Source organism: Phoca vitulina, unplaced genomic scaffold (genome assembly GCF_004348235.1).
Source record: "Phoca vitulina isolate PV1807 unplaced genomic scaffold, GSC_HSeal_1.0 scaffold41, whole genome shotgun sequence".
NCBI lineage: Eukaryota > Metazoa > Chordata > Mammalia > Carnivora > Phocidae > Phoca > Phoca vitulina.
In genome coordinates this window covers 7,015,968-7,138,221 of record NW_022589744.1, presented here as the reverse complement: position 1 = coordinate 7,138,221, position 122,254 = coordinate 7,015,968, and the positions used below count along the sequence as shown (strand labels likewise).

The 122,254-nt window shown below is 40.2% G+C and overlaps 2 protein-coding genes and 2 long non-coding RNA genes across 6 annotated transcripts; 2 read left to right on the top strand and 2 right to left on the bottom strand.

Annotated features, from left to right (window-relative positions):
• Positions 1 to 10,099: 10,099 nt before the first annotated feature.
• Positions 10,100 to 20,798, bottom strand: KCNJ2 (potassium inwardly rectifying channel subfamily J member 2). 2 transcript variants are annotated; one of them, XM_032429391.1, is made up of 2 exons: positions 19,930 to 20,798; positions 10,100 to 14,082 (listed from the first exon to the last, which is right to left on the bottom strand). In XM_032429391.1, exon 2 carries the CDS (start codon positions 13,862 to 13,864, stop codon positions 12,581 to 12,583), a length of 1,284 nt encoding a protein of 427 aa, XP_032285282.1. In that variant the 5' UTR covers positions 13,865 to 14,082; positions 19,930 to 20,798; the 3' UTR covers positions 10,100 to 12,580. The 2 variants fall into 2 exon arrangements, with proteins under 2 accessions (XP_032285282.1, XP_032285281.1); XM_032429390.1 differs by lacking the exon at positions 19,930 to 20,798 and adding an exon at positions 19,068 to 19,222.
• Positions 19,383 to 58,727, top strand: LOC116647838. The gene is made up of 3 exons (XR_004302406.1): positions 19,383 to 19,499; positions 37,713 to 37,791; positions 58,646 to 58,727. It is a non-coding gene; the product is annotated as an uncharacterized LOC116647838 (long non-coding RNA).
• KCNJ16 (potassium inwardly rectifying channel subfamily J member 16) lies at positions 46,712 to 116,190 on the bottom strand. Of its 2 annotated transcripts, XM_032429393.1 has the most exons (3): positions 116,047 to 116,190; positions 101,845 to 101,891; positions 46,712 to 50,767 (listed from the first exon to the last, which is right to left on the bottom strand). In XM_032429393.1, exon 3 carries the CDS (start codon positions 50,677 to 50,679, stop codon positions 49,420 to 49,422), a length of 1,260 nt encoding a protein of 419 aa, XP_032285284.1. In that variant the 5' UTR covers positions 50,680 to 50,767; positions 101,845 to 101,891; positions 116,047 to 116,190; the 3' UTR covers positions 46,712 to 49,419. The 2 variants fall into 2 exon arrangements, with proteins under 2 accessions (XP_032285284.1, XP_032285283.1); XM_032429392.1 differs by lacking the exons at positions 101,845 to 101,891; positions 116,047 to 116,190 and adding an exon at positions 71,996 to 73,897.
• LOC116647837 lies at positions 83,607 to 87,602 on the top strand. Its single transcript, XR_004302405.1, has 3 exons — positions 83,607 to 83,738; positions 86,481 to 86,642; positions 87,571 to 87,602. It is a non-coding gene; the product is annotated as an uncharacterized LOC116647837 (long non-coding RNA).
• Positions 116,191 to 122,254: the final 6,064 nt, after the last annotated feature.

Below are 122,254 nucleotides of genomic sequence, written 5' to 3'. Positions count from 1 at the left end.
GAAAGAAAGAAAGAAAGAAAGAAAGAAAGAAAGAAAGAAAGAAAGAAAGAAAGAAAGAAAAAGAAAGGAAGGAAGGAAGGAAAGAAAGAAGGAAGGAAGGAAAAACCACACACAAAAAAACCTAAAACAGCATTGTCGTATTACTGTCTGACAAAAAAATAATTCATGGCAAAAGAGAGGATTATTTTATTTGATAAAGTGACAATCCTCCAGTAAGACTGAACAGTCATTAACATGAATACACCTAACAATATTATCACTGAGACATACAGGAAGCAAATGCTGTTAGAAATACAAGTAGTGGGGCACCTGGGTGGCTTGGTCGGTTCAGCCACCAACTCTTGGTTTTGGCTCAGGTGGTGATCTCATGGGTCCTGAGAGAAAGCCCCAAGTTGGGTTCAGCACTCAGCAGGTGAGCCTACTTGAAGATTCTCTCCCTCTGCTCCTCCCCCAGCTTGTGAGTGCATGCAATCTCTCTCAAATAAATAAATCTTAAAAAAAAAAATACAACTAGAAATAGACTATTTCATCATCATTATAAAGACTTAAACACACTTAATCTCAGTAGTCAAGAGATTACACAGATGAACATATTTAAAGTTTTGGAATATTTGAATTATTCAAATATTCCAAACAACGCCTTTCCTTCACGTAGTGCCAGAATGATGTAATTAACAGGCATATAAATGCATAGAATATGTACCTAACAAAGTACAGATATACTTTGATTTCAAGTAGTCATGGCATATTTACAAAAATTGATCATCGTATTTGAAAGAAAATAATATATTACATGTTTTCTGATTATGGTTCGATAAAATTAGAAATTAAAAACAAAAGGAAAGAGATAGCCTCTTTCCACAAGAATAAAACAATACAAAAAATAAACAAATATCCAACTGGATATTTTAAAAGATTCTTTTTAATAATCTTTGAGTTATTGCAAACTACTTAGAAATTTTTAAAAACATGAGAATGCTACATATCCAAAAGCCTATGGGTTTTGGCAAAAGTGGCACCCCGATGCTATTTTATAAATTAATGCATGTATTATAAAACAAAGAAAAAAAAGAATGGGAAAAATGAGCCATGTGTTCAACTCAATAATCTTGCATAAGACCTAAAACAATGATATCTTTTCATTGGAAAGTCGTGGAAATTGTAAATAAATTATAAAGCAGAAAGTGAGAATCACCCACAATCCCACTGTAATTGCTGTTTCCTTTCTTGTAACTATAAGATATAAACAATAAATAATTCAGGCTAAAAGATCTGAATTATGGGATGTTTGCGCAGTTTCTAGGCTGGATTTCCCCTTTGTTCTTACCGATATCACAAGAGAGACTCCTTAAAAGTGAGGACTCTGGGAGTAAATGGAGTAAGTGGAGTGCATTCAGTTTTATTCCTGCATATGCAGGGGGGTACATGTGGGTGTGTGTGGGCGTGTGAGCGCATGGTAGGGTGTGGATGACGGGCAAAATGAGCTCCCTCCTAACTCCTTGTCAGGAATACTGCTTTCCTTTTAAAAGAATTTGTCAAAGGAAAAATAAATGGTTCATTTTAGCAGATTTTCCAGAAAGATTTCAGTGACATGAAAATGCAGTGATTTGGCTTGCAAAATGATCTGATGAAAGCACTGAGAGAAAAAAACTCTGCAAGGAAGTAAGAGAGAAAAAATCCTTTGGAATCCAATGAGGAGAAATCGCTTCAGACACGGAGATGGCAGAGAGGACGCTTTCTTATACAACCAACACTGACAGAAACGTCCCCGATCGTCTGTGACAGAGCAAGGCCACACTAGTTTGGCTCAAGTTCCAGGAAGAGCCAGCCCCTTGCACTTGGGAAGCAGTTGTTGTGTTTTTGGCCAGTGAAGCCATTTTGTTCAGCACAAGGCAGCACCTAATATGTTTCTTGTTTGGGCATTGACCCTACTAGGAGGTATGCCAGGAGACTACACTCTCCTCTCAGAAAGAACGAGAATAAGAAATAACTAGCATGTCTTAACAAGCTGTGAAATCCTATTCTTCTTGCCCCCTGAATAGAGTCCAATGCCCCAAGATAAAGGAAATCCACTCTGTAATCTGATAGGTTTGTTACTGAGCATTTTGCCAAGAACAACGCCTTTCCTTCACGTAGTGCCAGGGTCCAGGTGCATAAACTCCAACCTTAGAAACTCCAGTACAAAAAAAAAAAAAAACAACCACCTTGGCATTTAGTACATATAATACAACATGACAGGTAATGCCATGGATTTTCTCGGCAAGGGTGGAGAAGAGTATGCTTACATCTCATGCACAGACACTATATTGGAGGTCTTTTGGCTTGATTGCTAAGGTCAGAGCACAAATATAGAAATCTAAAATTAGGGGCACCTGGGTGGCTCAGTTGTTAAGCATCTGCCTTTGGCTCAGGTCATGATCCCAGGGTCCTGGGATGGAGCCCCACATCGGGCTCCCTGCTCTGTGGGAAGCTTGCTTCTCCTTCTCCCACTCCCTCTGCTTGTGTTCCCTCTCTCCCTGTGTCTCTCTCTGTCAAATAAATAAATAAAATCTTTAAAAAAAAAAAGAAATCTAAAATTAGTTTACTGTGATTATTGTTCTCATTCCCCCTCACCCAACTGCAAGCTCTTTGAAAAGAGTACCTTTGAATCTCCAACATACATCATAGTTCTGGGTGCTAGATGCTTGGTGAATGTTTCCAAAATGAGAAAGGGCAATTTTCTTTTTCTTTTCTTTTTTTCTTCCTCTTTTTTTGGGGGGGGGGGGGGGGGAGAGGGGAGATGGACCAATGTTTTGAATTTGGAGTAAAGATGATATGTATTAGGAAATTGAAAAATTACTACTACAAATATAAAACTAACACATACAGTACTTTCAATCATAAAGCACTCTTACAAAAAAGATCTTTCAAATCTCACAAAATTCTGTTTTTGTTCTTATTTTCCAATGAGCAAACCAAGGCTCAAAGGTCAAAAGTAACTGGACTCTAAAATCTAGAATTCCCAGATCTTTATACCCAGAGGTAGGTAATAACCACTCAGAGGTTCCTTAAAACACAGCTTTAAATATATGCTTGGCTCTGAGTTCAGATGGACTGTTTCCGGTTTTTAGTTGCTGTTGTTGGTGTTGGTTTGGTTTTGTTTTTGTTTTCCCCACATTGACCCACAACTAGAATTCAATTCTTCTTTGAGTCTTTCCAAAATGATTTAAAAATCCATTATGAAGCAATGTGGGCTTTGCAGAAAATTTCATATGGGAGGTTGAGTAGGGGTTTTCAGCACAGGAAAAAAAAAAATCTAACTCATCTTGTAGGTCCTATCTCTATGAGGACTTTTTCCTCTTCCCTTCTCCCTTCCCTAGGAGTGCCCAGCCAGACTTGACTCTTTTTGCCTCCTAAAACCCAGGAAGATGCTAAGCAAAACAAATGACCATGTGATTAGGAAGACCCTCCTGGTTAGATAAGGGCAGCTTTGTAACTGCGCAGATTTCTTTTTATCTTATATAATAACTAAGATGGACAGAGTAATAACCTCCTCTGAGTAGTTGTTACATACCTCTAGGTACAAAGGTCTGAGAATTCCAGGTTCCTTAAAGTAAACATTTTCAACCTTAGATTCGCAAGCAATTTCTTCAGCTCCGTATTTTTTGCAAGCATGTAGCTGGTTTCAGCAGGTACTTAACATAGTCAACTTGGTTTTACAAATGTCACCAGATCAACCAGCCAGTTTTTACCTGCAGGCTGTCATCTCTCCAAAACGGGGACATTCTTTCATATTTTACTCATAGAAAGGACTTCCTTGCCTTGCAGAGAACCTTGCAGGGTAGGGCCCACACACTATGTAAAATGGTGAGAGGGTGTACCTAATCCTCCAAACCAAGAAAATGTATTCACAGGCATAGACACAGACCACACGTAAGGTTGTATTCTTGCTTATCGGACATACCTTGTACCTTTGCATTTGTCCTTTTTAAGTAAATTCCATATTGCACACCACTTCATGCAAATCACTAGCAGGAAATAGCAACCTGAACACTTTTCAAATCATGCCAGCAGGTAGGTTCAGGATTACCTTGTTTCCAGAACAGGAGAGTAGGGAGAAGGTAACTTTCTCTTCCAGCAAATTTAATCCATCAGTCCATCAGAAGGGGTAAAGAACAGGGGCTGCCTCTGTCGTCCTGACCCTTTCTCCTAGGTGAATATTGCAATAGGACTACTGGTGAGGGATGTGTGTCTCCCTCCTCCACCTCTTCATTGTGAAAAGAGCTGTGTATTGCAGTAGCAACAGGATTGATAAAAAGGGAAGGAGAGGAGAAGAAGGAGAAGGAGGAGGGAGGGAAGAAGAAGAAGAAGAGGAAGAAGAAGAAGAAAAAAAAGAAGAGTTTTGTTAACCAGCTTCTCCACTAATTGCTTTTTGGCATTCTCCTGTCCACTTCTTTTTATTAACCGACACAATGATCATAAACCTATAGAATGTTTTAGATCAGTGAATGCCTGAAGGCAGAGCAATTTCAGTAAGCCCTGGTGAGTCCAGGTGGCCTAATATGAATGAACAGACCCTAGAAATGGACCCTCTTTTAAAAGACTTCACATCCAGACGTTGAGTATGAGCTGGGAAAATGTAGAAACTCAGAAGACGGCCTCATCCCCTTATCTTGGCAAATTTGGGCTCACTTCCATTAAACCTTAAATGAAGACTCCCATTTGAATAGTTCAAATGTCTCGAAACAGAAGGGAGGAGCGAGCTGCAGACTGAGGCCAAAGTACATACTGTATTTATAATCGAACACAGCTTTTTAAATAATTACATCCTTGTGCACTTTTTATTTTTGGTTCTTGAATAAAGTCACTCAGATGAAATTAAAGAGGATGCAGGAGAAGGTGCTTCGATGCTTCTTGCAGTTTCTATGGCAACTCCGGGGCATCTCATTCAGCTACCTCATTGACTGAATGTGCCCAAGCGATGGGAGCAGCCTGCAACTTTTGGCTGCTCCTGGAAAAGGCAAGGAGGAGCGCTTTTGATCTTATGGCCACCCAAAGAGCTTCTGACAGAGCTGAAGAACATCTCCGAATGATTGATTCGACTTTCCCTCGTTTTTGCATGAATGGCAGCCATCTGAGGGCACCTTTACCAAGAGTATTTTGTTAGGGATGTGTACGCACTTGCCTTAAACATTTCGTTATTGGTAAATAATCTGTTGTTATGGGTCTGTGTCTAAACCCCTAATGCAGCCATTTATATATTTTAAAAGAAACTCTCATATATCCTATTTAGTGGAACCCTCTGCAGGGTCAAAGAAGAAATTGCTTGACTAGGACTTTAGATATGGAAGTATATTAGCAAAAAATTTGAAAAACAAAAGCCAAATAAAACTGTACAGTGTGAGATTTGGTTCATTTGTTAACCAGGAGTGAACCCAGACACTTGCCCAAGGGATGTTTTCTGCCCATGTGTCTAGATGGGGGAAGTGCTAAGGCAAATGATTCCACAGACCTAATCTCAGCGGAGACTGGGGTCAGAACAATCATTCAGCACGAAGTGAAAGAACAGCATCTTTGGGAGCAAAGTTTTTACAAAACCAACTTTAGCAATTCCCAATAAGGTGTTGCAAAAGTATTTGGCTCCATGGCAACATGCCTGAAAAAAAATATTTGATGAAGTGAGGATTCCTGCCTATGGAGGGCAACAGTTCTTTGTGTGGTGGCTAATGCATCGTAAATACTCAACCGGTAGCTATTGTTGTTATACGTAAATTTCTTATATCTAAAATTCAACTGCTTTTCTATGAATATCCAAATATTTTGATATCCATTCAAAAGGAATGAAAATGAATATCCATCTGAACTGCTCATTTTCTAAACTATGATCTAAGGAAGACCAAGTCCACATAGAAAACTCTGAATAACCCGCACCATATCATAATTCCTCAATAAATATTTGGTCAAGTTGAATAGGATATTCTAGAAGCCAAACCCCTTAACAGCCTCAACCTCTCAGCATATAATCTGAAACCTGAAATTAAAAAAAAAAAAAAGAAATCTCTGGAAATGAGTACAGTCACCATGAAATCCCTCCGTTCAAGCCAGATTTTTGTGTCTCATCTGTGAGTTTCCTGATTTGCCTGGCATTCTGATGTTCTTCATATAGTCCTTAGAATGGATTATCTTATTTCCTGGGCACAGCAGATGGGAGGAAAGACCTAAATGATGCTAGGGGACTCTGGTGATGGACGAAACAGCAGCTGATGATTTCGTGGACAAAATTTACAAGCACCAGGCAGAGCAATACCTATTAGCTTGTGTTGCACAAGGAAACATTAAATAATACATATCATTTTTTTAAATAAGCAGAGAATTGTGTAATATTTTAGAAAACCGTCCCTCCAAAACAATGCCCTTGAGGCAACAACTCTCAGTTATTTGGAGAAAGCCACTTAGAGGTAATTATTCATCATTATTATTCTTATGAGTTAATAACACGCCTGTGTTGGATTTTAAACTCCTCCCCTTCCATGTTCTTCTTAACCTTCTCTCTCCTTTCCTTCCCCAACACTCCACTCCTCTAGCTTCCAACCTAGGGGACTGACTCATCCCGGTTTGTAGCACTGTGAGCCCTGTATCTGGGGAAATCCCTCTCTCCCGGGCAAACCAGGACAGGTGATCACCCTATTCTAGAAGAGGTCAGTGTGATAGTTTTGTGCTAGTGCCTTGCAGGTATTACCTTGTAATTATGAAATTTTTAAAGTCACGATAACAATCCTCAGGTAGTGGCTCAAATCATCAGGTCACTAGAGCCCTTGACCTGAATTATTTTGAGAAAAAAAAAAGGCTCTGGGTTCTTGAAATACGCTGATCACGGACTTGGTTCTTTACTTCCCTTAAAGTGGGTAGAGCTAGCCTTCCTTTATTTATGCATTTATTTAAATTGGAGAAGGAAATCTGATTGACTTAATCTGTTCTGCCAGCTCTAAGATGGAAATTTCTGGAGGGAAATTTGTTTTCTTCTTTGCAAGTGTGATCTGGGCTCCTACTGCTTCAGAAGGCCAGTATTTGGAGGTTTTTGTTTGACTGTCACTGAAAAGAAGCCTAAGCAGAAGGTCTCTGAAATCCCACCTCTGCCTTTTGTTTTTGCATGTGTATTTAATAACAAAATTTTAAAAAGTAGAGGTGAGGCCCATATCACATTCAACTCACTGTCTGGAGGTACCATTATGTATCTTGCTCAGTGGGCTCAGTCTCCAAGAAGCTCATGGCATACCTTTGGCTCCCTACAGTGGGAAGAGAGCAGAAGTGTATGATGGGGTAGGGTACGGGCAACTTGCTTAGTAACGGGGCTTTGTGGTTTCGCCTGGAGTCAGGACTAAGCAATTCCTAGTTAATTGAAATTAATTTGAAGTTTGAAATTTACCCAAATCCCACAACCAGTGCTTAAATTTGTCCTTAGTCTACCCTTTGTGAGCTGCTCACTCTCTCCAAGAACTGGATGAGAAATGGAGGAGCAGGTTTTGAAGGAGGTGAGAATCCTGGGCTCATGTGTCCCATGTGGAGAACCAGAATGCATTTTCATCACCTAGAAAAATAAAAATTAAGAGGCAGAAAGGCCTTGGGGTAAATGGTGAAACTTTTAACCAAGAATGCCTCCAAATGGAAAGCACAGAGGACTGGTAAAAAGTACAGCCAGGTGCTAAATGGCCTCAGTTTAAATCTCAGCTCTCATACCTACTTGCTGTGTGGGCTTGCACAAGGCACTCGACCTCTCTGGTCCTGGTTCCTCATTTCTTAAATGAGGATAATAGCACTGCCTACTCCATAGAGTTGCTGTTAAGATTAAAGTACTTAATACTTACAAAGAATCTAGAACCATGCTTGAAACACAGTAAGTGCCACATGAGTATTTGTTAAAGAAAAAATATTAAGGAGCAACCCATATTTCAGAATGCAGATTTTCTCAAGATTTCCAATCATGAAACAACACTGAAGTTATTCCAAATCTGCTAGAAGAAGTAGCATTTTCTCTGAGTAGCGTTCTCTCTGAGACTCCAATCTCCAGACTCAAAGTTCCCTGGTAACTTTGTGTCCTGAAACAATATATAGTTTAGTGGATTAAACTAAGTGTGGAGGCACATAAAACCTGGAACTCGAATTTTATTGGCTTTAAACACAGCCTCAGTTTCCTCTGTACCAGGGATTGATAAATTACAGGCCATGGGCCCAATCTGGCCCATCACCTGTAGTTATAAGTAAAGTTTTATTGAAACACAGCCACATCATTTGTTTTCCTATTATCAGTGATTGCTTTTGCACTCCAAGGGCATAATGGAGACAGACCCTCTGTTCTGCAGAGCCAAAAACATTTACCGTCCGGCCCTTTACAGAATACTTTCATCAACTCCTGATTTACAATACAAGAAGAATACTATCCTAATCTGGGAGGGGGGAGCATGGTTGAGATAACATACAAGGCAGAACCCTATACATAGTTTAGGCTCCATAAAGGATAAATACCATCATTTAAACAGAGACTCTAAATCTAAAGCTTATAATATGTTTCATCAGTGTTGTTTGCTTGCTTGTTTGCTACCCTCTCTCTACCTCCCCTGTTCTGTCCAAAAACAAAATATGAGCTTGACTTCCTCTAACTTGGATTAAGTTAATCTGCCACTGCACCACACCTCCCTGTTGAGGCCATTTCTATGGCTCTATTCATCCCAACTATCAGCCCTTCTGTCCTGTGCTTTGGGAACATTGGCTTCCTATCTCAGCGATGCTAACAGTAACCATACAGGAGGCCCGCAAATTCTTGCACGGATTTGTCTTCAATTTTTTAATTTTTTATTTAGAAATAATAAAATAAGACATAATATATAAAAATATGTACAATCCATGGTTTGTGCAGTACAATAGGAAGACTTTCAGATACAAAAAGACGGCAAACGGGAAAATAATAACTATCACGATTGTCAAAGGCCGGGACTGTTCAACTCGCCAGAGCCCAGAGGTGAAACCCAACGTAACTAGAAAAGAGGTTCTCGTCGGGAGTGGGGAGGGGACTACGCAACACTTGATTTTTCGCCTTAACGTTATTAGACACAGAGTGAGAAAACTCACCCTGCTTCTCAGAACAAGCTTTTTGCCTTTACTGAGCAGCTTTATTATAAAACGGGAGCTGACATTTGTCATTTGCATGGGTAAAATGATTTGGGGGATAGAGCTCATCATACAGACGGTCAAGGTTTGGGATGGGGCTTCATAGGGAAGGAAGGAAGTGAAGAGAAGAAATAACGCATGAATAGTTTTTTTGTGTTTTTTTTTTTTTTTTAAAAAAAGGTAAAACAGACTTTCTCCAGGAATTTGGAAATGGCTACAGTGCTGTCTATCCTGACATCCTTACAATGTCTGATTCAAGTATACTCTTAGAGGGATAGAAAACTATTCCATTCTCAATAGTCAAAATAGAGTTCACTTTGTCTATCTTTTATTTAAAAATAGGATAACCAGCAATCTATGCCTCCTCCCAAAAATATAATGCCCATCCAGATACGAGCAAAAATTCTTTAAAAGGGAGTAATTCCTAAGTAAATTCAACGGGGGTTTTGCTTGCAATAGAGAAGGAACACGTAGCTGGGAAGAGACCCCAGGTATTCACGGTGAGTCTCCTCTGACTTCATTCTAATGACGTATGTGCACTAATTAAGGAGACCCAGTCAATAAGGACAAATGTTTTGAAGGTAAAATGCAACAAAAAATGTTGTGCATTACCTGTGTCTTGGCTCTTGACAAAAAAAAAAAAAATCGCCATTTAAAGCTTGTAATTGTTAAAATACTACTAACTAGGAAAAGCTTTCAAAGGAACAGTCCATGCTGAAATAAATAACAGAACATAGCAATACGAACCTTATAAGGCTGGTAAATATTTGCTAAGACCATGCTAACCCGTAGCATAGAGGTACTAGCTCTCCGAAATTGCTGCACTGAAATTATACTTTCTATGGCATTTTTTTTTTCCCTTTACAGACTTCTATTTACATTTGGCTTTAAATATGAAAATATCTGATAAACTTTATAAAATGTACACTTTAAAAACATAGCTTCTGCAAAATTTTCTTGGAAAAAAACAAAACAAAACAAAAACAAACCTGTGCACCAGAAATTTTAGATTTTTTTTTTCAGTTTTTCAGAAAGAAGTTGAAAGATTTCCCTCCCTCGTTCTTGCCCCCAGACCCCACCCTCTTTCAACTGTCTCAAGTCCTTTTAAGTGGCAACACTGTGTATTTGGGAGGAGCCCTCTTAGTGGTCACTCCGTGCTCCACTGCATCTTCATTTAATTTACATATCACTGAATACTCTTTGGTTTGATTATTTTCCTTTGCAAAATATCGAAATAGCAGCAGCTGAAGCCCTCAGTAACCTCTCGCCCTCAATAGCCGAATTGTTCCCTCGTCTGTCAATCCTTTTGTCCAGTCAATCCCAATTCGTCCAGCTCTCTAAACAACTTCCCAAACCTGCCTTTAAATTTGGATTTAAAATAGCATCCCTTTGCTTGACATCTCTGTCTCGGTTTCCATGAAAAGAACACCACAGTTTTCAAACCCGGCGGCTTTGAAGGCTGAGAACAGCAGAAACTCTCATATTATTGCAGGCACGGCATTCAGAGATGGCTGTTCAAGACCCAGAGACCATCACACACAACAGTTTACAAAATACAGGATTCCGGAACAAGCTGTTTTTTTAATGGCATACAGGGATATAATACCATAAGAGAGTTGATTTTGAGACTCCAGTGAAAAAGAAAAGTCAGCAACCCCCAGAATTCACACATAAGGAACTTTAAACCAAAAAAGAGTTCCATGATTGAGTTAGAGCAGGGAGGGGGAAAAAAAAAAATGTTTCGATCAAGTGAGGCAGCCAGGCAAGAGAGACTTCTGGAAAACAATGTGTCCTTAGTAACCTGCTCTAGGGCTCCACAGGCAAGAAGGATCAGCTCGGATCCAATCTCAAATGTGCATACATAGAGGAGAAATAACCCTTTGGATCGCTATCTCCTCTTACTTGTGGCTGTGTTATATTTTGTATGGCTCTTGTTGGCCCCCAAATACTGTGACATTTTCATTCCTACCCTCTACCATTAAAATAAAGTCACTTTCCTCTCCATCACGAATACCTGAGCTGATGTGCTACATCAAAGTGGCCGGTCCACACCGTGCCGGCCCCCCCTTTGGCATCTGCAGCCTTCCAGACACTGTAGGATTCGCTCCAGACAGACTGATGGGAAGAACCAGCCTACAGGCCAGGCATGGCATCTTCTCGAAGGCCAAGTCAAGTTGGAAATGTCCTGACAGTTGGGGCAATGCATTCAGCCACAAGAGTTTAAACCTATCTGTCTTTCATCTTGGGTGGCTCAGCTTTTGAAGATGCCAACTAACTCCAGCTTAGGTCTTATCTTATGGAATAAATTTTGGAATGTGCGAACAGGGGAAATCCAGACAAATCTAGGAGCACATCACATCTCTCACCTTATGCGTTGGCTTGGCTAGCCCTACCAAGCAGGAAAGAAAAGATATTTTGATTGTGTATGTGTGAATTTTACTTCACCTTTCTTCTTCCCCTATCAAACACAAGTTGTATGAAAGAGCAAAATCGAAAAAGCACGGACACTTACTAGACTTTGTGTGTATGATGTTCTATTTTCTGAGTAAGGTGAAAAAGGAGAGGGCAGTTCGAGGTCTTGCTGAGGTTCAAAGTTATTGTTTCTTGATTTCAAGGCAGCCGTGGGGCTTTCTATCCTTTTTAGTATAAGCTCCACTGTGCAAAAATGTGCATTATCTTTGGTATTTATTTTAGGTAGTTTAACTTAAAATTTGAGATAACCCATTAACATCATGGAAGGAAAAAAAAAAAACAAAACAAAACCCAGAGGCTACCATTTGGCTAGTGTTACATAATGCCCTTATGTAACCAGAGAAAGACAGAGAGAGAGAGAGAGAGAAAATCAATTCTAGCAAACAAATTACTGGCCTCAAAAAAATCAGGCTCTCGTTTTGGCAGCTTAGTAGCCAAATACTTGCCACTTTTAAGTACATATCATGAGCTTTCAACAAAGTTCAACACTGACTTTTAAATTACACGAAAGAAAAACTACACGGCAACAAAAATACAATTTGTGTTCATGTAGTTAGCAGCTTTTCAAAAATTAAGGCAGAGTCTTGCCTTTGTTATGCCATTAAAAACATTCTTGTTCCCTAAAGAGAAGCATTCTGGATTAGTCAAATACCCAACCAAGGCTTGCCTGCAAGTTCAAGTTTTGTAAAAAACACAAAACAAAACATAAAAACCCCATAACTTATTCTACAACATGTATGTGCCATTGGGTCACGGGGGAGGGGGATGGGGGGAGGCATGTTGAGTGCTTTATGTTCATCTCCGAGCTTACAGTCTTTCTTTGAAACCATTGTGCTAGCCTCAGTCCTTTGTGGCCACTTGCCTTGACCCACCTCTTCACCGGTACCGTCGTCTGAATAACTGTTTGGGGCCTTTGACCAACAGACTGTTATTTTAAAGTAAAATATTCCAGAGAAAGAAGCAGTCATATCTCCGACTCTCGCCGTAAGGGCCTGGGCTCTAGAGGGACACTTGCCTGGTTGTGAAGGTCTATGTCAGGGGGTGTGTCCGTACTGGTGCTCTCTGGAACCCCATTGTCACTGTCATCTTCCTCTTTGCTTGTGAGAGCGACTTCATTTTCGTAGCAAAATGAATTAGCATTTGAGAGGATATATTTCTTTTCTGCTAAGTCTCTGGCACTACAGAGGGGAGTGTTGGGCACTTCATAAGTCTTGTGGAACCTGGAATAGTCCACTTTGTAATAGTGCTTCTCCTCGAAGAGTACAGGCTCGTAGCGGTGGCCCCAAAGGATTTCATTTGCCAGATAGGAGCTACGGCATTGTGTCGTCATGGCCGTGGCTTCCACCATGCCCTCCAGAATCACCACAATTTCAAAGTCTGCGTTGTCAATGTCCTGTTTACTCAAATCATATAAAGGACTGTCTTCATCTATTTCATGGACTATCGTGATCGGGGACACCAGAAATATGCGGTCAATTCCGCTGTCAAACCCGACATTGATATCTATTTGATCCAGGGGGATGTACTCCCCTTCGGAAGTAATTCTAGATTTGAGCAGCTGGGCTCTCACATGAGCTTCCACCAAGTGGCTTTTCCGAAGATTGCCCACCCGCCACATCAAACACAGCTTGCCGTCTCTCATGGCGATCACAGCATTGTGACTGAAGACCAGGGTCTCGTTTCTCTTCTTTGGCTTTGCCATCTTTGCCATAACGGCGCCGATGATAAAGGCATCGATGATGCAGCCCACGATTGACTGGAACACCACCATGAAGACCGCAATCGGGCACTCATCTGTGACACACCTGAAGCCGTAGCCTATGGTTGTCTGGGTCTCGATGGAGAAAAGGAAGGCAGCCGTGAAGCTGTTGACCTCAGACACACAAGCTTTGCTCTCTCTTGACGCATCCAGATCCCCATGGAGCAGAGCTATCAACCAAAACACACAGCCAAAGAACAGCCACGAGAGAACGAAAGCCAGGCAGAAGATAACCAGCATCCACCGCCAGCGAATGTCCACGCACGTGGTAAAAATGTCTGCAAGGTACCGTTGTCCCTTCTCCCCCACGTTGATGAACTGAACGTTGCAGTGGCCGTCTTTCTTCACAAAGCGGTTCCTGCACTGCTGTCGAGTGTGGACTTTACTCTTCCCGTTCCCAAAGCCGTTTGCAACCACCATGGTGGCCAACTTCATCCCGTCTTCCTCTGAAGAGACAATGCTATAGCGGTTGGTTCGCACACTGCCCATCGCTTCTGCCGTGGACTCCAGTGCTTCTGCTTTGGAAAACAGTCTGAGTTTTTGCAAAACCCTTTGGAGAAACAGTTTTGAATGTTCAGTGAGGACACACACAAAAAAGAATACAGAGAGATTGGGGGTTTCCAGGAGCCTCTCGAGGTTCTACCAAGGTCTGTCTACGGACATGCAGAGCTACCTCAGTAACTCAGCTGACATCCAGGGTACATGTCCTGAAAACAACAACAACAAAAAAAGACATTATTCATTAGAAAAGAAGTCATTATTAATGGGTTCTACTCTCTAAGGTAACATTTCCTAGCAAGACACAGCCAGATACAGATAAATATACTCTGCAGTAAATTATAAGGTATTTAATTTCCTTGTACCCTAAAAATATTTTTTACTGTATTTTATTTATTTATTTATTTATTTATTTATTTATTTTTACTGTATTTTAAAGCATAAAGTCATTAAGCACAGGAGAGTTCATTGTTTGGGACAGTCTTTCAATCAAAATTTCAGGTTCTTTTTCCCCTATTTTTTCCAGCAATCTAGGAGATTCTCTTTTTACAGATAAACCTCTCTCATTCTCTCTCTGGCCTTCTCTCCTTGCTAGGGTCCCAAGTTATTAAGCAGAAGAAAGACTTGCTAAGTCCAAGGTTTGTCACGAGGCTTTGAGAACTCAGACATGTCTAGAGAACAGTTTGCATCAAGGCAGAATATTAATATTAATTGAGTTGCAGGTGCATTATGGGAGGATGCCGGGGCCCTCGATGACACGGTGAAAATCAGAAGGCACAGACTATTTTGTTTAAATGATAAGAAAAACAAAAAACAAAAAACAACTGAGCAGACAGCCCTTATAATGACCTGAAATCGGTCCCAATTTCTGGAGACTGTTTGGGCTTGCTTCATCACTTCACACACTGCAAGCAGCCCCTTTGCAGAAATGCCCGATAACATCTCTGTTAGTGCAAGTGATTCTGACTTGAAGGCGTAGGTTTGCTCTGGGGGATAAAGAGCGAGTCTGTTGCCTAGCAATGAGTCCTGAAATTCTCCAGAGAGGGGACCGCCATGTGTAATGACAGGCTAGGAAGTAAGCACCTTTGTGCCAAAGGACCAGGTCTTTAGCGGATTGAGATAAGGCAGGAACTCATTTCATGCGGGTCCAGTTCTGTGTTTTCCCAAACAGAGACAACTTTGTAGGAGTAGGTCATAATTGTCAGTCAGCTTACTTTCACTTCGAGCGCTACTGTTTGCTCTATGTTCCCATGGAGAAGGCACTCACCTTTACCTCATGTGAACAAACAGTAGTTTTCAGTTTTCTCCTCTAGCCTCATCCTAACCTCAATAAAAACTGCCTATTTACTTTAACTTCCCATCTTCACTCCACAGAAACTATTTTTTCCTTGACTCACAGAAGTCTAAGATAAAGTCCAAGTATCAAATAGAAATTAACAAAATGAATACAGCATAGAACGAAAAACCAGAAGTGATTCTCCACTCGTCCAACAACCCAATCGATCTCGTGTAGTAAAGGGGGACGATGGAAAACAGATGGAAAGGAACAGAAATTCGCTGCAGCCCTGATAATGAGGACTCCACTTTTTCTTTCTCCCCCCCAAACCACACTGAGATTAAGTAGTTAACAGAACCAATTTCAGCCGAGCCACCTGCAAACAAATCAAGCAAGTCATTTATCTTGTTTTTGCGCACCCCCTTAAAGAGAGGCAAGGTGCATTGTCTTTGAAAATGCCTTGTTACAGTCTTTTCACTTCTCCCTCCTTATCCAAGTTATTATGCAAGAATGTGCCCCAACACATTTTTCCTGAGATTAGTCATCTGTGAAAATTGCAATGTGTGTTACATTTTGGCAGCTTTTGACACGTAAATGATGCCCGATTTGAAAGTGCCTTTGAATTACTTTATAAAAAGAAGTTACTGTGCCTTCCCAGTCTTCCACCTGCTTCAATGTTTTGTCTGCTTCCCTATGAAGTTTGTACTTGGACAAAAGAAATAAGATTCCTATTCCTCAGGGTTCTAGATCCTGGACGTGGAAAGAATTTTTTTTAACAGTGATTTCAGATTATTGGGCTCAAATGAAATTGCCAAGGATTTCTATGCAAAACCGGAGAGAGATAAGAATAGAACATCAGATGCAGGTGTACTCTCCAAAACAGGGGAAGGGGGCGCCTCATTTAAATAGTGCTTGTATCCTTGAGGTCTGAATGACTTCAGAATCTTATAAGTTGACACCAAGAAACTCCCTTTTTATGATTCAAAACAATCCTTCCATCTGAGTTACCATTAGGGACCATGAGTAGACAGTTTCAAATTTCTTCTGACTTATTTCTGCACCCTTTCCAGATTAAAGCATAACAACCATATGAAATCTAAAGACTGAATTATGACCTTCCAAAAATCTTGACCCCAGGACATTAGTTTGAATTCCACAAAACACACTATACCAGCTTCCTAACCAAGAGCTCTCTGCCTTTAGAACTTTGAAAATAGCCTGTATTGAATGACTATTATTGTCTTATTTCCACTGTTAATGACAGAATTTGTTCCACATGTGGAGCATCATTTAGAAATTTTACCATTCTGCCTGGAAAGGTGGGGGGGAAAGATTCTTTTGGCAAAATGGAAGCTTTTGTCACTTCCAATAGATATGCTCCAAAACAGATTTATGTGTGTATATGTGTGCACACACGTTATGTGTATTCAGAGTTTTGGGGAGCTGACTACATAGCAAAAATCTGGAACCTGCCACAGTTTGCTAGGGTAATTGTCTTAACATCTCATTATGAAGAACGCCCTCCTCACTGACCTGCCCACATGCCCAAGTGGCTCTAGACGAGCAAAAAACTTCCTTGCCTGCTTTTCTCTCACTAAAAATCACCGATTCATGAGCATCTGGAAAAAAACTTTCATTAGGAATAGGGCTTTTGTGCAGCTTTATTTTAGGCATATATTCAAAATAATTCTCTGAGAAACATTCGATTAAGAGGAGATGAGAACACTAAGTGATCTGCCTCCTTGCTGGGTGCAATTCAGGAGAAACCATATTCGATTTGACGAACAATGTGTAAACTCCCCTCTCAGCCAAAATATTTAAGGGCCTGATATAAATTTAATAGATACAAATAATCATTTTACCCAGGCTATAACCAATGAGGTAGAAAGTATTTCTGGGAAATTGAGAGGCTACATGTGGTGCTGTTCATGCTAAGACTATTTATAGGCTGAGCCAAAATTAAGCATAAGCAATGGAAAAAAATAGTTCAGCCGTTTCAACCCTAGGTAGATGTTAAAGAGAGAGAGCGCTATAGATAAATTCAAGGTCAAGGAGATAACACTGTATAAATGAGTGAATCTAAATCATTGTTCCCATATAGGAAATATTTCCAATTTGGGTGATAAAAAACTAGAAAAACATAATTATGAGAAATAAATGAGAATAAATGTGTCTCATAATATGGTCATGGTGTGCAGTGGATAAGAAAGTTTCTGACTATGGATAGCAAATAAGGATAGTAAAAGAAAGCGTGCTGGGCTGAGAGAGAGGTCTGCTAATGAGTGTTTAGAGCAGTTATTCCCCAGCTGACGCCATATAGACCAGCCTGAGTGTGCTCTGGGCACATGTTGCTATGTGAGCACAACTGCTAGCAAAGCAACCTCTTAGAAGCTCAGTAAACAGAAGGGAGGGGGAGGGGAAATAGGGGCAGGGTAGAGGGATAGGCATTTATCTAGCTAACATCTATACTCAACAGTGCACGTAGCATCACTCAGCATTTGCAAATGCTGAGAAATATACGTACCTGGTGATTAAAAAAACCCTGCAATGGTCTATCTGTTCAGGTAAAGATGTGGCCAATCTTTCATGCTACTGAGAAGTCATATAAGGACTCTACAGTTACCCAGAGATTCTACACCTGGGGCATCTGAAGAGAGTAGAAATACTGTGTGTCCTTAAAAAAAAAAAAAGGCCAAATTCACAAGAGTTTCGAATAAATATTCCTAAGGATACCAATAATGTTAAAGAAAGTGCCATCAAAACAGGAGGGAGAGGGGTTAAAAGCAAAGTTAAATGACCTTGACCCCAACTTTGACCCCTCTCACCATCCCTGTGGTAACATCTCTTACTCCTTGAGCCTGGAGATTTTTCCAGCTATTGGCAACAGGTAATCTATAGCAGACCTAGGGCAGTGGTTAGTGAGAGGAAATCTAACAGCGTATTGATTATTAATGTGAAAAGAAAGCAAGTGGTAAAAGGCAATATGCATTCTTTGCATACCCTAAACACGTTTTCAATGCCTTGTTTCCTAACAGGTAATTCTGAGTATATGAAAATCCCCAGGATTCACAGCCGTATCCTAGTTACCATCCCATTGGTAAGGCTCATCCAGACACAGACACTTAAACTGCCCATTTCCTATCTCGATTTTTTTTTCAATTGTCATGACGAGTCTATGTTATGATGCAATCTTCTTGCAGAATCCAGTCTTTTTGACCACTGTGCTCTTTCCTGAAACCACGCTGTCTTCAACTTAGGTATTAATGCTATTATTACTAAGAATAATACGTTGCTTAAGAGGGAGTGACATATGATGTGAAAGTTTTGCGGTCTTCGGGCTCAAATCCAACTCGGGCTCGCGCTCTCTTTCCCCAGCAAAGCAACTTTGAGACGCTCGCTCTGTTTGGAACTCGATGCTACACTTGAAGCAATGACAAAGGAAAAAAAAAAAAAGACGCCAAGGATCAAGACTAGTGCTGAGTCCCAAGTCTGCCAAGATTTGAGACCAGTGCTCTAGAAGCACTCCCCACCCCCACCCTCGCCTTTTTTTTTTCCCCCTTAGAGCGAGAATCGAACACAGGCTCCCTCGCCCCTGTCTCCAAACTCAGTATCTCGCTACAGCTGGTGCACTGGAAGTTATGAGCACAAACAGATGCTGCAGAGAAATCTGTTTCTATTGCTCAACTGTTCCAAGCATGTCTCAGTATTTTTAGCTCTGGGGATGTTCTGGTGCGCACACAAACTCTATAGGCATGATCTGGGACTCCGCAGCGTGGGTAAGCGCTACAGCAGCGTGACAGCTGGGCACCTCTGGAGCAGCGGGGCAGGGTAGGGTTGGGGACGGCGGCCCGAGTCCACTCCCCAGGACACACAGGCAGCGGGAGACAAGGAGGGAAGAAAACACACAGCAGCCCTTACCTGTTGCTGGCGCAGGAGCATGGGGACATGAAGTGGAAGTGGGGGGTACAGAGGCATGTAAGATCCAGTAGTTTGTAAAAAGCGAGTGAGCCAAAGCAAACCAGAATCCCCAAGAACCCAGCTTGCCGGCGCCGGGGAAGGCTGCGCGCTGGCCAGGGCTCCAGTGCGCTCTGCAATATCCTGGGCTCTTTTGAGATACCGGCCCGCCTGGCTCCGCCCCCCGGCCTCGGCCGGCCAATCGCAGCGCGCCTGGCCGCACGGCCGGCCCCGGGAATCGCGGCGGGGAGGGGACGATGCTACACCCGCGGCCCGCGACGCTGCCAGCGAGGAGAACCTGCCGCCGCTTCCGCCCCCTCCGCCCTGCGAGCCGGGGCTGGGAGTCCGGCCCCGGCCGGGGAGGAGGAGGTTGCGCCCCAGCTGGGACAGCAGCAGGTGGGAAGCTCCGCGGCCGGGCTTTTTGCGGCTGCTAATTGCAGCCTGGCCTTGGGCAAAGCTTCCTCGCCCTCGCCGAGCCCCACACTTCCCTTTTCCTCTCCTCGGTGGCGGCTGTGCTGTGCGGGCTCCTCGAGGGGCCCACGAGGTGCCAGGGCCGGACGACACGTTTGCAGGCGGGGAGGATTGCCTTTCAGCCCAGGCGCGTCTCCCTCTCCCCTCGCTCCCCCCCCCCCCCCCCCCCGCCCCCCCCCCCCCCCTCCCCCCCGAATTCCCCGCAGAACCTGCGGTGCGCGGAAGAGCCGCGAATCCACTGGGGAAAGGGACCGGGACCGGCGCGCAGAACCCGGCTGGATTCAGACGCGCACAACTGTTGCAACTGCAGAGGCGCTGGGCTCTTTCTGCTCCGGGCTGTTCGTGAATTACTTACAAAGCGCCTGGACTTCTCTGAAGGGTGAACGACTCGTTCCCTCTCGCATTGTCCGCCCTCAATCTCTGTCTCCACCACCGCCCGGCACGCTCTACCGATCTAAAATCAGAGCAATTAGAGTAATGAATTCTCTGGAACAGCAACTCCTACAGACACTCAGCTCTGCCCTCGCATCAGCGCCTCCCAGCCCTCATTCCCAGCAACCAGGCAAGAGCATGTAGACCCTTTAAAAACCTATGTCAACTTCAGTGTTAACCGCGTCTGGATCCTGGAACTTTGCAGATTAATCCGTGTGTCCGTGTGCCCGTGTGTCGGTGTGTGTGTCTGTGTGTGTGTGTGTGTAAATGGAGTAAGTGCATATACCTCTGAGTGCTGTGGTGTCATAACGAAGCTTTGCTCTTAAAGGACACAATATATTTAGGAGTCTTCCTTACACAGAGTTTGAAATTCCTGTGTGTGTGTGTAATGTTTATTTCCTCAAGCGAGCAAATGCGTCTTTCGTGCAGTTTATTTAAACCTCTCAACGGCCTCCCTAGAGTCGCCGAACTGCTTCGCCAATCTAGCTCGTATTCGGGGCGGCACAGACACGGTGGATTTTTGTGTGTAGGGGACGTGAAACTGACAATTCAGGGAAAGGGTCTGCGCGGGTACCCACTTCCTAGCTTCATACCCCCACACGGCCCCTAGGAGGTGCTGGTGAGATATGCTAGGTTTTGCAGATGCGTACTTAACCCCGCTTTAGCAAGTGTGCCGCTTTTCCTAGCGCTGAGCGAGATACTGAAATTAAAAGTGTGCAATAAGTTGAGCATGCGGTGTATCTGCTTTGATAGCCGAACGTATTGCTGTTCCATTCCACTCGCTGAGATTATACAGCCCTGCAAGCCCTGTAACCGTCTTGTCTTTTAAAACCCTGTATGCGGGGGGAATAATGCCTCACACCACCGGGCGGGGGGGGGGGGGGGGGGGGGGGGTCTGTCTACTTTAATATTTATTAAGTAATGTATTACGTTTAAACAGCTTGAATTAACTCTGGAAAATCAATAGAAACCCAGGCTGTAGCCCAAAGCTAAAAACGGGGAGACAGAGGAGCTAATTCTATGTAGTCAAAGGAAAGAGAACGAGTAACATCTCGCTCCACCACAATAGGCTTCTTCTGAAATGTGTTTCTGCATGGATTTCTTCTAAGAAACAGGTGGGAGAGGTCCAGTTAATCCCTTAAAACATATTAAGCCTAAATGGAAAGAGGAAATTAATCATTATGTATGTCTCTTCTTTAACATGATTCAATCTATGCATCTGTAGATGGCTAAGAATTTCCCAACCCATGTGAATTCAGAGAGGCAGCATTTTTATTTCCAGGTAATGAGCTCTTTTTGAAAATCAATCACCCAGAAAGGGATGCCATTTCTCTGGAACATGGATTGAAATTGTTTTACTTTAATATTCTACTCTAAATAAACTGAGTACCCCATAGGCCAAAATAGTTTCATATAATAGAAGAATCTTTTTTTTTTTAAGATTTTATTTATTTATTTGACAGAGAGAGACAGCGAGAGAGGGAACACAAGCAGGGGGAGTGGGAGAGGGAGAAGCAGGCTTCCCTCGGGGAGCCCAATGTGGGGCTCGATCCCAGGACCCCCGGGATCATGACCTGAGCTGAAGGCAGATGCTTAACCGACTGAGCCACTGAGGCACCCCTAATAGAAGACTCTTTAAAGAAATGAACACAAAGTTATAAGATTATGGTTGGTTGTGTAAATTTAGTTATGGGAGGGGGCAAATGAATACACATACCCTAATCTTTCTTATCAACATCACTCTTACCCACCATGGGCTGATAGGCAGCAATGCTTATTTCTTGAAATAGAAAGAGAAAAATTGATTATTGCAATAAGCAGCTTCGCAGCCTGAATCAAAGTGTTACCTTAATTATTTAGCTAAATAAGGAAAATGAAGGGTTCTGTCTTATAAGTAAATGAAATTTTGTAAATGCATGATAGCTTTGATTAACTCCACTGCTTCATGTTAAAAAGCAAAAAAAAATTAAATGTGCATTTTAATTAATAAGTGACTTTTCACTATGTCCCTATTAGGGAAATTCTAGTGTTCCAAAGCAGTCAGTGCTTTTTGGAGTGATGCATGATACAGATTTCTCTAGTCAAAGTGTATCTTTTTTTGGCTGAATCAGTCCTTATTTAGCAAAAATCCCCATTAGTTTTGGACACCAATGCAGTTGGGTTGGGATCCATCTGTGGATTAAATTTTTCCAAGGAAATGACAGTTATGCTCTTACTGATTCCCTTCACAGTAACCACCTATAATATTAGAGCCAAATATTAGTCATAATCTAGATCTGCAGTCCGATTATGAATGGTGGTGTGACGCAGAAGGTGATTGTTCTGCTAGCAGCACAAATCTTTCCTTTGCACTTATATAAATATCTCTAGCAATCCAATATATTTTCAGGCTTCTATTAACCATATATGCAGTCCAATTTTACAATGATGAGAAATGAAAATCCCTGTCACTTGCATCTGCTGGGTGTTGAGAACCCCTTTCTAATCTTCACAGTAATAATTAATAGCAATAAAAAATAAATGTCAGATGAACTTAAAGTGTAGGCAGGATGAGTTTGCAATCTGCTGCAATGAGGACAAGCCATTGACTGTGGTATTTTAAGGCACTGAATGTGATCTTTTTTTTTTTTTAAGATTTTATTTATTTGTTTGAGAGAGAGAGAATGAGAACAAGTTGGGGGGCGGGCAGCAAAGAGAGAGGTAGAAGCAGGCTTCCTGCAGAGCGGGGAGCCCAATGTGGGACTTGATCCCAGGACCCAACCGACTGAGCCACCCAGGTGCCGGGCACTGAATATAATCTTATCAATGGGAAAACAGCTTTGGCAATTTCACTTACCATACTGGTAAGATTTCATCTTCATAGTGAATTCAATAAATGTATTTGTTGAGTAAATACTTTGTACTTTAGCGATATGCTGAGTGATATGGGAGGCTTAAGAGCCCTGCGAGGAGCAATTCCCTCCCTCTGAGAATTCACAATCTCCCATTGAGAAGACAAGCAATGCACAAGTGAAATCAAATGGCCAAATGACAGTATAATTAAGGCAGGCTATGACTGAAGTGCTAAAATCGACCATGCAAGGGAAAAAAAAAAATTCTGGAGAGTTTCTGAGGAGTGAAATCAACTAGACTTCATGGTCAAGTTTAGAATGGAGGACTTAATCTGTGTGACATATTACCATGTAGAGTTGGGTTAAGGATGCTAAGAGCAAACCAGAAGACAGGATTGCCTCTTCATTCAATTTATGTCCTAAAACACCCATTATGCTCTCAGATCTGTCTATATACATGTAATCGTGTGTATAAATTATAAGCTGCTTCTACGAAGGCTGCATGTCTCTGCCTACATCGACACTTTTTCTTCTAAAGCAGTGGGCTTTATTCCACAAGCCTTATTGGCCATTAGTGACCACTGTTAACACACAGTGGTGATGCCTTATTTTTCTGGCATACCTGGGAATGCAGCATATCACATAATAGCTTTTCTAACTAATTGACATTTCTTTGTGGTGAGAGTCATCGTCTCTACTATACCGTATGCATCCTTGAACTCTATCTGATTGTCCCTGGAGCACTCTGTATTTATCTCTACCAGAGCATGTTTTGTTCCTCTCATGCTATTAAAAATATGTTTCCCTATATGTTTTCCACTTTTGAAAATCCACTGCCATGTCTTTTTTTTCTCTTTATATCCTCATTGCCTTGCACATGGCCAAGGAAATACATCACTCTCAATGAATGTCAGCTGAATGATGGAATGAAATTAACAGTATTTTTGAGTAGACTACGACTTTTGAACAATGACTCAGTATCGTTATGATAAACATAAGCTACTTCATTTTTACCTGCAACAGAGGGGGACTATCCTGGTACAGTGAGGGCAATGTCTTCTACGTTAAATGACCACAGACTAAGCTTATTTAATCATCTGTTTGTTTTTTCTCTCTTCTCCACCAATGACAGCTTTCACTTCTCATTTTTGCTTCAGCCAAATATATCAGGCTGTCACCATGCTCTATCTAATTTGTTGATTCTAATCTGCACTGGACTGAGAAATTATATAACCAAGGTTGCTTAAAAATATATGCAAAGTGAAAGCAAATATAATCTGAAGGGCTTAAAGTGGATATATATTTTTAAAATAGTATGAGCAGATGCCAAATTTGGAGTTACCTTGTTTTGGTCAGTTTCCTTTTTCTGGGTAAAAAAGCTTCAGGATATGGATTTATGACATCTATTTTGGCTTCTCAGAGCATTTAAATGCTTTAGTCCTTGCATTTACTGTGTAATGAATCGTTGAGGAAGACCTCTGGGTAAGGGAGGGAGCTCTGTGTCTGCAAATGTTCATTTGTTTACATGTAGAACAAAGTCATACAGTCATTTATTGAGAAATCACTTACTGTGTCCATTAATACGATCTTTATTTTCCATCAAATATGTTAAAGCCAACAATAATAAGTGGGATCTTTTTTTTTTTTTAATTCACACTTGCAGAGCAGCTAAATTATTATTTAGCAAATTACTCTTCTGTCGTGCTCTGGAAGACTTTACGTATTTCATGTGGGTGAGGCAATGACTCTGAAAATGCTGCATTTATCCAGACCCCCCGTTACCGTGGCTCTTAACACAGGGATTACGACGACCGTTTCATCCGTGTTGTTTGTGACACACCAGCTGCCTCAGAGCTAATGAACCTGAAGTCCCGGTTCATTCTCTGTTAAAGTGGATGGCAGCTCCTTAGGTCAGGTACCCTTGTTATAAAATGCCTGCAACTTGGCATTTTCCAGAACTAACAACAACAAAAAGCGACTTGAGACAACCAAAGCTAGTCACCATTGGAGACATTTCAGGAATATGCCACAAGATACAAAGAATATACAAAACATATTTTGAGTAATGTCAATAATGATACTGTCATGTTACTTTTTTTTTTTTTGTCATGTTACTTTTGAAAGAAAGTATACATACCTGAATGTCTAGGTTTTGGGGATATTGGCTTTAACAGTATGTGTGTGTGTGTGTGTGTGTGTGTGTGTGGTTTTTCAAGTGTTGAGTATGTATAGGTCTTTTTTTTTTTATTGTCAAAGCAATTATGGAAAATGTACAAGATAAACATTAAAAATGTAGATTAATGTAGAAAAACATAGAAAATAAATCCATATTCCCACCATTATAAATACATTGGTATATCTCTTCCCCCTTTTCCTATCTTTCTGTTTCTATTTTTATATCTTTATATATTTTTTTATAATTTTAGGATCAATTGTGTCATACTTTTTGATACATGAGTATCATACTTTTTATATGTAAGTATTTGTCATGCAATTAAAATTCATTTGAAAGCATATATTTTAATGTTTATATGTATTTTATGTCCTAATATGTATGAACCATACTTTGGTGAATCATCACCTATTCTTATACCTTTATATTTGTATTTGTTTTGTACTTGTATAAAGATACATTAACTGCTCTTGTAGATTGTTTATCTTCATCTCCTACTATTATGTTAGGTTTCCAAATGTGGAATTATAGGTCAAAGGGTATGCTCTCTTGAAACTTTTTTTTTTTTTATTGCATCCTTTCAGGTCAAATCCCAATGCTTTGAATTTCAAGGATGTTCTAAGTTGTGTGATCTTGAAGGTGGTGACGGCATTGCACGGTGGGGAGAGTTTGGGCTTTGGGTTGTCCTGCTATGTGTTTGTGACATTGATCCAGCTAGCTATGAAAGACTGTTTTAGGGATTAGAAATAATGCACATAAAATGCTTGACACATGATGAACACTTAGGCAGTGGAATTATTTACACTAGCTCTTGGTACTGCTATTAAGGATGATGAGGTTAATAAATAGAATAACTTAATTGGGGGAGTAAGATGTCTTCAAGAGATACTTATATATAATAAGCCTTTAAATAACATAGCAAGCTGTTGCAGTGCCTGCCTCAGTGGGAAAATCATAAATGAAGAGGTAGTATCTGAGGAGTTTAGCAACATTTTCATAGCCGTATGGAAGTATGGGTTGGTGTTGGAGAAAAGCAAAGTGGATTTTCCAGGTGATGGTCAGCATTTTAATACATTCATAAAAGGCTATGGACTCTGAAAAACAAACTGAGGGTTCTGGAGGGGAGGGGGTGGGAGGATGGGTTAGACTGGTGATGGGTATTAAAGAGGGCACGTTCTGCATGGAGCACTGGGTGTTATACGCAAACAATGAATCATGGAACATTACATCAAAAACTAATAATGTAATGTATGGTGATTAACATAACATAATAATAAAAAAAAAGAAAAAGAAAAGGATATTGGGATTGAACATTAAATTCGGGCCAGATTTTTGACCTGTAAGACAAGTGTGAGGAGTGTTACTTTCTTCTTTAGACAGGGAGGGATCTGCAGATGAGTGAATGCAAGGCTAAGAGACGTGAGCAGGATTCTTAGAACACTGATCTCACTGTCATTTCTCTGTCCATTGCCTCTGGCTGCGGTCCTACCATGTGATCGTTTCTTCCGGATTTCTCTTCCTGCAATTTCCCGAATTCCCTAATTGATGGGGAAATGGGTTAATACAGCCTCTAAGCCTGCAGATTTCAAGCCCAAGTTTCCTTCCTCTGCTATCTGCAGAGGATAACTTTTCATGGCATCTGTGCTCAGACAAATCTAGAAATCATAGAATAGGGCTGATAATTTTTGCAGCCAAAGACTAATGCCCCCCAAATGGTTCCTACACTGACTGTAATACATAAAATTTGGCCTTGCACTCCTCATACAAGACCTATTTCCAAATGTCTGGCTCAATTCTTATGCTTCCCCGTGAGAGATTTCTTCCATTTTAAAAATAAATTCGGGGCGCCTGGGTGGCTCAGTCGTTAAGCGTCTGCCTTCGGCTCAGGTCATGATCCCAGGGTCCTGGGATCGAGTCCCACATCGGGCTCCCTGCTCAGCAGGAAGCCTGCTTCTCCCTCTCCCACTCCCCCTGCTTGTGTTCCTGCTCTCTCTATGTCTCTCTCTGTCAAATAAATAAATAAAATCTTTAAAAAATAAATAAATAAAATAAAATAAAAATAAATTCGATCAGTACCTAAGGAGATGGTTAATCGTTTCCTCCTTCATTGACTTGTGTTCTGCAGGTAGATAGCCTTCATTGGCCCTTGGTTAATTTTCCTTTTAATATTCAAAGTCCTGTGTATAAGTTACAGACAAGTAACTTGTATCACAACTATGCAGAAATCAAATACTATACCTCATAGTCACCGATAACATTAATGACTCATAATAATAGGAAAAACAGCATTAATAGCATTATATGATTATTAAAAGAAAACCCAAGTTATGTTACTGCCCATTTTATAGGTGCTTACTTAGATATTTTAATGTACTAATTAGGATCAAATCCAGATATTTCTTCTCCTCCATTTGGATTTGAGCTTCATCCAGTCCATTATAAATGTTAAAGAAATCCAAAGGAATGATCCCTAGAAAGGAGGATTTCAGAAAATTGTTTATGTGGTTAGCAACAGAGAAACTGAATTTATGACAGACTTAAATTCTGTCATGGTGTTTCAGCTTCTGATCTTCTCATCAGCAAAGGAGATCTCATTTTAAAACTTGTATTTATGCTAAATCTATCCGTTTATATGGTTGGTATAACTGAACCATCAAATTTTAGCAGGGCAGGAACTGACATGATAAATTATGCATTCTTGTCACCTCTTGGTCATCTTCCTGCCTATAAACTGAAATACAAAGACTCCTACTGTACCTGTGAAGTCAACGTGGGGGAAAAAATCAATTAAGAGTTTAGCTTTCCCATTGACTGAGATTAAACCTCTTATACGTGTTAACTTAACCTGCAATAATGCTTTCCAAAAGAAAACTTCTTGAAAGATGATGATGTATTTCCCGCTTGGGCAAAGGTTAAAACCCAAAGCTATTGTTCTTAATGCCTATTATTTTTATAGACAAATCTAGTACCTCCTTAGTACTGGATTAAGTAAAAGAAGGAATGTACTTAATAAATGAGTGGGCACAAAGCAAAATCAAAGTGCATAAACATGAAAATGCACGCACACACAGAGTTCTACCTCTTGACCTCAGTGGTGTCGTATCTAAAAACCTCACAAGACATTGAAAACGGCTCAATTTTGATCTGTAGTCACTTAGTTCTGGCAAAAGAGCCGTAGTCAGCTTCCAGACTCCCAATTTCTCGGCAACTTGCTTTCATGATTCTGATTTTATGGTGTTTAAGAGTTCAGTTAGATCTTACAATTTGCAATTTAAAACATTATCTACTCACCCATTGCACACATATTTCTTATGCATGAAAATAGGAAACTTTCAAAGCAGATAGTGGCGACTCTCTCAGGATTTTCCAAAAATAGAATAATCTATGAAGCTCTGAGGCTAAACAGCTTCAATCTTTCTGCAAAATGCTAGCTAAGTACACATAACTCAAGCAGTTCTTCCTTTGGAGCAGCAGAAAATGAAAGTGTTACTTGGATTTCCTGGCAGAAGTTATCTGAACATCTACTTGGTCAAAGCATCATTTAGCACAAAAGACTGTCACCGGTGCCATATTCATAGTGTCAAAATCTAGGCAGTATAATGGAAATGTATGCAAGTCTCCTTAATCCTGGGATCACAATGAATCGGCGCTCTTCCCTAAGTGAATTATGCACAGATAGTAATTCATTCCTCTCTGTATTCTCTCTTCTTTCCTCATGCAATGCTCGCCTTGGTTCGTTTTTCCTCTCCATGGTCCACACATTTTTTCAAGTCCTACAAGAAAAGAGGACCCAGACGTAGCCAGTGATCCAGGCAGAGCACTTAGAATTGTATTATTAGCATTATTCAGCATTTGGTTCATCTCTGCAAATGCAGTTCAGGATCTGCATGATTCCAGCCCCGCAAGCTCCATTACAAAAGCACAGCCCATCAAAGCAAGTTGCCGGAAAAGCCTCAAGCATACTTAATATAAAAACCAATCCATACCCTGCAGGTAAAATAGTCCAGGCAGCACAAAATAAAAATAAAAAAATAAAATAAAAACCATTTTTGAAATTATTTTTCCACAAGGGAGAGCAATTCTCTGTGAATTGACTTACGGGCCATGACATAAAACCCCAAAATAAAAGAAAGAACAGGAAAAAGAGGAAGACCCCTAGGCACAGACAGGTGTCCTGTTCTTTCTCCTGTCTCCTGAACCTCTTCGGAGTCTCCACCAGCAAAGGAAGGCAGCCTGACCTGCAGCCCCGTTTCGAGCAACATAGAGACTGGAGATCTCTCCTACAAGGTTTCACCCCCTAACTCCACTGAAGACCCCCTCAGACCAAGAAAAATTTTTCTCACAGGAGAGTTTGAGAGAGTCTATGAGTTCATGCTTAAAGTGAATTTCCTAATTTCCTCTCTGGGCAAATACCAGGGTATTTATTTCTCTTACGTAATTTCCAGGGAGTCCGCTATGTGACCTGACTTCTATTCTGTTGGTCTACTGAGGGACCTTACCGTCAAACGGTCACCCTTGCTGAGAACGTACCCAAGGACTGATATATGACTGCAAAGGAATTTAACAATTCCTGGAAGGAAAAGGGTTAAGAGCCAGTAAAAACAGCATAAATTTACACATGACCTAGTACGATTACACTTTTATTCTCTTCCTTGCAAGGAACAACAATGGCAACATCTATAACTAATACCTCTGGTCTAAAAAACCTTCGCAACAACCTTCTGGTTCGAAAGGATCTCTAGACAGAGAGGTGCACTTGCTGGTGATTGTTCTTTCAAAGGGATCTAAAGGGTTCATTACATCATGGAAAAATAATCTCAACTATTGGGAGCAGAGAGCAGCCTTGTGTGATCGGTTTGTGATGGCCTGATTCTGGCTGACAAGTTCTAGAATTACAACAGTTTTGTCCCGATTTTAACCTAACTGCGAGGATGGGGGATGGCTTCAATAGCCAAAGGACTTGACTTCAGAAAGAATTATGAGCAGAGAAAAGCCAACAAACAAACAAACAAAACCAAAATAAAAAACGGTCCTGGAGAAAAAGAGGGGACATGCATTCGTTTTCCCTTAGATGAGATCAAATGCTCCAAAGAGTGAATGAGCCAGATGCTGCAGTCCTCTAGGTCCTAATCCTGCAGTGGAGGCTTCCCTATGGGAGCAAACTAGTTGTAAACTGAGCTCTCTGTAGACGGTCCAGGTTGGGGGGGGGCGTGGCGATAGAAAGTGGGCGGAGCTAGACTAGCCCCCGCTCCCCATGTCTTAACTCCCTCCCCGCCCAACAGTCCCCTTTCCTGTTTTCCCTTTCTCCTCTAGGAATTTTCCATCAGCTGTCACACTGATGGGAAAAGTTGCACGTTTGCACTTGGCCATGGCTACATCTGGGTGACCATGTATTTGCCTATGGAGCCCACTGATGAGTGGCACTGCAGGGGCATGTCCCACCAATGTCCCTCTCTTCTCTTCCTCCTCGGTCCTCTGCCTTCCTTGCGGTTCCTACACAAACGTCTCAAGGAAAAACCTTTATGATGCTTCCTGGCAACGGAGCTCAGATATCTAGATCAGCAGATATCTGGAAGAGGTGGTCTTGGGGACTTGTCAATACAGTTAATTGTACTAGAAGTACTAATGAAGGATTCAATTAAAATGAAAAAGGTAGCAACCCAGGAAAAAAAAATGAGACATTTTGAGATAGTGTCCTTGGGAGATTTTTTCCTTTAAATATCAGCTTTTCAAAAAACTTGATCCCTTGTGTAGAATTTTACTTTTTTTTTTTTTTAAGATTTTATTTATTTATTTGACAGAGAGAGACACAGCGAGAGAGGGAACACAAGCAGGGGGAGTGGGAGAGGGAGAAGCAGGCTTCCCGCTGAGCAGGGAGCCCCATGCGGGGCTCCATCCCAGGACCCTGGGGTTATGACCTGAGCCGAAGGCAGACGCTTAACGACTGAGCCACCCAGGCGCCCCTAGAATTTTACTTTAAAATCCCCTTTATTTTGTCCATGAAAACAATATAGGATTGAGCATTTTGATGGGAGAGTATCTACATCAAGAAAAGGAACCAGAGCAAAGATATGTGATTTATATGCAAATGTCCCTCTATTACAAGACCCCTAGAAAATGAAAACTTTTTCCTGAAATCAGGGCCTTTCTGATATTTTAAATCAAGGATATCACCCTTTCCACTGTTCTGGAACAAGGGATCTGTAAAGTTGCAGCACACAGGCCAAATCTGGCTCACCATCTATGCAGCTCCTGAGCTAAGAATGATTTACAGTTCTTAACTGTAGGCAGAAAAAATTGAAAGAATAATGTTTTGTGACACTTGACTATTTTATAAAATTCAGATTTCTATCTTCATTAGTAAAGTTGTAACTGGAACGTAGCCACACTCGTTAGCTTGCAGATTGTCTATGACTGCCGCTTCTGGGCTAGAAAAACTGAGTTGAGTAGAAGAGACAGAGCCCATATGTGGCCCACAAACCCTAGAATACTGACTCTCTGGCCCCTTACGGAAAAAGTTTGCTGACCACTGGTCCAGAATACTGCTATGGGCATTAGGCCAAATTGAGTATAAAGGGTATGAAACCATTCCTCAGCTCTAGTACTAGCAGGTTGAATACATTTAATGGTAGGATTTTTTAACTGTTGGTGCCTCCTTGTTAAAATGGAGAGAAAATGCTCATAGATTTATTTTTAGGATTAACCATATATGGAATATAAAATATGTATTCAAACAATAAATATTTTCTGTTCAAACTAATTATAGTTGACATATTTTGATCAAGTTCACTTACATGTCAAAATTAAGTGTCTTCCAAGTAGACTCCTAAAATAAAATTAAGGTTACTGTTTATATCAATCCTTAAAAAAATCAGTGAACGTCAACACTGATTCTGTGGAGATTGATTTTTGCACATCTATAGCTAGCCTGTTTTAGGCTTGCAGATCCATAGCGGCCCTGAGAATCTGTGAAACTATCAGACAAGTTTTTCCCTTTGAGTTGTTTCAACTCAAGGAATCTTGAATTTGATCTCACTAGCAATTGTTAAGTGTTGCATGTAAGGGTATTTAGTGATTGATAAATATATTTTAAAAACTCACAATAAATAATAGAAGAAAATGGATTATTTTGCAAAAATGAAACTGTGTCCTGAAAAATGTTTAAGGACTTTGAATTTTGAATGCAGATTATATCATACGATTCCATTTCTTTGAGAAAACAAAAATCTTTATATTTAAATCAGTTTCCAAATCTGAACCTCTTTCTATATTTGTCTTTAGTGCTGGGATTAAGCTGTGGTAAAGAAGGCACTATACACCTCAAGTATGAATTTTAAGAGGTACAGAAAAACAACAACAACAACCCAGTAATCAAGATAAGCAATAGTTTAATGCATAATTTTTTAAAAAATAAGAATGCAAAATAATCCATGATTAACAAGGTAGGTCAAAATTGTTATATATATTCAGATTTGTTGGAGTTACCTGCAATAGAAAAACTCAAAATATCAATACATTAAAAAAATACAAACCTATTTCTCTTCCATGTAAAAACATCTGGAGACGGGTACTCCACAGACGGTATGCTGGGGGCCCCAATGTAGTAGATGTGATTATAATTTATTTTTATTTTCTTATGTTTGTATATTGGCATTTTCTCATTTTTCTCTAAATATTTATTATTTATTAATAAAGAACAAGACCTAGTACACTGTATAGTTTTAAGACTAAAACGAAGATGCCATTCCTTTTTTATTAAGAGTTTGCCTTCTTTATTAAGACCAAGACGGCATTTTGATCCTTCATTTGCTGAGGTGACAACAGAGAATACTGGGTAAATGCTCTCCCGGTGCAGGCAGCCTTCGCAATCATATTTCCATACTCACTAGGGAAGAAATATTATATCTGTCTAGAAACACAACTAAATCATTCATATAATATTTTGTTGTTTAGCTGTTAAATGAGTGAATGCAGAAATTGTTCTAAACCAATAGAAGTTCATTGGTGAGGCTGGAGGAAAACTCCTCCCTGGGTTTAACAAGAAAAAATAAAAAGCAGAATGCACATTTTTAATATAATGCAATGTGCACCTTTACCACCCTACTTCACAGAAGGCAAATCCTGGTAAATTCCTTCAAGGAACAGAAGTACAAAGTCACCAAAACTTGTTCCCACTAGGAATTTCTAAGAATTAATAGGAGTTCGGTCTTTTCTCCCCAAACGCCACTAGACACGCCTATAAGCCTAATTTAATCCTATTCTGTAAAAGTTACATTGTCTGTTTATTTTAATATCAGAAGCTCAGTATTAAATAAATAGGGCTTTGGACTTCTGCTCATTTGAATACTTCCTTTAAAAGGGAGAGAGGCAGGAACACATACTCCTAGCATTAACCCTCCTGCCCCTGGTTCGTCATCACGCTATCAATAATATGAAATGCTAAACCCACAGATTGACCCTGAGAACCAGATTCTAACATGTGAAAGTCTTCCTGAAACTATTGATTTCCAGAGAGCTTGTTTCTGATAGGCTTGTCACCTGACATTAATTTTTCTTGACCCAATTAGATAGTAGCATAACAGCTGTGCTTCTATAGAGACCAATTTAGCCCTTCAAAACATGTGGCATGGAGAAAACGTTCGGAATTGCCTCTAGGAATCAATGAAAGAAAAACACAATAGGGAGAAAAATCAAATATGATACTGATGGGATTTAAAAACTAATAAATTATTGCATTTCCTGAGAAATTGTAGGAAGAGAATTTATCAAACATTAAAAAGAAATAAAGCCAGCCCATTGATTTCCATGGAATTTTGAGTTTTAGAATCTACTCCAACGAAATTGGAATAGTGATACTAATTCTCTCAAACAATATAGGATCCTCCCCCCCCCCACATCCTTTATATTTAGTTCAATTTTTTTTTATTTTAAAAAAGTGATACTAGTGATCTTTGGGGTTCAATATTATTCATCAAAAACCCATGGATAAAAATCCGTGATCTTATTTTATCCTGTTTTAATATTGTACAAACTTGGAAGAGGGGGTTGAACAAGATTTTCCTTGCGATTCTGTCCAAAGGTATTTTTCCGTGATCTCTTTGGCCAAACTAAAATGGCAGAAATTTTACCTTATGTTATTGGCCCTCTTAACTTTGTCTACTAGAAATAAAATTGTTATAATCTTTGTTCAAAACTTCTGCATGAATGTAAGTCCTCTGAGAGTCATATAATTTAAATGATTAAGATGTAAACTCAGTTAAGTATGAGTTGTTACCTTAGTTCTCCATGACCTGGGTGGTTTCAGTCCTATGACATTCAATATGCCATCAGTATATATTTCTTCTGTTTGTTTTTGTGTAGTTACTTTAATCTGATGAGCTCTGAAGGTTGATATAAAGGTGCTGTTACTATTATTACTATTATTATCATAATTATCATTGTAGTTTCCAGTTCAGAGAATATTAAGCTAAAGACCACCCCTTTCTTTCTTCATGGTCAGTAATTGTATGTGAGTTTAAAAACCATGACGTCCTGTCTTTCCAACACAATGTTCTTGTAGGATTATGGATTTCTTTCATATAGTCTCCTGGAAAAACTAATTAGATGGCAGCTATCATTGCAAACACACAAAAAATAAGAATATAGTGCATTTGATGCTTTTAAGAGTGTTCCCTTTGTAATTGTTTGTAAATAGCATACTAACAAGTTTTTGTGAGCCTCTCTCTTGTTCATGTTATAATAATCAACAAATGCACCGTAGCTACCCAATAAACAGCAACTTTAATACACACTAAATATAAGTACAACCCTCGTCCAAATATTACAATTGAACTTACAATGACAACCACAAATTATGCATCAGTTTTGTTTACATCATAAAGGCCTCATTCTCAATACCTCTAAGAGTATACATTGAACATTTTTCATTAATCAATACAATAATGCATGCCCTAATACACACCCAAACATAGCTTTACAAATAGTTAATGCATTCATTGAAAAACCCATTATCTCACTTGAATCCATCACCCTCTCTCTTTACAATACTTTCAATGAAAAATGAACTTCTCTAGTTTGTATGTTCTACTGATTGATTGAAAATCTCCCTATTAGATTTTAGCATCACTTAACTACGTGCTCTGTAATAGCAAATTTTAAAAGCATGAAAAGTAAATTCAAAAATCAAATTTAGGGGCACCTGGGTGGCTCAGTCGGTTAAGCCTCTGACTCTTGATTTCAGCTCAGGTCATGATCTCAGAGTCATGAGATCAAGCCCCGCATCGGGGTTCCATGGAGCCTGCTTAAGATTCTCTCTCTCTCCCTCTCCCTCTGCCTCCTCCCCCTGTGTGCATGTACCCTCTCTACCTGCCCCCTCCAAACAAAACAAAAAAGTTTAATTTTTTTTTAGAGATTTTATTTATTTATTTGAGAGAGAGAATGAGAGAGAGAGAGCACATGAGAGGGGGGAGGGTCAGAGGGAGAAGCAGACTCCCTGCTGAGCAGGGAGCCCGATGCGGGACTCGATCCAGGGACTCCAAGATCATGACCTGAGCCGAAGGCAGTCGCCTAACCAACTGAGCCACCCAGGCGCCCAAAAAACAAGTTTAAAAGGACTTTGTTTTAAAAGGATATCCCAAGCCAAGGCAGGACCAAATCCATTAAGATCGGTTCCCTTCTCCCCAAAAAAGAGTGGACACGGAAAGGTCCACTGGAGAGGTCATCAATCACAATCCAGGGTAGATACAGGGAGATGGGGCTGACTTTAACTGAAAAGACCAGTTTTGATATGAAAAGCAAATAGGTGGGAAAAAAAAAATCAAACCCATGAATGGAAAAAAAATAAAAGTTAAACTATCATGAAGACAAACAAATGTGTGATTAAAAATCGTGTCCCTCAGTTGATGGCCCTTTAGCTCCAGCACCGACCCACAGCAGCGAGGTAACCAAAGTTCGAGAAAAACCTCAGCTCCAAACAGACTCTTGTTCTCTAGCTCAAGTACTCAACTCAGCCTCTTTCACTACACTTTAATGCCAGATCCTAAAAAGCTTGTGAAATAGTACACAGACCCATGGGCCAGGACGGAGTCCCAACACACTTTACACATTTGCCTTCGACAGTTGGTTGTAATCTAGGACCAAACAGAGAGAGAGGGAGAGCGAGCGTGTTGAGTCAGAGGCTTTTTCTCCTTGGTATATTTACGTGACTGGTCAGATGTTCTTCCTGAGCCAAAATGGTGATCTAGCCACTTCTTTCTGGATCTTCGCAATTAATGTTTCCATGGCAGATAAAATTAGTTCTTTTATTGAATTGTGTGAGCACCTATACCACTCACAGAAATGAGATGTGTTCATTTCGAAAGCTGGGGGTTTTGGAGGTTTGGGGGTTTTTTGGTTTTGTTTTGTTTTTGTTGTTGTTGTTGTTGTTTTGTTTTGTAATCTGGGTTTTTTTTTAAAATTGGTGAATTCTTACGAATTCAAAAACACCCAGCCATGCTGGCTGATGTGACTTTCAACATGGTCACATGCCTCCGAGGGACTTCGGGAGCGTCCGACGACCCCATTATATTTTCCTGGTCCATTCACACTCCCGGGCTCTGAAAGGGGTCCTGGAGTCATTTCCAGCTCCACTCAAACCTGGAACAACCGCTTCACTCTCAGCTGATTCCCTTGCTTCTCATCAAGAAATGGAAGCAGAGAGAAGGGTGCCTCCTCCACCTCTAAGTCCCTGCACGCACCTGCGTCTTCATCCCCACCTGGACATGCTGTTCTCCCTCCGTGTCTGTAGCTGGAAGATCCCCTCCTTCCTCTTGTAGACTGGGTGCCGCCCCTTCTCATCTCATCTATTCAAGGCCTCTTCTTTATTTATCCGCTCTCTCCTACATTGTCTATTTTTTCCTCTCTATGGGATCGTTCCCATCTGCTCATAAGCATGCTGAACTACCTCCCACTAACAAAAGAAAGAAAAATACAAAGAAGGAAATTAAAAAGAAAGAAAGAAAGAAAGCTTCCTTTGACCCTGTACCTTTCTCCAGCCGCTACTTCATTTATCTCTTCCCCTTTTTATCAGAACTTTTCAAAAGGTGTCCGTGTTTTCTCAGCCCAAATTCTCCATCGAGTCTCCTTGAGTCAGGCATGCCCCCAGCCATTCTTAAACGCCCCGCCCCCATCAACTTTGTTTCCTCACACTTGGCCTCCAAGCAATATTTGACAATCACTTGCTCACTTTTTTTTTTTTTTTTTTTAACTCGGCTAAGGAACCACTCATCTGTCTTTTCTCCTACCTCACAGGACAGCTCCTTTTTCTCTCCCTTTAATGACTTTTATTTGTTTCAACCTCCCCATGTTCCAGTGTCCCTGGCTCTGGGACCATCCAACACCCCTCCCCAAGTCTACACTCAATTCCTGGGGGATCTCGAGCAAGCCTATGCCTTTATAGACTTATCTATGCAGAGGGCTTCCAAATTTCCATTCTCAGGTCTGACCTTCTCCCACAGCTTCTCCAAACCCACATATACAACCTCCTACTGTTTTCTCTACTTGGGGACATCCAATAAAGCGTTTGAAACACATCGTGGTCCAAACTGAACTCTTAAGTTTTGCTTCTCCCCCAGGCTCTCAAACTTGTTTCTGCCCCAAGACCTCTGCACTGGCTTGGAACTCTGTTTCCCCAGCTAGCCACATGGTTTACTTTCTCTCTTCTAGATTTTTGAGCAAATGTTACCTTCACTGAGAGGCCTTCTCTGACTACTCTACCTAAAATGGCACCCATCACTCTGCACAGGTATAGTCCTTTATTTTATTTTATTTTCTTATTTTTTTTAAAGATTTTATTTATTTATTTGAGAGAGAGAGAATGAGAGACAGAGAGCATGAGAGGGAGGAGGGTCAGAGGGAGAAGCAGACTCCCTGCCGAGCAGGGAGCCCGATGCGGGACTCGATCCCGGGACTCCAGGATCACGACCTGAGCCGAAGGCAGTCGCTTAACCAACTGAGCCACCCAGGCGCCCTATTTTATTTTATTTTTTTGCATAGCAACTTAACTGTGCCTGGCATTAAATTATGTTTGGTTTGTTTGTTTTTTTCATTTGTTTGTTTTACTTCTGTCTCTCCTACTAGATTGCAAGTTCCTAGAAAGATCATTTTTTCTGTTTAGTTCATTATTACCTTCACAATGTCTATGAATGACCAGACATGAGGTAGGTGTTCAATACATGAATACATGAATTAGTGAATGTTAGAAAAATGAGGATTGCAATGGAAAATTTTTATCTCACTGACTGCATTAATTCTAGTCCTGGCAAATAAACAGAAGGATGAGAGATGACAGATAGATAGATGATAGATGATAGATAGATAGATAGATAGATAGATAGATAGATAGATGATAGATAGATGATAGATGATAGATAGATGATAGATATAGATAGAAAATAGGTAATGATAGATGCTAGATAATAATAGATAATGATAGATGACAGATAAATAATGATAGATGATAGATAACTAATGATAGATAGATGATAGATAAATAATGATAGATGAAAGATAGATAATGATAGATGCTAGATAATGATAGATAAGCTACAGGGAAAGGAAGGCAAGGAGAGAGGGAAAAAGTAAAACTCATCAAAAAATAAAACCATGGTTTAGAATGAGGGTTATTGTTCATTGCAACAAACTCTGGGTAAAGATGTACAAATAGAAGATAAGGATCATGTTTGGGTTCTGCTACTTAATAATTACATGACTGTGGGCAAGGTGTTTTCTGATTCTTAGCATTTCATTGATAAAGTTGTGAGAAGAAGTACATAGAAGATATTTCTGTTATAAAATTCTGTGAGCTGCATCTCAATTTACGATGACATCATGCCTCCAAGGGAGGCGTGTTGGAACATGATGACATGGATTTGAATATTAAGAATGGATACTTTTTTTTTCCAGGCAATAAAAATAGAGATGGGCACCACGCACTGGCCACGTACTCTTTGCGCTAAGTATTGTCTTACGTGCTTTTGCATGCCGTGAGTCATTCAGTTGTCACAACAGTTGTGGGAGGTACGTATTTGTACCCCGTGTAACACATAAGGAAACGGAGTTTGAGAACTTCGTGCGAGGACACACTACTAGAAATCCGCAGAGCTGGGACTCCAATCTAGAGCAGGAGACCTCCTGGATTTCAGTCTAAATTAAATGAGAGGGTGTAACAGAGAAAGAGAGATGCAGAGAGACTACCATATAGAGAATGAGAATCAGAGATAGAAACAGGGAAATTGAGAGGTATAAAGAAGACTGAGAAATAAGAGACCAAGAGACAGATGAAGAGAAAACCAAGGCTAGCTAATACACAAGCATGCTAGCACGGCAATACCTCTGTGAGAATTTGTTAAACTCTCTGGTTCTCTCTTTCTCTCTCATTCTCTACACACACATACTACTTATAATGAGAGAGCTTTGGAACTTCATTATTTTCTACTAGTTTCATCCTTGATAAAAGCTATAGCCTTGATCATACAAGCATTGATAATATAAACCAGTGGCCATTAAATTTCTGAATTTGGTACAAAATATATAATTTAGTCCCAAGCCCACAAGTACTCTGTGGGAAGGGGGCCAATCCTGTCTTTCTCTGTTCCTCACATCTGGATGCTGACATAGTGGAATTTAGAAAAAAAAAAAAAAAAGAAAAATCATTTAAACAAATATCACAACTCTTTGAAAAGCATAAAACTTATGAGATTATAGCATATTTACAAAGCAAATATTTACTCATGATAAAAATTGTGTTTATTAAGCTGTTTCTATATATGCATTACTGTGGTTATTCTAATCTAGTATTGGTGATTGATACTTAAATTCTGGTTGCTTTCTCTTACTATAAGTAGATTGCTGGATTAATAATTAGATTCTCAATGGACATGATTCAGATTTCCATCTCTATATTTTTAGATCAAGAATGGCAACCTAAATGAACCTCAATTTCATCTTCTAAATACATAATTCACATTGAGGTAGCAGAGGGAAAATCTAGTACATGGAATTCATACCTAGACCAAGGCCATCTGGTTGGTTTTCGGTGTACGCTAGTTTCTGATTTGAGTGCTGCCCATTATATTTTATTTATAGCCCTTATTGGCAATATGCTTCCCAATTTATCCTTCCAAATATCCTCCCATAGTAGCGGGGAGAAAATAAAAATTAAATCGATTTCCTTCATGGAAAAAACATATGTTCTCTTGTGACCACAAGGTGGCACAATGGTGACCAAGAATATTCAACATCCTAATAGAATTGCAATTACCAGAAGCTTTTACATAATTGTTATTATTAATACTGTGTCTTATTATCATTACGATATTTCAGAAGATCCACATATCACCTTAGCCTTCAGGGAAAAGATAAAGTGCTTTTATTTATTTTTTATCATCTTCCTTCTGCCTGAAAAATCATTAATATTTTGCTTTTTCCCAAACCCCAACCCGAGGAAGGACAAGTAGGTGTGTAGATCCTTCATTTAATAATTGTCCAAAGCTTTAAACCAAAGAGTAATGGCTTAAATAATAAGTTACATATCTGGAGAAGGATAAACAAAACTTTACATTGTTTGATGTAGATGACATTGTTCTCGATTTAGTTTTAGTCATCCTATGACCATTCTAATATTTATTTGTAATATAAGAATACAAAAGCCATCCTAGATACTTTAGTTCACAGTACAAAGTTCAAGTTTGTTATTTGCAAATTGCTCTTTCTCTGGTCCAACACTAGACATGATCTTGGGAAGAGCACCCAGGAGATTCTAATGTGCTGTCCACTTCTTTTATGATTGTTTGGTATTGAGATTAGACAATCTCTCCTCATGCTCACAGGACTCAGAGACCACTAGAGTCTGGGAAGCAAGGTGCTGCAATCATAAGCCGTGATAGTTATTGGGAGGGTATAAAAGAGCAGCCACTTTTTCCCAACTGGAAACAAAGCACGGGCCATTCAGGTGCAGTTGATCAGTTGTTCACTGCATAAATCACCAATCTGAACAAACACCTTTTAGTAGTAATACAAAAGGCTAGTAGCATCCTTCACTGAAAATTTTTTCCTCAACTTCCATAGAACAAGTGTTCTGACATTTCACACAATTCAATAGCATATTTGATGCCCTTTGTGAGTTTGTCATAAATTTCGGTGGCCCCCATGAGAATTCTAGTACTCCACTTTAGTTACCACATTTTTCATGCCACTACCGGCTTCCTGCCATTGTAATGAAGAAGCAATATTTTACCTTTTTTTTTTTTTAAATCAGACTTGAATCATTTTTAAATTCCTTGAATTTTGCTGTTTAAAATAGATCTTATTTCAGAAAAAGACAGTAATGACAGACCTGAAAACTAAGTTCAACAAATATTATTGTAGCTGCATTGTCGATGTATTATCGCGGGAAATAAAAAGGCACATCACAGTTGCACATTAAAGAAGGATTTTATAGGGGTGCCTGGGTGGCTCAGTTGCTTAGTCGGTTAAGGGTCCTGACTCTTGATTTCAGCTCAGGTCATGATCTCAGGGTTGTGAGATTGAGACCCGAGTCAGGCTCCGCATCAGGCTCCGTGCTGGGTGTGAAGCCTGCTTGAGATTCTCTCTCTCCCTCTCCCTCTGCCCCTCCCCCCACCAAAAAGAAGAATTTTATAAAAAGCAGAAAAATAACATGAAATAGACCTTTCCTATAAAATTCAGTTAGTACAGTAATCATGAGAATAGGGAAGATTGCAGTAAATTACATACACTAATGAAGAAAAGCATAAAAGCCAACAAGAAATAAAAAAAAAGAATCAGGGTGAGAAGTAGAGGGAGGGAAAATCATCACATTTTCAGGCTCCAAGGAATTATGGAATAACATAAAGCAACATCCCCACCATAAGTGTTCAGAAACAGTGGACCAGAGAAGTTGAGTAATTCCCCGAAATCCCACAGCTAATTAGCGGCAGTGCTGGGAGAAAGAAAGTGCTACTATTACTGATATATATGAAGGAAAACAGGGAATATTAGTTTTATTGAGCAAATCCCATCTATCAGATAGTTATGTATATGATTGTATATACATACGTGTGTGTGTGTGTGTGTGTGTTTATCCTGGTACACACTTCACGACTGGTCCACAAGGTAAATACTATTATCTGCATTTATACTCATGCAGGAACAGAGGCTCAGTGACAACTAAGAAATTGCCCAAGTTCACATAGCTGGCAAGGGACACACCTGGAATTTGAACCCACTTCTGTCTGATTTCAAGTCCACGATCATCGTACTACCGTAGGTCGTACCTTAGAGAACAAAAATTGTTTTTCCTTCATCCCAGAAGAGTTTGACACACTTCTTTTCTGGTACATGAAGCGTGGCTCTCAGTCTTCTGGGCGCTTTGCTGAGTCATGGGGCCCCGCACATCGTAAGCCAGCAAGGTTTTCCAAGTTCAGTAAGCCACAGCTTGACTGGGCTGTGATGAGTCATTTTTGGATAATGAGCCTGCTTCTCCCAGAACCCCTTTAGTTTGGTGGAACATGTTGAGAAGTTTGAATACGATGCGTGATATTATGATATAAAGTGGTTAAATAGTTTTTGAAGCAGCTTAAATGCGAGGCCTAGTTGGCAATTTACACCGGAGAGTATCCTGGAGGATCTGCAGTCTGATTTTTCCCTGGGTTGGTACTATTCATGAAGCCTTCTGTGTAGATGAGTAGAGTAGTATTTTTATTCTCAAAGCACCATTTTACTCAATCCTGATGCCTCACACAATGGAGAGGAAGTGTGGTTTACGTAATCCAAAGTGGTTTGGGAAGACAGGACACATATCATTTACATTTGGATGGGAATAATTTATATTCCTTCTACTACATGCTCCTTTTAATATCTTTTGTTTCTTTCTTCTTCTTTTTTTGTGTGGGAAGGGGCTTGAGTCAATGTCGAGAGTCAAGGGATGTAAATTAATTAATAAGACCCTAAAAGAGATGAAGAGTTTGCCACTAGACACCATGGCTTGCACTTTATTAGCACTCATCATGTGCCGGATACTGTTGTGAGCAATTTTACAAATGTTACTGCACTTAATCCTTGCAACAACTGTGAGGTGGGTTCTATTATTTTCCTCACTTCATAGCTGAGGAAACTGGGGCACAGAGAGATAAAGTAAATTGCCCAAAGTCACATAGCAAGAACGTAGTAGAGATGAGATCTAAACCTAGGCAGTCTGGTTCTTAAGCCTGCACTCTTAATGACAGCTTAATACAGCAGGAAAAACTCTAGGGTAGGGAACTAAGAATCAGAAATGCTACCCAGGTTGTTCCAAATTGCACAGTTAATAAGATGACCAAACACTGTCAGCTCAGATCTGTGTAACTCTCTCAGGTTGGCCCCCTTTCCTTGTAGGTCCTGCCTCAAAAGCCACAGTGTCCGTGTAAAGGATGAAAAATCCCACTCCACATTGTGTTTGTTTATTCCCTAAGGCCAGCCCTGCTAGAGGACTAAAGGTTCCTGCCTCCAAGGCAAAAAGCTTGGTGACAGTGGATTAGTGCACAGCAGATTACCCCACTCAGCCTTAGCATCGCCCTGGAAAGAGGAAGCCTTTTTTAATGCAATCATTTTTGTTTACATCTTGGAGAAGGTTATCCTCACTCATCGTGGCTCTTATGGGCTGTTTCTCACCTTTTTTTTTTCCTCGCTCACTCTCCAGTCTCTCTAAATAATCAATGACCAATTAACAGTTCAGTTCAGAAGAAGCACTTCTAGAAAATAATGAGCTTCTATTTGACAAAGGGTCTTGGAATGATCGCTTTTCCCATTTCATGATTACAGAATGAAAATAGCTCAACCCTCAGGCAGCATCAGAACTGCTCACTGTCTATTTAGAAAGAGCCCTGGGCATTGATAGTTATGTTTTCTTCTTTCTGCTGCCTCTCCGTGGCTGTGTCTCTGTGGGCTGATAGCCTCTCTAAAGTTGGAGGTTTCCTCATTCGTAAAATAGAATCTGATTAAATGAACTAATACCTCTCTGATGTCCGAAAGGTCTTTGGTTCTGGAATTGGCAGCTGGTAGAAGCTAGCTCTGCCCTTAACCTGCCCCCTTAAACAGCCCCCAGTAGCTAGCCCCCCTTTCCCACGCAAACTGGTATCAGATAGAATCAATAAATAGCAGAATAAATAATTGATCTCTAATATGTGCTTCTAATTCAAATAAAGAGCCCTCTTTACTCACAGTGCACAGTGCATGTGACTGATGCATTTTATGTGGAAATTTGTTGGTTTCTGATAACTTTCTGTAAAGACGTTTTCACGGGGTCTAAACCTCTTGGGGCTCTTTCTGTCTCAAGTTCAAGTTACTTAGATAGTGATTAAGGATGTTTTATAGGCCCTTGTGGTAAATGATAGCATAGAGAAAAAGCATTCCTTGGCCGTGTAATTTGGCAATACTTAATCTGTTTGGGTTTTCATCCACTGGGCTTGCTGAAAACTTTAAAATGACTAACCTGTTTCTCTGCAGCTTCCAGAGGCTCCAAAGATTGCATCAAGGGCCTGAGTTCAGTGATTACCCGGCTCAGGTTGCCTTTTTTATTTAGAGGACCCTTCATCTCAGTCCAGCTGCTTTTTTCTTGGGACGACAGACTCTAGATACAGTATTCTTTTACTTTGCAGTATTTATAAAATAGCATAAATCAATGAGACCAAACAGCAAAAGGCAGTCGTTTACTTAACTTAGTTTATTTAAAAATTTTCCCAGCTCGGTATTCAGCAACTAAGAATCTAGCAAACTTCACAACGCCCAGCCCTGTCAACTGAAATCTCCAGACTCTGTACAAAAGATCCCAAACCACAGGCGTGGCCCCTCCCGAAGAAAGGAGCACAGGGTGACCTGATGGGACAGATGGGGCTTGCCCTCAGCCAAATGTCATCACCCAATCACACAGTCCTAAGAGGATTGTGTTAAGTCGCTTTAGGAAAATAGGCTCTGCACAAGAGAACTTGGGAATCCACTGGGTCCTAAGATTTTTCTTACTTGAGGAAAGCTCCAAAGCAAGGCAGACAGATGATGGTTTCCCGGCAACACTATGATTTTGCCTTTTCAGGAAAATGGAGGCCTTGCCTGCTCTCTGTCCATAGAGTCACTGGAACGGAGTCTGTTACAAGCTTTCTCCTATCCCGGAGAAACTTCTGCAGAGAATTTGCCAAGCACCTCCCTAGGGCTGTTTGTGTGTCTGTGTCGTCATCCGTTCTCGCCTTCTGTATGTGGCACCCAAAGTCCTTTTTTTCCGGAATGTAGGTCAGGCTGCTTATTTAAAAATGAAAGGGAGAGAGCCAGAGAGGCCACGCCAAATTTGGAATTGAGGGAGGGCTTTGTGATTTATAAGGTACCCGGGGTGGATACGGGTGGTTTCTGGGAGTCCACAGTGGAAGCTTACCTTAAAAAAAAAAAAAAGAGGGGCTTATACACATGCCTTACAGAACACTCAGAAGAATCAATGCTTGTAATGTATGGAACTCATAGAATATTCTTTTTTAAGATTTTATTTATTTATTTGACAGAGAGAGACAGCTCGAGAGGGAACACAAGCAAGGGGAGTGGGAGAGGGAAAAGCAGACCCCCTGCTGAGCAGGGAGCCCCACGCGGGGCTGGATCCCAGGACCCTGGGCTCACGACCTGAGCCGAAGGCAGATGCTTAACGACTGAGCCATCCAGGTGCCCCAGAATATTCTAAACCAAGTAGAATTTAGTGCCTCATTATTTAGGTCCAGAGAATCTATTTCACACATCTCCTGGCCAACTCAGAAGTAGTTCAATACAAATATCTAAAGGGAGGATCTAGATTTCTTGGCGTGTATAATAAAGATCTTCCACTTGAATACATGGATGCAGTTTGGTCTCACTGGGGGGCTGAGCCGAGTATTAGCAGAGTTTTGCTTTTTTACCAAGCTGCACCGTGCTTGCTTGCCTGAGTTTGCCTGAGTCTCGGTGGGTTTCGGTTACTTGCCCTAGTAAAAGTCCTGTTGATGTAATTCCAGGGGAGGGAGAGGAAGGAGATAAAGGGCAGCCCCACAGCAGGCCTGGTCAATCTTCTTATCAAGGTCACTCAGCTATCCGTGTCTCAGAGGGATTTCCAGGCCTGAAGTAATTCTTTCATGTTTGTTTTACAATATAGTGGCATTTCCTCAAGTCCCCAGAAAATACGTACTTTCCACAGAGACCAACTCCGTCCAGTGTCAAGTACAAGTACGAGCTGGACCCAACCAGCACATCCTTTTTTTTTTCCTTACGGCTTGTTGTTCGGTGAGAAATCATTTCTTTTCACTCCCACAGAAGTCCGGAGATATGCCACCTAGGGCTGCCCTCTTTCCTACTTTTCTGACGTGCCCTGTCCAAGGGGTGTCCTCGATTGCCCCTCTCTCTGGATGGTTGCAGGACCTTCAGCTACAGAGCCTGAGGTCTAGGGCAGAAAGATGGATGCAGGGAGTCAAGGGGCATATGCCAACTAACTCAGACCCAGGGAAGGAGCTTTCTTAAAGGTCACATCCAGAGAGCTCTACTGTCATCTCATGGGCCAGATCCACACCAGTTTTATTTCCCCCCCCCGGCACATTCTTGTCCTAATAGTTAGGAAGAAACAAAGACTGAGATATTTGATGATATGGAAATTAAAAATATCCACCCCACTGTTTTGTTGTGGGGACGAAGTGTATGTGTGCAAAGCACCCAAGGGTGTTTGATGGGCGGGGGGTACGTGAAATAGCGTTTCCTTCTCTCTCCTGGTGCTCCCTCCCTCTTCGAGGGCCCAGTTCACAGGCAGAGCACACAGTGGAGAATGCCTTGATGCCACGATGTTTTTCCCATCTAATTAAGTCCTACTGAAGAATTTCATCTTTAGGGAGAAAAATAGCTGCCACCAGAAAGAAAAGAAATATTCGGCCTCCCTCTCATCATGGACTGAGCGTTTGAAACTAGAAATGCCGTTTTGTGGGGAGCCTTCTTGCAGAGCTTGCAGAAGCAAAACTGTTAATTCAGATCTAGCTGTTCTACAAGCTGTTAAAAACCCATAAAAACGCTTTATAATTCTGCCTACGTTCTAATTCTGTGAGGCAGCAGTCTCATTTTTGCGTGCCCTGTACCCAGTGCTGAGCACGTCGACAAGAGTTTACACTAAACTGAAATATAGGCAAATGCACACAATTTCTGCATTACTTTAAGATCTTTATTATTAAGTAGCTCATCGGGGGTGTCAAAGTATGTTATAAATCTAAACAGAAAATTAGAAATAAATGTGACATGGGAACACAGCTTTTACATTCTACTCAGGGTAGGAGTATTTGCTGGCGGGAGCACATAGCACAGGGAAATGTAATTATTGGACGTTGACACTTCTATTCTGATATTAACTAACAAAACCGGAATCATGGACTGACAGAGTCCAGGAAGCAAAGCAAAGTGAAATGAAAACTAGACGTGTGTGAAACAAACTTAGAAAGTTGGGGGGAGGGCATCTGGGTTTGTTGTAGTGTTGGTTGATTTCTACTTGGTAGATTGTGGTACTCTAATTTAGCTGAGTAATTGCCACTACAAAATCCAAATCTACAACGCATGTATAATTTTAAAAATGGGTTTTGCATTTCTGAAGCCAGACAGAAAAAAAATTGCATTCTTTAGATCCCCGATATTAAGCTGCAGGACAGGTTTACAACCTGGGAGCTGAACAAATCTCTTATCCATAAAACAACAGGAATAAAAGATTCGCACACGTGCATTTAAAAAAGTAACCTCGTTGCTCATGGTCAAAAGAAACAAAGAAGGAAAGGAAGGAAGGAAAAAAAAAAAGAAAAACAAAAGAAAAACACTTTACATACCTACATATTTTACTTTGATTGGTAATCGCAGACTGTATGATTCAGTTCAATTTACTTGTAAGCTTTAATTTAAATGGAGGGGGGGTGGGGAGCTTTTCCAGAAACAGCAAAAACGATTTGTGTGTACATGTATTTAAATAAACAAAGGAAAAACTGTGGCATATACGTAATGAGTAAAGAAACACATAATTCTGAATGAAGCTAATAACTGCTCAATTTATAAAGCTGAAAGTGACTTTACTCATAGGGAATTGGGCTTAAAGTAATCATGATTAACATCTTTTAACACAGATATAGAGCATACAAATTTACTTCCTAAAATTTAAGTAATTCCATAACACTTATCTGTTTAATAATGTGAATAAAAATCACCTTATATTTCACAAAATCTTCCATTTAAATGATCATTCCAAGTTCAATGGGAGTGTTGCTGAAAATCTAGAATTCAAGTCATTTATGTCTCGTAAAGTGACCAAGACAGGAAACATACATAACTGCTTCTGGACACAAATAAATGTCTTTCCCCTTGCTGTCCCCCCACGTGCCCCCCCCCTCAAAAAAAAAAAAAAAAAAAATGGTTCCATCCCTTACGTAGCCAGCAAAAGCTGCTGCAGTCTTTCAGGACAGAGCACGGGTTTTCTCTCCAACGGTCTGAGAATGTTTCCCACTGCCATCTATCCCCTCATCCCATCTCTGTGATCCAATTTCTTCATGTTGTCTTTGGAGAAGACGGGGGGTGGGCAGAGGAAGCCCCCTTGCTGGAGAAACTAGAAATGTCATTGTTGCCTTATTTCTGCTCTTCCATATAAAGCCATTTGCTGCAGGGCAACCCAGGGCATTTGAGAGAGAAATACTGTTCTGAATAATGTCAACTTTTCTTCTGCCTTATGAGTTAGAAAAAAAAAAAAACAGATCCCAGCATTCGTTGATCCTTACCTGCGCGAGTGGCAGGGTGTCTATTTCTTACGGTCTCTACCTCTTTCTGCCGATACCAAGAGACTATGAGGGGCAGACATCAAACCTGCCGGGTGATTTCAGTTAAACATCTCAATGTTATAATCTACTGGATGCATATTTTGCATATCTTGGTTAGATGACATAATGTTTTCCTAGGAAACTACTATCAATGTTGATACATTTAAAAAGTTGTTATTCCTGCTGGCTGCCTGTCTTCCTATTTTTATTTATGCCAGTATCCTACCTTTGTTCTCCATCACTGAATATGACACCTCCAATTGAAGATGCAAGTGTGTGATATAAGACAAGGAGATGAAATTTAAGTTAATCAGTTAGGCTCTTAATAGCATCCCTAATACCAAATTTGCTAGCACAAAAAAATAAATAAATAAAAGTTTACACAATTGGATACTATGTAATTTTTAGATGATCTTTTACCAGATTTAACCTGCTCTTCTTCTCCCCTACCACCATCGAACACAGCTATACCATTCCTTAAAAGCCCTGCTTATAACTACTTGCCTTAAGGTGACTGGCTACAGAGTAAAATGATTGCGGGGTAACCCTGGTCATCACAATTTGAACTACATTTGGGATTCTACAGAGATTCTATTTAAAGTCAAGACAGCTTTCTGATAAGGTGCTTCCTTACACTCGTCCGTGGTGGAGGTGGTGGTCTCCTCTGGGTTTTCACAGCTGCTGACAATGGCAACCGCACTAAACGACCTTCTTCTGACCACGGTGTCTGACGTGCCAGATCCTTGGGCTGGAGGTGCTTTGTCCATGTTGTGGAGCTGCTGGTCTTTCCAGTCCAGTTGTTTGGCACTGCAAAAGGGAGCGTAAACCTCAACACTCCCCTCAAACTGTAAGCAGTTCACTTTGTAGTACTTTCTCTTAACTTCCAGGACATCATTAAACCTATGGCCCCAGAGAATTTCTCGGGGAACATAGGAACTTCTGGATTGGTGAGAAGTGCCCGTGGAATCACCAGTATAGATAAATGTCACCAAAATCTCAAAGTTATCTTTGGCCACTGCTTTTCGGTCAAGGGCATACAGAGGGCTCTCGTGGTCAATTTCATGAACAATAGTTACTGGTGTGACAAGGATGATCTGGTCGTTGACCAACTTCAGGTCTTTGAATGCCATCGTCATCCGCCCTTCGCTGTCTTCAGTGTAGCGGAGAAGCTGGGCTCTCACTGTGCCTTCTACCACATGGTTTGGCCGGAAATCACCTATGCGCCACATGAGGCAAAGCTTCCCATCTCTCATGCCTATGAGGGCAAAATAGCTAAAGCGAATGGTTTGGGCTCTCTTTCGAGCGGTTGCCATTTTGGCCAAGGCAGCTCCAATGATGAAGGTGTTTATGATGCAGCTCAGGATGGATTGAAGGATCACCATGAGCACCGCCACGGAGCATTCTTCGGTGACACAGCGGTAACCATAACCTATGGTTGTCTGGGTCTCAAGGGAGAATAAAAACGCCCCTGTAAAGGAATGGACGTTGTCAACACAAGGCGTGATGTCCGGATCATTTAACAGATCGCCATGATGAAAGGCAATTAGCCAAAAGATAGAGCCAAATATCAACCAGGAGAGAATATAAGATAAAGAAAATATCACAAACATGTGGCGCCACTTGGTGTCTACAAGAGTAGTGAAAATGTCAACCACATAGCTCCCCCATTCTCCAAAAATGTGCTTGAAGTACACATTGCAGCTACCATCTTTGTGGAGCAGACGTCTTCTGGCTCTTCTCTTCTCAGCTAGGATGTGCTCTGAGGGGTAGCCCGGGTATTTGGGGTTCACGTTTACAACTGGAGAGCTGCTGCCGTAATAGCTCATTCTTTCCTCTCTCCTTCAGGCATCCAGGTGGATTTTGTACTAGTAATAGTTCTGTGGCTATTTGTTGATTTAAGTTTTCAGTTAAAACCTGAAAAAAAAGAAAATTAAATATGCTTTAGCTTTTAATTTCCATCTTTATAGTAATTTGCCAAATTTGAAGCAATTTTATGCCATCTGAAATGGCGAAGCCTTCATTTGAACGACAGAGACATTCAGTATTGATTACTCATTTCAGTTTAGAATTCAACTCAGTCATTACAGGAACAAAATATGCAATTAGAGAAAATAACATTTTTATCTATGCAAAAGGCTTGGGTAAACACTATGATTATCCCAAATGAAGCCTCACTACCTTTTCTGACCTGACATAAACAAAAGTCTTAATTTTATAGACTCTTCTGGCATGAGGGCGCTTAGAACACAAAGCAATCTTTAATGTAGAAAGGCAAACTAGAATTCAGATATTTGTCTAGCACGGTTATAAGCCTTCTAACTGTTGAAGTCAGATGGTTTTTCTAAGAAGGATGCTAGGAAGCATCACTACCTTCATAATGACATGTAACTTACATACTGGTTGCCACAGACCCTCCCCTTCGGCCCCTGCCAGGTCCTCTCTCTCTTCCCCCGAGGTTTCTCTTCCTCCTGTACTTCCCAGGACGGAACAGAACTGACGGCGACACTCTCTCAGGTTCAAGTCCTTTCCCCTAGCTCCTTTAGTTTTAAGAGGGCAAAAATGTTCTTAACCCCAGAGGAGTTAAAACCACGCCCAGGTAAGCTTTCAATAGGTATAAAATTGCTTTTGCTTTTGTCTCAGGACAACCATCCTTTTTCTTTTTTTTTTTTTTTTTTCTGGACACTGCCATCTCTTCTCTTTCCCTCTGAATAGAAGCCGAAAATTTGCCAAAGTTCTAATCTTGTTTCCCTCTTAAAGGGAGCATACTACAATTGGACTCTTCTCTCCAGCTCTGCAGCATATTCCTGACACTTTCACGGCCATCCGTAGGCAAAATCATTTTTTCCCCTCCAAATTCGATCTTTAAAAGATCAAGGCAGGGGGCGCCTGGGTGGCTCAGTCGTTAAGCGTCTGCCTTCGGCTCAGGTCATGATCCCAGGGTCCTGGGATCGAGCCCCGCGTTGGGGTCCCTGCTCTGCAGGAAGACTGCTTCTCCCTCTCCCACTCCCCCTGCTTGTGTTCCCTCTCTCACTGTGTCTCTCTCTGTCAAACAAATAAAATCTTTAAAAAAAAATAAAAAAATAAAAGATCAAGGCAGAACATACAGTTCCTATTGCTTTTATCATCCTTGGAATTGGCCAGTGGTTTTCCCAGCTCAAGTCTGAAAGTAAGTTTTAAAAATTCAATGTTAAATGGTCTTTAGTTACTTCTATGCAAAAAAAAAAAAAAAAAAAAGTCACTGCAGCCCAATGTAATGGTTTAGTAATTATTAGAATATGCTTTCCGCATAACCTGCCTGTGCTAGATGAGGGAAGGGAGGATAAGGGGGAGAAAAGACTTCCCACTAGAGAATCCAGCCAGTGCTGCAAGGAAACTACAGTTAAGAGTCAATACTGTTGCTGACATTGAGACCCACCCCCCCTTGAAACCGACCAAGGAAATTAATCACAAAGTACTTATCCAACACCTTCCCTGAAAAAGGGAGGAAAGAGTTAATTTCCTTCCAGTCAATAGGAATCACTTTTCTTCTTCTCCAGGGATCAGGCCCACTTCACAATAAACACTTTGTTTGGTGGACCACTGCAAGGATGAACTCTGCTTTCAGCCAGAAAATGCTGTAAGGCGTGTACGAGTTTCTCTCTGTCCATCCACGCACCCCCAGCCACTCTGCCCACTCATCCTCCAGATTTGCTTTGAGTAGTTACATTCCCTCTTTTGTCCTCAACCGGGTTTTGGGGGAGACGGTTGTATAATTTCAGGATGTGACCCAGGGCTGACAAAATGCTTACCGGAATGTTGAATGTAAAATGTTTCCACAAATTTTGCACACAACATATATCATTCTTGCAGGTTCCTGTCCCATTTGTCATCGAATGACACTTGACAAACACAAGAAGCTGCTCAAGGTTTCTGGGTCTTCATTCTCTTACCTGATTGTTGCAGGCATGAGAATGGGACCTGTTATAATCAAAGGCCCATATGACTTCAAATTAAAAAAAGTAGATGTGGAGATAGAATTGTTTCCCTGTTAAATGCTTCCAATCGCGTTCCTTAAAGGGAACAGCACACACTGTGAGAGTCTGAGAATAAGAAAGCACAGTTCATAAATCAAGAGCTACTGTGTGACTCTGCTCTTTTCTGCTGCCAAAAGAAAAAAGAAAGGTTTTTATTTGAAATGGCATGCAGTGTGAATTCCAGCGGTGCCAACTGTTATAAACAAGCCATTTTAAAAACACCTTCAATGGTATGCTAATTGGGGAATGAATTTTCAATTAATATAAGCTGTAACTGAGCAAATTTGAGAATGTGCAAAGTTTGTTTCTGAATAGTGTAATCATGAGAATTCTGTGAGAATTCTGTCCTAAACCCACCATGCCCTGTGTCCCCACCACGGCCCACCATGTTGAATTGATCATTCATTCATTTCAACTTAACCAGAGAAAAGCTTTCAGATTCTGTTCAGGTGGCAGAACCTTGATTCATCTATTCTTTGATTCTCCAACCATGTAAATGATACATTTTCCAAAAGACGCTTGTCTTTAAGCTAAATGCCAGATTATAACCAAACTAATTGTATTGAGTCTTAACCATTTCTCAGATTACCCAATGAGCAAAGAATTTTATGGACCCTCTTTTGTCAAAATGACTAGACAAACTATTTATTAATATCTTGTTTCATACGTTGTGTTCATTTGAACACTTTTCCCCTTGTTTGCTATTAAATAATAGAGGATAAGACTTGCCTATTGAGTGGACATTCTTTGTGTAACAGTGGTGTTACTTAGGATTAAAACCTGGCTTTCAAAGCATCTCTGTGCTTTCATAACCATCTTATCACCTTCCATTCCATCACAAAAATGCATTTGCAACCTTCCTACTTCTCTATTTCTTTTTGCATGTTGTTCTCCTTGCTCTCTAGAAACTGATGGTGGCTATTTCATTGGGGCCAAATTCCTTTTTTTATTAAAAATGGGAATCTGAGCACTGCAATGACAAAATTATGGAATATAAAGTGCTAAAGGAAATGCAGAATCTGCAGTCCCACTTTGTACCAGCTTCAAAGTATTTTGCCAGGTGGTTAATGACAAAGGCAGAAAAAAGACTGCGATTTCTTTGTCATGACATGGAATTCTAATATAGAGGTGGCTAGAGTGAGAGGCAAGGCAGGGTCAGGATGGTGGGTCGTTTCCCGAGAATGCCATCAAAGTCATTACAATTTACTCCACCCCACAGAGACGACGCAGAGAAAGTTCGAGGGGTCAGCAGACCCAATTCTGACAGTGACTATTCTCAGATGCTACTCATTGTATTAAGTTCAGACATTTAAAAAAAAAAAAGCTGCTTAATCCACTTGCACTAATGGGACCTGCTTTTAGTCCTCAGTGTTCTAGATAGTTGTATGAATTCAAGGAGAAACCTTTACTGATTTAGCATGTTTCAAATGGGCTACACACAGTTTGGAATATTTTCAGCAAAACAAGTGACCATCCCGAATATCTGTCCCCGTTTCTCAATGCATAGAAGTGCCTCAGTCAGACTCACCCATTCTGAGGCAATCCCTCTGTCATTTTGCTATATCCTCTCAAATTCATCTCTTTACCAAGCAGACTACCCTTGCAGGTGGTTCTTCAAACTAAAACTTTTCATTAGCACGTTGAAGGTGCAACGTGATGGTTAAAACTTTGGAATCCCATGTCAACTTCAAAAATAAAATTCGATCTTGTCTCTAGCATCTGCTTTATATTAATAGTGATTCGAATTGGCTTTTTGTAATTTGAGACACACCACAAACAATGCTCTAAATATCTTTGGTGAAATTCAATTATTAATGCCCGTGGCCTGTGATATTAACAAGTACCATCTTTAGCATGTCCATCAGTTAACATGAAGTCACTGGTAATCAAGTTACTTTCCTGGCGACTATGCAATGAGATAAATTTTAGTGGACACACCAGAGAGGAAGAGGCAGAGAGTAGAAAGGGTGGCCTAGATTCTGTGTGCAGGTCATTGTCTTTGGAGACTGGCTTGGGTGCCACTCTGTGGTGCATGGAGGGGCCAGGGCAGGGGTGGCAGGCGGGTAGTGAGAGAAGGTGTAGTCAGATGGCACTTGTGGGTGGGCCCTGGATGCTAAGAAGGAAAGAAAGAGGGGTGTTAATGGGATAGGACAGAACCCAAACAAGTTGGGGTTATTTTGCTCAAAACCTGTCCCACAACTTGTTGCCTCAGAATTACGCCTGAGCCTTGTGTTACCTGAAATCCTCAGAAGACGTTCAGACACAGTTAGGTGGAGCTCTTCATTCAGCCACTGAACACCTGCTTCACTCAGAACCCACTAGATGCTGCCCAGACTTCTCCAAATAGTCCCTGTCTCCCGAATGTCAAACAATGTCTCCTTTGTTGACATTCTATGGCGTTCTCGTGTTTCTTCTCAGCCGCTCAAAGCAGGTCTCCGATTAAGCTATAGCCTTTGGCCTCTCCATTCTCTTCTCCATCCCAACCGTAGCCTCCAACCCTGGTCCAAATTCTCAGTGACAAGGAATTTTACCTCTTTTCTGATATAACTCTACAATTTCTCCTGAATCAGTTTAAGAAAGTTTTGTGCTGGGGCGCCTGGGTGGTTCAGTGGGTTAAGTGTCTGACTCTTGATTTCAGCTCAGGTTCTGATCTCTGGGTTGTGAGATTGAGCCCCACGTCGGGCTCTGAGCTAGGCGTGGAACCTGCTTAAGATTTTCTCTCTCCCTGTCCCCCTGCCCCTCCCTCTCTCTAATTAAAAAAAAAAAAAAAAAAGTTTTGTGCCAGGGGGCTCTCTACTATGCAATGAGCAAACAACTGAACTGAATCCAGACCTGGGAGGGAGAAGCAGAAGTCTGGTGTTACAATATTGCTAGTAACTTTACCTGGAGAGCCTCTTTCTAGTCCATTTTTTTCTTGAGCAAGTAATATCTACATCCTGATTGTAAATCCTGCTGCATCCCAAATGATGCTGTGTTTTATAAAGAAGTAGGAAAAAAATAGAGGCTGGGATTATGTTTCCCCATTTTCTGGATGTCAAGATCATACCAAAATAATAAGAATTATAAATCTGAATTATCCTGCCTTAAAAACAAATTACCTTAATAAGCAATAGTCTGAAATAAAATGTGTTTTGGTGTTGCAGAGAAGTCATGAATTGGGAGGCAGATTCCAGTTCCAGGTCTGTCCCCAACATCCTGAGTGGCTTAGGAAAGTAACTTTTCTCTGAACCTCAGTGTCCTTATGCATGATACAGGGATAAGAATACCTATGTTACTGAGTGACTGTGAGTCTGAGTGAGATAAGGACTGGGAAGACATCTTTCACTGGGCCAAGCTCATACTAATTACTCAGTAATTGTTGCATGAGTCTGAATCCTACAAGGGCTCAGTTTCCCCCGCTATAAAATATCAGAGCATCTGCTTGAACCCTGTCAAAGAGCTTTCCACTTGCATGACAGAAGGGCCGACAATGTGGCTCCCAGTAGATATTTCTACTTAAGCTCAGGGATGGCACCACTGTTTCCCACCACTAAGCCACGTGGCCCAATTCTCTGTCTTTCCACTAGCTCCCCAAAGCTCCAGGGACCAGATCATTTAGCTTTCCTTTTCACAACTGTCACCAAATGGGAAATCCCCTATTCCTTGTCCTCAACACACATGCACGCACGCGCACCCCCTCCCCCCAACACACACACACACGCACACACACTCGCATGTATATGCATACACATGCTTTCAACTCAGTTTTAAAAATGTATTGCTTAAAAAAAATTGGATTGCTATTTCCTCTGAACAACCAAGCTAAAGGGAACAAGACTGACAAGCTTGGCAAAGTTAACAGGTTAAAGAAATTCACAGGGTGGTTATCATGTTTATTCTTTGTCTTAAGTGGTATGGGCACGTTTTACGAAGATGGTTCTGAAGGTTTCTCTTATTCTTATCGTGATAATCAGCCCATCCCTGTCTTGAGTGCATACCAGCCTGAGTTGCTCAGAACTTACTTTGCGCTGTATCTGGGTTGGTCACAGAAGCTGGGTATCATGAGATCTTATGTCCTTTTAAAGACCACAGTTCAATTTCCTCTTGGTGCAGAAGAGGATCTGATATAACTCTACAATTTCTCCTGAATCAGTTTAAGAAAGTTTTGTGCTGGGGTGCCTGGGTGGCACCCAGTGATCTCTAAAACTCTCCAATGAGAATTTGTTGCTGTCTTCATTCTTTTGTCTTTTTTTGTTGTTTTTAATCGAGCTCCCACTGTGTGCCAGGACCACCCACTTTAGGAATTAGTAAGAGTCTTGCTTCTGTGGAACGTGCCTTTGAGGGCTGTCAAAATGAAGCATTAACGTGGAGAATGGCTGGAGCAAGGAGGGAGGCTGCCTTTTGGCCAGGGTGATCAGAGAGCGTTTGGTGAAGGACTTGACCTTCAAGTGAGAGCATGCTCGTCACTGCTCCTGCCTGTGCCCTTCGGTAAACATGTTCTCAACTTGGGCCTTGTTCTCCGTCCTATTTTGCTTGTTTGAGACACAGTCACTATCTAGTTGTTAAGGCTCTCGCTATTTACAGGTGTACTCTGGATGCTGCGCCCTTTGTTCTAAGCTTTTTTAAGGCCTCATTCTCACAGGAACCTATCATTGCAGGAGCTCATCTGCATTTTTATCACTGAAATCAGGCTTTCCTGATCAGGTAAAAACCTGGTTTTACCTGGTCTACGTAACACCCTTCTAACTCATCTCTTGCTACTTTCATACAGAGCGATAGCTCGAACCTGAAATGTAAATAACCCTTCTCCTGCTACCGTGGGTCCCGTCCATGCTCCATATTATGGTTGGTCTTACATTAGCGTTGTTAAAGGACAAAAGTATGGGGATCAAAGACTTGGATTCTAGTCATGGTTCTACCACATCTCAGCTGCATCTTACAAATATCTTTCAGCTTCCTTTTATTGATTTAAAACATAGGGACAGGGCGCCTGGGTGGCTCAGTCGGTTAAGCGTCTGCCTTCGGTTCAGGTCATGATCCCGGGGTCCTGGGATCGAGCCCCACATCAGGCTCCCTGCTCAGTGGGGAGCCTGCTTCTCCCTCTGCCTTTCCCCTTGGGTGTGCTCTCTCTTTCGCTCTTGCTCTCTCTCACTCTCTCTCAAATAAATATAATCTTTTAAAAAAATAAATAAAACATAGGGACAATGGTTGACTCTTTCAAAACCTTTTGGTAGAGAATGAATGGCATAATATAAAAGAGTACCATGGCCAGCATCTTGCAAGCTGTCCCTATTTATAGCCTCTGTTTAACCCTTAACTTGAATACATATTTCTCCTCTGTTTCTTGCAATAGCTTATAATACTGGGTCTTTATCTAGTCTGGGAGAGATGGCTGTCTGAGCTACAATCTGTAAAATGAGTACAAGTTAACCAAATAAGAAGAAAGAGAAAGAGTTTCCCAGGCAGATAAACAGCATTTGCAAAGGCTCTGTGACTCAAGGATGCATAGGGCATGCTTTCCAAAGAACTGAATTCAGGCAGTGGAGGCGCGGGGCGGGGGGGGGGGGGGGGGGGGGGGGGGGGGCGGGGGAGGGAGGGGGGGAGGAAGGGGAAAGTGGTTGGGGGGGGGGGGGGGGGGTGGGGGGGTGGGGGGGGTAGTCGAAGCTGGAAAGAGAGCTCGAGACAGAGCATAAGTGATCTAGCGGGAGAATTTAAGATTTGGGTCTTTCTCCCAAGAGCAATAAAAGCAATTGAAGTACCTTCACTAAGAGCACAGCATAATATTTCCATTTTTCAAAAGACCACTCTGACGATCCAGTGGAAAATCGGTTGGAGAAATTTAAAAGCTGACGCGGGGAGTAACCCAGGAAGGCATTTCAATGATCAGGTAAGAGAGGATGGTGGCTAGGGATGGGGTGACTGGGGTATGGACACTGGGGAGGGTATGTGCTCTGGTAAGCGCTGTGAATTGTGCAAGACTGTTGAATCTCAGATCTGTACCTCTGAAACAAATAATGCAATATATGTCAAGAAAGAAAAAAAGAAGAAGAAGAATGTAGCAGAAGGGGAAGAATGAAGGGGGGGAAATCGGAGGGGGAGAAGAACCATGAGAGACGATGGACTCTGAAAAACAAACTGAGGGTTCTAGAGGGGAGGGGGGTGGGAGGATGGGTTAGCCTGGTGATGGGTATTGAGGAGGGCACGTTCTGCATGGAGCACTGGGTGTTATGCACAAACAATGAATCATGGAACACTACATCTAAAACTAATGATGTAATGTATGGGGATTAACATAACAATAAAAAAATTAAAAAAAAAAAAAAAAGAGAGGATGGTGGCTAGGTTTAGGATGATGCGGTGCAAATGGAAGAAGCCACTTATCACCGGAATGTTTCTTCACCTGCACCTGGAGCAGAGTCACATGACCTTGGAGTGACCAATCAGAACTTCACAAACAAGACTGCTTCTTGAGGCGGTGATGCAAGGATGCCGAAGCCTATTATTCCGGGCAACTACATGGAGTCAGGAGGTCACTCGTGTGGCAGAGCATCTAAGTGGCTCCTGAGAAGGGCACAAGTCACAGCTCCTGGGGAGACAGCTCCTGAGATAAGATTTTCATTTCGTCCTGCTCCCTGCTTCTGCTCATATCAGGTGTTCTCTTTTCATCCTTCCTTTGATGCTATAAGCTACCTGTTACCTTTCCAATAATATTCTCTTCTGCTTGTGTTACCCAGGGATAGTTTTCATCGCTTGAAACAGAGAAAATTCAGTTAAACTTCAGTTTCATTTGCATTTTAAAAATATCTCCCAGATGCAAGAGTATGGTCTAATCACTCTCCCTTACTCCCATCACATAAACCAGCAGCAAGTCCTGTGGGCTCACCTTCAAAGTAGATCTTAAATCTAATCATGTCTCCTGGTAGTCAAAGCCCCCACGTATTCAACGGACCCCTAAGAGATTTTCTCTTTCTGCCCTTGTCATATTTCTATCTACCCTTTTTAAAAATAAAATCAAAACATGTCACTCTCCTGCTTAAAACCCTCCAGCATCTTCCCAGTCTTCCCATTGCAGTTAGAGGAATTTGCATAATCTGTACTGTAGGCAGAGCAGATATCTCTGACCTCTGCTCACCTCTGGAAATTACTTCCTACCATTCTCCTTCCTACTGTCCACTCTCTAGCGTCACTGTGTCTCCCTCTTTCACTAACACAAAGGTCCAAAAATTATAGTCTAAGGGCCAAATCTGGCTCACTGGTCACTTTCATAAAGTTTTATTGGAACACAACATTCAGACCATTATTTATAAAATTGTCTGCAGCTACTTACTTAAGACTTGAGTGGTTGCAACAGAAACAATGTGATTCACAAAGCCAAAATATTTATGATCTGACTCTTTACAGAAAGAGTCTGCTAAATTCCACTCTAAAGCACCAGCCCATTCCTGCCTCAGGGCCTTTGTACTTCCTTTTCTGCCTGCGTGACTTCTTCTCATCACTGAAGTCTCCTCTTCAATGTCACCTTTTCAGAGAGGCCATGTCTGAAGAAGAGGTAAACGAAAATCCTCCCCCACATCCTTATTTTCTGAATCGTAAACATGATTTTCATTTCAAAACGCTTGCCGCGACTGGTTGATGACTTGTTTGTTGGCTGGATGGCGCCATGGAATAGGTTGTAAGCTTCGTGAAAAAAGATCCCCTTGACTTCTTTGCTACTGCAGCTCCAACAGCCAGACTAACACATAACGTGCAGGTACTCACTAAGTAGACACTGAAGGAATGAACTAATACATCCTTAAGGAGATTTTAGTCCTAGTAAAAGCATCAGCATTCCTCGAAGTGTTAAAACATCAATGCTGATGGTTCTGCAAACATCAGCTCTCAGTTCCTTCCATTTACCTTGCTTCTCCCCTATCCTAGCTTCCAGTTCACACATAGTTAAAAAATATATATATCATACTGTTTACTTCAGGCTAGCAGCTTCCCTAGGACTGCAGATTTCACTATGCTAATGCCCGTAATTGTGCTGCAGAACTCCGGAAATCTGGAGTTGGAAAAAAAAAAAAAAATGAGCTTGGCACTAAGAAGTATTTCGTAAAGTTTATTAAAGCAACGATTGCATTATTAGAAGTGTGGTTCTCCCAACACTGATGCATGTAATTATATCGTCATTTTAATGATATGTTCAAATATAATATATATTATGCTATTTAATTTGAGCTGTTTCTGGAGGTAAGATGGCACGAAGTGGCATCTAGGAGTTTGCAACAGCCTCTGATCCAGCAACTCCATTTGTGTCAGTTTATCCTAAAGAAACTATCATGGATGAGCATAGCGACGTGGCTAATTTGTACAACTATTCGTAGTAGCAAATTTTGGCCCTGGCCTAGCCATCTAATAAATGTGGGATTGTTTCATAGATAATGGTACAATCATAATATTACTTGGTACTTTTAATATAGCCATTAAAAGTGATGGAGTAGAATAAGAAACATTGTGAAACATATCATCCGGTGGAAAAAATAAAACAGGGCTAAAAAAAAAAAAAAAAGAGCTGTAAAACAGCTTGTATGATTTTTTTTTTTTTTGGTATAACAGAATGCTGTACAACAAAATGTTAATTGTGGCCCTCTCTGTCTGGTGTGATGATTTTTTGCTCTTCCTTTTTCTTCTCTTTGCTTATTTATATTTTACAGTGAACATGCATTGCTTTAGCAAAGAAAGAAAAGCAGGTAATTTCAGTTGGTACTAATTCTGAGGCTCCACAAAGGGAAAGCAAACCAATAGCAATCTAAAAGCATTTATTAGGGCCTTTAAAAGGCAACTATAAATAGCCCAGAGAGGCAGACAGTCCTACAGACATTTAAAGTCAGACATTGATGCTGTAATTTTTGCTGGAACAATTCACAGAAACAAATATAGTGACATTTAATTCATCTAAGTAAAACCAGATCTCATTTAAAACGGGGGGGGGGGGGTGGGATGGAGAGGGAATCGGGTCAGATTTGGCCACTGGAGACCAATTGCAGAAATCATGAAAGCAGTTGGTAACAAATCAGGGATACATAAAGCAAAGTTAAAATTAAACAGGCATCAAATGCAATCCTCCCTCTCGGTGCCCGCTTTTCTCCCTTCCCCATTCCAAAACATATTAAACTGTTAATACCTTCATTTCTTGGCTGGCTATACCAAAGTCTGTTTTAGGCATCTTTCTTTTATCTTAATATTTTCAATAACTTTGGAAAGAAAATGTTAAAAGTTGTGCTATTTTGCAACTTTACTACTTTAAGCCCTATGTTGTTAGATTTTAAGACCCAAGGAAATGGTCCTTTGAAATGGGTGGATTTAAGAAGGGCAGTCAGATGTTTATGATGTAGATTTACCTAAATAGATGGCCCTAGCCAGTTCTTAATAATTCATTTTCATGAACTCCAAAACCTCATTAAGATACCTCCGCAAGCAGTAGAACATAGCAGTGTTTCTTAAAGTGTAGTCTACCACCAACCTGCTTGCAAAATCCTAGGGGAGAACGTTACACCTGCAGGTCCTTGGACTTCACTTCAATCATTTTGATCCCCTTCCCTCTCTCCCCAGCCCCAGTTGATTCTTATATATCCTCAAGATAGAGATCTACTATCTTAGCATTTCAAGAATTGAGACACTAAGATTGAGTTCAGATATCTGCTTAATCATTAGTGAGACTAGGCACTTGTGCATAAGTGTCTTATCCTCTTTGAGCCATGATTTGCCCATCTGAAAAATGCAAATCATACAATTGCCATGAAGATTAAATGAAGTTGTGTTCCCAAATCTCCTTTCACGGTGCTGGTACTCAATACATATTTAATTTCAGTGCTTCTAGCTATGACTACAGTCCATTCAAGTATAGATCTAAATGATGAGAGAGAGAGAGAGAGAGAGAGACTGCCATTTTCTTTAACCATAAATTATTAGATTGGTAATTTCCCAGACTTGTTTGAAAGTTCCCTTCTAGAATCTAATTGTCTGGACATAACCTTCAGGGAGACATGGCAGATCTGCCCAGAAAAGCCGCAAGTATCATTAAGAATAGGAGTCATTATGTTCTAGTCACCCACCTTGCTTTCTAAATGCCAGGTTACCAGGGGCGCCTGGGTGGCTCAGTCATTAAATGCCAGGTTACCTATGACTGACCTTTAGTAGCTTCCACATAGTCTGGTTTGGGAGCTGCTTTGGTTGAACCTAGGTGTGCATTCCAAAACAAATATCATCTATGGAAAACATATGTGCCATGACTTTTGACCTTCTTCAAGTTTGGTATTTATGGCATGCCAACAGAAAACCCAGTGCTGTCTCTCTGTTGGCATTTTCCCATTTTGTGCAAACTGCCTGCAAATTGACCTTTTTGGCACAGAGAATCTACTGATTGGCCTATTCAATCTGGGAATCACTGAACTCACACACATGATTTGCTAGTGGACCAGGAACTCCCTGAATAGTGTCTATAACTTCTTTACCCTTTAAATGATCGAGTTTCTACATTAAGCTGTCAAAATGAAAACTCAGGACATCTTCTTTGAGGAGGAAAAGAAAGCAACTGTTATTGGCTGTTATCTCAGTTTCCATTGTCCCTTGTGGATACGGATAAATTGAGAAAAGGCCTTTAAAATGTAAGACAAAAGATCTCCCTGGGAAGATCCAGATAGGTAGCCTACTGGGGCAGTACCTTGAGCTCCCTGTTGCCTATTACAGGAGATTAGCTTTCTATTAGCCTGTGCCTTTTCAAGGGTACTTGGCAAAAAAAACATTGCCATTTATCACAGATAATAGAAGATTTAAGTAGCTGATGGAAGTTAGAGTATTTGATAGACTCTTGAATTTCCATGCATTTTGTTTTTTATACTTTCTCCACCAGTTATAGTTCTGTCTCCACTACAGTGTTATAGAAGCAGAATGAATTATCCTACCCTGAGTTGGAAGGTTTGATTCTATTATCTATGAATGCCTATGCAAACAGAGGTGACCCAAATTAGTAATAGATCTCTTAAAAAGAGAAGTGATACTATTCCCAGTATATTTATCTTGATGGACACTAGGGAGTTCAGTGTGGGGCAGATGGGGACACCTATGCTAAGATATTTAAACCTTCATCGTAAAAGAGACCGTTTCATTTAGCTAAACTATATCAATGCCTGTAATGAGCTAGAAAAAAATCGTGGAAACAACCTTAGTGTATTCTTCAATTCGATTAAAATTCAACTATATCTGAGGCATTATGAGGGCTATTACTGAGCATTATGAGGACTATTACTGCCCTGGAGGAGCCTCCATTTGCCAAGTATACCACAGACATCTTGTCAACCCGCTGAAGAACAGAGGTATCTATAGTAGAATAATAAAGTGGCATTATGCTGTAAATCCAAAAGAAAGGTGGTTGGGTTTGAGACCTTCCCAGCATCTAAGGTGCAAAGGTGCTTCTCCAGCATTTTGCTTTTCTGGTTAGTTCTTGATTTTCTAGGCTAATGAAGGAAGATGGTGCTATAGATAAGTCACAGGAGGAAAGCAATGAGAAATCAATTTGCATTTGGCTTGGAATAAATCATATGCTTTGGAAAGAATGCCCCATTTCTGTACTTTGCAGGCTATTAAAATGATTTTTCTGTTCCGCGAATTCAAGCTATCAGACAGGCAGGATATAATCAAGGGGAACATTCTGGGCAGTTGAGCAAAAGGCAGTTTAGGAATTTTTATTTTTAATTTCTTGGGCTAATTCATCCAGCAGATAATCTGCCTATGGAAATTTAAGTGGCGCTTGGCTTGAACAAATAGATTTCCCACATCGAAATCTAAATTCATTCTTAGCCAAGAATGTACACAGCACAGCTATATGTAAGAAGGTTTCCAATGTGTTTTGAAAATTCAACAATTTTTAGCTACTGATTTTATTAAAAATTATTCATACAATTGTAACTGTAGCCAACATGGCCTCTCTTCATTTGAGACTGATTGGAGGATGGGATGGAAACGAATGCTTTCTCTGGTAATATAATCACCTTTTGCTTCAACTTCATAAAAATGCCACTTTGCACCCATGTCTGGTAGATAACATTTATGAAAAACTCATTCAACAGATGAGTCTTGGCAGTACTGCTGAAGTTTAAAATCTTAATGGAAAGAATATGTTATGAACTAAAATAGCTTTTTCCATTCATAGAGTTTAGGAGCAGAGGAAGAAATATTGGCTTTTTAACTGAGAAATGTAAACATCATTGGCATTTGAACTTCCAAATTTCATGTGACTTTCCAGTAGAGAGATAGATTGGATGCCCTCATTGAAAAAAAAAATTACAAACCAATCCTCAACGGCAGATTTTCAACAACTTGTGAACAGGCCCGTGCCAGCTTCCATATCCACAAACATTTAAGAAAGGGAACATAATAGGCTGAGGGAATATTTGTCCTATTAGTCATTCATAGTTGGCTAAATGGCACTAAAATCTCGTGAAAACCAAAGGCCCCACCCCTTCCTCTCCAGCACCACCAACACAGAACTTCCACTTGGTTCTTAAGTTCTTGGTCCCAGGCTTGCCTTGGCAACACAAGATCTATGCCCGTGCCAACAAGCAAAACTGATCTCCACTTCCCCACCTCAGCAGCGCCCTTCATGTCCTCTATCCTGGTCGTTTGAATCAAAGAGCACTCTTTGTATGGAAACAACACATTGGGATTTGTGACCTTGCCCATCTGGAGGCGTATTTCCCTAGTCCCTTTCCCCAAGGAGACTTTACGGTCAGTTCAATAGAACAGCACTAATAAAAATCTCAATTATCTAAACAATGATGGCCAGGAAGTCAAAAAACACCACCAAGGAGCTCAGTGTGGTGCAACCTTGGTTCCAGCCAATAGGCAATTTGTGATGCTAATCAAGGTTTCTCTGTGTGCTCCCTGCTTCTACTTTTAGTGACATCTTCCCCTCAGTCCAGCTGGATCTTTTCTTTCCGAGTCTCAATGCTGTGTCACGCTCCCTTCATCCTAACAGCCATCCTGAAAAGCAAATTTTATTATATCCTTTATGCTTTGCACATTAACAAACTAAGGCTTAGAGAGATGAAGTTGTCTACTAAAGAAGTAGGCCTCAGCCCAGGTCTCCATAACTAGATTATAAGTGGTGCATAAAGGTTAATGTCATGCTCTTGGATGTACATTTTTTTTTGTATATAAGGCTCGAGCCAGATCTTCTAGAATCAGGGAGATTGTGTGCTATTCCTGGAAGTCCAAACACCAGAGTTGTAGGGAAATATTTCAGCATCTGTGGTTGTTTTCAAGCTTTCCTGACATATATCTACCCACTTTACAGATAAGATCAGCCCTTGATGTGCACACCAGGATACACGAGCATAAATGACTATCAACCAGGATAATCCCACCTCATCGAACCATTAAGAAGTGTCAGCAAGGAAAGAGGAAATTCAGAGCTGGGGTGGGGGGGGTGTTGGGGAATGCTGTCAATGAAAGCTTATTGGGCGCTGCCTTTTCATGGAGAGGAATGTTTCCAACTGTGAGATTACACCGCCAGTGGGTGGGCTTGTTGGCTTTGGACGCCCTTTGGAATGAAGCCAGTGTTTGAACACAAAGGGAAAAACAATCTAGTGTGGATGATGTCACAGAGCATCCTGAGGAAAGCAGCAAGGATAACGCTTCCTACTGCTTGGATCCAAAGAACACAGACTTATTTTGGTATGAATTCCTTGTGCAGCCAGTAGCTTGACTCTTATGGAGGGATCAGTCCTAATCATAAAGACTCAGCGCTGGAGAGGAGGGTGTGTGTCTGTCAGTCTGGTTCCTGATCTATGAGTTAGAAAATCAACACCCCCACCTCCCCTCCACACATGCTCTAGATTGTTTATGAATCCCTCTAAGTAGGCAAAGGCCATTTCCACTGGGGAAGACAGAACCTGGGCTTGCTCTCTTCGAGGACACTCGGAAATCTGCCTTCTCATATGATTATGGTGATTATTAGATATGGGGAGGCAGGTGTAGGGAAGAGGGACCCAAAACAGAAGGAGCTTTTTGTCAGTGGCAGCCCAGCAACGTTAAAATAAAGAGACATTCATGCCATAACCAATGACTGAGGAGAGTCTATTTGTCAGGTCAAATCAGTGATGAAAGAATATCTATGCATTGTAAATATTTTTAAATTGTCTGTGTATTTTGATATCTTGACGTCCTAAAAAAGGAAAACAAAACAAAACAACACAACATTCTGTGGGGAGAGACTGCCCCTCCTAGGGCTAGGAAATTCTTAGAGATAACAAAGGACCCTGGCTGGAAGATGCTTCTGATGATAATAACTGATGCAGAGCCCTATCTCATCCATCTGGCCCATACACTCAAGGAGGCAATATTCTTCTGCCTTAGTCATCCTAGGGCCAGGTATCAAGGAGCTAAGGACCACTCCCATAGCCCAAAGCCCACCAAAATTATTTAAACTAGCCAATACTAAACTAGGCATCCTGTCCTGCCTTACCTTCTCCACACAAATCCCTATAAAGGTCATGGCTTCGACCATCCCCTCACTCCTGTCTTTTGTCCTCCGACCACCCTGGGGTCTTTCCCTTGTGGCCCTGTGCTGAGTGCTGAGCTTCCTGTCTTGAGGGCCTGTGAGTATAATAAACTGTGTTTTCCTGAGCCTTGACGCTGTCCGCTCTTGGGACCCGACCTGACCATCTCATAAAAGAATGCAAAACCACCTAAGGTTGGGATGGGAAAAAACACAATTCCATCTTTATGGCAAAAGAAACTCCACAAGGGTAAAGAACGTATTGCCCATTACAGGCCAGAATTTTTAGGTAGAAGTAGCGCCTTCCACTCCGGAGAGGTATCTTGTAACATTGTAGGTGAACGACAGCATGTTCTGAGTCTTCTAGGCTTGAGAGTGTTGGCCACGGCTGACCAAGCAGCTGGTGGTAGAGCATCACTGTCAAAGCTTCTTGCTCTCAGGATGGGGGCCCGGGAAGCTTTGGAAAGAGTCACCCCAAATGGCTGTGAGCACTTACTTAGGGAGAAGATAGCAATGTCTTTCTAAGTATCAAATCAGATATATGTGGATATAGGTAATACAATGGCCAGAGTCTTAAGGTCAAAGCTAAGGACTTAGGATTGCTGGAGTGGGGCATTATCTGTGCTTGGAGGCAGGCCCAGCTACGCAATTGCTGAAGAACACAACTTCAGCTGAGCTGCAGGAGGAGAATAAAGAGAGAAAAGAATTACAGTTTATCAGCTTAACAGCCACCCAGGGAGAGGCCAAGGGACGACAAAGAAGGGAACACACAGAGGTGGGGAATTTAAGAGAAGTGAGAAGAGGCAGCAAGTTCGGACTTGGGCAGGCAAGCATTCACATTAAAGAGGGATAGCCCAAAGTCGCAGGGCTCTAGGTGTGGAGCTGGGGTTTAGGATCTGGGCTCCCGACAGAGAAAGGGTAAGGGTCAGGTACAATCCTCAGCCTGAAAAGAAACCCGTCTTAAGTGCCAGGCACTGTATGTCCATGTATCTGTTTAATTTTTCTCCAAATTCTGGCAACCAGTTGTCAGCATCATCCCCATGTTAAGGATGCAGAATTGAAGCTGAACTAGTTTGGTAGATCTATCCAGGGTCACACAGAGAGTAAATATTGGGGCGGGGGGAGGTGGAGACTACAAGAGATTCATGCCATTCCACAACTTAAGTTTGAAACCTTAAGAAGAGGAGCTATTAGAAACAGAATCAGGATAAAAGGGGGTCTCTGGACCTGATCTCAGGGGGGAAAAAGTCACTATGACTGGGCACAGGTTCAGAGTAGAGCTAACTGCAAGAGATACAGGCTAAGTCCCGTAAGGTGTGTTTTAGAACCCCTTAGGTGCTCTATGGATTGACCCATCTCAAAACCGGGAGCAGAAGTGCACGTGTGTAGGGTCAATGCCCTTAGTTCTAGGGATCGGAATAATTCACAGCAGGGAAATGTAGGCAAATGATTTCCCTCAAAGCTGATCAGTCTCAAGCCCAGAGGTGAGCACTTAGGAAAGCTTAAATGAGCTTAAAAACACATCTTCCCAGAAAATCAAGGCAAAAATTCAACAAAAATAGTTTTTCATCCACACAGAATTTCCAGTGAAAGTCATCAAAGTTTGTTCCATTGGAGACAATTCATATCTGAAGTGTAATGTTCAACTCTGGGTATCTTGCTTTTTAAGAGAAGTCACTATCATGGTCAGAAGTGGAGCATAGGAAGAAGTGAAGAAGAAGAAAACATCGAAGAAAATACAGACTCATGTGTTCAAAACCTTTGCTGAGTACCAACTATATCCCTTGTACTGTGAACTAGTTGTACTGAGATCATCACATGACTCTGCCCCAAGGAGTTCATCGGCTTGAATGCAGAGATGGGACATTTCTATCCATCAAGAGAGAAAGGAGTTTGCTGTGTGATGCTACAGAGCGTGGGGCAAGGGTCTGGGTGTGGGAAGCAGATTTAATATCTGCACCAAGACTATTTTATTGTGAAGATTAGGACTCTCTACTCAGAATTTGGGTGATCAGCTTGAAGAATATATAGATGTTTCCTGAATTTGATAGGAGGTTTCAACTATGTAACTCTGAAGGTCTCTTTTGTTCACAAAGATTTAAGGATTTTGTGTTATGTTTCATTAACTAGTAAATAGCATCTACTCCAAATCTATGAGATGAATAGTGGTGAAAGACTGTCCAAGAGGATTAAACATAAAGTGTCAGAAAGACCTCATTGTCTCCTTAAAGTAAAAACACTTGAGTCTTCTAATTTGTTTTAAATCTTATCAGCCATATTTCATAACAATAGGAAAGATCATACTGACCCATGTTTTTTGTTCATTGCACTGACTTTATTTTAGCTGATCTGTTTTCTTTTCACTCTGTATTTCTGTGCTATTTCTGTGCATGCCCTAAACTAAAAACAAACAAAACCAAAAAACACCAAACAAACAAACAAAAAACCCTCTGCCTGGATCATGAATTTTTCTTAGAAAAAAAAAAAAATTAGAGAAAACCCAGGATAATGGTTGACAGGGAAGTTTCCAAGGGCAGGAAATGCTTCTGGATCAGTTCAATCTTGTGTTCCAGGATGCCCCTGAGTCCCGCTGTGAGATTGGGCAGACCATCTCTTATAGGTGAACCAAATTCAGGTTCTGATGGTCTGGTCTTAGAAGGGCCTATCACAACCTATCATTCCAGAGATATTATTTATATAATGGAAACAAAAGAGTGCCTTTGCCTTCATCCTTTAGATTTGATTTTTGGAGTCAGACTGATTTCTCTTTGCATCTCATCTCCACCATGTACCTAGCTGAATTCAGAGTAGTTATTTTACCTCTTTGATCCCCATCCCTTCAAAAAGGGTAATTCAGAGAATTAAATCAGATACCATTGTCAACGAGTAGGTGTCCCATAAATGTCAGTAGTTTTCACCTGAAGCTTAGCACTCGGACAAACTAGGAACTTTGCCCCGGCTGATTTGAAGCTGCTACTGTGACCATGCGAGAGACAGCTGTTCTGATTTTAAGAGATCAAAATGTGAAATGACTGATTCACCTTCATTAAACTAGGTCCACACCAAAGAACACCCCTCATTCTCTCGTTGGCTTCCATTACCCGCCATGCTGGCACAACATATCTTCCCTGACCTGCCCTGCCATCGCTGGCCTGCAGAGACTGGGCTCATCAAAGAGGTGAGGCCCAGGGCTGGAATGCGGATGTCTGAATGTTCAATACTGCTGGTCAGAAAGCCAAGTCAGAAGCAGGTGGAGGCTGGTGTAAATTGCCAGGACTACTACCTTGGACAATGCAACAGTAGCCTACCTTCCTTATGATGAAATTGCAATTGGCTGGCCTTTTCTCAAGCCTGAGAACCAGAGGGTACGTTCCTTGGAGTTAAGTCATTTGAGATATTACTCCGAGCTTAGCTATTAACCCACTATCACGTCTACATCAGTTTCCCCCCTAACGTGGAGCCATTAACCATTGTCTCCACGTAGTTTGTGCTCACTTGGTGCCAGATGCCCTATCGAACGAGATTCAGTGATATCTAAGAGACAGGCATTATTAAAGGCATCTGAACAGGAGGCAGAGAGAAGCTAAGTAACTTGGGAAGGTCACACTTCTGATAAGCAGCCAATTTGGGCTCTACCTGCAGGATTATGGGCTTTCAGAACCCCTGGGGATATTATCCCCAGCTTCTTCTAAATTCTCAGCATTATGTCAAGGCTCATAAAAATAAAAGAAAGAGCACAGGAAGGGGCTTTTAAAAAAGGAGCTTCAGGAGTTTCATCCATAAGACATATTTATGTTTGAAGCCATGGCCATGCATCTCTGCAATCTTGGAATTTCCAGGTAGACGAGCTGCATTATCTCAGCCTCTGCTCCTTCCACCGGCCAAGTGGGAAGCTGAAGGCATGGAATGGAACAGATGCTATTTGCTCCATAGCAACGGTTCAGATTGCAAATCGAAAGACAACAAGGAGTCGAAGAAAGCCTTTAAAAAAGTTAGAAAGCCCAGTGCTTTTTGTACCTCACCAGACTTCACTGCTCGAGAAGCTTATTATTTACTGGAGTTAACTTTTAGCTGCTTTTTTTCTAGCAAGACTTTCCAGTATTTCCATCTCTATTTTTAGTTGTAAGGATGCAATGAATTACAAATCAAAGACAGCGTGTTTTAACACACCCTTTCAAATTCTCAATGCCACTTTGTTGTCGCTTTGGAATAGTTGGAAGAGTGACAGAGACCTACAAAAAAGAGGGTCTTACTAATGATTGTTTCCACAGGAGATAAAAAAGACTCATCCTTTTCCATGTTGCCCCACGTCAATAAGTAATGTTCAGCTGGCTAAGGCATCATGCTTTTAGTCTCTCTCTCCGAATGTTACTTCCCTTAACTGATCTATAAATGGCACTCACATTCTTAATCTGTTTGGTTCAGCACTCCCCAGAGATTATATGAGAGAAAGAAAGACTATTCCCAGCCATAGACGGTACAACATTAAAGAGCCAAAGGAAGCACCCTCAAGGTGCCTATTAGCAGGCGTACACGCAAGCAAGAAGGAGATCAAGATCAGGCAAGCAATTAGTTGAGGCTTGGATCACTGCGTAACCCACTACATGGTCTTACCTTAGTTACAGATAAGGAAGTTCAGGCTAAAACCCCGTGTCCTTTTCATCTCCTCGGAGCGCCGCAACTACACATCTCAGGCTCCTTTCTTCTCTGCGCCTTCCTGCTCTCTCTGAAGCTGTCAGCACCTTCCCCCATGGAGATGAGAAACCCCACAGGAGAATCTCGTCCTTCTTTGCCTTTCCAGACACATTCACCACACACAAAGGCCAGTGCGTTCTCAGCTTCACTCTAGTGAATCAACACTTTCTTTAACTGGTTCCCATGCCTACACGTAGTAGACAGTCTTGCCAATGGTGGCTTACAGAAAACAAGCATCTAGAAGAAATATCCTTCCTCCCCGCCCATCGACATCTTTGTCTTGTGATCAGACCTTTGTGAGCTTATTCAACAACTAGGATCTCCCCAAATCGCCAAAAGGCCACAAATGGCCCCTAAACTTTTTACTGTTCCAGAAGGCTGGATTTTCTCTTACTAACACCTCCAGGACTCATACAACTTCTTCCAAGTGTGTTCTTCTTGGGCGTCGGTGCTCTATTGTTGCTGTAAAGATTTTTCTGTGTAAACACACACCCTGTCTATGTAATCCTATACCTAAGGCAAACAGCATCTTGCCCAACATCATTTCATTCGGGTTCCAAGAAAATGTGTGTCCCTAGATGACCACTGACAAGCTCAGTAGTGGTTCCAAAGACAAAGCTCAAATCTTTTTCTGAGAAACCGGTTTTGTTTTCTGGCTTGTTGTCTTGCTTCTTCTAAGTCTGGGATCAGGGAGGGAATGCATTTCTTACTCAATGTCCATTTTCACCTATTGAGAAGTCTTATAATTTGGAATGAACTGGTCATGAAAATGTGGACATTTATAAGAAATTGAGGGAATGCTGGTGCCATTTACTGAGATGATGGAAGTAGGAGAGAAGGGATTTTGAAGTTGAGGTATTCTTGTGGTAACTAGATATCCTCTCTGACAACCAAATGAAAATGTCAGGTAGACAATATATTACTCTGGAATTGAGGGGAGAGGTCCAGAAGTAGAAGTTATCAGTACATGTATAGTATGTATTCACTCATAAAATCATGAACATGGGTGAGACCAGAGAGTCAGTGAAAATAGTTAGAAAAGAAAGGGATTCCAGTGATCAAGCTCTGGGGCAACCCAAGCTGAGGTTGGGAAGATGAGGAAGATCCTACAAAGGGGACCAAGAAGGTGAACTGTTTGAAGTAGAAAGAAAACCTTGAGATGTGGGATTAAGTGAAGGAAGTGTAATAAGAAAAAGGGAATTATCTGTGTCACACATTAATGATGGGTCAGGATGAGAACTAAGAATTGATCTTTGGTTGGGGCAGTGTGATGTCACTGGTGACTGATGAAAGATGTCTCAATAGTGTCCTGGAGTCAGATGGTTGATGAGACCAGGAACAGGTGGGAACAGGGTAGGAGGGATTGCAGATCGTACGTATCCCATTTGTAGGGAGCTCTCTGTCAAATGGAGTAGAAAAGTGCTTGATGGATGGAAAGGGATATACAGAACAGCAAGGATTTATTTTTCAGGGAGAGAGTTTTTGCTTTCTTTTATTTTAATATGGGAGATATTATAATTTGTCACCTAAGATGATGCCAACTTATTGATTTTTAAATAAAGTAAATGTCCTACAATTAGTCCTGTGTGTCCTTTCCATTACAAATAAGTATTTTGGGGAGACTTGAGGAAGGTGTCCTGTTTGATCTCATGGTTTCATTACAAAATCATAGGGAGAGAATGGAATATTATTATTAGATCAACAACTAGGTCTGCTCTGTGCATGATATACTATTAACCACCAGTTTCAACTAACTGGGTGAAAAGTGAATAATCAACTGTGTTCTTTCAATATTTTTCTCTCCTATGTTTTCCTACATTATGTAAAATACTTCACTTAATTTCTTAAATAAAACTGTTTTTATAATTGTGTAAAATGATATAAATAAACTATAGGAAATATAAAACCCACATTAATAACCTTTCAGTAAACATTAATCAAAATAATCCTAACATTGATCTACAACTTAATCATAGCTTCATCCTCGACTACTTGTTCACCTAGAACATTACTTGGTATATAGTTTATGCTTAAAACTTCTTTCTTAAAAAAATTAAAACGGGGCACCTGGGTGGCTCAGTTGGTTAAGTGTCTGCCTTCGGTTTGGGTCATGATCCCAGAGTCCTGGAATGGAGCCCTGCATTGGGCCCCCTGCTCAGCAGGAAGCCTGCTTCTCCCTCTCCCTCTGACTGCCATTCCCCCTGCTTGTGCTTTCTATCTGTGTGTGTCAAATAAATAAATAAATTCTTAAAAAAATTAAAGCATTCTTCTAAGATGTGGTATACATACACTATGGAATATTACTCAGCCATAAAAAAGAATGAAGTCTTGCCTTTTGCAATGACATGGATGGAGCTAGAGAGTATAATGCTAAGTGAAATAAGTCAGTCACAGAAAGATAAATCCCATATGATTTCACTCATACGAATTTAAGAAAACAAACGAACAAGGTGGTAAAAAAAGGGAGAGGCAAACCAAGAAACAGACTCTTAACTATAGAAAACAGACTGATAGTTACCAGAGGGGAGGTGGGTGGGGGGATGGGGGAAATAGGTGAAGGGAATGAAGGAGGGCACTTGCTGGGATGAGCACCAGGTGTTCTATGCACGTGTTGAATCACTGTATTGTCCACCTGAAGCTAATATTAGACTGTATGTTAACTAACTGGAATTTAAATAAAAACTTTAAAAAATGAATGTAATTCATTGCTATTATAACCATTTTCTGTAAGAGTCACATTTGTTTTAAGACTAAATTATGAATCTGTGTCCTTTATAAACCATTCAGCCTTCTGAGAAGAGAGAATAAAATATAAGGCATATAAATTGAGTCTACTTGATCTGACAGACTGATATATTAATAATGATCAATTTAATTTTATATGCATATAGTTTTATATAGCTTTTATAGTACTACTGAGAAGGTGCATAAAATGTCCTCAACAGAATCATTTTATTTTATTTTTTTAAGATTTTATTTATTTATTTGACAGAGAGAGAGAGCACAAGCAGGGGAAGTGGCAGGCAGAGGGAGAGGGAGAAGCAGACTCCCTGAGAGCAGGGGGAGCCCGATGCGGGACTCAATCCCAGGACCCTGGGATTATGACCTGAGCCGAAGGCAGTCGCTTAACCAACTGAGCCACCCAGGCGCCCAACAGTATCATTTTAAATGTGCAGAATACCCTAGACCTGGGTTTTCAGCCTTGACATTTGAGCCAGGTAATTCTTTATTGCGGGAGGATGTTCTGTGTCTATAAGGTGTTCAGCAACATCCCTAAACTTTGTGCATTAGATGCCTATATGACTCCGACCCCCGCTGTGACAGTCTAGACATTGTCAGATGTCCCTTGGGGGGAAAAAATCACCCCCCGGTTGAGAATCAAAGAACTGAGTAGATGAGATTTGCTCTTAGTTAATGGAATCTATAGCAGAATAACAGACTCAAAAAACATGGGAATGTAATTTCTTTCACAAAATATAATAAATGTGAATTCCTTAAGGAGAAGGTACATATGTAAAATGTATATAAAAGAATGCAGTGTTTTTAACATCGGCTTTTAACATCGCAAACCTTGTGAATATGTTTGTAAGAAGAAAGGTGGGCTTCAGGAGAATGGGTAAGGATAAAACACATTTCCATGGAAGGATGAGTGCTAACACTGGTTTTCAGAGAATCATATTAAGATCGGCTCAATTTCTTATCTTCACAATAAGAGGCAACATACTGATTAAGAGCTGAGATTTGTAACACTCTGTTGATTAGAAGCTGTCTCTAGCTATTTATTAGGCACTCTGTACCTCAATGCTCTCATCTATAACAGATAATAAAAGTATCTCTCATGTAGCTCTCAGCAGGTGTAAATGAATGAATATGTTTGAGGCACTTAAAAAATATCAGGCAATAACATTTGCCATCTCTGTGCTGTTATGTAACAGTCCCATTAGGAGACTATGAAGAGAGATTCATGTGGGTTGGTGGATGAGAGTACAGGTTTCTGGTTGGCAAGAATTCAAACAAAATATGGAAAGCATTGGAGGAACCCGCATAGCAGAAGGGATGGGCAGAATCATTTGAGGTAAGCTTCAATGTGTGCAAATGAAAGGCTTTGGTCTAGGAGAAAACCCCTACAAACGATTCTTAAGATAATCCACGTGATAATCTAACTGACTAATTCAGGAAAGTCATCATCTGAGATAGGGAAAAAATAGTCTGACTTTTATGTGGTACAGTATAGTAAGAACAATATAGTAGGTAAGGGAGAGAATTGTTTATTTTAACCTGGTTTTCCATATCCAGTGGAAAATTTTATGTTGTTTCCTGTTGAAACAATGCCTTCAGATAGACCCAAACAACCTTCACAGGTGCCATTTTTGCTGGCCTGAGGGCTTCCTCTTATTCTAACCCTGGCTACCATAGGGTACAGAGAAAGTGCTTGAAGTCCTTGTTACTCACCAGTGTGTTCCCCTCCCGCTACTTATGACAGTCTCTCCCACTACTTCTGATACTAAAATTATTTGAAACTCATTGACTTATTTTCTTCTCTTTGGCTAAACTGTGCTAAAGTAGAGTATCCTAGTAAAGTTTTGGAATCAGAAATAAATCCACGTGAGCTGGTGAGCATGTATTTCCTCTCAAATTAGTGATAATTAGTTAATTTTCCAACTGGACATGAGGTTTAATTAGGTTTCTGTTTGGGGTCATTTTTTTTTTTCCCTGAATTTGGAGGAATTATTTTCCCAGCTGGTTGTTGTACCAATTACAAAACACACATGTTACCAAGGAAAGACACCCCCACCCCGAGAATTGCCAAAATGTCTGAGTCAAGTACTGTCAGTAGAGGATTCGACTCAAAATATGAATCCTCAAGAGGGCATTAACACATCAAGAGATCATTTTTTGAGTCTTTCTACCAGATCCCCTAGAGTTGGCCCTCTGTCTCTGAGCATTGTCATTGACAAGGACCTCACTGAGCCCTCAGGTGTTCTGTTCCTGTTTTAGGATGAGTCAATGCTACCAATGAGGAAGTCCTTCCTTAAACTCAGATAAAAATGTCTCCCCTTAGCTTTCACAAGGCTTTCCTGTCCTCATGCTCTGCCTCTGAAAAACAAGTCTTGTACCACTTCCAACAGCAAGTTCTTCAGACAATGTCAGATAAGAATCTTCTAGTTGCTTCTTTCTAACTCAGTCTTCACTTCTTCCAGTGAAAAATCTCCAAAGCCTCCAACTATTCCTGATCTGCACAGTGTGTATTTAATTTGTCACTTTTGAAAGCATAAAGGATAGGGACAAATGCTAAAACGACGAGTCACTAAGACAACAGGTGTCAATCGGGACTGCTGATGTATTTGGTCAACTTATTTATAAGCAACGATGTGCTGGCAAATTTTAATAGGGCTCTCTGAGGAAAACAAAGGACTGCCCAGCAGACTTTACCAATTTCTGTAGTGTAAATGCTCTAACCATGGCTGATTTCAAGTGACCAATGTGATGTCTCAGAAGGTGAGGTTGGTAAGAGGTTGCTGGCCCTCCTGGGCTGGTAGGAGCTGCTCACGCAGAGCACTGTATCATAAGGCAGGCTTTCGTATCTGCTCAATGTCCTGGTTGTTCTCCTCTGAAGGTCTCTTTTAACATGTGATATATTTTTAATTCATAATTACTGAGGTGTTGTTTGACCAGCCCAGAATCAGTCCAGATTCCACTTGAAACTCAACTTCAAAGGTCCAATTCCATCAAAATTCAACATCAAAGTGTCTATGAATGGGGACGTATACCATGTCCCAGAGAAACCCTCTAGCTTCTAATATTTGGGTCAGAAAAGAAAAATTGGTATCTCCACTGGAAATAAAATAAAGTCCTGGAAATAAAATCAACTGCAAAATTGATATATTAAGGTACATTCTCATTAAATTATACACACCACTAAGCAATTATTATATACTACTAAGCTTAATTATATGTACCACTAAGATGTGTGTGTGTGGTTTTTTTAATGGAATGGAAAAGAAACTGGATTAAAAACTGCTGGCTTGTTAAGAGGGATACTGCAAAACATGATTTAAAGTTTTAAATGTTTCCATATAATTCAGTAAGCATGTATCGAGTCCTTTTCGTGCATTAAGGAAACTATAAATATTCAACTTAAAATTCCACAATGAGGGGCGCCTGGGTGGCTCAGTCGGTTAAGCGTCGGACTCTCAGGTCATGCTCTCAGGGCCGTGGGATCGAGCCCGGCACTGGGCTCTGTGCTGGGCCTGGAGCCTCCTTAACATTCTCTCTCTCCCTTTGCCACTCCCCCACCTCTAAAAAACAACAACAACAACAACAAAACAAAAAAACACCTGAATGAATGAATAAATTTGTTTTCTTGTTTAGCCTTTTTCACTCTTGGATAGGCTCCTACTTTCTTAAAAGCCATGGATATGTTTGTTTTTGTTCTAGTGAATCCACTCTGCAGTAGTTACTCGTGAGTCACATTTCCCCAAGGGTGTAATTTACACCCTTACTCTATTCATACTGAATGCAACTGGTTGAGACAAACTATGTTAGCACTGAATACGCATTAGCAGGAAAAATAAAAATGCTTATTTGGCTTAATCATGGGATCAAGGATGGCGAGAAGTATGAGAAAGATGGAGCTGGGGTGGTGAGCAGTACCAGCTAAGTCAGGTTAAAGAATGTTGCTTATTCTAAGGAAGAATTAAAGCGTTTTGATCAAGGGAGTAAGCCAATCTGATTAGCATTTCAGAGAAGATATTCTGGCAGTGGTGGTGGGAATGGATTGGCCAGACATCTGATAGGGAAGGCAATAAGAAAGATATTGCATAACCCAGGGGAATAAAGCAAAGGGAACAGATCGGAGAGATCCTTGGGAGTCTGAATCTACAACAATCAGAAATCCATTGGGGAGGGAGGGAAGGAAAGGAGGAGCTGCATAGTGGAGGGATAGGGAACAGTCAGGGATGAGTCCAAGGAAAGAATGCATGCATCTGGGATCAAGCCTATAGGCTGGGTGGCAACAGGTTTGTGATTTCATTCCCTGGTTAAATAAAGGAATAGTGGGGCAAGGAGACAGAATTAGAGATTTTAAGAGAATCGAAAACATTTGAAATAGCCATTGTAGGGAAGTTAAAAATATGTGATGTGGGGCTGCACCAAGGGCCCCTTACTTAGCGACATCTCATCAAGAACCTACTGCATACATGTATGGTGAAAAAGCCTTCCTGATTCTCCCCATAGGTCATCCCACTTCCCTCTAATGACCTGTTCCTCTAATTTCTAATGAAACCCACCATACATAACAAACGCTTCATGATTGAAGAATTTTAACAGGGTAACTCATTCCATTCTTTGTTTCCAGATTGACTACTAAATGGCTTCTGTGACAAAAACAGTAAAATCCCCACAAGTATTGGCTCTGAAAACATTTGCTGGAGACCTCCCACACCTCCACCGCAAACAAACCCCGGGACATCAGCGAGGAGACAGGAGCACAGAGGCAATGCAATCCACGCTGTCCTTGTGAGGAACTCTGAAATTTAGTCAAGGACCAAACCCCAGTGAGGTCATGTCTCGTTTGGGATTAAATGGCTAACTCTGATTCTGTGATCATGTTAAGAAAAATGCACATAAAATGCCCAAGAATTTTTCCTTTGTTTGATTCAGAAGTTAAACATGCCCATGTCATGTCTGCAAAATGAATATTTCACCATGTCAGAAGCTTTCTTTGATTGTAATAGTCTGTAGAAGAGAAGAGAGGACACGCTACCTTCTTCTACAAGCTGTGCCGCGTGCCTCCTGGCACCTCCGGAGTTAACAGATTTTAAACGTGGTTTTGTCTACACTCTAAGAAGCAAAGTTCATATCCAAAAATCTTAACCAACTTACTAGCTGTAACCTGCTCAACCAGTAGAGGCCATTGAGAAGGCAAAAGTGAAAACATCCCTGATTGCCTCATGCCAAGTCAGTCCAGCTCCAAGAGGTTTGGTTTTTAATACAGCGGAAGGTGTACATCAGCGGAATTATGAAGACAAATGCCTTCATTCTCCATATGAAGTAATGTACATATTGTCTTGTAACAGTGCTTATCTGATACCTAAGACAATCGGAAAATTGAGCAAGTTGCCAGCAATTTCCAAATCTTTGCTTGAAATACTCTGTGTTGGGGCCCCTGGGTGGCTCAGTCAATTAAGCGTCCAAATCTTGATTTCAGCTTAGGTCATGATCTCAGGGTCCTGGGATCGAGCCCCGCATCGGGCTCCCTGCTCTGGGGGGAGTCTGCTTGTCTCCCTCTCCCTCTGCCCCTCCCCCACCTCTCACTCACACTCTTTCTCTCAAATAAATCAATAAATCTTAAAAAAAAAAAAATGTTATATGTTGTCACATAAGATATAAAGAAGATTGTTCATTGGAAATATGAACATCTATTTTGATACAATAATAATGGCTATCACTTATTAAATACATATTACATATTGGGATTTTGGTAACTGTTTTACGGAAATTCTGTTTTAATTCTTAAGCAACCCATATGGTAGGTGCTAAAATCATTAGCAATGCTTAAATAAGCCAACTGAGACTTAAGTATGTTAAAAGACTCTCCTCAAAGTCACATGAGGAATGAAATTTATTGGCAGGATTAGAAATGAAATCCTGTAATATCAAAAGCCACATGCTTTTCAGCTAATCAAGGCAAAATCGACCTTCTTAAAGACAGAGAGCCAATTTGAACCACAGGAAGTGTCCATTACACCAGACTAGTTCCACAGAGAAAACAAGCACACGAGCCAGACTGCATGCAAGAGACTCACAAGCAGAGAGACTTTTGCTGTAATGACTTAGAAGTAAGACTGAGAAATACAAATGCCAAATCATCACAGATCTGAGCTAGGTTGAAGGAATCTTGACCCAAATGTGAACCAATTCTAATAATTTTTCTGGCTTTTGGATTGTTGGCACTACACTTAATATCCAGTGGTCCTAAATGATTTTCTGAATTGGGGATAGCTCATCTTGCCATTTAGAGGTTTCTATATAGAGATTATAATAAATATTATAGAAATAAACAAAGACTACCCAAATTAGAATCAAGCAGGGGGTACGATTCACAGTCCGCTATAGCAAGGGGGTCAGCCATGATTGATTACTTGTGTTTGGCAGAGACTCAAAGAAAGGCAAAAGGTCAGGGAAGCTTTATAGTGAAAACGGGAAAGCTAAAGATATGATCAGAGGCTACTGACGTGGGAAGCTAGAATCAGGTTAACTAGAAGCAGGACATTCTCTGTGATTGGTTTGGGAAGGATGTTTTGTTTTCTCTGGATTGGTTCTAAGTTAGAAGCAGGGGGAAAGAGTGGGATGTTGGAAGTCAGTGACGAAGTCTAGACCATTTGGGGCTCACTGCTCCAAAAATTGTCTTTTGTCACTTGGCTATTTGTTATAAAGGCTATGGGTCAAGGTTTTACTGTCATCATGGTCTTGGCCATTAACCATTTGTATATCCAGCCTCCCAAAACAAGCACCACAATATGGTGGTAAATGAAATGTGGGACAACTACTTTAATAAAAATACCCTTCTTGAAACTATAGCCTCCATATCAATACTTGTAAATTGGATCATTTTTGATTAAAACTCCCAAAATAAAGTATTCATACTCCTCCATTATAGGACTCAAAAAAATGCATTTAATCACTCTTTTTTTTTTTTTTTTTTTTTAGGACAGCTCGGCTTTCTTAGAAATCTAATTATCTATTAGCTAAATATTAAAGCTGGACTGATTTAATTATAATAGAATCTCCCCAATCTCAATGAAAAATATTGCAACAAATACCCAATGATAATGGTTTTTCTGTGGAGAAATTGCATGACCTTGCAGTATAGGATCTTGAGAACAATAGCTCCTGTCATCTCTCAGGACTGGTAAACTCTAGCATGTTGGATGCATAACATATGTTCTCAGACACATGGCATTTTACCCACTTTGTGTTTACTTTAAAGTGTGACTCTATTTTAACAGTCCAAAATTATTTTAAACCTTGGTGGTCGGGGGGGGGGGGTGTATAATAAATTTCAGCCTTGTTAAATCTACCAAACCAAATTTGTTTTGGCCACAAAAAGGAAGGTAGATGTATTTTACCATTTTCCCCACCTTTTCTTCTGGCTCTATTTCTGTGGCTTCTTACATCATTGGCTAATAAAGTGCACTGGATGGATGTGGTGATTTGAATATTTTGCCAGCCCATTCTTTCAATCTAGATGGTGTCTGTGTATACAGTACACACTTCTTCTAATTGTTGGCACCTCTCTCAAAGTCACAAATGCCAACACTCACCAGTCAACAGGCTTTTCAGCTTGCTGATGCTTTCTATCACAGAATGATTTATTTGATATTATCACCCCCCCCCCACCCTCCACGGTTTGAAAATATTGCAAATTGCTACCCTGAAAATAAGGACCAAAAGACAGGCTTAGCCAAAAGAGCTGAGCTATTCCATGCAGACTCTACTTGAAGGTTACTTTTATTTCACTTTGATTTTCCAAAGCCTTAAGTAAATGCAAATGTCACTATTGTTGTTTCTCTTTAGGCTAGGAAATCTGGAAAATATAGAGGAAGCTTCAGAACACACGGCCGTCTGGGGTACAAGAGAAGCGATGGAAGAAAATCTGAGTCATGAGTTCTTGCGTCAACACCCTAATCGCTATTTTCTCCATGTTTACTGGCTATTTCTGAGAATACTTCATGTCTTTCACCTTTCCTCAATCCACAGTTGACTGTTCCTTTTATTTCCCCTTTTTATTTGGCTTTTCCTTTCCTATCTGTGAAATACCTTCTTCCATTTTGTTCATTATCAGCATTACGACTGCCTGCTTACTGATGACAAAAAAAAAAAAAAATCAAATTCTAATAGTTGTCACAAATTACAAAAGAACAGTCGGGCTGTGCCTCTTCAAAAGGTGAAAGATTCAAAACAATAAGTAGAAAAATAAATGCTTCCATCTAATATTATCTAACCATTTTATAATGGCCGACATAAACAAAAGGCACAATAACAGAAAGAATGGCAAGAAAAGGAAAGGAAGGTTATCCTTCATTTCGGTGTGTTTTCAGTGTGTTTCTGAGGAAGGTGTGGAGTCTCTCGTTTTTCTGCCATCATCGTCTGTTATGGGTTGGACTGTGTCCTCCCAAAAAGACATTTTGGAATCATCACCTTTGGCACCTGTGACTGTGACCTTATTTGGAAATAGGGTGTTCGCAGATGTAATCAAGTTAAAAGGATGTCATTAGTGTAGGCCCTTGTCCGATATGACTGGTGTCCTTCTAAGAAGAAGGAACGTCCACCCAGAGAGAAGAATAACGTGAAGACAGAGGTGGAGGTTGGAGTGGTTTTGCCACAAGCAAGGAGCCTCACTCTACCAGAAGATGAAGAGGCAAAGAAGGATCCTCCCCTAGAGGCTGTGGCGGGAGGGTAACCTTGATTTCAGACTTTAGGCTTCCCAAACTGTGAGAGAATAAATTTTTGTTTTAAACCACCCAGTTACAGCAGCCTGAGGAAACTAATACAACACCCATACTTGCATTTGAAAGGTTATTTTACACCTTCTAGAATTTTCTCCCATCTGTTCCTTTGTCTCTGAGGGATCTTCTACTACCTTTGCATCAATGGACTAGTAAGTAGTTCAATTATTTCCAACTATAAAACCAGCTGCCCCACGGAAGTCAGGTTCTGAGTTTGTTTAGATATTGAGCTTACTCTCTGGTTGTGACATACCACATTCCCAAGAGGAGATGGAAATCTTAAAAAGTTGCTCTTCAACTTTACCTGATATCTACAGATCGCTGGCTATCTATTTCCTGGAGGGGATGGGGGTGGTGAGGCTGCTTAAATAGTTTATCCCATAATTTTGAATATACAGGCTAAAGGAGCAAGCACATTTTTGGAAGACATTAAGTAATTTTGATTCTATATGAAAACTGAGACTCATAAAACAATAAAAACTAAATCCAAAATATGAGTAGCCTGCTCTGCTTCACCTAAGTGTGCTTTTAAATAGACACTTTAGCATTCTGTTATTTATGATGCAGACCAAATTTTAGATTTTTTGGTATTGTAGAACACTTGTTTTCCTGGCCTCTGAATCAGGTTCTGCTTAAACAGTACAAGTGACCATCCTTCCCACCTGCCTCAGATTAAACTTTCACCCAGGCCACCAGAGTATTTGACATGTTAACGTTATTCATTATACAGATCTGTGCACCCAAAAGTCTCAAATTAAATGTAAGTATTACATGAGAGAGTAAAATAAAAGAGAAGTGTCTCTTCATGGAATAGTTCAGGATGATTAGAGAGTATAGGTTAAAATCAAGCAAAGAGGTCCCTATGTGTCTTGTAAAGAAAGCCCTATGTGGGCAATAGCAAGAAAGTGAAAACCTACCTGGAGTAATAACAAAGAACTAGGCCAGAAACCGAAAGAACAGATAACATTAAAACATCAGAAAGAGGTGTGTGTGTGTGTGTGTGTGTGTGTGTGTGTGCGTGTGCACACACATGTGTCTTGGGGAGATAGGGTGAGGTACTACAGGGAAGGAGGGCCCCCCAAAAATAACTAACTTAAATAACTTGTTTACAGTGTATCCTATCAAGGAGCAAATACTATTCTATAACATTTCTAAGCCTAACATTTTTATTCTTTGCCTCAAATAAATGATTGCTATTTGTTAGGTCTTCCCCTGCTTCCTATATTCAAGGCAGGTAACAGGTTGTTTGCAAATTTGTGATTTCTAAGACATAATGCCAGTCCACAAGAAGTTTGTAAGCTATTTAGAAGACAAGATATAAGAAACAGAAAATGACTACTTGAATTGTATTCTTATTTCAGTTTTGCTTTGGTTAATAGTCAGATGAATGGGAAAGGGTCATGGATGAAGGTCAAGTGAGTAGAAGAGGAAACAGTCAAAGGAGGGCAGGCTCCTTGTTGGTTTAATTCGAATTCATTCTGTAAGGTGTCATGCAAAAGGTGGATTTGGCTAAAACTTTGAGAGACATGCTGGAATAAATAAGAGTCAAAAGGGAGAAGACTTAACATTCTCCAGATAGGAGCAAAGAACACAGCATTTTTGTAAAGTGAGAAACCTGGATTCATAAAAGAGAAGTGGTAGCTGAGAACACCAAAACATTACGTCGTCGGGCCCCAAATGGCAAAGCTTTTACCTGCTTGACTAAGGACTTTGAATCCCTTTTTTTTTTCTTTTTTTAGTAGCCACATATCTCTTAAAGAACATTTCTGGAGTCCCTGGATCGAGTCCCGCATCGGGCTCCCTGCTCGGCAGGGAGTCTGCTTCTCCCTCTGACCCTCCCCCCTCTCATGTGCTCTCTCTCATTCTCTCTCTCTCAAATAAATGGATAGAATCTTTTATAAAAAAAAAAAAAAGAACATTTCTGGGGGCACCTGGGTGGCTCAGTTGGTTAAGTGTCCGACTCTTGATTTCAGCACAGGTCATGATTTCAGGGTCGTGGGGTAGAGCCCCGTGTCAGGCTCTGCACTCAGTGGGGAGTCTGCTTGAGATTCTCTCTCCCTCTGCCCCCCCCCCACCTGCTCATGCATGCTCTATCTAAAAAGAAATATATATATATATATAATATGTATATAAAATAATATATATATGTATTTCTGAACAAGGTTTTTGTTACATTTCTGGCAATCAAGGCAATTAGTAATGAATGACCCTCCCATTTCTCAGGTATTGTGTTTGACCAACTTTGCAAAATTATACAATACACATTCTTGGTCACCTAAGTAGATGAGTCACAGCTTATTGGAGAGAGATTATAGAATTTGATAATTCAAAACGACAGCTACGGACTTTTAAGTGTCTTTAGCATTATGAATATGCCAAAGTCTCCCAATGAATTCAATTCAATCTGTAAGTAGGACTACGTACCTAAATCAGGTCCACAATTCAGCCCAGTAAAGGAAAGGACCTGGGAAAATGACGTCCAAGTGTTTTCATTAACCTCAATTGCCCATATAATGTGTGCATTTTCATCCAGCCAAAGTGTAACAAAGATGATCTGTTCTCTACCAGCAAAAGGTTGGTGAGAAGGCACACAGTGTTTTCAGGTAGACTTTCCCCCTTATCTTAGAGCTCTCAAGTCTCAGAATTTTCTTTAAAGGGAAACACAAAAAACCCAGAACAATGACACCATTCAACTATAAAATCACAGTGATCAACCTTTCCATGGCTGACCCTTCAGACAGGAGCAGAAACAGCAGGTTCTGCCTGGCTTGTGTGGCCGTTTTACCAGCACAAATACTTTGGCAGGGAGAGAAGTAAGTGATTAAATCCAAGGCAGAGCCTAAAAATATAAATGCTGAGCAAATGACTGAGTAGCTTTTTTTTTTTTTTTGCAGGGCAAGGTGATAGCTGACGCTGAACGGAAGTGGCCACCACCGGTTCCCCCTTCGAGATGTCCTTGCCACAAACACTGGACCCAGCGATGGGAGCAGTTACTGTGAGGACATGAAATGCTGGCGGAGCATCTCAGGGCGATGTAACTAGAGATTCTGAGCAGAGTTAGTCAGAGCCCTGTGTTCTCTGTAAATACTGGAGTAACTAGCTTTTAATCTTTTTATCGACACGCAGCGTTGGTAAACAGAGATAGGGAAACCTTCTGAAATAATGTTACCTGCACTTGTAAGTCTAGTTTATAGCTAAATATTTCCCCTTCTTCCCAGGAAGGTAAGCTTCTTTATTAGCGTGCCCTCTGATTATAGGCTACCACAGTGACGGAAACCCTGTAGTTTCACGCTTTAGGAACAGAAGGGCTTTTTAGGTTTTGGGGGGTTTTTTTGTTTGTTTGTTTTTCTCACTGCCTGCCCCCCCACCAAGTTAGGAATTCCCACCTTTAGGAACTATGGAGAAAAATAAGCGACAAAAAAACAGGGCTTTGGGTGGTTGTTTCTCCTCAAACTTCAGGAACTTAAACACAAAGCAAGTAACTGCTGCCCCCTTCCTGGTAGTTAAGACCTATGTACAAATTATGTGAGGCTCTTAATTCCATCTAAAACCAAGAACTTGGGTGGCCAGTTGATGTGGCTTGAATACCGCAATTTCAAGAACACCTCCTACCTGGCTCCCCCATAAGCCCCAACCGTACAACATAGCACCTGCCCACGGGAGGTTTTTAACAAGTGTCCTCTGCTTTTGTAAGTCCGGGAAGAGGACAAACGGGAATCCAAGAGAAATTGATTTAATTTGCCTGTCCATATCTACATACTCCATATGGCTACTTAAGGACAACTTTCATATATTTGGGTGAACACAGGCTGAAAAACTTTTTCATTGAGTTTCAAAATTGAATTTATGGATTTTTTTTGAACTGAGGGCTTTTAAATTATTGAGCCATATATATATATATGTGTGTGTGTGTGTGTATACATATATATGTATATATATATATACACATATATATATATATATATATTTTTTTTTTTTTTACAGAGCAAGGGAACATGAGCTGAATTGTGGGAGGGGCAGAGGGAGAGAGAGAATCTCAAGTAGACTCCCCACCGAGTGTTGAGCTCGGGGCACGTCTCACAACCCTGAGATCATGACCTGAGCCGAAATCAAGAATCGGATGCTGAATCGACTAAGCCACCCAGGTGCCTCCCGACATATAAATTTTAAGTAATTGAAGCCATGGGATGACATCTGGCCTTTGGACAAAGCTATCGTGACGCAATTGCCAGAATCACATAAACAAACAACAAATAAAATGGTAGTGACAAAGACAAGCCCTGCCTCTCCCTGATTTTTAACCAAAATCACTTGGCTTCCTTGGATTTATTTTCAAAGGCAGCTACTAACTACTTCAGACAAAGCCACACTATACCATCCAGTTTACCCACAAGTTAGAAATAGTTGTCTCTTCTAGGTTTAGAGAAAATGCTGCATTCAAGAAGGGTGATCACTTCACTTCTGTTCTCACATTTATTGAGTGAGTCGGAATTAACTCTTGCAATAAAATTCAGTTCCCCGGGAATGTCAACATTTCTCAAGTGTCTGTGTACCACGTGCCGTGTGACATTTGTAAGAGCTAGCATTGACCCAACTGGAAGACAAAACAGAACTTCTGCAGTGGTGACATGCTTTGGTCTAGACCACTGGTTTTCAAACCTTCGTATCGATCAGAATCACTTGGAGGGATCGTGAGGAAGACAGATGCTGGACTCTAGCCCCAGAGCTGCTTATTCAGTAGGTCTGAGGTGGAGCCTGAGAATTTGCATTTTGCACAAGTTCCCAGGCAATTCTGATGCTGCTAGTCCTGGACCACACTTTGAGAACGACTACAAGTCACACGTGGCAGTTTAGATTAAAACCCAGGTCTGTCTGATATTGAAATGCAAGCTGACACCACACTGAGAAGATACCTGTTATCCTCCTAAGATTTCTCCAGTGCAGAGATGGAAGAGGCAAGAAAGCAGGAGTACATGAAAGAGAAATGATCTGGAGGCAAACCCCAGAGGCTGAGTTCCCCTGCTGGCCCTGTACCAGCCCATCCCTTAATTTGCCTGATCCTTACTATTTCCATCACTATACGAAGAATTCTCTAGTATTTTCATTACTCTTGCAAAGGTGTTCTGAAGACAAAATGTGATCATTGCTGTCAAAGCATTTTCTAAGCTTTGAAGTGGGACCACAAGTGTTGTTTTGTTATATTCATTAGGAATCAAAAAGGAAAAAAAAAAAAAAAGAAGAAAGGTGAACCAAACAAGAAAAACAAAAACATGCCAGTGAATGATCTGGTCTTTAGTTTAAAAGCTGAGACTACGTAAAAGGAAATGCCAAACACAACAAAGAAATTTATTAGAACCTTCAGGAGTTCAGTGATCTTTAGGATAAATACACTAACAGTTTTAAGGGTAGGGCAACTGCCAAATTTTTTCTAATATTTTTTTTAACTTAAAAAGTAAACATATTTCTTTAAGAGATGGTCTTATGATGAATACTGAAAAATTATTAATACATCATGCAATTATTTAATTATTTGATTATTATGCTTATATATGTTACTTGATTCTTATTATCTGATGTAATTATTTTGAATAGTAAAAGTTTATGTTAGCAGCTTTCTTAGGAAGTACAGTTTTCTTTCTTTCATAGAATACTGAAAATATTTTATTAAAAAAATGCAATTTTATTATGTTGATGGTTGGCTTTTGTCTGGTGCTCTTTCTTCTTCTTTTTTTAAATATTTTGTTTATTTATTTTGACAGAGAGAGAGAGAGAGACAGCAAGAGAGGGAACACAAGTGGGGGGGTGGAAAAGGGAGAAGCAGGCTTCCCGCAGAGCAGGGAGCCAGATGTGAGGCTCGATCCCAGGACTCTGGGATCATGACCTGAGCCGAAGGCAGACGCTTAACGACTGAGCCACCCAGGCGCCCCTCTGGTGCTCTTTCTTGAAAATATACGTTTGACTTCATTTGTATTACATGGCCAAACCAATGAAACACAGGATTTGCTCTTCAATAAATGACTGCATCACTGTTAATCTCCACTGGTATTAATATAGGAGTAAAAACTAAGATTGCTTCTTCCTACTCCATGAAAATTCTCATTGTAAATATTTGCATATCAAGAACAGTAATTTCTAGCAAAATTAATATTTACTAGCACAAAGAAAAAGGGCTATTTTACATTAGATTAATGCAGGAGAGACTTTTTGCTCTAAACCAAGAAATTTCTCAGGACCCACTGGGCTCTACTTTTATCTCCATCTTTTCCCTCAAACAAATGGCTTATTTGATCTTAGTTCAATATTTGGTATTAAAGCCAACAGACTTTCATATGTCATTAGGACCATAAAGAATGACTGCATTTTCCCCCATCAATGAAATATTGCTCAAATCAAAATTCTTATTGATTTATGATGTTAAAGTTCTGTTTGTGTTTATTCACTTTTGATGAAAATGACAAAGCCCTGTATTGGTGTGGCTGGGGTTCTGCCCCTTAACTAGAGTGCAGATATCTTCTTTTCTGTTTCTGATTGGCTTGTTTTTATTTTTTAAATGCCACAGAGAAAGAACACTTTAATGCCTGCATGCAAACGAGAATACTTCAAAGAAATCAATAATTACAGAGTAGAGAGCTGGGTCCCATTGGTAGGGTTTGATTCTATTTTATCATTTCAATGCCTGAGCATTTCTCATGCTTTCCCTTTGTGTTGTGTACAAAGGTTTCTTGAATGCTGGGTGTATAATCCAAATTATGTGTTAATATCATTTAGCATTCTTAATCATCATGCAGCGATGAATTTATGGAAAACTGAGGTTCTTTAGAGGGCACAGATTAGTAGTTAAAAACAGATACCAGGGACAAAGACTGCCTGGTCCAAAATCAGCTGTGCCATTTACATGCTGTGTGATCTTCGAAACATTGCATGGCCCCTTCGTCTCTGCTTCCTCATCTGTAAAAATGAAGTTCATCAGAGGGATGGAAGGATTAAGATCTGTGAAGCACTTACCATGGGGCACAGCATGTCTTTCTTAAAACAAAAATCAATCAGTAAATTGAAAATATTATTTCTGCAGTCAAGTGACACACGTTCCTTTGTTATTGGTAGGGGAAACATCTCAGAATTTTCTCCATGTAGTCTCATATCATAGAAGATTGAGCAAAAATATCTTCTATTCATGACTTCAGTAACAGAACGTTTGGGTGGTGGAAACAATGAGGCCACCTCATCATTGAGACACTATCCTTGAGATACAGAGAAAACGTGAAGTCTCTGAAAGACTCAAAATCTGCCTAACGAGGCAGCATCGAAGGAAGAGAAAAATGAGACAGAAGGCTAAGTTGAAAGGGTGAGTCAAACACAATCTAATAAAGTGATAGCAGAGACAATCTACGCAAGATGGTGCTGATTAAAAAGGAGTTTTCACAGGACAGATTTGGCACAACATTTTGAGGCCATTTCTAATCTTCAATGGTTTTTTAAAAATGAACAGTCAAGGAACTTAGCTATCGGTTTAATGTGTCCCATTTTCTCAGCTTAAAAGAGGGATAAGTTATGCTAAATCAGGACAAACGTTGTCTCTGTGGGGAAATGGTTGGTGACTTAAATGAACAGGTATAATCTCATGAATGAAAGGATTTGGGTTAGTGTAGAAATTTGGTTGCTATCCATTCAGCACCACCACACTACTTAAGTGAAATAAGACAAAGCCTAGGGGATCTAAACTTACTAAGATATCCAGAATGAATTCATTCCCAGTGTTCACTTTTAAGCATAGAGGTAATCTAACATCACACAGCCAAAGTGAGACTCTGAAAAGCCATTAAACCTTTAACACTTCCAAAGCTCATTCATGTGCATTAATCTCACTTTTTGCTTGTAAAAGAGACAAAGCAGTTCTATTACAACATATACCAGAGTGAATTAAGACTCTCTTCCACCACAAGGATAGCTATTTGGGGGTAGGAACTATGTCTCAATCATTTGTTCTATATTCTGAATGGCAGGTGTCAGGGGTAGTAGATTTGGATTGTATTAATTTAGCTAAACTGGGACCACATGTTCCAGAATTCCATTCCCTTCATAGTTCAGGTTAGCCTCGACCCACTGGGAGACATTTTGAATGAGATTTGTAAGATGCAAGCCATATTCTTTTCACGTCAGAAGGTTGGCATAGGGCATGAGGCTCTGTGGTCATTCACAGAGGTTGTCACTGATCTGCTGCCTCGTGTGATTGGCACTGAACAGCAGGTCACCCCACAGTTTCTGTAACTCTCTTCCTTCAGCTTCTTTGGCTCCTGATTACATGATGGCAGGTACGAGCTTCTCCTGCTGGCCACCCTCATTATCTAATTGGAGGCTCAAGCATTGTGAGAGATGGATATGAGCTCCATTTCATCCTGATGGCTTCCAGATCATTTTCACTGCTTCTCATCTGTTGCCTTCCTTCACTTCACATGCATCTGTCTTTCCAACTGCCTGCCTTGTGGCTTCAGGCTCCAGCATCAGATAAATACACACACACACACACTCACACACACACACACACACACATGCATGTACACACACACACATATTTAATAGGCTCAATTATCAAGGTTTGATTACAGAAGCACAACCACTAGGAGAATTCATATTTATTTTATAGATGAGGAAACTGATGATAGAGAACTAGTTACAGTCAAATAATAACAAATGTGTAAAGATGGTGAGATTGAAGACTTCTGATGTTGAGCCCAATGCACCGCTGCACCATGATGCCTCTTTCTATCTACCCATCCCTTGGTATGTAGGGTAAATTCCTAATTCCACCTTAAACCCGCCATTAAGATATAAAAAGAGATTCTGTCCACCTACTCCATGAACAGAGTGGGCACCAAGTAACATCTATGCAGTTTAGGACAATAAGGCAAAGGAAATGGACAACTTCAGAAGAAAGTAGAACGCTGATAAGCAATTATCAAGCTCTTCAGATTAGAGAGAGTGCTCTTTATTGAAAAAACCTACCTTGCAACGAAACCAGTGTCCTCTCTAAAGTAGGAAAGCATCACTAATTAGTTTGTCCTCTCTCTTCTCCATTCTCCACATCTCCTATTAAATCCTCCCCCTTTCCCAGAGCCAGTCCCAAGTAACGGGGAACTTGTTCAGTCTTAACGACTATAGTCCTCAGTGATTTGGGGGAGAAGGGTGGGCGCCATAAATATCCTTCCCATGCCAGCTACTGCTTAGGTCATACCCATGTTTTCTATTCCATTTATTTCCATTCTACCTTCACCGTCACACTGAAAACTCTATGTGCCAACCCCTCAGAACTCCTCACGTTCTTCCAAACATGTCAGGTTCTTCATAAATCAGGCAGACATTTCTTCTTTCTTTCAGCTTCCCTCAAGTCCCCGGGCACAGCTGGTTTCTCTGCCTGTGTCTTCCTTTGCTAGGTTTTGACTTTCCCAGTGGCAACCAACTGATAGATTTATCTTTATATACCTAGTGCCCAGTGCAATGAGTATTGTACACTGATTTAGAGTAATGGAGGTGCCATTTGTTCAAGAAACCAAAGTGTAGAAGATGACAATGTTCTGTCCATTGAATGGCAATGGGGTTACCAAATGCTATGATTTCGATGCCTACAATAGCCATGTCCACAATCCTATACTAATGGTATAGCGATTACCATGGTATTTGCTTGTATATCATTAGTATAGTCCCTTACTTTCCACACAAAAAGAAGCATGGTGACTCTGAACAACTCTTGCATACAGGACACAATGCTGGACTTCCTCCTAGCTCTGCTCAGTCTGTACTCCCGTGCTTCTGTTTCACAAGCTGCTACAGCAGATCATAACCAAATTCCATGCCGAACGAGAAGTGGTGTCCGCTGTTTACACTAGCAAAGAACAGGAATGATTTGATGCAATCACGCAGGGGAAACACACACAAAATAATCTGCCTATAGCTATATAATGCATGGAAACATTGTCCTGGTTTCCATCATGCTTAACTCCTGTGAGCGTAAAGCACAGTACATTTTGCTTCTGTTGGGTTTTGTTTAGGTCTGCTTGTTTGTGATTTTGCTCTCCTTAGTTTTATTTCTCCAAATGTTTCTTTAGCCTTTCAACTCCTGATGCAAACAAATGGTGCAATCTTATCATCAGCACAATATTGTTATCGAGCACAGCTAAATAAAACTTTAGTCATAAGGAAATGGAACCACTTTCTATTCCCACAAAGCCTAAATTTAAATATGTGTAACTTTGCTCAAATTAGTCACATCACTTTCTCCTTGAGTGTTATCTAACCACCCACAAGTTGGCTCAATTCTGACCCAAATAAAAGGCAGGCTAAACACACAACAGGAACAGGCTTCTTGCTGTGACGATCCTGGTGTATGGCTCATAGTCTTTAATGTTCTGGCACCTTCTCAATTTTAGGTGCAAGTCCGGGGAAGGATTTTACTGTGCCATCTATAAATAGAACTCAATAGTACATTACCAGAACACTAGAAGGTCAGTTAATAACACTCATCAAAGATGGCTGAGTGTTTCTCTCAGGTAAGTGCTAGTTGGCGAGAGCTATTTTGCCCTTGCACAGCAGACTCGATGTGCTGGCTTCTGTCTAGGGGAGCCCTGAATCAGAGATCTACTGAACAATTTTTGTGGTCCAGCCATTATGCTAGGTGCCTTGTTTTGTGAGGTTACTTTGGATTATTTTCCCAAAGTAGAGACAGAATGTCCTGAATTACCCATTGTTTGGAAAATTCTCACATGAGATGTGAAGAGTACATAGTCGTGAAAAGACTGGCCAAGTTTGTGGGTGAGTAGATATTTTTCTGGGGCAGAGCCAACTAACTAATCAAGTAGTAACCTAACCCAAGAATTTGGTCTCACAAAAATTATCCTTTAATAGTACTTCTCAAAATTTTCCATTAAATGAAAAACCTGAAAGAAAAAAAAAACCAACAAGAGAAATGAGTATGTTACCCTTATCCCTTCCCCAAATCCTAGGGGGATCTGAGAATATAACACAAAGGATTGGGCTGAAGCTCAAAGTATTCTGGTCTTAGGATTTTTCTTTAAAATATATGCTCATTTTGAATTCTGGATATATATCTCAAAACACCTAAACTACAAAAATAATTCTTTAAACTGCTTATCAGTTAAATTAATTCCTCTTATTCTCAATCAAAATTCTGGAGTTAAATTAATGCTTCTGAAATGTACACCATGTTTATCTTGTGGCTTCTCATAGTTCCTGGCACATCGTTACTACCATGAACATAAGTCATTTGGAAGCAGGACTCCTACTCATGAAAAATCAACTGCATGCAAATATAGGAGAGAATATATAATAGCTGAAAAATATGGTGTAGAATGTGAAGTTAATGGAAGAGGAGACAATGCCATTAGAAGGATGGACCACGGATGCCTTTTAAAGTAACTCGTTCTTTGTCTTAATTAAGAGAAATTACTTTCTCTTTGGCCAAATTGCATGGTAAAAAGCTATAGCACTGAAAATGCTGTATTAAATTAATGGCTACTTCTCTACCCAAATGATCACATTTTTAGGCGTATCTATTTTGTGGAATTAAAAATGTAATAACTAATAAAGTATGGTTAAGTTCTTTTATAGAAACTGATGCTTCAAACTTAGAATGTCTGTATGACAAAATACAATCAGGGTTGAAAATGTCCTATGTCACTGTGATGGTTAATTTTATGTACAATGTGGCTAAGCTATGATGTCCAGTTGTTTGGCCAATCATCATTCTGGATGTTTTTGTGAAGATATTTGTTAGATGTGATTAACACTTACAATGTGTCCACTTTCAGCAAAGCAGATGATCCTCCAAAATGCGTGTGGCCCACATCCAAGCAGTTGAAAGTATTAAGAGCAAAATTGAAGTTTCCCGAAGGAGAAGCAATTCTACCTCAAGATTGCAACATATGAAACTCTGCCTAAGTTTCCTGCCTGCTGGTCTAACTCACAAATTTTGGACTCAAAACTACAATTTCAGGGCACCTGGGTGGTCGGTTAAGCATCTGACTCTTGATTTCAGCTCGGGTCGTGATCTCAGGGTCCTGGGATCCAGTCCCGCGTTGGGCTCTGCACTCAACAGGGAGTTCTGCTTGAGGATTCTCTCTCTCCCTCTCCTTCTGCCCCTCTCCCCGTTTGGGTTCTCTCTCTCTCTCTAAAAATAAATAAATCTTTAAAAAAAATACTACAATATCTACTCTTACTTGAATTTCCAACCTGCCACTTAACCTACAGATTTCAGACTGGCCTTCTCTGACAATCACATGACCGATTCTTTAGAATAAATCATTTTCTGTCTCTCCTTTTCTATATATCCTATTAGTTCTGGTTCTCTGGAGAACCCTGACTAATACAGTTACCAAATGAAGGGAAAGAAGATGGCAAATGTAAGGCAATGAAAAATCTTGTAAAACAGTTCATAGTAAAAACAATATCTCAGGGGCACCTGGGTTGCTCAGTCGGTTGAGCATCTGACTCTTGGTTTTGTCTCAGGTTGTGATCTCAGTGAGCTAGAGCCCCAGGCTGGGCTCTGCTTGAGGATTCTCTCCCTCTGACCCTTCCCCTTCCCCTCACACATATGCATGCTCTCTCTCTCTCTCAAATAAATACATAAATCTTAAAACACACACACACACACACACACACACACACACACAATATCTCAGTGTTTAAACGTCCTGAATTCTAAAAGCCCATCCTGAACAACACCCACATACCCCAAAGAAGGCTATCCCCCTATTGCTTTCCTGAAAAAAGTTCAATGGGTTGGTGTGCTAATCCTATCTTATTTTATCATGGTCCTAGGCCATTGAATTGCCCTTAATTATGTACAGACCTGTCTTTTTTTCTGCCAGACTGAGGGCAGGGACCAAGTTTTTGTTATCTTTGTATCCAGATTGAATAAAAGATTATTGATTGCATGGGAACATGGTTCTAATTTAAAATGGAATATAATGAAAAATTAAAATTCACCATAATAAAAGATGCTTTTGGTTATGTTCCCTCGAACATACTTTTTTCTTTAAAAAAAAAAAGAAATAGCTGAATGTTTGTTTTTAAGTTAAAAGAACAAATCTTGTGGAATATAATCTGAAGATATGTAACCATTTGAAGTCTTTTAAACTATACTCATGTAAGTAAAATAAAACTAAGAATTGAGGTGATATTTCTGGACCATATTTAAGGTGAAGATCACCTTTATTTGGAATTGTCAAGTAAATCTACTTTGGGGCTGTTTCTTACTCAGATTGACTTTTCCCCAATTTCCTTTGTATCTGTGGACAGTTTCAGGTCTATTTTTGAGAGAAAGTGAATGTGGAGCCAAGGTAACTAGAAAAAGTTGTATTTAATAGTGAAAAGCCTCTTTAAAATGCGATGTACATTTTGCATCTGAATTCTTGGTTTCAGAGTAGAAAACCCTGGAGGAAAATAGTTGATCCCATCTTTTCAGGCAAAAGCAGCTATAAAAAAATAAAGTCATCCACTCCTTACATTTTAATAACCACAAAGTTCAGGGCACATACGGCTTAAAGGATGATGATGAGATCTCTCCCCCAAGTCCTCTGAGGCTGGCCAGCTGAGAAACCAGGATGCAACTGTCTCCACATAGGAATCCTTCAATGCAATACATTTCAGAGTGTAGACAAAGCCATTTTTCTCCCATTGAAGCTGAGCTCTTGGGCCTAGCAACCTTAACCAAAAACAACCTATCTGAGTTTATTTCAACGCTAATAGATGCTATGGACTAAATGTTTGTGTCCTCCCACTGAGAAAATGGCCCTCCGTGAACCAGAAAATGGGTCTCACCAAACACTACATATACCGGTATCTTGAACTTCCAGCCTCCAGGATTGTGAGAACTAAATGTTTGTTGTTTAAGCCACCCAATCTGTAGTATTTTTGATACAAAAGTCTGAATGGACTGAGACAAAATGCATCTCAGAAGGACTGTTTATTTAGATCCCTTATTCCCATGGTTTCCAACAGGGGACTCTTTGAAGATGCTAAGACTGATGGACGACCTGCTGGGTCATTATTTGCTAAAAACTGAGAGAAGATCACATACTCCTCAGGGGAGAGGCATTGGGAGAAAGCCTTCTAGAAAGCCTTCTAATACTGTTTACTGCCCAAGAAAACTAGTTTTGCTTTGTAGCCCCCTGTCTGTTGACAGCAGCCAAAGAAGACCTGGTTTCTATGGTGATGAGATTTGTGTGCTCCTTACAAGTCTCATTTGGTGAGCAGGTCATTAAGATACCTTCTTGTTCTTCCACTGGTCAAACTAGAGGAGCCATGTCTTCTTTTACCCTCATCCCCACTTCTGTATTTTCTTCATCCATATCACCTTCTACCATCTACAATGCTCTTCCTCACTGTCTTTCTACCTATTCAAATTGATACCTCCCCGTGGTCCTTCATAATGTCTCAAAAAACCATCTCTGAGACATTTAGCTTGCAGAATCCTCTCCATTCTGGAAAAAAATCCTGGCAAATCCACGTGACCTCATCTACAACTCCTCTTCCCCTTGCAACTTTGCTTCAGCCACACTGATCCCCCTTGCTGTCTCTCAAACGTGCCAGGGACAATCAGAGCCTTGCCCAACTATTCCATCTACCTGAACTGTGCTTCTCCAAGATATCCATATTGCTCACTTCCTCACCACCTCCAAGTCTTCAATCAAATATCACCTACTTAGTGAAGCTCCCTTTTGACAATCCTATTTAAAAATGTAGAGCTGCGATAGACAGCTTTGAAGATGGTTGCCTAAGATCCCTGTTTCCTGGTGTTCATGTTCTTGTGAAATCCCCTCCCCTTGAGTGTTGGCTGGAATAAGTGACTCACTTCTAATGAATAGAATTTGGCCAAAGTGAGGGGACATCACTTTTAAGATTAGGTTTGAAAAAGACTCTGTCTCTGTCTTGTTTACTTGCCGCTTGCTCTAATGGAAACCAGCTGCCATGTTTTGAGATATTTTATGGCGAGGCCCACATGGCAAGGAAGTGAGGAAGGACTCTCGCCAACAACTAGTGGAGAACTGAGCCCCCCCCCCCCCATCCAACTGCCCCAAAGGAACCAATCCTGCCAAGTACCATGTGATTGAGCTTGGAAGGGAATCCTCCCCCATGCAAGGCTTCAGATGGTTAGTTCCAGTGGACACTTTGACTGCAGCATGTGATCCAGAGGACCCAGATCAGCCTGGATTCCTGACCCAGAAAACCGGAGATGACAAACAATTTTTGCTCTGAGACACAGTTTTGGGGAAATTTGTTACACAGCAACAGATAACAAATACAATGCTCTCACTCCTCCAGCCCCCACCCCCAGTAATTCCTTCCTCCATTGTGTTTTCCTCTATACTGCTTATCACCACTAACATGCTTTTAATTTTACTTCTGGATAGACTCCCCCAACATCTACTATAAAATGCAAGATTCATAAAGGCAGGAATTTTTGTCTTTTTCTTTTCATTAATATGTCCTTTTCATCAATATATGTCTAATCAATGCCTGGCACAGAGTAGTCAGTCAATAAATATTTGTTGAATACATGATATATCATGCATTGACAAATCATCTGTTTTTCTTCCTTCACTAGTCTTAAATTCCCAAAGAAAGTGGTTTCACCCATTAAGCTATCTCCCACGCAACCCACAGGCTTTAGGACTTTTTTGTCACTTAATAAATATTTGCTGAGAGAACCAATCAATGAATAAATCAGAGAAAAATGTCTCTTGCTAAGTGCACTACCAGTTAAATCAGGGAAATGACAGGATGACCCATTATCTCAATGTCAGTGTCTTACCAGGGGTTAAGGAGCTGAGACCATGATGGTAAAAAAACAAAAACAAAACAAATTTAAAAAAAGAAAAGAAAAAAGAGAGAGAGGGAAAATTCTGGAGTTTGCTTTTCCACAAACAAAACATAGGTCATTTTCCTCCTGAAAAAAAATTGTTACTTTCCCATTATCCCCAAAAATCTATTAGTGGAAAAAACAAATAAAATTTCCTCCAGCTAGAAAAACTGCTTTTATCAATGTGACGTAAGTAATTGTGTATGCCTAGAAAAGAAAAGCAATGCCAGCCATCACTTGGTAAAAAGAATCAAGGTAGATTCTTGAGGGCTAAGGCTTCAGTCATGCTGAGTTACAGAGTTATGATGATAGGCTCCCAGGTATGTTAAAACAATATCCATGGATAAGACATCACTCACAGGTTCATAGGAAGAGGGTATTGGTGACCTACCTGTTCTCAGCCACATCCATGCACAAGGACCACACACGAGAGATCTTTTGGGGGCATTTCCTCTTTGCCCTTTGTATCAAGCCTATTAACTCTCGATATTCATCAGATTAGAAAAGGTAGAGTATTGTGTGGTAATGAGAAGCATGCACATTTTATTCCTAAAGTTAGGTTTGAGGCCACTGTTCCTAGAACAAGGAGGTAACTTTATTTATACTTAAGAATAAATTCATATGGGACAAAAGCTGGACAGCTTGTTCAAATGATGGGTTTTATAGATTTGAAAAAAGGTTTACCTAAATATATGAGTTGTTTTGGTACCAAATATTTGCTCTAAATATCCTGTATATGTCTATCATCTTCCCTAAAACTACACTTTTTGCCGATTCCTAATTTTCAACTAACTGATATCCAAGCCTTCACTTGGACTCACCACTAATATATATAAAATGGAAGAAACATAGTTTTCCAATATCCTTGAAAACACTTGTTCTCTTGCAAGTCAAAATATACTTATTTAGGAAAATGATTTCAAATAGTATCCTCCTCAAGTCTTTTCTTCCAATGTCAAATGTGGTCATGGTCCTGTTTTGAATGCGACTAATGTCTTGGATTTACCACAATTCTCATGTTCTAAAAATAATCCTAAGTAGGAGTTACTTCTACCAGTTAGCTCCAGTTCCTCACTGTATCTTCCTCCTTCTGTCTTTGTCTCTGTCTCTCTTTCTCTGTCTCCCTCTCCCTCTGCTAATTTGAATGGACGTGAACTCTGGACCCTGTTCACTTTTAAACTTCTTTTTAACTTCACTTCAAGAACTCCTTAAATGGCATTCTACAAAACAGCTGTAGTTTAGGCTCTTTGTGTTACTTTGCTGGTTAAGATCTGACATAGACAGTGGTTGGCCTACAGTTTCCAAAGTAAAGTGGCAAAGATACATTAATCTAGTCTTTCTTCCTAAGGCTCTGACTCTTGCCTAGCTGTAGCATTAATGCTCAGCAGAAATATTCCATCCAGGTCTATTTTCCTAAGGACCTTTCAGTTCATACGATCATCTAAGAGCTTAATGCACTTGATCAAAATCCACCTGGTTTGTAGAAAATTTCATGGTTACCACCTGTACCCAATGCCAACAGAAACAATTCAATTGTATACAATAGAGAATTCATAATTTCCAGAGGGCAAAGATCAACATGTCCACACTTGTCTCAATAAATACCTAAGAATAAAATTTCTAAGATTTTATTGCACGAGGAAAAAAAAAAAAAAAACCTTTAGAGAAATTAAAGTGAACACAACAGAATGAAATTCTCTACTTCTAATTTATGTCAAAATAAGTCTAGAACTGGGCACCTGGCTGGTTCAGTCAGTAAAGCATACTAGTCTTGATCTCAGGGTTGTGAGTTCAAGGGGCACAGAGCTTACTTGAAAAAAACACAAAAACGGCCTCACACAGGCAACTAGAAAAAAGGGGAGCATTTTAAAATAAGTCTATAAACGCGTATATTTTTATTTCATCTCATATCATTATTTACAATTCTCAGAAAAAATTAATCTACTTTTTCTTCAAGTTTTTTGAAGGTGTGTGTAAAAGCACATTTCAATGCTTGAAGCTATATACCCATAAATGTCTATACACTTATGCAGGATGCAATAATTTGCTTTCAAAAGAAATTATAGAATACTCCATCTGGTATTGAATATGGAATACGATAAAGTCACTTTTAGATATCTACATATATAGTGTCATGTAAAAGCTGTTTAATAAACTCTGTAAAGACCAATTTGAGAATACTTTTGACCAAAGTTTCAAAAGAACTCAAGGAATATGACACTCTACTTAAAACACTTGCATAGGAAATTATCTTAATTGCCTTTAACTCAACATTGAATTGACATTGCTGTGTACAAAACATTGCTGCCCCTTAAACAGAAGCCAGCATGAACAAAGCATAGGCTGAATGACTTTGTATAATAAAAAAATAGAGCAATGCTTACCTTTATTCACTCTCCCCGCAGAGGCTCTATGAGCTGGGTGCTCCCACCTGAGCAATGGTAAAAATGTTCTTTAGTTAATAATAAAGGAAAGAAAAACTCCAGAAACCAAGAACCTGAGTTAACCATTGACACAGGTTTGTTCCTACAGTCCCACCTGAGAATCTACATAGGTAGCCCTTGGCATCTTATAAAGCAGGCGATAGCCGGTCAGCTGAGACAGAGGTTACCTCACCACCCCTGTCCCTCTGGAGGAGGTACAGCGTGAAGGGCATTCGAGCATACCCTGACTAAGTTTTCACCAGGTCAGGGAAATAAAGGAGGAAGATTTCCTGGGCCAGAAATATGTTCAACAAATATTGATAAACAGGGTTGGTGAGATGACCTATGGAAATGCTCCTACCCAATGCAAAGAAATCCTTTTTAAAGATTTTTTATTTATTTATTTTTTGAGAGAGAGAGAATGAGAGAGAGCGAGTACATGAGAGGGGGGAGGGTCAGAGGGAGAAGCAGACTCCCTGCCGAGCAGGGAGCCCGATGCGGGACTCGATCCAGGGACTCCAGGATCATGACCTGAGCCGAAGGCAGTCGCTTAACCAACTGAGCCACCCAGGCACCCGCAAAGAAATCCTTTTTACCAGAACTCTTTGTCTACCTCTTAGCAAGTGAGGGCTGAGATCCAATGCCAATGAAAACTGAGACAGGACAGCTAGAAATAGCTAAGCATCCATTCATTCCTTTATTCAACATGCCTCTAATGATTAGTTACCCCGTGCAGCACAGTTTCAAGGAACTAGCCTAGCATCTTTGAATAAGCCCTGATAAATGGAAGACAGAGATGGAGACTGGAGGGTCCTCCCTCCCTGAACCCCAAGAATCAGAACGTAGGACAGAAATGATTAATAAAAAACACAACACTGTGGTTCACATCCAGGATATACAGTCTGATAATTACTCTGCCCCAGCAATAGGTCCTAAGAGATGAAATGAAATGGTGAGTGGTCATGTGGTCAAGCTAGTGGACCGGAAGTCAGAAAATCGAATAAGTGAGAAGGTGGCTTTAAAATGGTAGAGTCAAGAGAAAGCTCCAGAAGAATGTGAAAGGCAGCCACAAGAAACTAAAGAAATAACAATCCCAAGCTCTTCAGAACCTGGGGGAGCTGTACCCAGGAGATCTCAAAAGGAAGACAGTGCAGGCAAAGAATTCATATATTTTTTTGCTCCCAAGAGCATTGGTAGCTGGGGGATCTAGGGGGCCCCATCCAGTCTGGTCAGCCCTCCGAATTTAGGGGGTCATTTCTGGGTTCTGACCGTAGTTGCCATTTTGGGGTTTTTGGGTTTTGTTTCCATTTTTAAAAGCATGAACACTTGAGGAAGCAAGATATGATTTTCATGTTAGTGCTCACTAGGCTTGTGATATTGGGGGCTATGTACGCTGTCTGCATCCCAGTTGCCTCATCTGTAAAATGAGGATGATAATAATAAATACGACCTACTTTAGGAAGATAATTAGTGTCCCCAACCTGCTAGCTATCATTAAGGATTGGACATTCTGATCGGAGCACTGATTTTCAACCTGCTACAGAGTACCATGCAGAAGAGTCTGAACGCTCTAAAAGAGCTATCTTTTCAATTACCAGTAAATGTTAGGGAGGTGTTGGACGCAGAGTTGCCTCTTCTGCAAAGAAATCTGAATACCAGGAAAATAGGACATGTGCATACTAATCAAGGCAACTTACCCTGTGGTTTATCCATAATAAGTCTGACTTGGTCATTTAGTGAGTATTTTATCACTTTGCTTGATTCCTTCCTTGTTTGAAAGCTGAGCTCCCTTTGTTAGCATTCCATCTGAAAGAACTTTTACAAGAACACCACGATACACGTAACACCCTCAACTCTGCGAGGACCATTTCAGGAAAGGTAGCTTTGTTTGGGTGAGTGTTTGGATTGATCTGAGAAGATGAGACATCTAAACACAGCCTAAAAAAGACCACAGAGAAGAGCAGGACAGAAGGCAAGATAGAGAAATTGGATGGTTTCCCAACTCCAACTGAGTCAGAAAATCACAGCGTGGCTTCATTCCTTTGTTTGAAGTAAATTCCCAGAACATCAGACACACCCATACTCACATGTAAGTAGAAAAACACTTTCTAAAGCCAGATGAAAATGGTATCTGTGTTGGCTTTCTGCTGCATGTCTATGCCTCCTAAATCCACCTTAACTGAAAATTAACTTCACTGAAGGTCAACTTTGGTGAACTGTAATCTTCCTCGAAACAGAGAGAGACGCCAAGGCAAATCAAAGGGGCAAGTTTGTGTTAAGATTTGTCAGGCAACAAGGTGATGAAAGAATTCATTAATAAAGTGTAAAAACTTTAAGTGATAAATAATTCTCTTTTTCAATGATTTGTACTTGATTGCTCTTCAATGATTTCAGTAATGGCCTAAAGAGAAGTTAGATAATACAAAGAGGCTACTTCTTATGTAGAAGGGTGGTATTATCATTCTAGCTCTGTCACTGGAAAAGTGTTTTTGTTTGTTCAGCCTGATGCCTGTTTTTGTAAGTCCTGCAAGCTAAAAATCATTTTTACATGTTTAAATGGTGGGAGCACAATTAAAAGAAGAAGAAGATTCTGTGACATTTGGAAATTATATGATATTCAAATTTCAAGGTCCATAAATAAAGTTTTATTGGAATATAGCCACACTTATTCATTTACATACTGTCAATGGCTGCTTTCACTCTAGAGTAGTAGAGTCCAGTTGCCCTTGGAGCCTTAAGAGAGACCATGCAGCCCTCAAAGACTAAAATATTTAGTATCTGGCCCTTTACAGAAAAATGTTTGCCAACGTCTACGCCAGCTAACTCATACAATTCACTATTCTCCAGTGATAATGTTCTTCTTTTATGGTTAATGATTAATACATGGTTAACTCACAAGTCAACTCTATAATCTAAAATCTTATCATTCTATTGTACAATCCAGCCATCATGCTCCTTGGTCTTTACCCAAAAGAGTTAAAAACTTTGCCCACACAAAAACCTACACATTGGCATTTAGAGCAGCTCTATTCACAGTTGCCAAAACTTGGAACCAACCAAGATGTTCTTCAGTCTGTGAATGGATAAGTAAACTGTGGTTAAAGCAAGGAGGAATCTTAAATGCATATTACTAAGTGAAAGAAGCCAATCTGAAAAGGCTACATACTGGATGATTCCAACTATATGACATTCTGGAAAAGGCGAAACTATAGAGACAGTGAAAAGATTTGGGGGAGGGTAGCATGAACAGATGAATAGGCAGAGAGCACAGAGAACTTTTAGAGCAGTGAAAATACTCTGTATGGTTTTATAATGAAGGATACATGTCATTATGCATTTGTCCGAACTCATAGAATATACAACACCAAGAATGAACCCTAAGTTAAGCTATGGATATGGGGTGATTATGATATGTCAATGTAGGTTCCTTCTTGATAAGAAACAATGCGCCACTCTGGTAAGTGATGTTGGTAATGGAGGAAGCTATGCATGAGTGGGGCAGGGACTAGATGGGAAATCTCTATCTTCCCTCAATTTTACTGTAAACCTACAATTGCTGTAAAGAGATAAACATCTTTTAAAAATCCTATCTTTCTTTCAAGTTTCCTTTTACTAACTCCTTCTCTGCCTACTGTAAACATCAACTTATATTTTATTTAAAAAATAATTTTAGGGATGCTGGGTGGCTCAGTTGGTTAAGCGTCTGCCTTCCGCTCAGGTCATGATCCCAGGATCCCGGATCGAGTCCCACATCGGGCTCCCTGCTCAGCGGAGAGCCTGCTTCTCCCTCCGCCTGTTGCTCCCCCTGCTTCTGCTCGCTCACTCTCTCTCTCTCCCTGACAAATAAATAAATAAAATCCTTAAAAAACTTTTTTAAAATGGAAAATAATCTAAAGAAAGAACTTTTTAAAGGCACTGTCCCTTTCAATTTGTATATTACAGTCCTTTGTTGCACATCTCATTTCATTTACTGAATTTTATTTTTTTTTTAAGATTATTTATTTATTTGAGAGAGAGGGTGCCACGCACAAGCATGAGCAGGGAGGAGGGGCAGAGGGAGAGGGAGAAGCAGGCTTCCCGCTGAGCAGGGAGCCCAATGCGGGACTCGATCTCAGGATCCTGGGATCATGACCTGAGCTCAAGGCAGACGCTTAACTGACTGAGCCACCCAGGGGCCCCTCATTTACTAAATTTTAAATACTAGTGGATAAGGATTGACTGAGTCTTAACCATCTTTGAATCTAACAAAGCATGCAGACAGCTGTGACATGGTAGATGTTAAGCAATGAATGCTTTTCTTAAACAAGTATGCCATATTTGGAGGGGTCAAAACACTTATTTATTTTTTTTAACTCCCCTGGACTCCTTTCTTTAGTCCAAGGTCTTACTGAACTTCCTTATCATTCCTTGCCCATTTCCCACCTGTCATGACACTGAAGACCCTCTTGCTGCCCAGATACTCTACCCAACATCATAATTACTAGAAGACGCAAACAATGAATTGTGGAACGCTACATCAAAAACTAATGATGTAATGTATGGTGATCAACATAACATGATAAAAAATAAATAAATAATTACTAGAAGGTGATTACATTCTTGTTTTTTTGTTTTTTGTTTCTTCTTCATCACGCCAGCTCTCAAATTTTTCTTTGTTGTGTCTCATTTCACTTGAAGGAGTCTGATGTACTGTGTTCTAAGCCCTCCAGAATATACATAAGAGGCAGAGGAAAAAGGGGGAAAAAAGTTAATCTGAATTTGCTTTCTTAAGGAGCAATCCAGTCCAGCATTGTTATAAGATGATGTACCATATTTCAACAAATGATTTAAATAAAAATGATGAAGGTGACCATATCAAAAAAGCCTGATATATTGAATCATGCAAACAAGTTAAAAGCCGTATGATCCTTCCTAGAGGGGAAAAAAAAAAAAATTGGAAGAATACCTTTAAAAATCTCTCCCGGGTATTAAAGTTCTATATGTTTATTGGATATAATATGAATAAGAGTGCAAACAAAACAATAAAGATTAATCACAAGCCTCAGTGTCCTTTGGTAAAATGATTTGCATGCTTTTCCCCTATAGTTTTAAGATAAAATTGAGATTCAAATTGTATTAGCAATTTTGATTCTTGTTTTTTTAACCTTGGTCAAGGACCTCTTGTCATAATGTAACAGAATGCATTCCTAACCTTGGAATTCCCAACAATCGGGAGATACAAGTCAAGCCAATCTTTGGGAGCCTGTGTGCTGGCTTCCCAGTGCCCCCGCTTCCCAGTACCCCAGTCCCACCCACATTTACAGGTATGGTTGATACCATGCTGTGGGCATTAACTGAAACCATGCCAGGAGAGAGCTTTATAAACTGTCAAGCACGCCACAGATGTGATGCAACATTTGAAGGTGTGCCCAAACATTAGGTAAATCCTAATCCTGTGCAAGAAGTGCTTGTATGTTGAGAAGCGGTCACTCTCCTCAAGGAGGCATGCCTTCTGAGGGAATGAGAATTGCATCAAAGGCAGCTGACTGGATTTGCAAACACACCCTCATTTTAGAGACAATTTTGCTTTTATTGATTCTGTCTTTGTCTATCTGAGGGAAGATTTGAGGTAATTACCTGAATACTTCAAGCCCCAAACCCCTAACTAACTTCCTTACCACACTGATGACTTCATTAGGAAATACTTGTGGGAGACCCATTTACCTGCATAGTTATTTCACTTCTTCCTCACTTTTCCTACTGGAGGCAGAATTCCGTCCTTCTCTCCCTGTGCCCTTTTGTCCTCTTGTCAAACTTCAGGAATGAATTACAGAAAGGAAGGTTCTTGTTGCCTCATTCCCTTCCAAGACGTTTTTTTTTCCTAATGCTTTCCTTCCACCAAAATAAGAATTAAAAGTGATATTTCATTTGACAGCTGGTAACTAATCCCACCTTAGCAGGAAGGAGAACAGGAAGCCAGCAAAGGAATTTTCCATTCCGATGTCCCTTTCAATTTTTTTCCACATCAGGTACTTTTCAAAATCTAGACATTTCCAGTGAGTCTGTATATCTTCTTGTTTTGTCTACCAGAGTCACTTGTCCTTTAACTTCTTCTATGCCGATGAAAAACCTCACTGAACTGATGTTTGTAATTGAAGGAGGGAGAACTTGAGAGCTTTTGAAATTCCAAAGGGAATATAACTGAAATGGGATTCTTTGGCTTATGCAAACGGGATTTTTGCTTTTGTAAAGATAAAGTTCACCCAGCGAGTCCCTCAAACCACACATCAAAATGCTTCATATTGTAATAAGAACTACAACTTTGACTCCTGAAATAAGTCTCTACTCAACCATCTCCCCTCCCTTCCTGCCTTCCATCTTTCCTTCCTTCTTCCCTCCCTTCTTCCCTTTCCCCATCCCTTCCTTCTTCCCTTCCTCTCTCCCTGCCTCCCTCCCCCATTCATTTCTTCCTTTCTTTTCTGTTTAAATACTAAAGGGCTCTGTGTATTTTAATATGTTCTGAGCCTTCCAGAATGTATATGATAAGAAGCGGAAGAAAAAGTAAAGAGCCAAGGAAAGAGTCGACTTGAATTTGTTTCTTAAGAAACAATCCAGTTCAGCATTTTCAGAAGACAATGCATGATATTCCAACGAATGATTTCTTTTTTTTTAAGATTTATTTGAGAGAGAGAAAGAGAACACATGCCTGCGTGAGCAGGGGGAGGGGCAGAGGGAGAGGAAGAGAGAGAATCTCAAGCAGACACCCCGCTAAGCACAAAGCCTGAGGCGGGGGCTCGATCCCATGACCCCCAAGAACATGACCTGAGCCGAAATCAACAGTCAGACGCTCAACCGACTGAGTCACCCAGGCGCCCCTCAAAGAATGATTTTTTTTTTAATGATGAAATTATAGTTCCCTAAAGTGGGTGATTTGGACAAAATGTGAAAGAAATATATTCATGTAAACTGGTATCATTTCAAATGAAACAATTTAATTAAGATGATGTCTACAGCAACATGTTAAATTCTATATAAATAGCATTTAACATTGCTCTGTTTTTCTGAAATTTTTTTCTGAAAATGTTTTTGAAATTTCCAAGTGCATATTTTTACTGAAGCAATAATAATTAGAACCTAAATAAAAGCAATAAGAAACATTTATTGAGGGCATACTAGTAGCAGGGACTGTTTTAGACACTTTTGATGTATTAAGTCATTTATTTTTCTCACTTAACCAGTGGGTAAGCTGAGGAAGCCACAGGCATCTTATAGTATCTGCTTAAGGCCCTACATCTAGGCAATAATGGCCCCAGGGTATGAATCCAGGCAGTCTGGCTATAGAACCAGAGATCTGAACTTCTTTCTGCCTAGGTATCTATCAGCTGAGCAAATCTTTCCTTGGTTTAACAATTATATTGTCTTGATTCAATATCGACAAAGAGCCCCGGACTGAATTTTATCAGCCCCCGGATGAAAGTAAAATCATTTCAGATTATAGTAACTAGAGATCAGTTTTTGCATCTCTAGTTCTAAATACGGTCAGCTAATAAAATAGGCAAATACAACTAAATTATAATGAAAATCTCAAAATCTGAAGTTTAGACTATCTCTTTTTGACAGATTTAAAGTTCAGTGTAAGGCAAACATATCAGGTAAATTTATTTCTTAGCATAAGATTTTTGTATGCTTATTTAGTGTGTGCTAAATAATTCACCCAACTCAGAACAATTCCTATCCGTAAGTAACTCCCCACTCTGCCTCCAATACCCAGCAACAGAGTGCCCCTGCCTGAGCTCTAGACTCCCTAAGAGATCCGATGTGAAGGTCACTGCCGTCTCCTTCCAGGTCCTTTCAAACCCTGACCACATTTCATTTGAGTTTCACGTCATAGCTCGTATTCTGGTGATAAAGTCCACTCTCTGCCTATCTCACCTATTTACCCGTTTAAATAAACTCAAGTTCCTAGGACTTTTGGATCACTCACATACCAAAAACAAACACCACTAAATTGCAACTCCTTGAATTTTTTCACTGAATCTTACACCTGTTATATAATAAGATAGATATGGAATTAGAATTTATACACTTTTCTAGAAGAGATTGAAAGGTAAGGAAGGAGGGAGGAGAAAAAAGAATAGGGCAGAAGGGAAGGAGATAGGAAAGCATCGTTATCTGTTAGAATAGGATTTAGGTCTAAAATATATTATATATTTATATATAATTAACACATTTTAATATAGATATATTAATTAGTTATATTAATTACATTATATAATTATGATTGTTATAATAACAAACATAATTATATAATGTAATTAATATAACTAATTTATTATAAATATATTAATATGTATTAATTTGATTTAGCACACATTTACTGAGCACCAGGCACAGGCAATGTGTATATAGTGTTCATAACACTACAGTTATGAACTTGAATAAGACATGGTCCCCTGCCTGCCCTCAAGGAGTTACTAGTCTAGTAGGAAAATACGTATAGAAACAACAACAACAAAACTGCTGGATTTCAGGTAATAGGAATGCTTAAAAGAAGTACAAACCCAACTGGTATGGGATCAAAGCAGGGACAATTTAATCCACTGGTGGAGATCCCCAAAAGCGGCATGCGAGTGGTAATTTCATGAAGTTTCAAGAGGTAGGAAAGGTTATACATGTATTCTGAACCTAAAGAAAAACATGAACGAAGACAGAACAGAGAAACTCTTGAGGAAACAAGAGTGTTGCAGGTTGATGTGGGTTTGGGGCAACTCTAATAAAGCAAAGGCTGAGGGGCGCCCGGGTGGCTCAGTCGGATAAGCCTCTGCCTTCAGCTCAGGTCATGATCCCAGGGTCCTGGGATACAGCCCAGCATCAGGCTTCCTGCTCAGCAGGGAGCCTGCTTCTGCCTCTGCCCCTTCCCCTGCTCATGCTCTCTCTCCCTCTCTCTCTCTCTCTCTCTCAAATAAATAAATAAAATCTTAAAAAATATATAAATAAAGCAGAGGTTGAAAACAGTGGTGCCAGATCCTGGAAGAGCTTCATTGTCCACTGAGGATGCTGTGTTCGGTGTGGGAGGCAACATGGAGCCACTAGCGGCTGGAGTCAGAATGGGAATCTGCCCACAAATCTAAGTGGAAAGAGACAATTGGGCGGGAGGAGGGGTGCATACAAAAAGCGGGTGGAATGAATCAGGAGTCATTTATTAATGAGAGCTGAAGTTAGTGAGTTGAGGGAGAATTAGGCAAACATAAACGGAATAAAAATGGTTTTATGTTATTTAGCAGTTGATAAAACTAAGCAATAAGGGAGAAAACAGCCAAAGATAATTCTCAGTTTTCATTATCTGAGTACGTGGGAGGAATTCTGCTGAAGATTCATTACATCTTAACGAGAATAATATTTTCCAATGGCAGCAAGTAAGTACAAGCAGCCAATGCAGGGGCAACATTATTAGAGAAAAAGTCAGGAAATTGGGTTCTACCTCTGTACTAACAACTAACCACAGACATGACCCTTGTCAAGACACTTTATTTCTTCGCATCTTAGTTTCCTAGCACGCCAGTAAGAGTTGGATGATAAATAAAATTTTATTGTTCCATATTATAATGAAGCTTCATAAATAAGAACAGGGATTATGTCTTTTGTTTTATTCTACACTGCAAAGTCAGTGCCCAACACAGTACCTCGACTGTAATATGTGCTCAATAAATGCATGCTTAATGAATGAGTGAATGAATAAATCAACAAAAGATAGTGTGTTTATATCAAGGCAAAAGGACCGATTGATTCAACATGTTTTTTAAGATTATATTTATCTATTTGAGAGAGAACAAGAGCGAGAGAGATCACAGAGGGAGAGGGAGGAGCAGACTCGCCACTGAGCAGGGAGCCCGATGTGGGGCTCGATCCCAGGACCCCGAAATCATGACCCGAACTGAAGGCAGACACTTAACCGACTGAGCCACCCCGGCGCCCCTTGTTTTTAAGTCAAAGGAGACATTTGAAGTTTTAGCTTCATTATTAGAGCTGGATTTGACACTAAAAAATTATAGTCACACTTCTATAGTCTTCAAAGTTTTTGCTATTACTCACATGTAAATATTCCCAGCAATTATTACTCTTCAAAATGGAAAATTTCTGTACATTTCTGTAGATCTCTTTTTCCCATTGCTATCTCTCCAGGTTGCTAATGCTATATAAAATAGAGATCTAGTTGAGGCTGAATTGGAAGGAGTTACTTTGAAATTTCACTGGTTTGGAAATCTTGCATTTGGTTGTGGATTTCTATAGTGCTGTTTGAAGATAAAATACATTTTGAATGGTTTTTTTCCTACAATAAATTGGCTGACTATATTTATAATGCCCAGTTATTTTGGTAGCTTGTAAATCACAATCCAGCTTAGAAAGCAACATATTTCACATTTCAACTATTGCTTTGATTCACAAGGACAAAGAATGAAGGAGCCAAAACTTAGCAGAACTGTGTAGACAAACCTCTGCACACAATTGCTCTAGAAAGTGTATTCACAATTTCTCCTTTCCTGATCTATGAGTTTCAAAAGCAGGTTGCTAAGTATTAATACATTCTATCCCCCACAACAGAAACACACATTACAAAATATCTGAATATTTAGTACGATGTATACAAAATACCTAGATGATAGATTGTTTGCCTGTAATAAAGATGTTTGAACATTGTATCTAATGGCTTATATACTATCTTATCCCAATCCTAACCCACTATTTCTTTCTTATTTAAAATTTAATAATATAATGAATTGGAGATGCAAACAGTTCAGTGTATGTTATAGACTAAGACTATAATAAGATAAAATCGGACCTTCATAAGATGCTTTGATAAGTCAGAAGATAAATCATAAGATAAATAATACTTTGTGAGATTATATCTAATACTATCCCAAATAAGTAAATGTAGTAAATAAGTATAAAGTAAATAAGCAAATTATTCATTTCAATAAATTATAAATCACAGAATGTGTTTTACAGTGAATTGCACTCACATTACAGAAAAGATGTAATTACATTGTTTATCCACAGAGTATTTTAATAAGCTCAGAGTTAGAGAGCATTATATTCCTAATAGTGAATCTAGCTAGATGGGGTTTAAATGAATCTATTCTCCTCTCTTATGCAAACTGATATCTCTACGAAGGGGGGTTTGATAGAAGAAAGAGATGTCACTGTGCATATATGTGCAACAAAGCGTGTGTCTGCTTTGATGGAAAAGCTAAGAAACTAATGAAGTAACATTCCTGTTGGTTACAGGAATAGAATGTTCTTGAGCGGGTGAGATGGCTAGGCTCTCTTAAAAACAGGAAATAAGAATGTTAGCACTACATTTCCAATTACTGAACCCATCTATTTTATTTCGCCTGCCCACAGAGCAGAAAGGCATACATTGTTCTAGCAGGGCAGAATAGGCAGGATTGACCTTCTCGTTCCCCTTGAACCAATTTTCACAAAATAGAACCCAGTGAAAGAAAACGCAGGGATCCCCAAATGCATACTGAAAAGTAATCCATTTTTCACTCATCAGATAGCAACACTTAATGACTTGGGTCACCCAACTGCGCTCTCCTATGGCCTTAATGAAAAGGCCAGTTCATTCCATTAGGAAATCAGTGAGATGAATTGTAATGAAAAACCATGATTCTTTGCCAGGATTTAGCAAAGGCCATGAATAGCCCAGCTTAAAAGTTGAATTTCTTGTTTTGCTTCCTGTGTGGCTCTCTTTGAAAAGACAAGAAAATGGTCCATTTGGCCTTTGGAAAACCCATCTCAGAATGTGAAGCATCGCCAACTGGTAGGTTCATCCCAGGTAAGCGAAGCCACAGGGGCATTAGGAATAAAATGATCAGAGGGCAAATTTGCAAATGAAGACAAAGTAACATGTTTAGATTTTCTTGCTAATGCAGTGAGGGCAGTGAACAGATCCTATTTCACAGGAAACAGTACCTTCTGGGCATGGAGTCCTGGCACATCCCCATCACCCCTGAGGTCTCCTCTTTGGTGTAGTAGTTCTGCTATAACATGACCTAAGTGTTCTTAAAAATCCACCATGCTATGCATGATCTAGGAGAAAAAAAAAAAAAAAGGACATACAGGGAAAATAGGGTGGGGGCATAATACTCAAAAGTTTTGTCAGTAATGTGTTAAAAAAAGAAATTAAAAAAAAACAGGATGCTAATTGAAAGGATGGCAGAGTTTTACACTTGGTCAGTATTAAGGAATGTATAAATACTACAATAAACAGGGCGCTTTGCCTTGAGAAAGGTCTGAGGTTTACTTGTGGATGTGGGCATCAGAAGAAGAGTGTATAGCTTATGAGTTTATTGCAAAGTGGTGGAAGGAAGATTATCTGAAATCTGATGGAGAGTTGTAATACCGGGGATGGGGGGATGAGCCCATAACACATGCGGGGCCCTAAAAGGACTGGGAGATGTCCAAGGATCGTGCGGATTGGTTCTGTGTATTCCTGTGCCACTCACGTGAGGTAGGTACAATTGTTTTCATTCACCTAGTGTTTCCTGCGCACAAAATCACATATAGGCAAACACAAAGCTTTGCTCAAATTACATGTTATGCTCACATTTTTCCTTGGTATATCAAGCGCACGGAACTAATTCACATTTTCAGAACAAGTGTTACCCAGAACTGACTGCATATTCTCAGATTACACTTATTTAATGCCTACCCAGTCAAATGAAGAGTTAAAGTTTTTCTTCTCTTTGTGGAGATTTCCACATAGCTGTTCAGTGTTGCGTTGACATATTATATCATTCTACCTCTAAATCCTGTTAGCTGGCCCCAATAATACTGTTCCCTTACTCAGAATAGAGGACCATAATTATGGTAGAATTGAAGACATTGATCAAGAGCTTCCTGTCTTCTTGCATGATGGAGTGCCTTATTGATTGGATTATATTACCCTTCCAACTCCTCTTCCATCTTCTATCGAGTTTTTTTTTTTATTCTTCTATTTCTGCCAGATCTCAATCACAGTATTCTATAACCTATCAACTTATTATTGCTGCATTCTGAAAGTTTATCCAGCAATCTCTTATACTTGAAATGTTCTTTTCTTGTTTCATTTAAAGTTGGGTTTTGTTGTTACTGTTTTGGTTTTTTGGTGTTGTTCCAATTCTGTGACAGTAATCCACTTACTTAAAATATCCAAAGCAAATGCTTTTCACTATATCTCATCTGGTTTTTCAATAATGTGCAGAGTTCAGAATCTTTTCTGTCTAGGAATCTTATTCACTCTTTGGAAAAGATTTTACAAGGATCCAACGTAAATATAAAATAACAGGAACACCCACACCATGTTTGGCCTCTTTTCCATCGTGTTTTTAATGCTAATAATCCAAGACAACAGCCTGTAAAATATGCACACACGTATGTACATTGCAGATCTTCTTGTAAACATCCCTTCTGTGATTAAATTGATTCCTGAGGAATTGGTTAAGACAAGCAGTACCAAAGGTCACTTTCAAAACTTCCTGTGCCCCTGAGAATGTTTTGTGTTAATAATATGCATTAGTTTTATAGCCACTTAAGATGACCTCGTTTATGTCAAACCAGAAACAGAGAGATTAAAACTAGGGGAAAATCCTACCACTTCTATAGAATCAAATGAATGCAGACTTCTGGAAACAAAAGAAAGCTGAGTTTTGAAAGATTCACGGAAAGTCTCAATCTCTTGCTATTTTATCCCGAAGCCTACACACAAGCAGAAAGCAACAGAAAATTGTGCCATCCAGGGACAGAGGCCGTGTATTGACCAGACAGGATGATAGATGAGAAACAGAGGAAAGAGCCAGACTTAGGATCACAATTGTAAAAAAGCAAAGCAAAACAGAAGAGTTGGATTCTCAATGCTAATAAGCTTGCTAAGCAGGACTTCTTTGCCATTGTAAGGAAAGTAGAAACCTTAGAGAACTTTTTAAACTTCTTCACATTTAGGGACGTGTGTTTCTTAATTTTCTTGAATACAAATAGGCAAATATCAATCAATCAATCCCAGGCCCTTTTGGGGCAACTTTGCTTGAATCACCAAATGGAGATACCATGTGAGATCAATTTTGGCTTTCTTGAGTGAAAAGAAAATCAGCAGATGTTTCACACAGGGAACATGATTTCCCTGACAGTATTAAACCCTCTTACCTATATCTCTTTGAAGACAAATGTTTCCATTTCCTTTACGGAGCCAATATGTTTTGCCTTCTCAGAGTAACACGACACAATTCCATAAACCATAGATGGCTGGTGAGTCTGGTGAGTCACTTCTTTTTTTTTTTTTCCTAGAGATCAGAGATTATCAGAGCTTGAAATTTGAATGTTGTGTAACTACCCCAACTCTCCAACATTGCTCATGAAATTCTGAAATTTTAAGCAGAGAAGGAAAACGTGTACAAAAAAATATCAGATTCTTTTTAAAGTGGGAACTCAAATTACCAATGTCCTGCCTTTATGGGCTGTTGTTGTCATAGTCTACATGGGAGACGTCTCTCATATGATTGTAATTACCAACATAACCGAGCTATTAGAGTATGCCATCAGGGCCTGCCTGCAATAGTGCCTAAGGTGATTTGTTTTAAAAAGAAGAGAGAGAGCTGCAGATGAATGGACATAGGAAACTGAATTGTGCAAATTATTCAGCTCAGCAGCTTCGACTCAAATGCAGCTCATGGGGCCCAGCTCAGGTATCAGTAACTGGAGGAGAGCAAGGGATAGTAATCAGTCGAAAATACTCCTGTCAGATCTCTTCTAAGCTTGTGACGGGTGACGTACTGTATAGTTACTTCCTCCAGGACAGAGGGCAAGAAATAGAAGAGTTTAGCTGTGGGAATGGCCAACTGAAACGCCCCAATGTAAGTCAACATTATTTGAGTATAAAGGAAAAAGATAAAGAAATAGCATATAACTGTTGTGCAGAAAATATACCCAGGATTTCTCATCATTTCTACTGTAGCAGATTTTTACTCTTTATTTTAGATTACTGTTTATTTTCTTTGCTTTTTTAACTAGACATAGATGCTGTTGTTAATTGCTAATTTCCTCACTCAGACTGTTTCGGGTACTGATACATGCAATATGCAAGCACTTCTGAGCTCTGTTTTAGATGCTATGATCTTGAATGATTTGCTTGAATCCACTCCCTGAAATACGCTGACCTATTGGCTTGTCCCCTGGTACTTTACCACTTGTCCAGATGGAGTGTGGATTTTCTATCCTTATTTGGTTACCATATTTGGAGACAGTGCCTCTCTTTCAAATAGGTCCGTCCCATTGCCAGGTTAACTCCTAAGTGCAAGTCTACTGTTGGTTTTCTGTACTTCCATTTGGGCCTATGAAAGGAAAATGCCAGTGGGATTGGGGAACACAGTTTGGGGCCCTGATGCATAGCCAGCACTCTGCATGTGTCAGTAAAACAACGGGTTAATGAATCAACTTGGCAAAGTCAAACTGTTGAGTCATCTGAACATGCAGACATAGCTTGTGCTATGAGAGCACCAATCTCCATGCATCATGAATTAATGGGAAGCAGATTGCTACCAGTTCCTTCAAATTAGTCAGGAATGGGCAAAATAGCTTCTACTAATAACCATTTCCCAGCAAGCCTCTGTGAAGAAGAAAGTGTATAGAGGAAACCAGGTATTTCATCTCTGGGCTGCATGGTTTATGATAGGTGGTTATGACTCATGACCTTTCCCATCACTCAGTTATCCTAGAAAAAAATTCAAAAATTACATACATATATATAAACCATATATATTGTAAATATATATAATAATATATAAATGCATATATATATTTGTAAGATAGAAAAATAGAACTCTTGGTGGGGCGCCTGGGTGGCTCCATCAATTAAGCATCTGCCTTCAGCTCAGGTCATGATCCTGGGGTCCTGGGATCGAGCCCCACATTGGGTTCCCTGCTCAGCAGGGGTCTGCTTCTCCCTCTCTCCTCCCTCTGCTTGTGCTCTCTCTCTTATAAATAAAAATCTTAAAAAAAAAAAAAAACAGAACTCTTGGGGGGATGATTTCTGAAATAAAATAAAAGGTAAATCCTGGATCATTTCATTAAATCTCAACAACCAGTTGATACTTGTTTCAGAGGGTACCCATATGAGATGGCAGGAACTAACTAGGTATAGGAAATCATAAGTATTTATTAAATCACATAAAATTGAATTGTATAATGTTGAAGAGAAGACACAGCTTGACTACACAGTTTGAAGAACACTGGTCTTAAAATTGAGAGATCTAGCTTGGGGTCTCAACTTCACCACTTACTCATCTGTGACCTTGAGATGCCACTTTGCCTACTTTAGTCTCATTTGTTCATCTGCAAAGTTAAGATGACTAAGAGTCAAACCTGAGATTCTTTCCAGCCTAGAAATTCCAATGGTCTTGGATAAGTTTTTGTCACATTCCTATATTTTAATTGTAATTTACTGTTCTATGAGAATAAGCTAAAGCTTTAGACATATCCTCCTTTGCTTTCTTTTTAACATGCAACCCAACAATCATATGGTTTTTAATTTAATGGATTAGCATGAAATAAGCCAAAGCATTTCACCTTAAAGTTGACTGTATGATACATAATTCTGATGTTCAGTAATATTGCTGGCATATCATAATATGCTAATCAGGCCTATCTCGAAAAATGGAGCTACGAATACATACATTGCCATTCAGGCATAGAATTTTCCTCCACCACAAAGAATGTGGTTTCTTGATGAAGTGAGTTAGAAGTGTTTTGTGTTTGAGTACAAATGGTTTCAAGTAGAGTACAGAATCGATACATGGAGGCTGCCCCTTTAGTTTGTCCCATGGGACAGTATAGAGGTAACCAGAGCAATGGAAAAAATGTATACTCTTACTAAAAATGAAGCAGGATCCTGTTATAGAAACACATCCAATATGGCACCTGGATCCTAGTAATTTTTGTTCCTGACCCTTTACTCTTTGTTAGTGTGGTCAGTGGACAAAAGGAAGTTGTTCCAACACAACCAGATGGAAAACCATAAGCTCAGTGAAAGCCAAGACTTGTTTGAACAAGCGCCATGTGCAGCAAGGTAACAGTGCCAAGATGGGTCAAAATTCCCCAAATCACAGAAGTGTCAACTACATGTTACAGGGAGGTTAAAATATTCATTGTCATCCATCCAACTTTCAAAAAATAGCACCTGCGCTGTGTGTGGAAGGAATTAGTATCTCTTTACTTCGAGCCAGCCTCAGTCAACATCAGAGAGGGACAGAATTGAGTCACTATAGAGCCACAGAAAGTGTCCTCTTTCTTTTATTGGGAAGGCAGGGTACCCATTCTCTAGCGAGCAGAATTCTCTCCTTCAGAGCTAGTTCTCACAATTACACTACTCCTATCCTAATGACATGAATTCTAAAAATGAGAACTCACCACTAAGCCTAGCAAACCAAGGACAAGAGTAAGACATCTTGCCATGGTTCTTTTGGTCTTTACCTTAATTAGATAGCTATTCATAAATAATGAACCCTCTCATTATACATTTGAATTGCTCTTGTTCCAGGCATTTTCTGAGGAAAAGCTTGTATCATGACAAAGGAATAGAAACTAGGTTGGTTCCGTATGTCCTTATTTTTCCCCAGAAGAGATACAAATCCATTACTGCCATCTAGTTAAAAGAGAATCAGTGCAGGGAGAAAAACGCACAGGGGAACAACCATCTTGAGCTATTTATAGCAGCTTTCTCCCATTGTAGGCTTTGCTATAAAGGTCAGGTGCTACGTTAAGCACTTCAAGTGTGTTATCTTATTTAATCCTTATAACCTCATGAGTCAATACAAAATTATCACTCCCATTTTGCAAATAAAAATATGAGCCTTGAAAAAGTTGACCTCAAAGTCACATCTCGAGTAAAGGTCCCAGGGTCTCCTCATCACTGGCCTTCCTCCCGTACCCGTGCTTTTGCATATGGTCATTGGGGTAGAAGTGAACTTGACAGTCTCTTTCATCCAAATGAGAAATTTCCTTTTGAATTAAAACAGATCACTTCTGGGTATTCTAAAAAGAAGGAAAATGCACATGGGCAGAACCCAGCTATTGACTGAACGTTAGCTGTCCTGGATGTTGCAACTCTCTTAAAATTAAATGGGAAGTAACACATTCCAAGCTTTTTTTCAGGACTCATCTTCACCAAGAGTGGGCTAATACTGTTGTGTTAGTCACTTTTCTTCCTTGAACTCTCACGACTTCATTAAAAAATATTTGTTTTCCTCTGACTGGTAGAATAGGGCTTACATTGTCACAGAAGTGATTTTCAAGGTTGTCATGAGAAATCACCTGGCACACATACTGGAGGTCAGATGCGGCACTTCATTCATTTCCTGAAATTACTTAAACCCTTGAAACCGATACTGATCTGCAAGTTCCTGGATGTTCTAAACATCCAAACCACAATGGGATTGTGGAAAGAGAAGGTCGCAAACTGGTTCTATGGGATTAACCTAATGGGATTTTCATTCAATATTATACCGAGCAAGTTGAAATTCAAGAATTTGACAAAATCTCAGTAAAGACAAAGAACTATAAGGCTGAACAGGGTATGATCATCCTCACTTTAAAATCTACAGGAGTTACCCAGCTTCATTCAGTCCTTAACTATACTTAATGTTTAACAATCCTTTTTAGTGACTTCCCTCAGAGGCTCACTTCCATTCAAACGATATCCAGTCCACATTTTAAATCTCACTAGAAAGTTTCCTTTAACTTTCTATTTTCCAAGCTATGCCCTTTCATGTTATTATAATCATGGGTAAAATGACCAAATTTTGTGGAAAAAAAATCAGGATATATGGTCCAGGGGAATATGTTTCTGATTTATGAGTTTATTTCCAAATAAACAAAATTTGATTATCTTTTTAATGAATTGCCTTTTTTGAAAAGCATATAAAGGCACATAGGCAGACTGCCATAGAAAACCTGGTTTGCCTGGTCACGGGACACCTTTCCTAATCATTAAACAAAAATAACAGCCACAATTGTGGAAAACCTTAAAGACTTAGCAATGTCAAAATCCTAACAGTAAAAAATAAACACTTTTAAATAAATAAGTAAACAATTAAAGTAACTTGTTATCATCTTGAAAGGCACACACTTAACATTTACAAGTCAAAATAATGATTTTAGTGATAGTATTTATTTTTTTTAATTTCATTTTATTTTTAGAGATGGGGAGAGAGACAGAGATGGGGGGAGAGGCAGAGGGAGAGAGAATCTAAGCAGGCTCCACCCCCAGCATGGAGCCAACCTGGGGCTTGATCTCAAGACCCTGAGATCATGACTTTGAGCTGAAATCAGGAGTGGGACCCTTAACCAACCGAGCCACCCAGACACCCCAAGAAGTGATAGTATTTTTATAATTAGCCTTTAGTTATAATATTTTGAAATCCACACATCAAGTTCGTTTTAAAAATACAAATGGGGGCGCCTGGGTGGCTCAGTCGTTAAGCGTCTGCCTTCGGCTCAGGTCATGATCCCAGGGTCCTGGGATCGAGCCCCGCATCGGGCTCCCTGCTCGGCGGGAGGCCTGCTTCTCCCTCTCCTGCTCCCCCTGCTTGTGTTCCCTCTCTCGCTGTGTCTCTCTGTCAAATAAATAAATAAAATCTTTAAAAATAAAAAAATAAAAAAAATAAAAATAAATAAATAAATAAATAAATAAATAAATAAAAATACAAATGAAGGGGGGTAAATTGGAGGGGGAGACGAACCATGAGATATGACAGACTCCGAGAAACAAACTGAGGGTTTTAGAGGGAAGGGGGGTAGGGGGGATGGGTTAGCCCAGTGATGGGTTTTAAGGACACGTCCTGCATGGAGCACTGGGTGTTATACGTAAACAATGAATCATGGAACGCTACATCAAAAACTAATGATGTTCTGTATGGTGACTAACATAACATAATGAAATAAAATTTAAAAAAAAATACAAAGGACTCTCATATATTAACCCATTAAAGCACACAAGAGCCACTTATAATTTTTTTTTTTTTTGACAATTTCTGTCTATACAATCTATTATCTATTATTCAGGATCATCAGAGCAACATGTCAGAAAACCAAACACAGAATTTCATCCCAAGCTACCATTTCATAGGTATACTCTGGTTTCACTCCAGCTGCCTTTCAATTTTGTTCTCTACGGATGTACAGTACTTGGACCAATGACATTCCAGGAAGGGGGGGTTCCACAACTCATCAGGAGCGAGCAATACAAATCTGGGGAAGGAGCAAGCGTGGAGGAACAAGGAAACAGAATCTGCTCTACCCTGGAGAGCTGACCTTTTTCTCCCTTTCCTTTTCAAACGAACTTCTCCCTCTTGTTTTTCAC

Excerpts from the sequence above, each read along its gene's own strand:
- KCNJ2 (XM_032429391.1), bottom strand. The coding sequence starts at position 13,864 with ATGGGCAGTGTGCGAACCAACCGCTATAGCATTGTCTCTTCAGAGGAA.
- KCNJ16 (XM_032429393.1), bottom strand. The coding sequence starts at position 50,679 with ATGAGCTATTACGGCAGCAGCTCTCCAGTTGTAAACGTGAACCCCAAA.